This window comes from Rhodnius prolixus, unplaced genomic scaffold, assembly GCF_049639745.1.
Source record: "Rhodnius prolixus isolate KJV_2025 unplaced genomic scaffold, Rpr scaffold_1, whole genome shotgun sequence".
In the NCBI taxonomy this organism is placed as follows: Eukaryota; Metazoa; Arthropoda; class Insecta; order Hemiptera; family Reduviidae; genus Rhodnius; species Rhodnius prolixus.
In genome coordinates this window covers 49731962-49876140 of record NW_027411581.1, presented here as the reverse complement: position 1 = coordinate 49876140, position 144179 = coordinate 49731962, and the positions used below count along the sequence as shown (strand labels likewise).

The window sequence follows — 144179 nt, the reverse complement described above, 5'->3', positions numbered from 1 at the left end:
CATATAGTTTCTAATACTTTTAGTTAGTAAGATTTATTTTTGTTTTAAATTTATTAGTACTCGAAGTACATACTTTTTTTTTATAACAATAGTGTTATTTATGTATCAAATGCAAAGCAATAATTATAGTTTTTTCTTTCGTTATGCGTAATTCAAATGATATTTTACTAAGATAAAAGATAATAAATGGTTATATGCAGATCAATAACGTAATAATATTGATTGATGTAAAATTTGAATTTTTTTTTTTTTTTTTATAAAGATAATGAAATGCCTTTTACAGAAATGAAGAGAAAATGTTATTCTGGAAGGAACTCTAGTTTTATAGGGTTGGTAAAATATCAACCAAACATGACTTGAGAGGGTCACGAATACAAAAAATGTTGCAACATAGCAAAGGAAGAGCTAGGACCAATTGAATGGGATAAATATTTAATAAATATGAGTTATTAACCTAATCATGTCTATGAATAGCCCAACCATTTTTCGGCGAACCTTGTGACAATCATTTGACACATGCAAATTATATTTCAATTCAAGTGTTAATCCTTTGCACCTACTATAATGTGTTTGCTGTGCACTGATCACTACATTTTACAGAAGTTTACTCAAAATGGGTCCACTAAAATAAGTATAAACACTTATTTGAATTAAAATTTAATTTTAGAATGTACGAAGACAATTTTCATGGCTGTTTATTTATCTATGGATATCGAATTTTTCTTGAAAACTAGAAAACAGGAAGAAAATTAAAAAATATGTATCCTCTTGGTTTTTTCATTAGAAATCCAAATTCAACGAGCAACATTGATTTTGTTTCTGCTGCTAGAAGCGAGGTAAGAATCTATGTATTTATAGTTTAAATTGGAAGGTATATTGCTTTCACATCAGAGATAGATTTAATTTTTTCAAATAAAATTTAAAATGATTAGTTTTATGGTGTGTACCTATTTTTTAAAAAAAACTATGGTAGATTACTGCCAGAATTGCACGTACTTTTGAAAAATCTGGATCTGTTGTGCCGAATTCCATACACCGAAAACTTATAAAAATACTTATATTTATTTAATAATAAACTGGATATACTTCTCTAATTGGGAGAAAAACCTTCATTCTTACATCCATAGTGTCATTCTAAAGTCTGGAAGATATTGAAGGCTTACAACAAAGAGCCCACGCATCATAATCCTTTTACGCTCTAAAGATGATGAAAGTCATCTTAAATTTATTGCAATATAGATATAATAGATGATAGAAGCTTTCTTTGAATATTCTCTACACCAGTGGCCGGCAACCTATAACGCGCAGGTCACCTAGTGACCCAGTAAATAATTCTTAATTATGACGATAGGAAAGTGTTCTTTTTAGAATACAACTTGATTGCTTGATTCTCAAGCTTGATTGCTACATGTTGGCCACCACTTCCTTCCAAGTTTTCTTCGGTAAAGAATGTTGATTTCGCTTTACCATCAGCTTTTCAGTCCATGTGAACAAGTCTTTTCCCAATTGAAGTTCATTCTCAGTTCATCGCAAAACAGGTTTGTGAAACAACAAAAAATCAGAATCATGTGATCTTTTAAAAACAACCATCACCCCAAATATCTCGAAGTTTATAGGGGTTCAGCATCAAGAAAGTCATTAAAAATGATTAAATGTTCTTAATTAGAGATTCATTTTATTTAGATGGTTTTTAGTTTTCTGCAAATAATAAATAAGGATTTTATGATAATAAATTTGTAATTATCTATTTGAGGTATATTGGATTATCCCAACTGTATAATTTTCTTATTTTCTGCACTCTGAGATAATATGTAAACTAAAAGCAGAAATGATGTGACCAACCAGCAAAACGTTTTTGAAAAAATTTGGAAAAATTACCCACTTGTATGGTTGTCTGTCAACAACTGATCTAGACGAATGGCCGTGGTTGAAGTCATAAACGGCTAGAAATTAATGTACGGAATTCGGTCTTAGAGATAAATATTGCCATGCGTTCTTGTTGGGGATAAATAATTATTGGGCCATACTTTTCGATCGAAGCATGAATTTATCTGCAGTTCCTCACCAACATTCTTCCTCTATATTTGGAGGATGACCCCCCCTTGATGGAAACGAAGAATGTGGTACCAGCATGATGACTACCTCTCTTATACAACTTATATAAAGAAGAAATTTATAAATAACTTTTCCAAAAATGTGGTTACAGTAATGATAATCTCAGGTAAGAAAATCAACCTTTAGTTTCAGTAAATTACACTTTTAAAGCTGCTTCTTAAAAATAAATTAAAGTGGGGAATTGGGCAAGAGAAAATTGACCTCCAAAGGGTACAGAAAACGACCGAACCGGCTTGGTACGAGTACATGGGTATCAGACTCAGCGTTATCCTATTATTTTTCGTATCAATGTTGTGCTTCACAGATCATACAATATCAGAAAGCTATTCACACTTACGACGGCCTACATATTCATTTGAGAAATACGAGTACTTCAGATTACAATGTTTAGAAAATAATTAAATTGTAAATAAAAAACATTTCAGTTTGGAAATTAGCAGATTATTGACCAAAATAATTTTTATTTGGATAATGTAACCTGAAAATTTTGTACAACGTAATAAATTTTCAGCTAAAATCTTTATGAAGCATATCTGCTTTTTTGTTTGTAAGTTTTGAGAGGATCATATCATTTGAGTGCCCCCGATATAGGTTGCTTTGATCGTAAAGTGACCCTCCAAACCTTCCTTGTCCACATAGTTTATCTAAAGTTTCCTGGCCGTTTGTATTAAACCCCATACTTTGCGTTGTGAAAGAGAGACTATCTTTGATCGATGTACACTGGCTAACTCGACCTATACGGCCAGTGTGTTTACCTTCTACTGTCACCTCATCTCCTTTCTCTATAAGAAGAGATCAATAGTATATTTTAAACTGTCCCTTACGGTTACTTAACACCAACAAATTACAACGTGAATGGCACCTCCATAACTGTATTCTGTGTACACAATCAACAACATCCTATTGAAATGAGATATAATAGTATCTAATACCTTTATTAATAACTCTATTATTAATTAATATGTATTGTTATAATTAAGATAAATGTAAGTATCTAATTATATCATCAGTTTAAGTTTAATTATATCTAAACCCTGATTGTTAGTTCATTCCATTCTAAGCAAGTCGATGAGTGTTTTACTGTGTTGGAGGGGTCCCAAAAGACAAATGAATTAACTTTAAGAAATGAAATTATTATTGTAGTTTCTTACAACTGGTGACTTCCCCAAATGCGAACAAGTGGAGTTTTTTGTAAAGTTAGAGAGGAAGAAAATGAAAACTATGCTACAAAGAAAAATCCGAGTTCACAAGTTAAATAAAAAATTGCCTGACAAAAAATAATATTATTTTGCCACACAAAAAGGAAGGAATCAGCTCAATGTTGGCCACCTTGACTCCCATGCTGGGGTTTCCGGATTCGAAAGTTGCTTGAACTTTGGATTTTCTATTCCTAGGAGCATCCTACTGCACACTGTCCGGTGATGGACAGTATTGCGTGTAAAGAGAGAATACTGTCCGAAGGCTGATAGAACACTGGAAAAAGCTTCAAAGACCTTAGATGTTGATGCGCCTTAAATAAAACAAAAACTATAAAACACATAATACTAATTACATAACACTAATGATGACACTTGTTATAAAACGAAACATATCGTACGTAATGTACTCGTATGTTATTCAATTCATAAACAATGATTATACATCATTCAGGATTTTATCTTTTATTTTATTTTATTTTTTTTTATTAGAAAGGCTTTAAATTTAAGTTTATTTAGATAGTACCTCAATTTCGTGCACAAAATTTTGATTTCAACTTGTAAATAAATATCTGTAGAGATAGAATATAGTGACATCTGACAGGATTCTATAATGACTTGGAAGATAAATGGAGGGAGTGCTATTCTAAATGCTGTACTTTACTTTAGTGCAGCAATCATTTTGTGAAAAGACTGCATAGAAAAAATTATTAACACTTGTAATAAATTAAAAAGCCTCCAAAATTAGAAGATAGAAAAATTGATTTATTTATTTTATCGTCGCACACTAATTTATATAATTTATTTCATAAGCAAAGAATAAAAAGTGAAATTAACTTTCTAGATGAAATATTAAAAGTGATAGTGTTAATACATTGTATATGTATTCTAATCACAAAAGGGACAGTAATATTGTCTAGTAGGGGAACTTGATATACATACATATATTGGGTCATATATAAGGTGGGTCACATGTCCAGAAATGTCCTCCCAGTGATTGCATATCTCAATTAGATGTTCATCATGAAGTCCACCGCTGCACTGGTGGTACGTATAATGACTTGGTTCACCACTATGTTGCTTAGTGATTAATTATCATGCAGTTAAACAGGCAGTTAATTATTAGTTTTTAAATGAAGCTAACTTGTGCAATAGCATAACTTCAAAAAGTTTGAAAAATTCAAAACCTTCACAACTTAGTGATTCATTTTTCAAATTGTGCTACCTTTACTTAACACCCGCTTATTATTTTTTTACTGTAACGCTTCTCTCTTTGTTAAGAGGAATGAGGGAAGCCAAGTGTATTCTTTATGAGTTAATGGTAGAAAGTGTTCTCTATCTTTTTGAATTAGAGGATTCTCCGCTTTCCAATGACTCTTCTTAAATTTTCAATGAAACTTACCATTCAGGCTCCGAGTACTTACTCGTAACAGAAATATCAAGAAGGCATTTAAAAAATATAAATTTTGAAACAAACTTATGGATAGTGGTTAAACTAATGAACACGCCAGAAGATAGAATCGCTTGAATCTGCTAGAATCGACTGCTCCTTTATATTAAAAAAATAATAATAAATTCCCATTAAATTGTTTTACCTACTTAAATGGCTATTCAAGAATTATAGGTTACGATTATCTGTTAATAAAACTGAGTCTCTCTTCAGCAATATACCGTTAATATGTCATTTTAGAGACATCTTGTAATTAGTTTGGATACTGAAAGTATCATAATTGTGTCTTTTTCAATAACCCTTTCAATAAGCCCTCTGGCGGGTCAGAAAAAATAAGGTTCTTGGCACAACACATTTAATTTCAAGAACCCCAGTTTATTGTTCAATAGCCAGACGGATCAATTTTCTATGATAAACAGTGCACTCTTTTGGATAAATAATGAACTCGATGATCTTTATTTTATATTACAAATGTGCTACTTTTTTTCCAAACTGAAATAGATTTTTTGAAATATTTTCAACAAAATTGTAACCACCCTGATTTATTTGAGTTGCTCTTGAAAATTAAAGGAAAATTTTTATTTGTAACTAAGATTTAAAATTAAGAACATCTTCAACTTCAACAAGGTAACTTTATCCTGTTCGCCCAACTTGCTTCTCCTTATTCTATCTAACTAAATGTGTCTCTCTAAAATTATCAATTTTTAAGTTCATATCATAATTTCTTTAAGTAATAGATTACTCTTAAAATTCATTACTGGTGCATGAGGGACTATGTTTCTCTATGTTTACCAAATCCTGATTCAAGAATTAAAAAAAAGAATGGGTTGCAGAGTTTGCTGCTCATTTACTTTGGTTACTAAGCATTGGTTACGGAGGTTAAGCCCTTCTGAAAGGATAGCATTAGTTTGCTGAATCTGTTTTCGAACTTTTTTTGTTGTTGTGCCACTTGCTTACTATGTTAATTAAAAGTTATGTTATTATTTCAGCTGGTAACAATAGTGTATGTAACAACAACAGCTGGGGACGGATTGCCACCTCCGCAACCACAATTAGTGCACTGGAGGCCACCCGCTATCCCACCCTATGTACAAACTGTTACCACGGATAGAAGAGCACCGCTACCTCCTTATCATCTCTTACCGCCTCCAGCCGTCATATTGCCGCAGCCCCAAATATTTTTGTAACATATTTACCACTCCTCATTGCACATATGTACTTATTATTATGTATGTTAAAATATATTTTTTCTATTTTATTAGTAGGTAAATAGTTTTGTAAGTGTGTAAATATATTTCATTACTTTTTAACCAATGTCAGAAAATAAAAAAAGTAGAAAAATAAAATATTTGAAAACGAACAATTTGTAAGTTTTTTATACACTTAAGAAAAATACAGTAAAATAAAAGATTGTTATTAATATAAAATTTGACTTCTATTTTTTTTTTTTTTTTTTTTTTTTTGCTTTTTTTGGCATTGGCTTCCGCCATACAGCCAGCATCGTCTAGGTGCTTATCACTAGAATATCACTCACTCTCCATTCTTACCTACAAATACATTCGCTTCACACATTCATCATTCTACTATATACCGCTATTTACATAAACTACTGCTAATGGATGGAGCAGCACTCTGTGCTCCTGCCATCCTTATAGCTTAACCAAGATTAAAATCACGTAATCCTTCTCTAAGCATTTTCTTCCATTCATTCTAATTCGGCTATAGCTTTTAAATACATTCATATTTCATTGCTAGCTCTGCTATCGACTTAAGCACATAAATGTTGGTGGAGAATATAATGTCTTCGTAGCGAAATGGTGCATCTAAATACCTGTATATATCGTCAAACATTCGTTTCCTTTCTACCACATAACGTGGACATATCATTATTACATGTTTGAAATCCTCCTCCTCATTGCAATCTACGCAAAGAGGAGAGGACCTTTTGTTGATCCAGTGTAGATACGATCTGCACACCGCGTGGTTCGCTCTCAGCCTGCTTATTGTCGTAACAGTTCCCGTTAAACCATGATTGTCTAGGTAACTGATCTGCCATAGTTTTATAGAATCTACCTTTATCACCATTATTGTAATCTGTCTGCCATTTTTGTAGTGCTGCTTTTGCAATTATACCCTTGATATCGGTGTGTGGTAATTTATAATTAGCCATTTCCCCACTATTGGTGGCTTCCTTTGCAAGTGTATCAACAATTTCATTCTCTTTTATACCACAATGACCTCTTACCCACAAAACATTAATGCAGACTCCCTTCTCTTTAAAAATGGCAATAGTTTCTACAATCTCTGCGATAATGTGATTCATTCCTGCAGACTGGTTGTGTATGTGATAATTTACACAACGCACTCTGGCTGTCACTAATAATGGTATATTTTTTCTCCGCCAACGAATAAATATATTTTAAAGCCGTTAAAATAGACTTCTATTTCATTTGCCTTCAATTATTAATCATTTTTAGTTTCCCAGCAACCCTCTCATCATTCTTTCTTCGTATTTTTTAATAGCGAAGAGAATTATTCGACAGCTGCAATCTTTTTTTGGGTACGTGGTTAATTTAAAAAATCAATGCAATTTAATGTAACTGTGAAATTCACTTTAATATTTCCATAAGTTTAAAATAACAGAAAATTTCTAATTGAAAAACAAATAGTTCTCTCTAAATTTGGTTGGGATCGCAATGTTCGATAAATGTAATTGATTTTTTTAAAAATTGCTTTATTTTAATTCTATTACGTCATCTTCCGCTGTTTCCTTCATTTTTTAAAAAAATCATTATTCCAACTTGTACCCAATGTAAATGTTGATATGTTGTGGAGAAGATATAGGCATGCAGCCTGAAACCTCCTTTTATATATATTTGTATAAAAAATTTTAAATTGTAAATAAACATTTTCAAATTCAAATTCAAATTATTCCAACTCTAAAGTTAGCTCAATGTCAGCTGGCCTGTTTCTCATTTGAAAAGCTTTGTTTGGAATTGTTTTCAAGCAACAATTCTTGATATAAGCTCGGATTTTGGTGGTAATGACCCAAGGCAGTTGATGCGTTGGAAAAAAAAAAAGAATGGGTTTGGAAGGAGATGAAAGGGGACAGACATCGAGCATGAAGAGGACAAAGAATGGTCTGAAGAGAAGTGATGTTGGAGATAACAGAGGAATAAAACATATATTAAAGGCTATATATTAATTAAAAATTGAAGTTGAGGTCAACGTGTAGGTTGATTAGGAGAAAGAAAGCTGTAATTATGTGATGAAAGAAGATACAGGAATGTTAGGCATCATAGATTTGCAGCAGATGTTTTGTGTTGAAGTCTCACCGCCAGTGAGAAATTAGGTTCCTAAGGAACTAAAATGCAAAGAAAGTTGATGCAGGAAAATAGGTTTATTGGAGGGTAGTTTACAATTTAGATAGTAAACTGGAAGTTATGGGTGTTTATGCTGATTGAATATAATCAAAACAAAAAGAGATTAAGTGATAGGATAAGATTAATGAAATATTAAATTTAAGCTTTGTGGAACTTGGTGTATTTAAAATATGATCTTCAAACACACACAGGCCATGTATTGACCATTTTTTTATTTATTTATGGTACCACAAAATAGATGTTTCAAATGAAACATTACACAAGAATTATTTGCTCATATATACAAAGTTATGTTACAATCTTCATTGTACGTATGTAAAAAAAAATGCACTGAAAAATAGGATAAGTAGAAATCTACCAATGAATTTTTAAAATGACTGGAGGTAAGTGAATAAAGTTTTTTGATTTTTATTACATTGAAATCAGGAGAATTATTTTACTCTCAATAAGTAAAAATTATTCCATCTGAAAAGGATAACGAAAATGCCAACACACTTTTCTTGTTTACTTCCTGGAAGAGGCAATGATAAAATAAGAGAAACAAAGGAAATTGCAAGATGGAAAATGCTTAGTATAAATAAATAACACTGTGAAGGGCCAGAAAAAGCTTTCCAACCAGCTTTTCAAGGTTCGATGGGTCTTTTCGTTTCACATTCCCTTTTTAAATAGAAATAAAATTGAACTTCGGTGTCGATCAATGTTAAACGATGACACTTTTAAATATTTAGCCATTTATTATAAAGTGACAGAAAACTAAAATAAAAAAATAAAAAAAAATATTGGTCTTATCAGACTGTGTCAATTATACAAACATTTCTACTGCTAACTAAACTTTACAAGCATTTCTATTTAATTTTATACTAGCTGCTGGACGGTCTAGAACCAGAACTGCGCCTTTACTTGCACTTTATTTTTGTGCAAAGTAAATAATGTCGCCACATATGGACAGCCTACAGGAGCCGGCATTATTAATTCATACCCTTCAAAATGGGTGAATTATAAATATTCATAGGTTCACCAGGTCAGTCACCTTCTAGACTTGCTAATTTCACCTTCTACACTTGACTGTTGGCTAATATTAAACCTAAATCATGATGGAATGGATGTTTAGTATAATTGATATTGATTTACAGTGATTGGCAGTTACTGCCTTGCCAACTATAGGGTTGAATAGTGTGCTCAACAACATTACTTCGCCTCGCTGCTAAGTAATCTGAAGTTACACCCTTCCTAATCAAAATACACTGTAGATTTAAACCAAGTCCAACATTACTCTGCTTCACCACTTTTTTTTAATATACACACCGAAACATATATTATATTATAATATTTGGTTACGTATAAATTAAAGCCTATTTTTTTGTGGCGGGTTTTATATCCACAAACCAAATTGGTGTGGAAGTACACAGAAGTAGAAGTACTTTAAATCGTCGTTAAAAGAAAACTATTCAACAGATCATGAAAAACATTAACTATCTTATTGTATACCAATATAACGAAACATCTATGCAGGGTCGAAAACTATCCTCTTTACTTGAACATCTCGAGTAAAATCTAAAGAGATACTAAATCTAAAGAGTTAAGTTTTCAGTTGCTTAAATTAATTTCAAATGCAGTAAACGATCTCAAGAAAATCATTAGCACTTACTTCTTTGATTTAAAAGTGCAGTAAAACTGTTTAGTAGGCTGCCTCACTACAACTGACAGTGTGAATTCTTTCCTTTTGAAAGATCGTTTACCAATCATCCGTAAGGGATTCCCTTCGCCTATTGCGCATTATAGATCTACACAAGCTGGATGACCCAGAATAAATAACACAGTGGGACGATTGCCAAATCTAGCATTCAACTTGAATCAAGCCATTAACTCGATTTTACTCACTTGTAGATATTTTTTTTTTTTTTTTAATTAACCATTTATCGAGATAAATATACCGCATAAATAAGCATCTAGTAAAAAAGTGCAAAAGATGTGGTGCAGCTTTTCGCTGGTAACTCTCCGAGATAATTCACAATTACTGAGGAATGAGAGATTTGCAGGCGATAGACAGTGGATAAAATGAAGGTATTTGCAACAAAAGTTGAGAGAAATGAAAGTTATTAGTGAATAAGTATATAAAAAAAATTGCTTTGAACTACTTTAAACAAAAGCAGTTATGTTTTTTGATTCAAGATTCTACTATAGCATCACAATTCTAACTAATTACGAAATATTAGAAGATACTAGTTGTGCCAATTGTACCCACATAATAGTCGCCACTCCGTTTAACTATTGGGCAATTTAACGAAGCGAAAGCACACTAATTTATTCGTGAAGGGTAGGGCCTAAATGCATACACTCACCTGCTACTCCCTCTAAAATATTACTGACAAATAAACTCACCACCAATATGAGGACAACGTGATCTGTTTGTAAAATTAACTAATGTTAAATAGAGATTCACACACAATTGGTCAAAACTAATATTGCCTAAGTGTATAAAAGGTGGACAATAGGCCACTTTTACATCAGTCACTTCTAAGGAATTACCAAGAAAACTACCTCGACAATCATGTTTCGTTTTTGTGTAAGTAAAATGTGTTTATGTTGACTTTGGTGAAAAAAAATCGAAAACTTTTTCAATTTATTGTGTGAGAGATTTTATGGCTTGTATCCGTCTGGTGGGTCCACGTTACCACCAGGAGTAGAACGAGTTTTGTTAGGAGAGGTGTGTTCCAGGGAAATGATTATGAATTGCTAACATTAATAAGTGACTACCTCATTACAACGGCCCAACCTGGTTGGCCAAATACATGCAATTTTTTCTTACCGCAGTTGTTTAGATCGCTTAGAAACTTCAAATCTTTATTAAAGTTAGTTCATTATCAACAAAGATAAATAGCTTATTTTGTTGTCAAAATTACAAAATTACTACTTCTACGTTCGAAATCTATATTTAATGTCTGTGCGAACATTGGCTGTTTAACTTTTCTCTGAACCGATTTGTAATCTTTTGTGGATGTTCTCGTAAAAGCTCCCACGATTTCTTTTAATTTGTATGCCTAATATTTTGATTTAAAACGCTTTTCCAAGTGAAGTTAAGCTCACCTGTCATTTTACATTGTGGAATTCTATAACCTGCTTAAAATGAAAATGTCGTTTTTTCCAGTTTTTGCTTACGTTTTTTCTAGAAATCTATTAGATCTGTTATTACGAAAAAAATACTGTTATAAAAGAGGCTTTGCCCTATATTTTAAAGAAAATTTGGGAATTTTCTTCTATTTTATTTGGGAAAAAGGGAAAAAAATTGTCAAAGTTTGGTGTTTTTCAAAGTTACGCTTTTTCTTGCAGTTTTTGACTATCAACCCTTATACAACTGTCCTACCGGACAGTTTTAATCTTTTGGTATTAAAATGTAATACCAAAAGTCCTTGCTCGAAGAATATCAGTCCTTCGGAAGTGCAACTAAAATGGACGTTTTTTTATTTCGACTTTTCTACACTTTTTTAGGCTGCTGGCAAAAGGTTCCATTTGAACTTAGGTTTGGTCTTAATCTTCCATTTGAAAGGTTTTCTCGAGGTATTCATTGATTTAGAGGCTTCCTGTTCGAGGAGGGACATCTCAAATACTTTTATACCCTGATGAACAAGTGCTTTATTGCCGCTGATTATTTTTTACTAATAAATACTATAAATACAAAAAGGACATCATAAGGTCAGTTAAGGGTTCTAACTAAATTTAGTCTCAATTGAGGAAAGTATTACGATCATTTCAAATTTTTGAAATTGTGTTTCTAACAGAAATATCCATTTTGAGGTCCTCAGAGTCCGAAAAAGTAGTTTCCAGAAATTGGTCACCGTGTGAGTGCTTACAATATATTTCTAAAACTAAAAATTGCAGTTAGATGAAACTTAGACTACGATTTAGCCTCACCACCGAATCCGACAGTAACTTCAACCGCTTTAAAGAATGGATTTTTACATCTTTTTGAGATTTTGAAGAGTTTTTGGGTAACTACTTACAAAAATTTATTGTTCAATTTCTTTACTTTAATTGCTCGTAAAAAGCATAAAGTGAGAATTGCGGATTTTATTTAGAAATTATATAAATTGTAAAAGTAAAGTGTAAGGTGGTATTCACACTTTTCAAAGGATGTGATAATAGTGAAGCCAATATACTTCTCTTTAATAGGGAGTCATTGGGCTGGTTCATTGTATAAGATCTGTACTGGACGTCACTGAAACCGTATACAACGGAAATGAAATTGGGTGAGCAACGTGCATGGAAACGTGAGCTTTATAAATTACTTGTAAAGGTTTTGATAAAATATTGTGACGAGAGATTAGGTAGTGGCCATTTGTTTTCCCCCCAATCGTAATACTTAAAAGACTTGTTTACAAACCACACAGTTAACCACTAGGCCTATCTGCTTGTCTTGTCACAGGGTAGATAAATTAAATACAAATAATAATAGGGAGCCTTATTTACATAAAACTAAACAAAAAAATTCATTTTGCATTAAAAAACCAAAAGTTGTGAATAACGCGACTATTTCTTAACTATTCTAATAAATCTAACTCAAATTTGGTATTTTTGAAACATATTTTACTTGTAATTAATATTATACAGTAGCTAAAAACTATACATTACCATTAGATTAGAGGGAACTGTATTATATTACCATTTTCGTATGAATAGTGAAACTGGAATAATATCTTTTTGGCAGAATCCCAACCTTTTTTCAGACTGAAACATTTGCCACGTTAGGTTGATGGCTTTTCACCTATGGCAGAATACAAGTGCACGAAAGATAGAAGAATGGCAATTTCTTCTGACAGAAAAGTTGTATTAAAAACGGTGATGACGCATATAGTTGTAAAATTTGAAATGGAGTGCCACAAGGGTTTAGAATCCCGTGTGGATCTACATCTGTATTAGGTATCAAAGCAATGGCTTCTAAACAAAGAAGAAATTTACGAAGTGAGAATTATGTATGCGTCAACCCTTGTATCGCGACCAAGTAGAACTGGAAAACCGTCGGAAATGGATATTATGGAAACCTCTTCTACTTGGAGGAGAATCGGTAGTACAGTTTCTGGTAGCCATGTATATTTCCGCAGATCATTTCTTCTTAGCGCAAAAGAAACATTTACAAGAAAGTTGATTGTCTTGGTAATTAAAGGACATTATATCCTAATTAATTTTAATCGTTAAGGGAAAGTTCAAAGCTCTTCGACATCCAAAGCCTGAATGGGCCACATAACTTACGGTGCATCCTCGGAAATCATACAATATGGTTCAAGATCAAAGTACTACCAGGAGGATGAAATTTCCAGGCTAATCTTTGTATCTCGCTTATAGGCAGAGTTCCTAAGGTCAGGTACCAGAACATTTTAGCAAACAATTATGAAAAATCTTTATTTTATCACGTCTGTTTGGCAGGTTGTCCTATGCAGCTTAATAGCTTGCAGTGTTGCCGCACCATCATTAGTCGCAGCTCCTTCACTAGTTGCAGCACCGTTAGCTGCAGCGCCGGCGCCAATTGTAACAGCTCACAGTTCACAGGTAGTTGCAAGAAATTTCAATGCAGCTGTTGCACCGGTAGTGCCTGCATTAGCTGCTTACACCGCACCAGCCGCAGTAGCAGCAGCACCTGTAGCTGCTCCGTTTGCTGCATATTCCGCTGCATATTCTGCTGCATATCCAGCTGCATATCCAGCTGCATATCCAGCTGCTTACTCAGCTGCATATCCTGCTACATATCCTGCAGCGTACACAGCACCAGCCTACGTATTCTGATTAAATAAATTCATCTTTGTTAGCTAAGACGGACTGTATATTTGTATAGGTAATATTTTTATTATAATAAAATTATTACAATAAAAATTTGTCTTATTACAAACCACTCAGAAATGCTAGGAGGGTATCTGATCCTAATATGTCTCTTTTCTTCCCAGCCTCAACTGCAGGTCCATTATACAGATCATCCTTACGAAGCAGCCACCTTTAAAATTAAAAGAAACCACTGAGCTTCAAGCAATAAATTCCCTAAACTTTCTCTTGAGATCCGGCTCTCCAAACCTTGGGATTTCCCAAGAGTTCTTGGGGTTTACTATGGACAGAGTAACAATTAGGGAGAGAAGATACTTCAGACTTCTTTGTCTTATTAATAATAACAACAATAAAAGAAACTTGGGTAAATTGAACAAAAGAATTTCCCTAACTAGTGTAATTATTAAATCCTAGATTTATCCACAATTTCGGAATGAGTATTTAGATTAATGAAACAAATTAAGAAACATTACATAGGTGCTCTGATTTTTTGTTTCTGGCATACTTTGTTACAGAGTACGGAAAAAACACATTTCTTGATATTACAATTTCTCCAAAAAACGTTAGTGACATTTGAAATTATCGCATAATAGAAACATATTGTTTGCTGAAGACACGGAGGTAAAGTACGTCAGAGCGAGACAATGTAACCTTGAAGGTCAGCAGACAGAGAGCGAAGGTCAGTCACTAACCTTTAGTAAGTTTTATCTACTTGATCAAGTGAATTTCCTTATAGGGAACCAGCCAATACTAAGTAGCTACCTCTCCTGTTAAAAGCACTAATTACTCTTCCATGCTCCAAAGGTTGCATATGTTATTATGAAGTATGCACCAAAAAGTTGCACCGACCAAAAGATGCAAACACAGATACAGAATTAAATTTCCTCGTTTTAATCCAAGTGGTAAATAGAATATACTACGTTGAAGAGATCAACAATACATTCAGTGAAGGAATAAACTTTTGCCGACTGTGAGTGGTGTCCTGAGGAAGAAAGTTTTGAAGGATTCTTGGAAAAAAGTTTACTTTGAATTCTCAGATTGGTCGTAACACAAAATTTATTAGTTCTTGTTGACATTCTTATGAATTTTAACTTGCTTCAACCATAACTTGTACTTCACTTTACATACCATGTATGTATCCTTGGAGTAGCGCTCCTTCCTTAAAGCATTCTTCCCGTCCACACAGACCATTCTAAGCTCCATCAACTTTATTACTGGAAAAAATGTTATTTTACAGCAAAGGATTCCTCAGTAATGAGTAAGCTCATGGAAACTTTAGAATGAAAGCTAGTGAGATCTTTCTGACATTAACTTTTTACAACTATGTACTTATGTTGCATAATTATCCTACCTGACTTGAAATTTAAGCTACTATAAGATACTTCTTATAGAAGTTTTTATTTGTTTTCTTACCGAAAGTAAAAAATAAACATTTTTGGGATTCCGGAAACAAGAGATGACTCTGTCTGCTATATGCGGTAAGAGTAGATTTTGAATAAAGTACTAAATACATTGAGAAGGATAACTCTGGATGTTATGTTGAAGAGATCTGCGGCACAAAGTTAAGGGTCCCCCGGGTGGGTATTGAAAGGGTTTAACACACGAGGACTGTATACGTATCTCACTATACACATGCAAACCAGATACATATTTACTTACCCACTCACACATAGGAGCGAACGGCAGTATGGCTGCCTGGCCAGGATGGCGATGACGGCTCAATGGTTCAACACACACCGCAACTCTTCTTCCTCATACCACTCATCACACCTTATCTCTACCGTCGCGAGAACAACCCATTGTTAGACTATGACGTCACTTCGAACTCATTCCATGTTCACTACTACCAGGGCATTGTGCGCGGGATTCGACTAGAGAGCTGCATAGTTTTTACAACCATCGAGCTCTGTTAAATAAATATAGCGCACTTGTCTTATTTAATATTTGATCAATTTATTTTATGTTAAATTTAAATAATTATTTGAGGTTAAAAAAGGGAAATAGCCATCAGAAAGTTTTATTATAATCAATAACTCCAATAATCAATATATAATAAATCAATAATTGTATAAACAGCAACAGTTGCGACTGATAATCTCTTCCATGTTCTGCGGGAAATCCAAAAGTTAAGCATTGATATATGTTGGAAGCGAAGCAGGAGAAACAAGAAACAAAGCATCCTGAACGTACCAAGAGCAAAATTATTGCAATTTCATAATTATTTTTTGTTTAAATTTGAATTAAAAGTAGACTTTTTCCTTTAACCATTTGACGTTTAATCAATCCTTATAGTTTTTAGACTGAAGATTAAGATTGGAAAACGGGACGGGACCTATGCCCCACGGCACCGCAGCCACTAGAGGCTTATTGTGCCTTCCCCTTTTGAGTCTAACAGTTGAAGCCTCCCCTTCTAAAAAGGTTGAAGACTTTCCCTACTAGTTCTTTTTGCGCTACAATCTCCTTTGGTCTCAACGTGATCGGACGAGATCTCTCTTTTAGACGGAAAGTTTTTGTTAAGAAGAGTTTTTTTTTTTAATTTATTTGTAATTTACAATCTGTATTGTATACAATCAGTAAATGAGAAGAGTATGATTGATAAATGAGTAACTGGTGCTGGAAGAGCAGGAGGAGAGAAACTACCCAGCGGTAGCACTCTCTATATGAGAGAGGAGAATGTGAGGAGGAGAGTGTGAGGAGAAGAATAAAAGGAGGAGAGAGGAGAGATAGGAGAATAATGATTTCTAAATCATCTGAAGACCCATCTTCAGCCTACAAGGAAGTCGCGGGGACTATTCAGTCGGCGAGGATTATTAGGGATGTCAGAGGAAGCGAGAGGCAGTACAAGAGGATTAGAACTAGTCGAAAGAGTAGTTTGGAATTTTTGGTATTTTGTCTTGGCGAGTTGGTCTATGAAGGGAATGTTAAGGTCGTTGTGAAGAGTGAGCTTAGTCACGTAGAAAGGATCGTCAGCTATCTGTCGGAGGAGTTTTGACTGAAATGTTTGTACTGTCCGTATGTTTGTAGGTTTGACTGAACCCGACAGCTCTAGTCCGTAAGTCCACATAGGTTTGAGAATAGTGTTGAATATTAAGCGTTTGAGTTCAATGGGTAATTTAGAGCGTCGTCCAAAAAGTCTGTAAAGTAGTTTCGCACGTTTTGTCGTTGCTTGTCTTTTAAGGTCTAGTGTGAGGGTTCCACGTAAGTCGTTTGTCTATGTAGAGCCCAAGGTAGCGCACCAGATCTGTACAAGGAAGAGGATTGCTGTTGAAGAGGTCCCGCCGGACAGTAAACGTGGCATGCTGGCATTTCTGTGGGTTCATTTTAATCGGCCACTTCTTTGCCCAGGATTCTATTTTATGTAAGTGTGTCTGTAACTTGTATGAAGCTGATGAAGGATGTGTACTTGTAGCTAGTATGGCTGTGTCGTCTGCATTTGTACAGAGTATTGTAGAGGGTTGTACAGGTATGTCTGATGTGTATACTGTATAGAGAACGGGGCCAAGTATACTCCCCTGTGTTAAGAAGAGTAATGAGTAATAACAACTAATTCCAAACCCGAGATTTACGAGGGTCCTGCCAAGAAGCACTAAAATTGGCACCCTTAAGACAAATGATCTTAGTATATTCCTTCATCTAAAACTGTCTGCTGAAACATGTGTCCTTGAAGGTCAGTCCATCTGACAGTGCCACGAAATGCCCACCTTTGATTCTTGCATTCCCATCAGGGACCAAATTATTGATTATTTCGTTTTTGCTTTGTTTTATTTTCATTTTTTCTGTCTCCTTGTCTTATATATCCCATGTAAATCTTGCAGGAAGGGCCTAATAATATTATAGATCAATTCTTCAATTATAATGTAAAAATCTGAAGCCCCAAATATATATATCTAGCTAATTTTTAATGAGTTTGTACAAAACTATAATAAATTATTGTAAAAATTAATAAATTTTCAAATAACTTATAACAAATATTACCTCCATTAAAGAATAAAACCATATTTAAGGAACACGAGACCAAGATTTGGTTGGCGTGTAGGCAGGAGACTCGAGTCACATGTTGGAACGCACGTTTTACAGCCTATTCCAGCCATGCAGCCTGTCTTGTTCTTTAGTAACTTCTCCCACTGGACACGGGTGAGTAGTCAAGGGTGGTAAAGAAGAAACAATTCTTATATTTTATAACTTTCTTTTTATGCATATATTTTCTTCTACGATTCCAGTGGCAAAAGCTGGCTTCATTTTATTTAACTAGAACGTCAGGCTCTTTAAAAGTTAATGATCGTAAGAAACTTTTAACGTAGACTTTAATTATTTTCTTTTTCTATGCGTGGGTTGAAATTAAAACCACGGCGTAGGATGCATATGGAAATGCCATTTTCGTGGCACAAAAAAGGCTTCAATTAATATTAAGATATCGTGAAAAACAAGGCCTCTTGTATTATATGTGTTATATGTTAAGATTCAAGTGCTTATGAACGAAAAGGAGCTGAGATGATAGAAATTTGAAGACAAGTAACAGAAATATATTGCTTTAAGATGAAATATAAAATCATTTCTTAAATATTAGTTATTACTGCACACCTGCTGGAAGCGTAGCTCCCTTCGTGATCATCATGAGACAAGGTCAAATGTTTGAGAAAGTGTTTATATTAATAAGGAAATTTTACGAAAATATTCAATAATATTCTCGGTAAGGAACCTCACCTAAATCATGGAGTTGATCTGAACTGCTTTAAACTTTTAATAAGGATGATGTTGACTCCAAAAAAAAACTAGAGGGGTGCATCTTTTTTAGATTCTATTGATAACAATTTGACTTAAGTAATGAGCACCCATCTTGTTAATTAATTGGATAGATTTGGTAAATCATTTAGTTGAAGAGCATAACAGATTTTAACCGATGAAGTGGTTGTATTTGCAGCATATTTTCAGTAATAGCTTTGATTTCTGATCAAGTACTAAGAAAAGAAAACGAAAAAGTACACGCGATCTCCTTTTTGAGTAAAATTTCAATCTCTTGAGCAAAACTACTGTGCGGATGGTGCCAGACATTTAAACAATTATAGGAAAGTTTGTATTGTATAGGTACAGTTAAAAAAAAGAATTGCCGATCAGTTTACTAGAGAACTAGAACCAGAACCAGAATGTCTTACAAGGGGTACCGTTCTCGACTCTGTTCCTATGTTTATAATGATGTAGACAAGTAATGATCTCTATAATTTTGCAAATATACATTCAGAAGTGGTGTATCCACTTCGTTATTCACAAGATGTAGCAGTATTGATTTCTCGTAGAATTGTAAGTGCGCAATGGAAATTGGAAGATATAAAACGAGTAACTAGTGAAAACTATTGGACGTTAATAGTTTATAAGTTAGCATAAACAAAACTAAAAATTGTTATGATTAAGATTAATGTCCTGAAGACAAGACTAAAAACTCCATTCTCCTTTACAAAATTACCCTTCTGGAAATAGTCTTCCGCTTTGGGCAGCCAGAAATGATAAAGAAAGCTTTGTCGCATCCAGTATTGTTAATGATGGTTCCTTAAAAAAGACGGTCTGTTTGTAAAGCGCTAAAATAAAACTTTTCGATAGTTGTGATAAATTTGGTTTGCTTTTCTCTTAGATAATAGAATCTAGATCAAGTTGAAGCAGAGTGTAAACTAAATTCTTGAAATCCTTATAACAATTGGCATCTGAGAGCTCCCAATTATTTCACCAGATGGCCATCAATTGCTAAATATGTATAATAAGCTTTTCCAAAACATGTACAAAATACAATCGGTGTTTATCATAAATAGTATTGATTATGACTGGCTACGGCTGTTACAAAATGTAACTCAGTTAAATCAAAGTAAGAGCCAAATTTTGTATGATGATGAAACTTTTTTTTTTATTTATCCTTTTAATGAAATTTACACCTGTACCCACAGGGGCACAATAAGTAAATGAGGTAAATGTATGTATACAGTATCGTGGCACACTTGTATGACGGTCATCCAGTGATGGCCGCCATTAGTCACCCAGTTGGTCACGGGGCCAACGGCGCCTCAGCCGTCTTCGAGGATTGGAGGGTAGCATAGTTGTAGACAAGTTTGCAGCTAAAGGGTAGGGATGAAATGAGAGATTTTAATGAAAATTTTTATATTGGATTTTGGCAAGTTCGGAGATGAGTGGAATTTGGAGATCTGTATGTATTGGGTGGTTGTTAACATAGAATGGAGCGTCTACTATGTGGCGGAGTATTTTGGATTGGAGTGTTTGCAGTCTATTGATGATGGATTTTTTAGCTGTTCCGTAAAGTTCGAGTCCGTAAGTCCATATTGGTGTGAGAAGAGCTGTATAGAGCTGTCGAGTAGTCTGGCTAGAAGTTTGTATCGTTTGTTTAGTTCGGTACGTTTAAGTCTCGTATGGGGGTTCCAGGTAAGTCTCTTGTCTAGGTACATTCCAAGGTACCGCACATGGTCGGCTGGTGGGATAGGTGTATGATGTAAGAAGACAGGTGGTAGAGTTTGTCGTTTGAGTGTGAAGACTATGTATTTAGACTTAGTTGGGTCAATTTTTATACGCCAGTTTTCTAACCAAGGTTCTATTGAGTGAAGGTGGGACTGTATATGAAACTTATGTGAACAAATTGTACCTTTGTAACTTTATAAAATGAGAATTATCAAAACATTACAATAAATAATCAGTTTAATTTGTATTTAAAATTTGATCTCTTGAAATAAAAAGACTAAAGGGGTTTCCCCATTTAAGAAGCGTGTGACTGAGGCTTTAAGCTTCACCTCAATAATGTTGTCTCAATTTCAGAAACAACCGTGCAAAAACTTAGTTCTGTTCATAGGCTGCAACTTTCACATTTTTTGGAATTAGCCTCCTCTGCTTTCATGATGCTAAACCATGAAAGTAATGCTGAATAAAATTGATTGATGATCTGTCTGGCATTGTATTTATGAACGTTATTGCATTTAACATAATGAAATATCAAGTATATAAGCTTCCTTTTCAGCACAAAACTAGAAGCAGTTAAGTGAACGCAGGCAAAAACAAAAAAGAAAGAAGCAGACTCATCAGATGAGGTGCTTTAAAAGGTTGGAAAGAGTTGCTGCTACATCATTACCAAACAATCTAAATGGGGTTCTGTGGGCACATTGAAAATACAGGCAGAAAAATTACATAAGACATACAGAGATTTTATTTATAGTTTACTCAAGTGATATAACTTGAAATAATTTTAAATATAACAAAGCTATCCTATTTTTTTTTTTTATCCAAAATTAATTTAGTTTTTTTTTTTTTTTTGGAAAATTTTTGATGATGATGGTGGGGAATCATACTGTGAGACCAATGAAATAAAATTTACTCTTACAAGATTATAATTAATCATCAGTTTACATATCAGAGATGTACGAGAAACAAAATTGATTTTAATAAAAAAGCACTAATTTGTAAAATATAATTTTTGGTCAGTCCATTTTCTTTAAAGTAAAAAATTGATAAGTCCTGTGAATTATGGTCGTTAAACCGTCCAATACCCTGAAATACCACTTTACACTTAAGCGTGCTTTTATCCCGTCTTTCAAACTGTCTAAAATGAAGTTTTTAGAGAAACTATTTGAATAAAAAGTCATAAATCTATATGTACGCAATGAGTTTAAGTTCAAAATCGGCAAAAAAAAATAGGAAAACTTAACGAGTTTATTTATTTAATAATTGTAATCTCCAAATAAGGAGGCGCTGAAAGATATTTTCTCAAACAGGCACTTTGTATCCGAACGGCGGCACTTTATTTACCCTCATAAACCTACAATAATTAATCAATTCATTAGTCTGCTTATGCAACATAAGCTAATGTTATTAAACAATTGATATCAGAAATCGTTTAAATAAAGGAAATGTATAATTCCCACGCACCAGTTCATACCACATTATACGTATGATTGTCACAACCATAATTGTATTATATTAGTACCTATAAGTTGCAACTCGCTTTGGATGCTTTGTAACTGAAAATTATCTAAAGGAAAAACAAATGAACAAATAATTTAATGGCAAATCAATGCTTGTTCAATTATCATAAAACTAATTATGTGTTTTAAAATCAGCAAACCAGCTAGTTTCTTTTCTTTTTACTTTTAAAATTGAACACTTCTTAGAGTAAACGACAACCTTGTTACATTTTGTCTTTCTATTTAAGACCACTTTTAAAAAGGAAAAGATTACCATTATTAATTTGATTATTGTTGAATTGTAAGATGATGAAATAGAAGTGCATATTTTAACACATATTATTAAAAATATTGAAAGGAAATTAAATTATTAGATATTCATTCTGTAGCCTAAGCATCGTGAGCGATGATTGTATGCACTCATCACTAACTAGGAACTTTCTGTAGGCATACAAGGCGGTTTTTCATTTCGTAGACGTGAGTACGCCAAAAGCCACTTGCTAAAAATACTTTTTTTTGTACTTCAAGTGAAAATTAAAACTACTAACTTATTGCACATTATTTAAAAGATATCTAAGACGCAGGGGAGGATCAAAATTAGAAAAGTCAAAGAAAACGATTTCAAGAATATGGTCAATAGCGTAGAAAGTAACAAGGCAAAGAAAGATATTAAAACCTCAAATAAAATAAAATAATAATAAATTCAATCAAACATAATAACTTTTGTATAAGATGTTTCCATTTGAATTTACACAACATTAATGGAAACCTCACCATTCTATTATAAAAAATACACGTGTTGCCACGCGTTCAAATAAGAATTTTTTTGTATCAGTAAACGATGTTTTATTTTATTTGTATTTAAAACGCGTCAACCTCTGAGGTTATTGGCGCCCGGTGCTTTTTTTAGTGGTTTGCCAACCTCCGGATAGTGAACTGTAAGAAACAAACTATAAGGAAAAGAAAATTTAAGGGCCAACAGCTGGATTCGAACCCGGGATCTATTTTTTTTTTCTTGTTACAAAGCGTCGAAAGCAAGTTGTAACAGATACGTACTAACATACTTCTAATGTGTAAATAGAACACAATTATGTTATTCTTTTACATTATATAGTATGACAATCATATAATGTGTAGAGAGAGAAGGTAGATATGCATATTGTCTTGGTGCGTGGGAATTATACCGACTAATCCGAGATGAGATTCACTGTTAAGCTAGCTAACAACTTTCACTCTTAGCTGGTTTCACTAGATTTGGGCTGGAGAGTTTATAAGAGAACGATCGATTCCAGAGTGTAATATTTTCCAAACTCTAGACTGCTCTACGGACTATCAAGTTCTATGGAATTACGAGGGTCGTTTGAAAAGTCCGTGCAAAAATAAAAACTACTTAATTTTTTGTGGTAAACCTTTTTTATTTTTCAACATAGTCTCCTTTTAGGCTTATACACTTCGTCCAACGCTGCTCTAGTTTGTTGATCCCTTCCGAATAATAGGATTTGTCCAAGTCTGAAAAATAGCCATTCGTTTCTGCAATCATCTCCTCGTTTGAATAAAATCTTTTTCCCGCCAGCCATTTATTTCTTCATATTGGGGAACAAATAGTAGTCCGAGGGAGCCAAGTCTGGAGAATAGGGGGGATGTGAAACGAGTTGGAACCCTATTTCCATTAATTTTGCGACCACAACTGCTGAGGTGTGAGCTGGTGCGTTGTCGTGATGGAAAAGGACTTTTTTGAGGGCCAATCGTGGGCGTTTTTCTTGCAGCTCGGTTTTCAAACGGTGCAATAACGATGAATAATATGCACCTGTAATAGTTTTACCCTTTTCCAGATAGTCGATGAGGATTATTCCTTGCGAATCCCAAAAGACAGTCGCCATAATCTTTCCGGCCGAAGGAACGGTCTTCGCCTTTTTTGGCGCAGATTTTCCCTTGGTAACCCATTGTTTAGATTGTTCTTTGGTCTCAGAAGTGTAGTGATGTATCCATGTTTCATCCATAGTAACGAAACGACGCTTAAAGTTCTGCGGATTCTTCTGGAACAGCTGCAAACCGTCCTTGCAGCACTTCACACGATTTCGTTTTTGGTCAAGCGTGAGCAATCGCGGCACCCATTTTGCGCATAGCTTTGTCATGTCCAAATGTTGATGCAAAATATTATGTACCCGTTCATTCGAGATGCCCACAGCACTAGCAATCTCACGCACCTTCACTCTTCTGTCATCCATCACCATATCATGAATTTTATCAATGATTTCTGGAGTAGTAACCTCCAGAACGTTCAGCGTCACTTGTGCCCATATGGCCACTCCGAAAATTTTGAAACCACTTATAAACTGTTCTAATCGAAGGTGCAGAGTCACCATAATGTTTATCAAGCTTCTCTTTAGTCTCCTGAGGCGTTTTGCCTTTCATAAAGTAGTGTTTAATCAACACACGAAATTCTTTTTCGTCCATTTTTTGAAAATCACTCGACTTCCTCGATTCAAACGAATGCCAAACACAAAGAAATAGACCGATCTGGCTGAAACTTGGTGGGTGTTCTTCCAAGAGATGCTACTAACTAAACATAACCTCGATACGCACCAGTAGTGCTATCTCTCTGACTTTGCACGGACTTTTCAAACGACCCTCGTAGTTCAAGGAAGTTTGACACGATCTTGATGGACATTCTATGTAATCGCCTATTTTTTCAGGCGGGGCTTAAAAGTGGAAGGTATTTGGATGACCTTGGTTATCGATTGAACTTAGATGAAATATTGATCTGAGAATTGGAATTAGTTAGTTAATTATTAGGTAATATTGATAGTTAAGATAAATATCTACTCTTTTTTTTATTAATAAAAATGTAGAAAAAAGAAGAATTGGAACAATGAATCACGTGGTGAAGTCACGTTGATAAAACTTGTATAAAGAGGAAATGGTGTTCGTCCACGGGGAAAGTCACGTGATTGACAATGAAGTTTTTCTTTCCCTTGTTATTTAATCATCAGAGATATCAAATTATGTTAATTCAAATCATTATTATTAATGATTATCATTATATTAATCTATTACCTAAAAACAATTAAGGTTCTTTTAGATTACTTCAAAATTAGTAATATATTTCTATTTTTTCTTCTTTTTTTTTTTATATATGTTAGCGTATTTTAAATATTAATGTGTTTAATGTCGGACGTAAAGGAGAAAATGCTGAAGACCGAGGCCTGCAGTACCTCGGGCTCTAAAGCAGAACAACTTGTGCAATTTTTGACTAAATACTTCAAGGTTACTCAATGCTACAATTTAAAAGATTAAGTTAGTTACCTGGACCCAATTTGTTTTACACAATTCCTTTTTATTCAAATAATTCCTATATTGTCTTTTAAATAGCTACAGCCAATTCTAAATTAATATTTCGCACCAAAGACCCAGCGATTTTGTTAATATTATTTTTATTAATTTAAGAGCGCTTCAAAATTCACGACTTTAGTGTCCCACAAGCTTTACCGGACAGTGTTCACCTGTTGATAGGCAACAGATGACCAACAACTACCAGGAAGCTGTTGAGGCTTCCAGAAAGTTAAAAATTTAAGAGCAACTGAACTTGATCCTGCTCCTTTGCCCAGAACTCTTTTACTGAAACAGACCTTAGCTGTATTTCTCAATCTCTGGCACTTTTATTTCATACTTATCGCTTTATTTTTTTTCACTAATTTTTATTGTTGATTGTGCTGTAAGTGGTAAGAATAAATTTAGATGTTGCTTACCCAGTTGATTGATCTTCTATTAATACTATCATTGTAAATGTTGAATTATTTAAATTGAAATATATATTCTTCTATACCAAGTACGATATCTCGGACTACATCTTGACAAACGACTAACAGGGAACCCCCACACGAGACTCAAACGAATTGACCTCAATCTGAGGTATAAAATGCTGAAAAGACTACTCGACAAACGTTCAAAACTGACCCTGACGAACAAAAGAAAACTATATACCGCCCTACTTGCCCCAATATGGTCGTACGGAATACAACTCTACAGAAGCGCCAAAAAAATCGAACATCAACCGCCTTCAAACATTACAGTCTAAAATTCTAAGGATAATAGTTAACGCTCCCTTCTACGTCTCCAATCATACTATACACTCTGATCTCAATATTCCTCTCCTCTCTGAAATACCCCATTCTCGATACACAAAACTCCACTCAAATGTACACAATCATTACAACCCTCTGATCCACAATATGTCTACTAAAACACCTCCTTCAAATCCACAGCGCAGACTAAAGCGGCGGTGGCCACGTGATCATCTCAATATATAACGCCGACCTCCTAGGATGGTTGCTGTGTAAGCTTGCCAATCTAACGGCTTCCATCACTGGATGGTCGTCGTTTACTCCTATCACGCCCTTGGCTCACATGCATGTGCGCGTATATGCGTATATGTATGTATTTGCGCTATCCTTATCTCTCATCTCTTTTGCTTATTGTACTGGATACAGTTGCAAAATAAATAAACAAATAATATATATATATAAAATATATATATATATATTGACATTAGTGATATGGCAATTTATTTTGAATGAATAATTTCGAATCAAATAGTTAAAACAGTAATCAAGCATTCCTTAAAACAAAGTTAATCATACTCGTACTTTCAAGTCCTTTCATATCATACTATCATTGATAAAATTCGCTTTGTTTAATTTGGTTTTAAATTAATTTTGTTTAATAATAAAATTGAATTATCAAGTACCAATAAGTATTATATTCGACTTTTAATTCGACATTTTTATGAAAAGGAAGCAGACAATTTCAATGAAGAGAGGAAACACGTGCAATACAGAAGCTTTAAATTAATGCCACGAGAACATATCTTTTCCGGAAATTTTCGCACTTATCTCAACTTTCAAAGAAACAACACTTATTGGAATTTAATGGTATAATGAAATTGCTTTTATCAAAGAACTCCAAACAAGTGACTAGGTGGAAATAAAACATGATGAGTTTAGTTAGCCTTCAAAAAAAATTTGAATCGGTTAAGATTTTTTACAAATCTTTTCTTGAGTTTATCTGCGTTTATTTGTATGTTCTCTACACACTTAGTGCACAGAATGCACTATTTTATATATTTTTATTGAATAACACTTCAATTTTAAACTGCAATCCCTAGAGCCCAACATAGTTCAAATTTCTGAAAGAAAATCCTGAAATCTTGTTCAAGAATAGCGCAAAAAACTGTTCAGTAAAAGTACAGCGCATACTCCGCTGGATCTTTGTTTAAGCCAGGAGTTTTCTAGACGTTTAGATATTTTTTTCACATTCACATACGCACATATTGGAACAGAGAAAGCATTCCTTAAAAACAATGGTAATCATACTCGTATTTTCATGTTCTTTAGAGAGCAAAGTTTTGCTTCAATGCCCTTAAATATGATTCTTTATTTAGTGCATAATAGTGCAAGAAAATATGCAGCTGTTGTGCGTTTGTTAGCGCAGAGTTTGCGCGCACTTTAGCCAATCGTAGCAATTTTATTGGACTAATAAGGAATTAAAGGGAGATCAGAGCAAAATTCGGCTAACAGTCTCACTGGAAGGCTAAAATTTCTAAAACAGGTGATTACTAAACAATGAAAAAACTTAGATGTGCTAGCGTATGCAAAAGCTAGAGCGAGAGGAATGAAAATCAAGAATAAAACAACTTTTGATGGAATTGATCTTGTTCTAAAGATGAGAAAACGATCGTTGTGCTCCGATTTATAGAATTTGAATATTTTCACAATCCTTAAAGAGCTGCAGTTAATCGCGATATTTAAAGCAGAAGGTAAGCTCTTCATAGGATATTCATGTTTATCTTTTTATCCCGCACGTGCCATTAACGGAATGAAACCCTAATTTATCGCACCAAAGGCGAGTGAGTTAGTTCTAATCTAAGTGGATGCTGTACACTGTCTTTTCCACCGGGAATTCTCCTTTTAACCTTCGAGATCAGTTTATAAACTACAAACTCTACTCCAAAGTATTGAAAGTTATACGTATCAAGTTGCAGGAGAAACACTTCTAAGATAAATACAATCTAAGTAATTATTAAATAAGATTGAGGCTAAATGTACTTAATATAACAAAGTGGAAAAATAGTTCCTTTGAATTCACTTTGATTTATGAAGATAAAAGAAATTATAAAATCAATGTGTTGAGCACTCTAATCTTCTAAAAATCTTCAAATCTTAAAAAAGAAAATTTACTTTGAGATAACGTAAACACTGCTTCTTAAACGGCCACGGTACTGTACAGGTAACACACGAGTATCCTAAATATTTTTTTATTTGGAGGTTAAAGGCATTTTTTACGAATTTAGAAAACCAAATAACTAATTTAAAAATTTACCTTTTCCTCTGTAATAGTTACATCAGGTATGAATTTTACAAAAAGAGAAGAACGCTTGATAAACATTTAATTAGTGTGTCACATTATTTAAATACAACCTTTCATCAAATATTCACTAATGTAAATTAAGTTTTTGTCCTCACAGAAATTTCACTCTGCCTTAATTAAGTTGCAGAAACTTCATATTATTGTTACCTTCTAAAGATACACAGAAGAAAATTATTTTTAAAGTATTATCAGATGTTTTAAAGTATGCTACCTCATTCTTTTTTTACATCAGTCAGTCTTTGACCTTAAATGCGAATTTTAAGTTTTTCTAGTTTCCTTTAATCTTTCTAGCATTCTCAACTATACTTTGGTTTCAGAAATTAGGTGTTAAATAATAATAAATCTGTTTTTAAATATACGTACGAATTTTCCACTATTTTAATATTCCTGGTTAACAAAGGTCCTATAACAAAAAATATAATTTGAGTCAGGATTTTGTATTGTCAACAATTAAGTGTTGCAAAGTTATGATGCTGGGAATTCGAGATAAACACTTGTCCAGGAGAGCGGAGGCTATCAAACATAGATGCGTTTTGGTAGACGCATCAAATCAGTGTATGTATGGTTCTGAAACTGGAACTCCGTTAGCTATAGATGGACTGGTCAGTTGATACGGAAAATAGATGGAACTGGTGAAGTCCTAGCAAATGGGACATTTCGGGTTGACAAGAAATAAAGGGCATAAAGAGCAGCCGAGCAAAGAAGGAAGATTTGATGAGTCTATTTATTTTTTTTTATGATTTAAGGCGCGTCAACATCTAAGGTTATTGGCGCCCGGAGCTTTTTTCAGTGCACTGCCGGCCTCCGGACAGTGTTCTCTCGTTACAGACAACACTGTCCATCACCGGACAGTGAGCTGTAAGAAGCTCCTAGGAAGAGAAAATCTAAGAGTCAGCTGCTGGATTCGAACCCGGGGCCTCCGTGTGGGAGTCCAGTATGCTAACCTCATAGCTAAGTGAGTCTATTAAATATAAGCAGATAGCATTGTAACTCAGGAAGCACGGAACGTAGAGGCAAGACAGCGAAGGTCTGGGTTAGGATGGCTCTAGGCTGTAGGGAATGATGGGTAAATGAAAAAGTAAAGTTCCTGGCTGCTATTCTTCACGCAAAGGCCAATGTTCTTGTACGATCTTGGAGACAAATAGAGAAGAAGAAGTCCTTCAGTTGGTTGGTATAAAGGACTCGTTCAAAGGAAAACTAATGTTCAATTCTCTCATAAACCATTATAAATTTTAAATTAACTTGAAGTACTTCCAATTATCGAGTGTAGGTCTACAACATCAATTTTTACTTCCTGGAGATATCGAACTGATTTTTCATTACCTTTTATATATATTTTTTTTTGTGAAAACATTAAAATTGTGAATTTCTTTTCCGGACTTAAAAAAAAAAGTAAGTAAAATGGATGGACAAGTTAAGTTTTAGTGTGAGTAGAAATATGTAAATAAAAGATCGGGAGGATTCAGAGGGTGGCGCGCCCCCAGAGGGTTGGTCCTGCCAGTGGTGGGGGAAATATATCGAAAGTATATAAGGGGGCGGCACGAGCTACGTAATTTAGTCAACATGCCGGAACCAAGCTTAAGAGGTGCTCGTCTCTTCAGAGCTATCGGTCGTCGTCTAGCCAAACAAGACGAAGAAGATTCTGCTGATTCAGAAACCAGTTCAGACAGTGGGGCTGCTGCGCCTACACGGCAACAATCAGGTACATTAAGAAGAATGATGGCATCACTATCAATAAGATCACCATCAAAGTCGCAAAGGAGAATATTGAGGCAGCCAATAACATATACTTACATGAAAGGAATGTCCGGATTACCTACAATTCGTGTGCCAAAAGCTGGTTCAATGAGACAGTGAAACGAACCGAGGCTGGATGCTTTTGCCTCAACAAGTGCATCAACATCAGGACCATCGACATCATCGTTTTCATCACCGGGAGGTGGTGGTAGGCGAAGGCGTACAGCCTCGAGTGCATCAGATTTTGCATGTAATCGTGGAGCTTCAACTAGTGCAGCACACAGTTCCAGTCACAGTGGAGGACCGGCCGGTGGCCGATTCAAGCCTTCCAGCCCGTCTACGCCTAGGAAGTCATAACATCTGGCTACAATGTGAACCTCTAATATACCTAATAACACCTCTATTTACCTGAACCATGTGAGATCACACCAGCCTTAACCACCATTAAAGCCTACTCACTCCCTTTGAAAGCAGATCTGTTCTTCAACATCTACAAATCTGTGAATGGAAACAAAACAGTTGTTTTTATAGTTGAGTGCCATGTGAATAAACTAACATAGTGTAGTTATAATTTAGTGATTAAGGGTAATAATCTATCATAATTATTGTTTAGTAAGTCGCGATTGCTGATTCTTAATTAATTTGCTCTCCTTTTACTAGAAAATATTCGGAATGAAACTCTCATTTATTTAAAAAGAAAAAAAAAGATTTAATGTAAATATGTAGCCTACTAATAGTTAGAATTAAAAAGAGATAAAAGAAATAGGCCACCCAATTTATTTGGGAGTTTAAAGATATATTTACATATTTTCAACCAATAATTAAAGGAGGTAAATATAGTTTTATTAAAATTACGCTTAAAATTATATATTTTAAAAATACTAAAACTCCTTTGTAGCAAAATTAAAAAAAAAAATATTTATATTTAAAGGGAGTAAAATTGTAATAACTAAGTGTATGATGTAACACCAAGTCTGATTATATGATAACAATAATTTTTACATAAATAATGATAAATCTTTTTCTAATTAATAGAAATATATACATGGAGAATGTGCCATTGCCTTTGTGATGTTAAAAGTGTGACACAAAAAATCTGAGAAGGAAGTATCTTATTGCAAGATCTGTAAGTACTATTTTTTTTTTTTGTTTTTACAAAGTGTTTGATAATAAGCAGAAATCTATTGAACACTAGAAGAAATAAACAATATATCATTATGTAATTTAAGTGTGTAAATAAAATTTTCAAAAGTTGAAAAAAAAGTGGCATGCAAATCTTGTATTTATTTTTTACCTTTAATTTTTGTTTTAACCTTATTATCCTTCTTTTAAAGATGTTAAAAAAAAATAGATAAAAAGAATACTCCTTAAATGATATGTAAAAAAAGAAAACAAGATACATACCCAAATTGCTTAGTGTTGCAACTAAATTGCTTAAGTGTGCAGATATTAGCAAGACCGAGAATCCACAGGTGGCTTTTGTGTACACAGGCCCTTATCCTGTATAAACCTTGTAAAGAATGGAAATCTGATCCTCCCCTGTTTTAAAATGCAATTTTAGTTTCGCATGTAAATATGTGCAGACACTTTTAGACCAAATTCTTTAGCCTAGATTTGCTATGAGATAATCTTTAAGCCATAAAATGTTTAAAATTAATAACATAACTTCAGTACATATAAATCTTTCAGGTCAGTTCTATTTTTAGAACTATAGAAGAAATCGATATCGTTAAAATTCATCATTTCTAATCAGCGTATATTCGAAATTTTCGATATTAAAACTCAATAGATCTGTTAAAAATACTTATAAAGAATCAATTCGGCAAAATTCTTTATTTGGCCCCCAAATAAAATCATATCTACTATTATTACATTGATGCAAGCAAAACAGTAAAGGCAGTTGTATAAAATAATAAATATCTAATCGTTGTCCAGTTTGTCGCATATTTTATAATAATTTTTTATATTAAACATTTCTCATTAAACACGCTTTAAAAAACAAATTTGGAGCAAATGATATTTATGAATAAAGATGATGATAAAATGTATGACAGTAGGTAGGCGTGGGGTGTCTCCAGTGCGGCAGAATGTGGGGCCACAGGTACCTGACAAGCGATGACAACACTGGAGGTAAACTTTACTAAAACATATCTCAGAGAGAAAATCAAGCTGGAGAGAAGAGAACGCTGGAGAGAATATTGATCCAGTTTATTGAAAACAATGGCCTAAAACTGAGAGAGAGCTGTAGGCTTGCTACGTACATATATAAGTTATAAGTGAGTATGTACCTATAGTTACAGACACAAACATTGAGGTTTGATAACGATGTTTCTAGGGCTGTGGGACGGCAGCGCACGACTAGGCGAGAGTTTTCATAATAGGGAGAACAGATGGAATCGGTTGGTCATGTCACTCGGGCATGGTATCGGTATCAAACTATGGGCTAGGCGTGGCCGGGTAACAAAACTCTACCCTGAGTGGCAAGCCCAGTGTACAGTCTGTGTGGAGACCTAACTATACACATTCACCCAGCGCCAGAGAGCGAATGATGATGCAAAAAGAAGAAGGGTATGGGGACATTAAATGCTTTCCATTGTTGCGTATCACTTGAACAGTATGGGAGACACACGCAATATTGTTTAGAACTACCGTCCTCTTCGCCAAAGCAAATAGAGGAAAATGCAGACTATGTGTGGAGAAGTGAAAAGTTTTTCAAACTAAGATATCATACATATTGTCAAGAATAATTTATTTTTGTTCGCTATGTGGTCACACATAAAAAATCAAAGATAAATGCTGATAAACATTTTGTTCTCTCAAAGAGAGAGACTGAGTTCTAGTAAACTTGATTTGAATTTTCTTTGTAATTATTTTTTGAGGTTTCCTAGCCCAAATAAAAAATATTGGTGGGTTTCAAATTTGTATTTCGACTTGGTGACATATAATAAATAAGCTTTTTGCCAACGTCTGCCATCAAGAAGTACCATTTTACCTACTGTATGTATTTGACAAAATTTACTCGAGAACGACTCCAATAACTATCTTTAAACTTGATTAACCCGTTGCAAATCTATATCTTTTCTATTATTTTTGTATGAAACATTTTCCAAAGTGAAAATCTTCTTAACGCAGTTCTGGGGAAGAAGCTGGGTTAACCTACCCTTAAAAGTGACTTTTTGGTTATTTAGCGAACTCAATAATATCAACAAAAATTAAATAGATTATTATTATTATCAATATTATGTGTTCTTTTTAAAGGTCCTTCGCACCTGACAATGTTGCTGAATGACGCTACACTAGTTCATTCTACACTAAAACAATCTTCTAATAAAAAACACTTGCATATAAACACATTCATCCAAATAAATACAATAACATCCATTAAATCTAGCTAAAATACATTTTCTCGTCCACTCACTCTGAATTTACTTATACCAATCGCGATTTGTGATGGAGTACTTGATATTTCTCGCATCACATTAATAACCTAATCTAAGATAGATTAGTAAAATACTGAATTTTAAGTAAATCAGTTGAGTAGGGTTGAAATTACAGTACACAAATTACAATGAGATGAAGTGTTGTAGGTGGTAGCACCAGATTTTTTAAAAATATAAAAACGTTATTTGCGAATATAATTGATTTAGCAATTGTGATATATTTTAATCGTTTACCATCGTCACCTCTGATCTCAGTGAACAAATTTAGATAAATTTCACAAACCAAAACACACTAAAAGAAAAAGACGGAAAAAATGTTTACAAAGTACCAAAAAGTCTAGTTTGCAATTCTCATTAAAGTTAATTAAAGTTAAATATTATTTCTATATATATTTACAAAGATTTATCCTAATTAACTCTTTTTGGGTGAAAACTGCGCATAAGATTCGCCATTGCTGTTATTTTAATGGATGAAAAAAAACAAAACAAATAAACCGTTTTTCAACTTAGAAACAAAAAACATTTTTTTGGAAAATATTAAATAGGAATTTTCTGTACAAAAATTAATTTAGAAAATGTGACCAGCATTAATAAAAGTAAAAAATTAATAAATAAAGTGCGTTTTCTAAATTTATTTATTTAAAATAGACAAAACCAGGTACTGAAGAAATTATTAGATTCCGGGAGAAGAATGAGAACACCTGGTGCTCTGAGAGCAGACAGAATAGTATAAAAGGGTCTCTTGTTGGTTTGTCGGCACAGTATTTTTGAACAAGACAAGACTGGTGCTGGTTACTTTGCAGCCAGGGGAATAAACATAATGAATTTTCAATTTCTACTCCCAAGAAAGTTTAAGCAACTTTTGTCTTTACCTAACGTTGCATAGGTTTTGAAATGGTTGGATTTGTTGGAAGTTGGAAGTTTAACTGAACCCCAATCTTTTATTTTCAACACCAGATCTAAGCTTACGAAGCCAGCCTTGGTAATAAAATGGACGAATTACAATCACAGAAAAAAAGGATACATTTTAGTGGTCCATGATGCCTGATTGTCCTAAATGACCATCGTTTTAAGGGACAGGATATGCGTGTAAGAGTTCTTATAGCAATCGGTTGGTTGAGTTCTAATCACCCAGTTTGTGACTCATATTTGTGCAGAATCAGCACGAGATCTTTCCCTACATACTGAGTGTTATGATAAAGAAGTTCTCTAACATATAATAATAATTATAAACAAGGAACAGAAAAAAATGTTAGGAGACTTAAATGATAAATACGAATGTTCTCAAATCTAACCAAAAATGAAGGGAACAATAAAGAGATGTCATGAAAGAAGATCGAGTAACGTTCCCATGGTGCCAAAGGTGGAGAGGACTGCCATCGCTAAGCTGTAAGTAGATTTAGGATGAGTAGATATTAAATAACGAGACTATTGCTGTAAAACATTTTATTTTAAATTTATTTATATTTAGTTATTATCACCTTCAGTATACACCACTCCCCTATCCCTACAACGCTCCATGCGAATTTACCATTGTTCGAAACAGTGCTGGAAGTCTTTTTCTGTCAGCTCCTGCATGACGCGTGCCGCTTTTGCTTTTACACCTTCAACGGACTGAAATCGTGTCCATTTTAATGCTGATTTGACTTTGGGAACAGATAAAAATCACATGGGGCCAGGTCAGGCGAATAAGGCGAATGGCCTAAAACTGGGATGTTGTACTTGGCTAGAAACGTCTTGACAGACAATGCAGTGTGAGCTGGGGCGTTGTTTTGTTGAAGAACCCATGACTTGTTCTTCCTCAAATCGGCTCGTTTTTTCCTTACTCTTTCACGGAGTTGAACAAGCACCTCACGGTAGTAATGTTGATTAATTATAATTGATATTTTCATCCGTTTTGGACGTGGAAGGGCAACCCGGGTGGTCATCAACTCCGACGTCTTCTCGGCCATCATGGAAACGCTTGAACCACTTAAAAACTCGCGCACGTGATAGACGTTCATCGCCAAAAACCTCTTTTAATAATAGATAAGTTTCAGTAGCGGTTTTACCAAGTTTCATGTGAAATTTTACGACAATTCGTTGCTCTACTGCATGTGTAGTATCATGTTTTCGGCAAAACGAAACTAACAGCTCTTACACAAACGACGGTCCTGGTCAGACAGATTTCTCTACAACTCTACAAACACGGTGCAATCGAAAGAGAAGGGGCTTTACGCTGCACAGCTGTCGGTCGTTAGGATTTGGTACATTCATAGTTCTTCTGTAGCAGCATCAATCTCGTTATTTAATAGCCACACCTCTTAGGATGAGTAGATTTTAATAGAGGGAATTGTAATTATTGAGTTTCCTTTTATATTGGGTTGGAGGGAAAGTTCTGTCGTATTTTAAAAAATAATATTTGAATTCATTTATAAAAATATGTGGTAATTAATTAACATATATATTAATCAATTATATATGCTCCATTATTTGTTACAACTTGTTGCCATCTTTCAGGTAACCTGTGAATTCCTGTTTTGTAGAAGTTCTCGTCCTTGGAGTTAAAGTAGTCAGCAACTGCCTTAGAAACACTTTCAAAAGACTTGAATTTTTTTCCCGTTAGATAATTTTGTAGAGATCTGAACAGGTAATAATCAGATGGTGCAATGTCAGGTGAATACGGTGGGTGACTAAGGACTTCCCGTCCTAACGCATTCAGTTTTTGTTGTGTCAACATTGCAGTATGCGGTCGAGCATTATCGTGGTGGAACACTATTCCTTTTCTGGACGCTAATCCTGGCCTTTTTTCTTTGATAGCTGCATTCAATTTATCCAGCTGATTGCAGTACAGATCCGCGTTGATGGTTTTTCCCTGTTTCAGCAACTCGTAGTACACTGGACCTTTCCTGTCCCACCACAAACAAAGCAGTACTTTGCGTTGATGGATACTTGGTTTTGGAACTGTTGCTGATGATGTTCCTGGTTTGCAGTAAGATTTTTTTCTCTTAACATTCTCGTAAAGAATCCACTTCTCATCTCCAGTAATCAGCTTGTCCAAAAACGGCTCCACATTGTGTCTAATCAGATGTGATGAACACATTCTTACACGATCAGACAAATTCTTTTCCGTTAATTCATGTGGAACCCAAACACTTTGCTTTAACACAAACCCAAGAGATTTAATGTGATCTCCAACAGTTGTATGATGAATGCCAAACTCTTCTGCAATTTCTCGACTTGTTAAATGTGGATTATTTTCCAACATGGATCGCAAAACATCATTATCGATCTTGGATGGTCGTCCAGATCGATCACTTTCTTCGAGGCTCAGATCCCCGGAACGAAATTTGCTAAACCATCTTTGACAAGTACGAACATTTACAATATCTTTTCCAAATACTGCACATAAATTTTTACATGCAACCGATGCATTGCTTCCTTTTTGGAATTCATACAAAATGCAGTGTCGTAAATGCACTTTATCTACTGACATGTTTTTCACTTTAAATATCAAAAGTAAATGATGAACGGTAAAAAAGGACTCCTTTTATATTATACAGCAGCTAAAAAACAAAAAAAAAATCCGAATGACTCACTAGCCAGAAGTTTTTTTTGTTTACAAGTAAAATAACCTGCCTATTTAAAATACGACAGAACTTTCCCTCCAACCCAATATTAGTAAATGTTGGCTGAATGAAAAAGCCGGTATAAAACAAAAATAATTAAAAAAACTTCGTTGTCAAAAAGTCTTTTGATCAGTCTGTCGGGTTATTTTTGAAGAATGATGGCTTTAGACCTGTTTTTTTAGCAAGTGATTATGGTCGGATTTGACTCGTTAGTTTCCAATAAGGCTGCTACAATTACACATTACTCTTCGTATCAGAATTAATAAAGTTTTTAAATTGATGTCACAAGATACGTTGATCGAAGACGAACTTTTGCTTTGATTTTATCAGAATACAAGCAACTTTAACAGCTGTACATTTTTTTTTCACTGTATTTACTTCAGCTATACTAACTTTAGCAAAACATTAGCAGAAACAAAACATTATGTTTATGCAAACGCCCTTAAGAAACTAAAGATTCAGCTTGTGTGAAAACTACTTTGATTTTTTGTAAGTTTTAATTAGAAAAGAATATTTTCTTTTAAATCTTCATTTATTTCTTGAAGTTAATTAGTAATTTTGCGAAGCCAAATGGAGCCAGGCGGTTAGGCAAATTATTGCTTACTGTTTTTAGGTTCGATTCAGCGTTTATTTTTCTTGGCAAAGGTATTTTTATTATTACTATATTCATTAATAAAATTATAAATATTTATTAATGAAAGACCACTTAAATCTATTTACCAAACAATAAAAGTCCGTTGATTTTTTTCAGAACTTCCTAAAAATAAAACCTATGAAAATCAAATGCTTAAAAAAAAATACTCGCCTAAGAAAACCATTATCCCTAAGGTTCAAGTGATGAGGTCACTCAACTGGTGGAGGAGTTCTTCCCTTCAGTTGTGACGCAATATGTAAGACTTCTTCCCCCACAGTTCCTTGTTAGGTGAAAAATCATTTTCACCAATGGCAATGACCGTTATCTTATTCAAAATGTATTTTTTATATATTTTATTTTATTTATTTTTTTAGAAAAATTAAAGCAAATATTCCTCTCTTATCGGCAGTTAAATTCTCGCTAAATATTAATTTCAATTTAGGAAGGGCCCTTTCATAGATATAATTTATCATATACTTCAATATCTTTTAATGTTTAACATTATTGTAATGATAACACCAAGTTATTTTTATATATGTAATTTGTTTTTAAAGAATTCTATATCAGGGGACCAGTCGCTTTTCCTTTTATTATTCAGTAAGTTTATTATTCAAGAAATGTTTTCAAGTCTGCTAAATTTTTAGCGCATGAAATTTCAACGTGAGTATTTATGTATACCTATTGTTTTAACTCCAAAAAAAAAAAATCTTTAAAAACCTCAAACTTGGTATTTCGTTTTGGTACCCATATCTCACCAAACAATAAGATATTATACGGTTCACAGAATAGTTTAACTGGTCCTACTTTTAGATTGTAGCTAGAGGAGGCAAATTTGTTAGCACTAAGTAAACGAATTATAATTGAAATTTGAAATAATTAATTTTACATTAAATGAATTTTTAATTTTTTACAAAGGATAGATGTCAAAAATTAAGAATTGGAGAGAGATTTTCGCAACACGTTTACTTTACAATTCATAGAATATATCGAATGTCAATCTTCTACCTTTAATTTTCGTTTTTAATTACCTTTTTTCATACCACATACAAGTTCATTCGGTAGCACAAATAAATGTACAGGAACAACACATGCTCGAAAAACCTGTGCACTTTCCAGTGTACATATAAACTAACCCACAATTTCATTTTACTAATAGTAAACACTTTAAGTTTTAAAACCGTATATTTCATTCAAATTATACTTCGAAATTTGGAATAATGCCTCAGTAGTCAGAAAAATAGTTTAAAAGAAGGAGGGAAAAATAGAATCCTATCTAAATAAAATGTATCATCAGATTTCATAAATTTTAAATCAATGTCTTTTTAACTGAAAGCCTTAAAAGTTTGGCAAGCAACGTTGTACAAGTTCATGCAATACAAGAAACTGTGCACGTTTGCCTACTAAAGATTACAATAAGGCGTTTTATAAACAACAGCACAATTTGCATCATCAATTTAGCTAACACAGCTCGCTTTATGGATGATGAAGTTCCAATTTTACTATTGCCCAAGTCCTGCAGGCTCTAAAATACTATAGAAGACACAACTCTGGTGGAACAGCGAATGCTATTAATTACCAGGTCTTTAATTGCATATCTACATTTTTTTTTTTTTTTGTAAGCTCAAAACCTAGAGACTAGATTTTTGTTAAAGCAACTTTTCTCTTTTTCTGCACGACATTCAATGCATCAATTTGTTTTAGGATGCTGTAACTTATAAACAGTTTTTTTTTTTTTAAAGAAAATCGTAAGCAAACATGGCATAATTAAGACCATTCGATTCTAAAATCATGATCTTGGATAAGTTGTGGATTTTCAGAATGAAAATCTGTCCCAAAAAATGTGTTAAATCTTTCCTCACTATTATTATAATTTGGAATTACGTAGTTTTTGCTTCAATAGAAGTACAAATGAATACTAGAATTTCAGTTTTCTACCATTAGGGCATTTACATTGTATAAGGGTATATGTGAACATATCGGACCTTCTCACTATTCTTTTATGTATAAAGCATTCCTTTATATGTTCTTCAGAGAAATGGAATTAATTATTACTATTTGTAATTCATTATTTTTTATTCAGGACTCTCTATTAAATTAATTTACTATGAAATCAATGCTTCATTGATGATTTTTTAATTTTACCATTTCAACTGTATGCCTCACTTCTTAAAACAATAAATATTTAAAAGAGTTCTTGAATGAATGAATATACAATTGAATATTTTTTAATGATTTATTGGCATCAGTTTTGGAAAAAAAAAGGCAGTTTTAAACCTCCAAGGAAGGTGCATAAAGTATAGTAACTGGAAATCAGTTTTTTTTTCATTTATCTTTCTTTAATTCAACAATTTTTGCATTTTATTTTATCTTCTTCTAATTCAACGATTGAAGAAAATAAGTGGGTCATCCCTGGCTTTTCATTCAGAACCATCCTTTGCCAAAAGTGGGAAAGATAAACATTAGTAGAGGGGATACACGTGTCCTGATGACGTCATCCTTTCTTCTGGCTGCTCAATGAGCAGGCCGAACGACGGTATATGGGTCATGCAGCAGGCCAGACGATTTTCCATTTCATTCACTAACCCAAATATTTCTTGCATGTATAAACAGTTCTTGAATACATTAATACGGGTTAGGTTTAGTGAATGAAATAGAAAACAGAACGACCTGCTGCGGGAATATAAATAATTCCTTTAATAATTGGTTTGATCTTGATCCCGATTTAAAATAACTTATTAAACGAGGGAATTATCTATTTATAAATATAACTGAGACTTCCAGCTTTCAACATAATTTTATAACATTAAACAGTCCACCATATTACTTGATTAACTGGCGAACGGCTAATTAAGTTTAATTTCAGATCTAATCTACACAATCGCAATTAGTACTAAAAAAAAAATAATAAAGGAAATATTGTTTTTGATCATATTTCTCCGTTCTCCCTCTCTCTTGTCAAGGTCCCTCTCACTTATGAGCTACCTACATCAAAACTCACAAACGAAAATTTCAAAAAGTTAGTATTATTATTATTTTTAAATTTAAACGTAAACATCTGAGGTTATTGGCTCCTGAAGTCAATTTTCAGTGCAATGCCGGCTCCTGAACAGCAATTTTTAGCTACAGACAACACTGGCAGTGCTAGCAGCTGGATTCGAACTAGAGCCCCCATTAGGAGAAACCACTGAACGCTGAGTAAAATCTGAAATACCATTTTAATTTTAGTTTTCCAGTCTTTGCAGTCTAAAATTCTTCGCTCTAAAGTAGTAACCAGCTCCTTTCTACGTCACCAATCAAACCATTCACACAGATTTGAACATTCCTTTCGTCACACAAGTTGCAAAAACACGATACAGAACCTTCCATCTTAAGATTCAAACACATCACAATCCATTTGTACAACATCTTATCTTCCAGAACATTTCCAGACAACACTTCTATACGTCTTAAAAGACAGTGGCTTCGCGATCTCCTCACTGATGAAGATAGTCAGTAGAATTTAGAATGTTTTTGGAGTGTTACCGCTGGGTAACGCAATGCGTTGATTGTAACTGAATAAATGATTTTTTTTTTTAAAAAAAAGAAGATTTTAGTCCACTTTTTGTTCAAAGATTTTTGTTTTTTATCTATCAAACGTACCCTCGCAGGTCTTCATAATTTACAAAGTAACTCAAATTTGGTTTACCTAGCATTTAGCTCACGTTTCTGCTACTTTATGATATTTTGGATACTGTTAACATGGTTTTGAGCATTTGGATTACAGGTAAAGAAAGGTTTAACATCCCTTTATTATCTTCAAGTATTATCCAGAATAAATATAACATAGTTATCTTTTCTTGAGCATTGTAAGAAAATGATATTCATTAGATATTTAAAAAGCTTAAGAAATCTTGTATAATGAAGTTATTAATGTTTTGATGAAAGTTTTGTTTCAAAAACAAAGAAATGTAATTTTAAAGTTTTTAAAGAGATGTAGTTAATTATGATTGTATCATTAATTATTTTGCCTGCAGAGAAAAGAGAGTTTGTACAACTTCCGCTAAATCCAGATATTACCGCCATTATATGCTCCTACTCAATATATCCCTAATTAGCCCATAAATGTTAATTGTTTATCTATATTTACCATGTAATCCTGGCCTAAGGAAAATGAACACCAGTGCGACAGTCTGTTCCAGTCCATTGTCTGTTCGTCCACCTTTGTTTTGCAGCTACAATGGGTTGTTCTATCTAGTTGTCTCTTATATATTGTTGTTATTTATGGAAAATTTGCATGCAGTTATATTTCAATAAACTATTGTGTAATAATAGTGAGTTACGTTGGCCACCACCCCTTTTTAGTTACACGTGCCGGTACACGTGGTAACCTCCCATTTACGTCACCATTCCCAGGGTCTCCATTCAAACCATCCCTTCTACTTGGCACTAAAGTTGAGTGTTTGCCTTCCTCCATCTGTCTCAGTCGCTTCCGCAGCGTCAAAGTGGGCCGTGCTGGTGAGCTCAAGATATAGGTCAGGCGACAGGTCCAGAGTACGCTGACCTCACCTTATATCCGCCTTGCTGAACTTTAACCATCTTCTCAAGTCCTCCCTCCCTTCGTACTCACACCAATAGGGATTTTCCAACAGGACTTGTGCTTCTAAATATAGCTTAAAGTTATATACTTGGCTCAATGAACCTGAAATTTCGATAATAATAGATTTGACGTCCTGACATTGCGGGCAACTAAGCACTACTAATGATGAGTAGTAATTAATCTAGTTCTATCATAATTTGTCATTTCCTCTAAAGTTGCAAACTTCTGAATTAATATTCATTTGCAATTTTCTAACTTTTATTTATTTATTTTTTGTTTTATTATTTCGCCTCTAAATCTGAGGTCATTGGCACACGGACCTTTTTCAGTGCCCTGCCAGCTTCCGGACAGTGATTTCTCTAGTTAAGATTCACAACCGGCCAGTGAGCAATACAGCATTAAGAAGAGAAAAATCCAATGATTTATCGTTTCATAACAGATTTAAAGATAAGTGAGCGAATTTAATAGCAAAAAATAATGTATTATTTAATCCTCGGGAGTAAATAATCTTTAATTGAAGCAACATTTAATGAGGATCTCAGTAGTGCGATCGATTTTAGTTTTAATGAAAATTAAAAGTGACTTTGATTCATTTCTAGCAAAACTAATGCGTTTGTAAATTCGCTAAATTTTTACAAACCAAACTATCTTAACACATCTATAATTATAGATTAGCTTTAAGATCAGCTAGATTTATAAAATTCTAATTCATCCAACATTTCAATATTTAACTAGCGAAAGAAAAGTATTTTCGATTTCAATTTTGAAGTTGTTTACGATTCACTTCTCTTTATCAAGTCTTCTACTTTTTTCAATTTCTTTGAAAGAAAAGTGTGTGACAAACGTTGATCTTTTGAAAGGAAATTTAAAAATCTGAAAATAATTACAGAATGGAGAAATTTAAATCATGCTCATCGTCATCAATTGGGCTTAACGTCAAACTACCAATTAGGTGTCGTGAGATATATAAATGGATGAAGAAGTAAAGTTTTTAAAAACAAAAACTTTATTAGAAGGGAATACAGACACTGAGAAGGATTACAACACTTTGGCAAAAAACAAACAGTATAAGGTCTAAAGCGTGGAGTACGTAATGGGTGTGTGTCAGCTTCTTGATTGCTAGAGTATATAATATATATTATTTGCGGGAGCTTATCTCCGCAGGTGTTTATCTCCTGGGAAGGGCATCTGTAACTGTGGACGGAGGTGACTAGCAAACATATTTTACTGTAAATTTCTTTTATTAACCTTTATAAATAAAAATCCAAGGCCTAAGACCGGGAATCGAACCCATTACCACAATACGTATTAACTTCGCAGGTCTCGCCTCTAACCGCTCGGCTACCGTGGCGCCTTGATTATTAGTAATTTAAATCTTATTTGATTTACAACTTACATGTTTAAATCTGTTTTTTTTTGTTTTGCGATTTTTAAATTTAAGTAATTACAGAGTTGTCTAACGTTCCACCCTCCACATTTCGGTCTTCACTCTGCTAATTGTCCCATACTTTGATAAATTTGTTTCTTGATTTACCTCGTTTCCTTTCCTCTACTGTTATTCTTTAGTCAAATAACACTCACTCTTTTTCATCCTGCGTTGTGTTATACTTTACAAACTTGATCCCTTAAAGTGTTAAGTTGGACAATCGCTTAAATATGTATTTATTTGGTTATACAGTGTCGTTTCAATCACACGAACTTTGATACTCTTCTGAGAACTCGATTGAATTTTTAAAAATCTTTTTTTTTAGCAAGTGTTTGCGTCATAAGAAGAATCTGTTATCCAAATTGAACGTGTTTTACTTCAGTACTGCGTTTCAGCACTGCGCTGATGAATCAGGAAATAATTCATTTATTTAAACATTAGTTATTATAGTTCCACAGTACCCACAAAATTTATTGCCACAAAAATGGTTTACTATAAAAGTATATATTTTTTTTTTTTTTTTAAGTCTATCAATATTCATTCATCAAATAAAAGTATAAATTTTAGGTATGTTAGTGCTAAAAGAATAATAAATTTATGACGTGAAGTGAAAGAAGGTTGAAATCCAAAGACCAATCCACAGACGTCACTACCGCTATATAGAGTGACGTAACATTGCTTGTCAAGTGCCCTCATCTTCTTATTTTCCGTGGTTTGATGTTGAGATTACTGTTCTCAACTATTTCATCTTCCACTTCGGCTTTGCAAGTGTCCTTGTTCCTCTTTTATTAACAAATTTAGAAAATTTTGCTACTTTAAAGCTGCTATATACTTCAGAATCGCTCACCCTTTTCTAATTAATTCGAATAGAATCGATCCGTCAAGGTGAAGTGCTGCAGTACAAGTGAAGCGTGAAACTTATTAACTTGCTATGAATAAATTAAATGGGTTATGTCCCGTGGCTTGTCGCCAAGTTGGTTATTTTGCGGTTTCTAACCTTTATTCTGAGAATACGCAGTACTGAGTTAATAAAATCAAAATAATCTAGTTGCGGTGATTTAAGTATTCATAACAGAAATTTTGTTTAGCTTCACTTGACCATGAAAAGCTATTTTTTACAACAATTTCAGCAAACAAATGCGGCTTTTGTCAGTTAAATCAATTCAAATAAAGGGCTCAAGGAATAAACTATGTCGAATCTCTCAGAAGTAGACATCCTTTACCAATTACTCCTGAGGCTCCCGGTTTTGTGATAGCGCTCAGCACATACTCAGTTCTCCACTCCTGTGTGGTAACTGCTAAAGAGTCTTGTGACGCCGAAGGCTGCCAGTCTCGGAAGTCCTTGGTAAGGCTTTGAGATTATTACCTTATATTTTGAAATAAAAAAACAACTATACTCATTGTTATCTTCAAAAACTTCGTTGTGAATTCCAAATTTCGAATTCGCATTAATTTCTTGCTGCATTAGTGTGAATATTGTTCAAGTGAAGTTCAAATTTTAAAGTTATAGCTAATTGGGAAAGTCAGATGTTTTGAAAAATTAACTTTATAGAATCACCGTCTTTCTGGGCAATAGCCTGAGCACGCTGCGCCACTGCTCTTAATTTTACGACAAAAAAGTATGGTAGACGTTGCTGCACTAGTGCTTTCCAACCTGTAAAAAAGTAGAAACAAACAATATTAACTGAAGTAACAAAAAAGTGAAATAACGCGTACTATAATTAGAATTAGGATGTTAGAATAAATAGAAAGAGAAGAAAATGTTACAATCGCAATAATCGTTGAAATTTACTCAGGAAGATTGATGTAATTGCAACATTTAAAAGATTATTCATTCATTAAAGTCATGCTTAGTAAACCACATACCTAATAAAACTAGAATAAGTTAAATAAGTGCATTTGCAACTAAATGTAAGAGCAACACTTAATTATTAGTTTTGCATTATTTTAATTTATTAAAAATGTAAATTTCGGTTTTTGGCAACTTTACAATCTCGTTTTTCTAAAGTCTAAAAATTCTATTTTATGTGCAATTAAAAAAAGTTAAATATTACAGTCTAAAAAGATGGATTAGAAGTCAAATTGAATTCTGATAATTCTTAAAGTAAGTAAAGTTTTGATCATTCATCCTAATTTAAAGCATCCATTATTGAAACGTCACTTTAGGATACTTATTAAAAATGATTTTTTTCTTATTATCGTTATAAATATTTGCTTTGCGGAGGAATGCTGAGAGTAAAAAAAAAGGTAACCAGGAGAGAATACTTCATGTCATATGGATTGTCCTATATAAGAATTCACTTGCTCACGTCTCATACATATACCTAAAATAATACAATATCTTCTTGTTACTGTTTGAAGAACAATAAGACTTTATCTCGGCGATCCTCCCTGCATCTCAATATTTCAGGTATTACGCAACATATTCTATTTTAGTTTTTGTTTTTCATTCTAAAACTAGTTCATATTTATATCTACGAGTTTTTGAATAAAAGGAATTTTGCTGTCAAGTTGCAAATAACTAGAATTTATCTATTTATAAATTCTAGTTATTTGCAACTTAACTTTGCAATTTTTACTTGCAACTTTTATAAATACATAAATTCTAGTTATTTGCAACTTAAAAGCGAAATTTTCCTTAATCAAAAACACACACAAATATATAAATTGACTTTCACATTCGTGCGAAATCTGTGATATTTTACCTTTTGATAGAACTGCACTATCACTTAAATGGTATTTAATTGCTGGCACTGTAATTTTACCTTTTCACGTTAATAAGCCTTCTTTACATAGCCTACAGAATATTCTAAATAAATAATAGTACACGTATTGTAGGTAATGCTTTGCATATCAGAACGAAAAATATTTTATTTTTTTTGTCTAAAACCCTAAAGCACAAAGAGAGGGAGAGAGAGAATGAGAGAGTAAAATGAGCAAAAGCGAGAGAGAGATGACTTTCGTACAATACCTTATCATAAACTATGTAAATAATTAGAAAGAAAAAAAAAAATAGAAATAAAAATGTATCAATTTTTTTCTTTTCTCTTCTATTTTTTCTCTACAATTCGGCAAAGAATTCATTGAATTCTCAACAGTACGAAGAGAAATATAATGGTATAAAATTTGAACGAATTTGCAAACTTCCAAAATTTATCCTTCTATATCTCATTAACTATTATCACTAAAACATTCAAATTTATACCGATAATAGAGCTAACTTCTCTCTACAATTCGGTAAAGAATGCAACCCCCAAAAATTATTCTTCTTCTCTTTAAGAAAAACTTAAACAGTTCAAAAAGTTAAATATGAGGGTTACTTAAGCCTAATACTCTTAACTGGAGAGATCTTTTTAAAGAAAGCTTTTAGTCAGGGCCCCCAAAGAATCCTAAAAAACAATTTTTTTGAAAAAACGTTTATTATAAAATAGGAAGGTATTTGTACGTAAATTGTAAAATTAAACTTAGTACTGTATCCAGCACAGTACAGCTAAGGACCATTGATGCATCGTTAAAAAATGTTATATTAGTAATTATAATTTTAGTGTGGGGCATTACTTGCGTGGGGCAAACTCTCCTCCTTAAGAGGCATAACGTCGAGATTTCTAAATTGCAAATCTTTACAAAATTTCGATTTGAATGACACGTCATTCATGAAAATCGGTTTACTCGTTGAAAAATTGAAACGATTGCCATACTTCCCCTTAGTACGTGCAACCGTAGATCGCTTTAATATTAGTTATGGGAGCTCTAACTCTTCTTCCATTCGATGTACAACGTCAAGACCCCTAAAAGGCACATCTACCTAAAAATCCGAATCGAATGACGTCTTTTTTCATAAAAATTGGTTCACGCGTTTAGGCGCTACGTTGTTTACAAAAAAAGGTAACAAGATTTTCTGAAAATGCTGTTTTTGCTCATTTTCAGCAACTTTTTTTCTCGAAATCTACATTACTAAGAAAATTAGGGAATTTTCTTTTTTATAAAAAGAGAAAAAATATTTCGAAGTTGGGTGATTTTCAACCTTACGCTTTTTCGTGCACTTTTTGTCGATTCAACTGTCCTACCGGATAGTTTTAATTTAACGCAACTACTGGGTTTTTTACGAATTATTATGATTTTTTTAAAAAATAATAAAACAACCACTTACATTATATAACGGCTGCACTATGTTGGGTTTTCATGATGGGATGCTAGAAACTAACTAATGTACCCAGCTGAAAAAAGTCATCTATGTGGGACGAAATCAAGGATTTTTTTTTTTTAGTCTTTCTCTGAAGTGAGAAAGATTATTTCGATCTTGTCAAGTTTACGTCACCCAGTTTCACCGGTAATATAAGTTTTGAGGTCCTCCGAGCCCAAAAAAATTGGATTTTAGAACTTGAATGAAAAATCAAAACTTAAAACTTTGTTTACAATCCTTCATGCGACTAGCAATAATTTGGCGATGAAATTTTTTCCTATCGCCAATACCACTTTACAAAAAAGACCATTACATTGGCCCTTGTTTATAATTATATTATAAATAATATTAACGTGGCTTAAATGAGTCGAAAATGAAAAGAGTGAAAAATGACTAATCAAAACATGCATCTAACTACACTAACTAACTACTTATCAGTAAAAACTTATCAGTTTCGCTTGTTCCTTTTGTTGTTTGTTTAAAGAGGGTTTCCGAGGGAGGACTTTTGGGGGAATCCCCTCCATTGTCATATTTGTACACTCTGTTACGTGTTTGCTACCTATACGGTTGCAAAATAGATATTTTTAACCTGAATTAATTAATAGTCAGATCAGATGTAAGAGTAAAGTTAATCTTAGTTGGCTTCTTCGACCATTTAATAAGAGCGCCAATATCCTCAGCACTACTTTATAACTTTATTTTGTATTTCCCTTATATGAAAAAAAAAGAAAAAAGGAAGTATGTAACTTGCACCATTTGTTTTTTTACTCATTGTTCTTAGTGTATTTATAAGATTTATAATGGGACATAAATAAGAAGTTAATAAATAATAGTAAATGATAAATTGATTTACTATAGTCTGCTAAGGTTCTACCAAAAAATCGCAGACTAAACAAAATTGCATTAGCAAGCAATCAAGAGTTGTCATGTTACTAAAAGCGTAAACATCCGCGTTCCAAAATAATAATGTAAAATCAAACTATTGTAAATGTCCTTTAATAATGTTTACTAATAATAATAATTAATTCCGGAGCATCAATCGTATTAGCCTTAGGATTCCACTTAATCCTAATCCTTGTACAAAGCGTAAAAATTCTCTTTTTATATGCATTAATAGACGTGTAACTCATATCAACTGTCTTCGGAATACTGAACGTTTGCCTTCCATCACTTTTAGTATAACAATTATTATTAAAATACTGAAGTACTTTTGTCCACTTCCAGATAATTCAATAATAAGTAATATCTTTAGGCAAATGATATGTTGAGGCTTGTAAATTTTATTCATTAAATTTAGTGTTATAATAACCACTCAATTTATCAAATTCTGTCTTTGACTGTCCTGTATTAAAATGCCTTACATGATGAATATCAATTGAATCGATAATCCATTAAACGGTCAAAAAAGTTTTACTTTTCCACAAATCTTACATCAATAGTATCGGCATCATTATCGCAATCATATATCATAAAATTCATCCATTTACAGTTATGATGGATCTAGATCACAACCACTGACAGTTCCAACATTCCTGCTAGAACAACAAAACCTGGAGTTAAATTTTGTACCCCTCCGTCATTAGTGATAACGTTGCCTATATCTCTGAACTAAACGGTGACGTCGGCAGGTAAGACATCGCGATCAGTAGAAGTAGTAGACAGGTCTTCTTCCGAAACCTAAAAGCAGGAATGTTCCGCATAAACAACTTTAACCCGATTTAAAAACTCTAACATAGAGTTGCATTATAGATTTTATTTTATGAGGTAACAGTCAGGGAAGGGATTAGCCATGAGGTTAGCATACTGGACTCCCACGCGGAGGTCCCGGGTTCGAATCCAGCTGCTGACACTTAGATTTTCTGTCTGTGACGAGAGAACACTGTCCGGAGGTCGGCAGTGCACTGAGCTCCGGGCGCCAATAACCTTAGATGATGACGCGCCTTAAATAAAAAAAATAAAATAAAATAACAGTCGGATTGTACGCCTTATTACTTGTTAGCCACTTGCACGCGTTCTGATTACATATTATGTAATAAGAAGTGTCAAATACAGATAGAATTGGATTAAAAAAAAAATCCATAAATTTAAGTAGTTCATCAGTTTTCCAAAACACTTGTATGCTGTGTTAAAAACTTGTCATTTTGTTCGAATGGAAATTAAGCGAGCGTCGAAAGTACGGAGCTCAAGGAGAAGCCAGCCAGCTTTATCCACTTGTGAGTTGACGGAATGTAGAGGAAGAAATCAGTATCTGTCTGCAAGAGCTTACAGGGATGTAAAGGCCAGTTGGTTGCTAAGTGTGAGAAAATAACATTTCCTTTAATTACTTTCATGATTTATTTTCACTATTACTATATTTTTTAAATAACTTTTAAATCCTAATGATAATTCGACTATACAATGACTCAAATAATTAACCTAAATTCTGTTTTGTTGATTTTTAACTATGGTTTCTACAATATGAAAATATATATATATATAATTTATCTTAAAATACAAAAAAGTAATCACAAAAATCTAAAAAAAAGTTTATATATGTTAACTTTAGCAATGTACAAATTATACAAAACAAAATGGAATAAATTTAAAAAGCGTATCTAGTCCTTATATCCTCAAGTTTTTTTGAAACTTCATTCGGAGTTCTGTCTAGATCTTCAGCAATTGCTTTTTGTTTAGCTGGTTCTAAAGAATTGTACTGTTCGCAAAGATCTCCATCTATCACATTCTGGAACAAATTATTTATTAAAATAAAATGAGGTATTAATTTTTTTTTAAATTTATCTAATTTTGTTTTTATTTTATTACCTTAACTGGAAAATAATATGATCTAAATGATAGGTGATCACGTCCGCAAAGGGGAGGATTTTCAGATCTCATATGCATCTCTAAATGTTGGAAGAAATCTTGGTCCTCATGTGATGTAAATGGTACCAATACACCGACACTGCCTGATAAAGTAGTATAAACTAACGATTCTGATCCACCAGGTATTAATGTGGCTTTCTAAAAAATAAATTTGAACTTGATTAAAACTAAATAATAGACTATTTATCTGAAACTGCTGATAAATCAAATCCTGAAGGTGATTCATTAAAATTGTCTAAGAAAATACAAAAATTATGACGTAAATTAAAAAAATAAGACTAAGGCAAATGATAAAAATATTTGTTGGTTGTTCTTTTATCAGTTGGCCGTTCGTGTCATCAATATATTCAGAACAGGTCTGTGAAAACTATATCATCATGAAGAATAGAACCAACAAATTTCTCATGTGGGAAATAAGGATATTGACAAACTAAGGCTGGCCGGCACCAGCAAAGGCTACTTTGAAACCTTTACTAACTTCAGAACAGTCCTTTGATAGAATTTACTTTTGATTTCTGCTCCCCCTTCTATGGAAAGATGTTTTTTTAAATAAACGACAATTTCTTTGTAATGGCCTAAAGTGGTAACACACCACTTCCAACGCTTCCACTCAAAAGATACATGTAAACTATTGCCAGGTTTTACTTCCATAAAGTTTTAGTTACTGATAACTGAGTGAACTCGGATCAAAACTTATCATTGATTTGTTTAGGTGAAAATTAAGCGAGTGTCAAAAGTACATTGTAATAACGGAAATCAAGAAGGCAATTAACCACTATTGAGATGATGGATTGAAAATGTAAGACACCATTTGTCTGCGAGAGCTTACAGGGATTTAAAGACCAGTTGGTCGCTTAGTGTGACAGCAAAATATTCCTATTAGTTCACTTTTAAGAATTATTTTTACTATTACTACGATTTTTAGACAGGTGAGGAATGGCATGTAATTTAGAAGGGAGGTATATAACCAATAAATAAATAATTGCTTAAAACGATTCTAGAGGTTTTTCCTGTGATATTAGTGGCATTATAACAAATCTTCAATAAGTTGTCTCAACTTCTTTATAAATAAAAGCACAGATTATTAATTACCTGTAGAGATGTGACAACTTCTCCAATATGAAAATTCGAAACAAAGTCTGCCTTTTGTGATGCTCCATTTAATAAACCTCTATCCCATAATGCTTTGTTACCCGTCGGATCTTCATCAACGTCGTCACTAATATTATTCGAAAGACGAATCTATAAAAAAGAAATAATAGTTTTTAAGGTCAACAGTAGTTTCAATAAGTCTCCATGAAAATCGGAATGTTTAATGAAACAAAATACATTTTTGTGGTTAAAAAGATTTTTCTTTTCAAAAAAAATATACTTACCACAGCCACATTTCCAAATTTATCAGCGACAGCTACTGTGTTGTAATCCAATACAGCTGTAGTTGTTACCCACCTTGGCTGAGTATCGTCAGCAAAAATAATTAACTGATTTTCATGTGATTTGTATCTAAATTCATTTTATTCTTATTAGTCCACAGTTTAAAAAAAGAGAAAAAAAAATCAAGCAAAAAATGAAAAACCTACCTGACCATAAGAACTGATTCTTGCACATCTGCCACATAAACTCTTCTTCCCATAGCTTCTATCCTGACGATCATATTAGGGACATGTTTATTTTCACATTTACGTAGAAGCTTCTTTTTTCCAAGATCATATAATCTAAGAAGTCTGCCGACTCCAACAAGTACCCTTCCATGGAAGGGACAAATAGCAGTCGGAAGTTCATCAACTTGGGTCTTATGAACTAATGTAAGATCAGTACCATTATTTATTAACCTGAAAATATTAAAAACTAAATTAACAGTTATTTTATTTTTTCTGTGAAAAAAATTATTATATCTAAGGTACGAAAAATATCGCGATCATGTTCGACTCCGAATTTTCGCAAGAAATATTCCTTTTGAAAATTAAAAACACCACATTAAGTATGGCAAAGAAAGCTATAAATAATATTTCCATTATATCAAATGAAGGAGATTTTAAGACAGTTAAATAACAATAGTTGTTGGTTGTTCTTTTATCAGTTGGCCGTTCGTGTCATCAACTTATTCAGAACAGGTCTGTGAAAACTATATCATCATGTAGAACAGTACCAACAAATTAATTAAGCTAACTTTAAACTGCGTTACCTTAAGCCAAAATTAAAAGAATATTCTGTGGGAATGGAATTAAAACAACATGAGATCTCATACAATATATGACCCACATACTGATTCCCAGAAACTCGAAGAAACCCAATTACGAATTGAAATCTCGAGATTAATTTTCATCCACAATTTTGAAAAACACTGCCAACTCAGAAAATTAAAGATTTTCAACACATTCTATCTGTCGGGGAAAGAAGAAGACATCATTGTTAGCAATATTATTGTGTGGATGTACTTGAAAGCTTTTTAGATAACGCAACTTTCACATATTATACATTAGTAAGAAACCTAACGTTTAATTTCTTAATTAATAAAAATAATATGTTATTATTTTTTTTACTCGAGACACTATCGTCCTTACAGCTGCGACCCTAGATCACAGGCCTTAAACCTGAGATGCTGGAGCAGGTATTAGTTCTGCAGACCTACTTCCGGAAAAAATAAAGCCTTCTACCGAATATGACATTAGATCAATGAAATGGAAAATTTTGACATATAAAGTGGCAAAATGGAATGTCAATTTTGTTCCCTAATTTTCGTATCTGCGAAATCAGAAAATGAAGATTTCAACACATTCATTTCTGTCGGGAAAAGAATTAGAACATCATTGACAGCAATAACTTTGTGAATGTATTTAATGGTTTTATACTTTTTTAGATCTTGCGAATTTCACTATTATTACGTGCCTAAAATATGAGTAAGTATTAATTCATTATTTTAGAAAAATAAAGTCATTGTTTGAAAAAATAAAATAATATGAAATAACAGGGTATAAAGCATTCTTTGTAGTAGGGGGAAATCAATGCACTGAAGCATTTAATGTTTATTGTAAACCCCAGCCCACCTGTCCAATATATCTCACACAGGGATCACAAAGGGTTTTAAGATGAGAGAGTACAAGAGTATATTCCTAGAGGATAGATAAAATAGAACTAGAGCACCTAATAGTTCCCAGTAGTCAAAACATTCCAAGAGAAAACGGCATTGCAATCTGCCATTAAGAGTAATGGAGAGAATCCTTCAACTCTACGGAGAATCTGTAGATGGCATTACGTTCTACTCCCAACTTCTGTGCAATTTTAACTCTAAAATGCTTCTTGGGGCAACCCGTCAACTTACGAAATTTATATTTTATCGAGGTACGATTCAGATCTCTGCCAGATTTGAGAGACTGAAAGACCTCCCTGCCCCTCTTCCATCTCCTCCTAGAGAAAACTGTCACCTACCTCGCAAAATGGTCCATGAAAGAAATAGATTTATATAAAATTTGTCGAAGTCAATTTGGATCCACAATTTTGATTTAATCCGCTAACTCAGATAATAAAGATTTCAACACATTTCTTTCTGTCGGGGAAAGAATTGATCATCATAGTTAGCAATAATTTTGTGATAGTATTTAACTTTTTCTTCAGGTATCATCACTACGTCATCTTCACGTCATTATATGTTCCAAATAAAGAAAGAAATCTTAATTTTAAAAAATAATTAAAAAAAAAAAAGAAAAGAAAACAGCGGGTGAAGCATTTTTATTTGAATTCTGTGGACCGCAAATTACCGGCAAAGTACTCACTACCTGGCTCACTCGTCAAAAAAAAGACCTAATATCTTCTATTGTGAATTTTTTGAAACCTTGCAATGGTCTATAACGAAAGCAACTCCAAAATACTCGTATTTTAGTAAGAAGCATTTTAAAAGCCATCATAGAAGTGGAAAATGTAGTTCAAGTGAAAAAAATCTACAATATTCTGTTAAGAGTTACTTAAAGGCCGATCTACAACTCCAAAACTCATTAAGTTTAAGGTAATGTATTAAGTTCTCAACTGTAAAATAAATACAATCATGGACCAACAACATTATAAGTTAGGAGTTAAAAATGGTTACAAGAAACAATTGTAATAGACACTAGTCAACAACAGTCACTGAAGGTCTGTCTGCCTACAAAAGTATCGTTCGTGTAACAAAAAAACTAAGGACGGCTGCCTCAGAGCTCATAAGGAGCCACAAAATAATGGTTTCCAAAGATCGCCACCTATTGCAAATGACTGATGAATATGGATGATAGAGTGTTCTAGCTCTGCCCCGCGTTATTAAAGAGGCATCGTTTGAACAGAAAAACCACTTTTTGAATCCTGCAAATGAATTGAAACATTACCAATGAGTTGGATCAGTTTACCGCACAAGGGTAAAGTGAAAAAGCCCTTCTGGAAACTTTACTATCATTTGTTTTAACACAGTCGCCGCCAAACACAAATTAGAACAAGCAGAAACCACAAACTGGACTGGTTTTAAACTGGCCTTTTCGTTATGAACCCTGAATAACACATAATGGACTAATAATTGAGGGACTTATCTCGTTCGCGATTCCACCTAACATGGCACAGCACCTAAAGCAATATAAAAAGAAATAGAACTGCAAATGCTTAGTATTAAAAAAGTTACTTACCTGTAAGTATACAAATAACCACAGCCAATTTGCCTCGGGCTCAGCTGATAATCCTTTGCCACACCGACTACTAGAAACAGATGACTATCAGGTTGATTGGAAAATCTGACCAAAGCCAAACTGAAAAACAATGTTGATGTGTTAGTCGATTTCCGGGTTAGATCTTAGATTTACAATGCACATTTTAGTTTACCCTTAACTTTTCGTATCATTTTAGGGAATATTTCAAATTTAAGCTTTCAATTGTTTTAACTTTTTAATTTAATTTTTAATTTAATTTTAATTTATTTATATCATTTCTCTTAAATCTTAGGTTATTAGTGTTTTATCGGAAATTGAACGTACATAGTGAATGGCAGAGATGATTTATTAAGTTTGTTAAAAGACAGATGAAAATATTCAACATTGTGTGTTACCTTGAAAGTTAAATGCTTTCAAACCTAAATTATGGCTAACCACCAAGTTTGGTCTCGTTTTAGAATGTAGAGGAAAATTTGTTTAAGAAGCAATCAGATTATAGATCCACGCAAAAGAGGTCTGTGCATTAGAGAACCTGAGAACTGGAAGGTAAATAATAAGTAAATGATCAGTAAAAATGAAGAGGTTGATTTTTTGATGACGAATTGGACGCTAATTACTCGTTGCGGATTCTTGCTTTATATTCTCACTATGCATTTTTATTAAACTTTAATTAAAGTTTAATACAACAACGTAGCATAAAGACATGTAAATTTTCAACACAATTTCATAACTCTCTTTAAAAACAGGCCCAATATAACTAAAATATTGAATGTGACAATATGAATACTACCTGTCATAAATTTTATACAACTTTTGATTCATTCAGAACAGGTCTGTGAATATAGTTTCATCATCAAGAATATGTCCCAAGACAAACCAAATTGAATATTTTTTATAAAACTTGAAACACTATTTTCATTTACACCTGATTTTGCGCTTTGCGTGGATGTTTTTTGCCGATGGTTTTTTGCATGTACAGGATTTTCAAAAACAAGCAATGCTTAAAGAATATTTGAAAATGATGTTTAAAGATTACAATTTTTTTGTCATTCATTATCAAGCATTATTTTGATTCCTTAAGAAAATGAGCATTCTAATAAAAAATTGCTAAGAATTTATTTGAATTAATGAACTTTTATTTATTTTAATTAATTAAAAAAAAACTGTTCAATGTAGCGGATAAAAACCAGGATATTAATTTATAAAAAATTAATTCCAACGACATACCACCTGTTAATATTGCACCACTACGAGCTGCAATCAATATTAATATTTGTATTGCAGTAGATACCTTGGTGCTGCTAGTTTGATTGTCAGATTTTTATTGAATGAAATTTTTTATAAAACAGAATGAAGATGTAGTTATAACAGATCACTTATAATTTAGCTAATGTGAAATCAATTAACTTAAAAATTCATATATTTTCAGGCTGTAACGAAAGTCAAGATTTTTAAAAAAGCCTGCTTTGAATATACAAAATAATAATGTTTTTTTATTTAGCTTTATAGAACATTTAAGGAGAAAATTTTCTATTAATTTAGTTTCCTGGTCAATCTAACCTTCACCCCTTCCTTTGCTCTAGACAGATTGTACAACAGATTCTCTTGCCTAAAAATACAGTTACTATCGCTAACAATTAAAGTAAAAAAAGTAAAGTAATCGCCTATTTTTTCAGGCGTACTTTACTGTAAACTTCTTTTATTAACCATTAAATAAAATCCAAGGCCAAGACCGGAATCGAACCCAGTACCACAAATGCATATTAGCTTTGCAGGTCTCGCCTCTTAACCCGCTCGGCTACCGTGGCGCCTTCGCTAACAATTACTGCTAATTTAATACTACAAACAATAAGTACAAACCTAATGGCAGCTTCATTCTGTTCCAATCTAGTAACTGAATGAGTTGCTCCAGTGACAGGACTCATTATTCTGATCAAAGAAGCCCACATTGCTGGACCTGCCTTAGGACTTCCATAAGTTCGTTCTGGTAAATCTTCTGAAAGAAAATCTGCAGCCATTTCTTTGGCTAATTCCATTTCATCTTCACCCGCAGCTTCTTCCATTTCCTATTTAAAGGTAGTATTTAACGTCCTATTCATAATTGTAATAATTTTAATAAGAAAATTGTTTACGTATCAGAAATTACAATCATCAAAAATTCTCAGATCGGAGAGGTAGTGACTTTACCAAGATTTCATCATGAAGTACTTATTGTATATTACACATATATTAGAACTGAAGTATTTGTTCTCAACACTGATCTAAACCGTATCCCGAATCGGATGCGGCACAGATTCAAAAAACTTTTCTTTTTTTTTTAATTATCCTTCCAAAGAAAGCCTTTTGAAAACTTACACACATCTTAAAAGAATCGGACGCAGCTAAGAATCGAGCAAATACGTTATTAGATTACTTTTTGTGTAACATTGTTAAAAACTTTTCTGATCGCACATATTTGTTTTAATTCATTCTTAATTTTTTACAACCCTATTGCTAATTTACATCAGTTCACTTTTTAAGTACAAGGAAGGTCTCGCGTGCTCTTCGAACTAAAATGTTTGATAAAGTTTCGAAGAGTGAGAGAATGGGGTTGAAGAATATCATTACGCTTCAAGTATAATGAATTTGTTTAAAAAAAAATAAGAAAATACCTTAAGGCTGTTAAAAGACAAAAATTAAAATATTAATTTTAGAGAGAAAGAAAGTTTTCAACAATCTTTGAAGAAGTTCAATCCCTAACATATTACAAATTTCAGAACTTACTTTTGCCATTTGGACTCTTCTTTGCTTCTTTGTTTCTTCCGTATAAGCGTTATGTTCAGTTTCAATTAAGATCAAATTAGCTGATTCAGGATGCACGACGAATTTTCTTGGGGTAAACTCTAAAGGAAATGATACCTACAAGGAAAGCATTAAAATATAAGTACATAAAAAACACTTTTATTTAATCATTTTTTAGTGTTGAATATGTATAGTTCAGTTGGCCCCTACGTTGTAATCATAGGTGATCAGAATCAAAAGCTTAATGAGGAATCATCATGGTTTCATTTTAAAAATAATAATAAATGCACTTACGAGTTATACAGATAAAAATATCTGATTTAAGGCGCTATTGACCAAAGTAGTCAAAGCGCAAAATAGATATATAAAAATAAATTACTTGATTAAATACTGCTCCGAGTTTTTCCAATGCCAAAATTCGTAAAGTGTTAGTTGAAATTGCTACAATTCCTTCAGGGCACTGTACAGAAGCAAAACCGGAAGCATATTCCAAGGAGTCATAAGACAGAGGAGTCAAATGAAATCTATTCTGATATGAATAGCTTAACCACGATCTGCTGGACATAGCTACCACCTAATGAAAAAAACGTTTTAGGTTATGACTTCATTAAATAAAAAAAAAAAAAATAAAAAAATAAAAAAAAAAAATTGAAAGTTTCAGACTTACCGCTTGGCTACCGTGCATTGTAATAGTGAATAGTTTAACAGGTCTCGTGCCCAAATATCTTGTCCTAGTATCAGCTAAATCACCGGTGACTGGATCTAATACTGTTCTAAGAAGAACACCATTGTGTAAGCCAATATTGAGATAGAGCGTTGCATGAGATCCTTCTCCTCCACCCATTTCAACAATACATAAAGATTCTGGGGCAGCGGGTACAGCTTGCATTGACAACATGGACAGGCAATCCTACACAAATGAATAGTCACTAACAAATTTCCAATAAAATTCAGTTTTAACAAAAAGATATTGAATTTTTCTTATAACATATTTTCCCTAAGAAAAATTTGAAAACATGTAATGAATACTTTATTTAAACGCCTGAATCAGTACATTTTTTACAATCAGGGTCGGCGCACGCGCATCTTGTGAATGTTCGACAAGTCGCTATGTTACATAAAGAGCAATATGCATGATCAACTTTAATCTAAGTTGCTAATACCTTAAACTAAGTAGCTAATGACCTGGTGAGGATGTAATAAGTATAGGAGACTGCTCTAAACTTTGGGTGCCCATTTAATAAAACAGAAACAAAACAATATTTTATCAGAAAAGAATATATAACGATAATGCTATGCACATTATCATATTTAATTATATCCATCTTCCTAATTACTATAGCACATTATCGTGCAGTGATCACATAAAGTAGTGTCACTGCTGGCTTATAAATGTGCTTATTTTTGCAAGGATTTTTTTTTTTTTTTTTTTTTTTTTTTATAACTATTTTCGGGCAATAACAGCATTGGCGAGAATATTTAGTTAACTTGTTTTATGTGGTAAAATGCATAAAAATATTATCATTAAATTTTAAACTTGACTTACCGAAGGATCTAAAGATATAATTCGAACAGTGTTATCTGAAAGTCCAACAGCTACAAATCTTGACATATGTTCTCCTGAAGGTGCAGTACCCAGAGCCATACAAACAACATCGGAGGGCATTTCCTTCCTTTGATTGTATTCTTTTAGTTGACCAGTCTAGGAAAAAAAAATACATAATTTAAAACTAAGAATTGATTGTAGAATTTCAATTATTGTTTGTAATGAATTTTAAAAAAGGTATATTAAAATATTCTTACTGGATCCATCTCAAAATAAACAAGTTCTCCGCCAGTTAGAGCTATAACAACTTGCCGTTGATTAACTGCACATTTTACTATTTGTTTCTTCCCAGGGACTTTCCAATCTTGTAAACGCTTATCAGACCTAATATGTCTTACACCTTCTGGATAAACCTAAAACAAATATAATAAAAACTATAACGATGGCAAAAAGGTTTTATAATTTCTTTCTTCTTGAAAAATGAAATAAAAAACTTTACTTGAAAGTAAATTAGTAACTTCGTTTATTTTAATCTATGCCAATTTCTACAACGGAATCTTAGAAAAATAACTGCTTCAGATAAATAGTTGTGATCATTGTTAATCATATGAAACACGGATTAAATATGAATCATCATAGCAGTCACCTTATCAAAAAGTAGGAATTAAATTAAGTTACAACTATTTTTTTAAAATCTTTAATGTTTCTTTCTGTTATCCCCCTTAAGAAAAAGTATTTTCAATATTTCTTTTACTGGAAATTCATGTTTTGAGATCTCCTTGAATCCGAAAAATGGTTTTTACAAAAGTACGAGAACAACTCATGAAAACGATGCGGTAGATAAGATGTACTGAACTTTACATTACGTAGGTGTACCCCCATTGCAAGCAAGACAGTAATAGAGCAATGAAAATCACTCCATCATTTAAAAAATAATAAATAAAAAGATTTAAAAAAAACTACCTGTACGGCAGCATCATCCCCCAATGCTGAACAGGCAAGCGTAGAAGTAAACCCTAGGAAACCAGAGTCCGCTACTTCTTCAACTGACTCACCAATTGAGAGGACAAGAGTGGCACTCAAAAACGATACCACGATGTATGCATCATACTCATCTAAAACAAAAAACTCTTACATCATAGTAAAATAATATTAAGAAAATATAGCCAGGGTTAACTTTAATTTCTCACAATTTCAAGGGAAATTACTAAAAATTTATTTCTGATGTCTTTTCTTGAATTTGAAGCCCCCTCTTCCAGAGATGTCAGTAAACTAAGGAAAGTTGGAGCATAATTGTACAAATAAGTGAGAAAGAAATCGAATTTAATAAACACCGCCGATGAACACTTAGTTTAATCACAAGAAAGATCCACTTGAATTAAGCAATAAAAAACGCATTACAGTTTCGTTCGCAAATTCGTTTAATTGAAGTATAACGTATTATTTTAATTTTAACCGAAAAGATATAGTCTTGAACGTGACAATCAACATACAATCTCCAACCTCCCAAGTTTTACTCACCTTTTTACTTCTAAATGAAATTCCACCTTCTGCATGTACTGCTGCATCAACCTGAAAAAGAAAACAACTGGTGTGTTTCTTTGACATTGAGACTTTTTTGCATTTTATGATTTTTTTTTTTTTTTGCAACATCGAAGAATCTCACCAGCTGCAAATTTAGTAAAATACCTTTGATCTTCGGGAGGTTAGTAAAGATTGAGACTTGAATCATTTAAAGATGTAAACCACATTATTAGATAAATCTGATTACCTCTTGAATTCTTCAATACGTTTGATTTTGAATTTATAAAATAAATACAGTCAAACCTTTGTTTTATAAAAGTCTTTCAGATTGTATTGTCTTTAAGAAAACTGAATGCATTGTTATGATTTTTCAAAATGCACTTCTAAAATCATATCTCATGATAAACTCTAATACCGAAAGTAGCAATTTCAAAAACAATCAAAAATATCGAAAAAGGCCTAAGAATTGTTGGCTTTGCAAAGAACATTACACAGAATACAATTTCAACAATGTATTCTGACTGGGAAACTTTACTAGGTTTTTCTCTTTGGGCAAAGTAATTTATTATTTATTTATTTTTCCGAAAAGTAAATTATTAAACTATTATCTTTTTTTCTTTTATTTCGAATAGAAAATTAATTATTTAAAAACGATCATTTGGGAAAGACTTTAACCTACAGTTAAAAAAAGAAATCCCCAAGAGAAAATTGTTACCTAAATACTTGCTTTATGAATTACCCTAATTACTTAAAAATTAAAATATTTTAACTTAAAAAAAGTGTCATTGAATTTGTTATTTCAAACCAAAAGTTTGACCGAAACCAAATGGAAATTATATATAATTAAATTTACCATCAGCACGTTTTTTGACCGTCCATACAGCGTTTGGTGTGCCTGGAAGTTCTGACACAGCCATCTCAGATACTTCCAAACCGTGCCTTAAAACACGCAAAGTAGAACGTGGACCACGACCACAGGCCATGTAAAGTTGTGGTGTGTCCTCATTAGCTGGAAAAATAGTCAATGAGTGTTAATAGTAGAAAATAGTTGCATGTATAAAAATTAAAAACTCATTGACCAGTTAAACTAATAAGAAAGGTTTATGATTTGGGCCAAAGTGAAAAAATTATTACACATAAGATCAAGAAATTATTAGTTGCATCCAAAATTTTGGAGGAGGGGAACTGCTAACTCAGAGAATACAGATTTTCAACACATTTTATCTGTCGGGGAAAGAAGTGTAACATCATTGTTAGCAATATTATTAAGGATATATGTACGAATTAGTAAAGAGTAAGTAATTAAAAGAAATAACTTTAAAATTATAAAATTAATTAAATAAAATACTCACCTAAATCTGCAACTTGGCAATCAAGTATAGGTGATAAAGAGTCCATTTCATCAACTAGAACTAGATTTCTAAGAGGTCGTGGGGCAAAAAAGAAAGTGTCTCCTTCCTCCAATGGCATAGCAGAACTAAATTCTGGTTCATCGTCATCATCGCCCAAATGTGCAATTTGATATAAGTAACTAAAACAAGTTAGTAAGACGTTAAGTTTAAATTTTATAAGTAACTAATAAATCAGACTGATAATATAGAATGAAGAGACATAGAGAATAAATAAAATTTTAACACTTTATAAAAAGCAAGGTCACTACTGCAGGACATAATCCTCAAAAAATGTTAGGGATACATATAATTCTGGCAACATTTGTGCTTCTCCTAATTTAATTTAAAACTCAAAAGTAGAATATTTTTAGTATTTTTTTTCAGCTATTGTAAGACTTTTTGGGAGAATAATTTCTTAATTATTTCTACACGTTTTGGGTTTCATTGAGGCTTTCCAGGATCTTATTGTGTTGGGAAATGGTACAATGTAACCGTACGAATTAATCGTTAGACCACTACCGAACAAAACCTCCTTACAGCGGAATATCTCAGCATAATAATTTAAATATAATATATTAATTATTATTGGTCTTTAAAGTTATACTATACAATACAATACTCACTGATTGCCAAATTCGGAAGCTACAAAAAGGAATCCTGTTTTAAGCACACACATGGCAGCTGCCACCGGCACGGTGTCAAAATATTTCAATTTAATTTCAGTAACAACGTCTTCATCAGTTTCTAAGGTAACTTTAAAAATGTCACCTTGTTCTGTTTGAACTAAGAAAAAAAACATTGACTTAGTTTTATGAGTAGCTGAACATACAAATATCATTCCACGTTCAGGATCGTCTAAGTCATTCTGGAAAAAAAAACAAAAAAAAATTAATTAATTATGTATACGAAGAAATCAAAACATGATGCGATTTGTGATCGCATAATAATGTGATGCTCTAGGCTTGTGTGAAGGTAGAGAGAAAAAGAATAGACTTTTGTTAGAGAGATTACTTAGGTAATTAGGGATAGATTAGTAATTAGGGCAATTTGAGTGAGACCTGTTTTGGTATACAAGGTGTTTAAGTCAATAGTCCTGTTTGTAAATGAGCATTAGCATAAGATTAGGAGTGATGTAACAGCTCGTAAACCTAGTGCAGAGGCGATAGGAAAGAAAAGCTAGGGGCCGTTAGCTGGATTCCAGTAAGACTAGTGTGCTAACTTCGAAGGCTTATCCTTTTCCTACATTATCACTACCAATCAGTATGGATTAGAAATAAAACGAAAAAAGAAGCCAGTCTTAAAGCACATCAGTACTGCAGGACTTAATCCTAAAAAAAACATTCTTAGGGTATACGAGGTCTGGCTATTAATAACGAGACTGCTTATGAAAAAACGTTTTATTTAAAAAATTATTCTACAATCGAATGCTCCCCTTCAATGTACTCCCCTCCCCTCTCCACACACCATTCCATTCGTTTTTTCCATTGGTCAAAGCAATGCTGGAAGTCTTCTTTTGTAAGAGCATTTAGGAGCTCCGCCGATTTTCGCTTCATCTCTTCCATCGACTCGAACTGGGTTCCTTTTAAGGCAGACTTGATCTTCGAAAATAGGAAAAAGTCACAGGGTGCTAAATCAGGCGAGTACAGCGCGTGTTCGAGCACTGGAGTGCCTCTAGCGGCTAAATAACGCTTCACAGACAGCGCGTTATGGGCAGGTGCGTTGTCCTGGTGCTAGATCCACGACTTGTTTTTCCACAACTCCGACCGTTTCTTACGAACCTCGCTCTCGCAGTGTTGCCAAAACTTTCAAATAGTAAGTTTGGTTTACAGTTTGAACCTCTGGAGCCCATTCAGTCATTACGATGCCGTTGATGTCGAAAACAACGATTAGCATGGCTTTAAATTTTGATTTTGATCCTTGCTTTTTTCATTCTTGGCGATGCAGGAGTTTTCCAATGCGTGGATTGCCGCTTAGTTTCAACATCGTATTGGAATATCCTGGTTTCATCGCAAGTGATGATGTTTTCCATCAATTCAGGCTCTTCATCTAACCTCTCAAGAAAATCTGAGCAGATCTGTTGACGGACGAGCTTTTGGTCAGGGGTCAAATTTTTTGGGACCAACTTCGCACAGACTTTCTTCATGTTCAAATCGTCATGCAAAATTGTTCTGACAGTTTCCTTATCGGCGTTTACAGTCTCAGCAATCATCCGAATGTTCATACGATGATCTCCGCGCACAATTTCATTGATTTTTGACACTGATTGAAACAGAGACAGGTCGACCTGGACGTTGGTCATCTTTGGTGCTCTCTCGGCCTTCAGAAAACCGTTTATACCATTCGAAAACACGCTCACAGATAGAGAATTCTCACCATAGGCCTCTTTCAACAACTTATAGCACTCAGTCGAAGTTTTTTTTTTAATTTAACGAGAAATTTCACATTGATCCGTTGCTCGTGTTTTTCGTCACACATTGTTATCGGCACGAGAAAAAAACACGTTCGTTTCTAACCTCTAAAGAAAAAATACTACGTGTTTCCATACTGGAATAGTAGACACTTCCAGCTATTCAACGCTGCATTCGTTTCCTACCCTACCCCTCTAGGACGACTTCTGCGCGCACAGTCTCGTTATTTAATAGCCAGACCTCGCATACATGTCTTTTGTCATCACTTGTGCTTCCTTTAACACAATACACAATTAACAAAACATTCACGACTATCTTAAACTAACATTTAAACATGGAACGGAAATTTATGTCGAGTCACTGTTCGATGAGCTTGGTGCATGTAGTACTTCAAGAAGCGGCAGGGCTTCAGTTACTTTAAAGCATCATATTTCAAAATTTATTATTTTATCTTCCACTAGAGCTTGTCAAAATGGACATTTGGGCAACCCAGGACCTCCAGGATATTTGGCAGTCCAGTGGTTGCACATAGATGTCCTCATTACATTTGTTTCATTATTGTAAGCTGATTTTCCCAGCCTTTAAACCCACAAAGTAGAGCAGAAGGAGGATATGATCAACAAATTAATTTACCAACAATTGAACACCGTTTCACACATAAGTTCTGTGAACAGCTGCCTAGTTTTTTGTTGGATAATATACAACAATAAACTCACAAAAGTTCTGGTGAGAATATTTACAGAGCTTTCGCTACCATTGCACTTTACAATTTTCTTCAACCTACGTATACCGTTTTTACCAAAGACGAGTAGTGAAGGAGTACTGTACATTACAGTTTCAGATTAAGATTTATGACTGGGTCTACTTTTTAAACTATACCAAATCTTCAGAACACTGTTAATCACTCAAAAATATTTGTTAAAGAAAAGATCCTAATAAAAATGATTAAGGGGATGTTTACTACCTTTGCAGTTAAGCAACAACTGGTTGTTTTCTACCAAATAGAAAATAAAAATAAATAAAAAACCAGTTCTATGAAGTTATACAGTTAAGTAATGTTTAATTAATAATTTTTGTCTTTATAAGTTGGCGGCATTGCTGCAGAGGCTGTACTGTATAATCTGAGATAGTGAAAATTGTGTTGTACCTTGTGTTATGAACTAAAATTAAAATAAAATATATAAAATAAATCAGTATAGCACTGATTTGACAGCTCGTAAACATAGTGGAGCGGCGATAGGAAAGAAAACCTAGGGTGCTTTAGCTGGATTCCAGTAAGACTAGTGGTGCTAACTTCCAGGGTTAATTCTTTTCCTATATTATTACTACCAATCAGTATGGATTAGAAATAAAACGAAAAAAAGAAGTCAGTCTTAAAGCACATCAGTACTGCAGGACATACGAGGGTCGTTCCCGTATGAGGTACCCGTTCATTCGAGATGCCCACAGCACTAGCAATCTCACGCACCTTCACTCTTCTGTCATCCATCACCATATCATGGATTTTATCAATGATTTCTGGAGTAGTAACCTCAACAGGGCGTCCAGAACGTTCAGCGTCACTTGTGCCCATATGGCCACTCCGAAAATTTTTAAACCACTTATAAACTGTTCTAATCGAAGTTGCAGAGTCACCATAATGTTTATCAAGCTTCTCTTTAGTCTCCTGAGGCGTTTTGCCTTTCATAAAGTAGTGTTTAATCAACACACGAAATTCTTTTTCGTCCATTTTCTGAAAATCACTCGACTTCCTCGATTCAAACGAATGCCAAACACAAAGAAATAGACCGATCTGGCTGAAACTTGGTGTGTGTTCTTCCAAGAGATGCTACTAACTAAACATAACCTCAATACGCGCCAGTGGTGCTATCTCTCTGACTTTGCACGGACTGTTCAAACGACCCTCGTAATCCTCAAAAACACATACTTAGGGTATATATGTCTTTTTGTCATCACTTGTGCTTCCTTTACCTTAATACACAATTAGCAAAACATTCACGACTATCTTTAACTAATTTCCAATGTTGGAAATTTTAAATTACAATTCTGTTGAAGGGCAATGGGTTATACGGCATTGTATCCGGGGAGGAAGCGTCACCTCCGCAAGACCATTAAGATTATAATGTTTTTGTTCAAAGGGAAGCAAAAGCACAAAAGATTATTATCCTGATGATACTCACCATTCATGTTGATGATGGAGTTTTAGTTGGAAATGACGAAATAAAAATGGCTTACTCACTTAGCTACTTAAATAAGGAATACAAGATGACAATTAATGGCAAGCAAAAAACGTATCTTGGGTTGGAAGTACGGAATACAGAAGATAAAATGAGGCTTACTCAAAAGCGTTATACAAAACAAATTTTAGAAAAGTACAGAATAGAAGAATCGAACCCACCAGTTGCGACTCCAATGGTGCAAAGTAACCCTGACGATAACGAAGAGAACAACAATATTTTTACTTACAGAGAGTGTGTGAGTTCACTCTTATATCATGCAACAAAAACCCGTCCGGATATTGCATTCGCAGTAGAATACTGCAGAAGACAGGTGGAAAACCCAAGAAATACAGAACGTAAAAAGAATCATGAGTCATCGCATGCGATAACTGAAAGGTACCGAAGAGCTTGACATAGAATACTCGACCAATGACAATGAAGAAGAGCTCAGTAGGTTACTCAGACGCCAACTATGCGGGAGACCCTGAGACTCGTCGCTCAATGACTCGTTACGTGATATATTATGGAAGCGGACCGATTAGCTGGTGTTCGCAAAAACAAAATATAGTGGCGTTATCAAGGGCAGAGAGTGAATATATCAGCATTGCCGAATGCTGTAAAGAATTAGTTTTTATAAAATAACTCATATGTAAACGAGCTCACTGGTAAAAATTTGAATTGTACTTTATTTATCTATAATAAAAGTGCTATTGATATTAAAGAAAATGGTAACGTAAATAAAAGATCTAAGCACATAGACATAAGATATCACTATATAAAGGAAAACTAGGATAATTGCGAAATTGATGTTAAACATGGTGGTTCAAATGATCAAATCGCAGACATCTTTACAAAAACCTTTATGTGGCGTCAAATTTAACAAATTTAAAGACTTAATTGTTTCCTAAATAACCAAATACCAGTAATAGACAAAGATAAAATTAGGAAGTGAGTTAAATAATGTTTAATTAATAATTTTGTCTTTATAAAATGTGGCCAATTTTTTTCCTTTCTAATTGTAAATACGAAAGAATGATTTATAAGTAAATTTGTGTTATTGAATTTAAAAAAAAAAGTTGAAACTACTGATACCTAAAAAATCATTCATTTGTTATGTCGAAATCACATATACATTAACTATGTGTACGAGGAAATCAAAACATGATGCGATTTGTGATCGCATAATAATGTGATGCTCTAGGCTTTTGTGAGAGAGGAGAGAGAGAGAGAGAGAGGCCATAGGCTTTTAATGGAGAGATTGTTTGGGTAGAGTAATTTGAGTGAGACCTGTTTTGGTATGTCGTAGTTTTAGTCAATAAAGAGTCCTGTTTGTAAATGAGCATTAGTATAAGATTAGGAGCGCTGTAACAGCTCGTAAACCTAGTGCAGAGGCGATAGGAAAGAAAAGCTAGGGGCCGTTAGCTGGATTTCAGTAAGATAATGCGCTAACTACTAATCCTTTTCCTACATTATTACTACCAATCAGTATGGATTAGAAATAAAACGAAAAAAGAAGTCAGTCTTAAAGCACATCAGTACTGCAGGACATTATCCTCAAAAACACATACTTCGGGTATACATGTCTTTTTGTCATCACTTGTGCTTCCTTTTCCTTAATATAAAATTCAACTAAACTTTCACTACTATCTTAAAACTAATTTCTAGATATAATTTTACGGGTATAGCTCTAAAATATTCTCTCCAAAGGTAAGATGTAGAAGGTATGATTTATATATTTTTTAAATAAAGGTTTTTTTTTAGTTCTGATGTTAACATTTAAACATAGAACGGAAATTCGTGGCGAGGTCACTGTTCGATGCGCTTGGAGCCCGTAGACTTCAAGAAGCGGCAGGGATTCAGTTACTTTAAAGCATCTTAAAATTTATTATTTTATCTTCCACTAGAGCTTGTCAAAATAGACATTTGGGCAACCCAGAACCTCCAGGATATTTGGCAGTCCAGTGGTTGCACATAGTTGTCCTCGTTACATTTGTTTCATTATTGTAAGCTGATTTTCCCAGCCTTTAAACCCACAAAGTAGAGCAGAAGGAGGATATGATCAACAAATTAATTTACCAACAATTGAACACCGTTTCACACATAAGTTCTGTGAACAGCTGCCTAGTTTTTGTTGGATAATATACTACAATAAATTCAGAAAAGTTCTGGTGAGAATTTTTACAGAGCTTTCGCTACCATTGCACTTTATAATGAGACAGTGTGAACTGTGTTGTACCTTGTGAAATAAAGTAAAATTTAAATAAAATATATACAATAAATAGGTGTACTTTGTTTGTAGCAGCTACAGCAGAAACCATACAATTATAATTAAAAAACCTCCAACATATACAGAATTTCTTAAGCATTAATGTATAAGGAGTGAAGCTATTCCAATACTGAAATGAAAAATGTATTGTATTCCCCAAGGAATCTTCCTTAAATAAAATCTAATGGCCGAAACTCGAACAAATGTGGCCAATTTTATTCATTTCTGATTGTATATTGTATTTTTTTAGAGCACTGTCCGCCTCCGGTAAGAAGCTCCTAGAAATAGAATATCTAACGGCTAGCAGCTGAATTCGAACCCGGGATCTCCCGAACACTGAACTAATCCCTTCCCCGAGAAAACTTGTAATTCAACAATTGTTCATAAGGTAGCTATGCATTCGTAACTTTATAATAATAATTGTTTCACCTAGGTTTCACTCCAAGAAGCAAAGTGTCAAAATGGAGGCGACTAAGTGAAATTAATTTAGCACTTCCACTGGAACTACTAATATGAAATTAGTAACTCAAAAGGTAGTGCAAATTTGATAGATATTTTTCACAGATATCTCTTTAATAATAATATAGAAAAAGATTTCTCGGTACGAAAAGTCAGATTGTGGCCTTTACTAAGCAGGTTCTCCGGGTCTGCTTATTAGTAGCAATCGCTATTTTTCAGATGGGGCTATTGTAGGAGAAAAAATTGTCTACTTCTTTATGTTTCGCTAAATCAACATTGAAATAAAATAAATAAATTACGCATTACCATCTATAGAGGAAATCTTATACTATCACGAGCTAATCGCTTTCCATCATTATATTAATACTACTTAAATTACTGTGCGTTGATTTTCCCGGCCTTCAGACACAACTTATTAGTGCTGAAAGAGGATATGATCAACAAATTAATTTACCAACAATTGAACGCCGATTTCACATGTTAATTGTGTGAACAGCTGCCTTGATCTTGTTGGATAATGCAAAGCCAAAAAAAAAAAAAAAAAACACAAAATAATAACAGAAAAAATATTACGTCTACATCAAGATTAATCTGAAATTTGACTAGGTTACAAATAACCCACTTCGTTCAGTGTAGTAGCTGAATATTGAAAATTATTTAATGTAAACTAAAATAAAAAATAAACCAATGATGGTCAAAGGAAAAGCTGAGGAGTTAAACCAAACGAAAAATATGTTTCAAAATTTACAATCTGTTCAGACCTCAAAAAACCTTTCTACAATTCGCTAAGACATAATACCACAATTTTCAAAGCACTTCATTGTATTAATTCGCTTTTTTCAGAACCTTGCACCTCCCAACATTCCTGAGAATCCACCACGCCTGCTCAAAGCCAAATGGTTCCAAGAAATAGTTTCATCTCCTGTCACTCACACATAGTCTTCCTCATCTAATTTACTAATTGTATATAGTTAATACAATTATAAACTACTAAAAAACTTATTTTTTTTTTTTGTATTGAATCAGAAATTCAAAATCGATACCAAAGGGGATTTTCCTCACTAAGGATTAATCACATTTTAGTTTTTACACCCTGATTTCAGAAATTTTTAACCCAAATATTGCATAAATTACTACGAAAAACTTACCCTTCTTCGTGGAATCGGGCATCTAATATCATGTTGATCACCTAAATTTTTGTATGTGAGATAATTTTCAGAACAAATAAGAACACCTGAAGGCCCATCATTGCCGCCTGGCACAGAAATTAGAAAGTTTGCATGTTCCTCCAACGCTTCTGAATACTTTCTAACAACATGATTCAAGCCAAGATCTTGTTCATAAAATGTCAGAGTCTGCTGCGTTTTCTGGGCAGCTTCGCCAGTAGCATCAGCGTCGGATTCCTAAAAAAAAACATTCACATATATTACCACTTCGTATTTAGATGGAGAGGGAGTAAACACTAATAACTTACTTCATAATCAATTTCTAGGCAGGCAAACATAGGATTTTCAAACCCAACATCAACTCCAACCATGTGATATACCAAGGTGTTGCTTTTGTGTGCTTCTAAGGGGGATGAAATCGTTAGTCTAGCTTCTGGATCTCTATTTAAAATGTACACAAGTTTCTGTTTTTCGATTGCCCCTAAAAATTGATAAAAATAAATTTACTTAGAAAAAACTTTTTGAAGCTCTACTTTTAAATTGAAAAACCAAACTACTATTTATTACATTAATTTTAATGCTTACTCTTCACTAATTTAGTTACGAAGTGTTACTATTTTAATAAATGAAAAAAGTTTACCAATCATAACAGCTCTTCCTTTCGGATCAATTGCAAGATATTGACCAGGTACTATTCTTCGACAACCACTCTTGCCAAACGTTTCTTGGTGAACTTTTTCCAGAATATTCTTCTGTGGGTTATATTCTAAAATAACAATTCTGCCAGAATCTGATCCAACAACTGCATAGTCTACAAATGAATAAGTTTTTATTAACACTTTACTCAGTAATTTTTCAGAAAAAAAATATATCAAGTACTTTATATAATAAATTTCAGACGAAAATAAGATATTATTTTAGTATAGAAAAATATAAAAACTAACCTTTACTTCCACCAGTTAACCTAAAAGACATCAAACTTCTAACAACTCCGAATATTTCTACGGTGAGTAACGAATGAACTTTACCAGTATTAGGATCAGGCCTTAACAATTCAAGGCATTTTCCTCGGGAAACTAATATTTCCTGTTGTTTGGAACCACTGAAACTACCATGGACGGCGTGGGTAATTCCAGTCGCCCTTTGTAGTGTAAGGTTGTACAAGAACATGCTTCTGGAAAGCTAATACTTTTTAGATACTATTAAGGAATAAATGAATTTTAGCACTACAGAAAGAATGAGAAAAGAACGATTACAACAAGTAATAGTTCCGGCTCACAGTATGAGCATGGATGTTCAGGAAATTAACTGATTAACTTGCCATACCTTACTTGTACACCGTTGAATTCAAAATGGCCAAAGCGTCCGTCGCTAGCACTAGAACCAAGCGTGGAACTAAAATAGGGTGGGGAGCATTGATCACAACAGACGCGGAAATTGAGGCTATACAATAAAATTAATATTGGACAATATATATAGAATTTATTCATTCATTCATATTTACTGCGAATACAATTAATTTAAATTTATTTGATTAATCATTATCTCTGATAATTATCAGAAGTAAGTTAAAGTTTAACATGGCCCCCCTCAATACAAATATTTTTAGAAGCTTTTAAATTTTAATATTCACTTGACTTATTTATTTCCCTTTATTTGTTTGCTATAGTTAACATTTATTACATTCCCTATAGTTACTCTTGGTTTGTTTTAAGTGGGTATTCACCATTTTATAATTTCAAATATCGGATGAACATTCGAATGGATTGTATATAGACCGCGAATATATAATTAATTTTTTTCAATTATCTGCCTGGGAAAGTATGAGAGGCAGAGGTTTTAATGAGAAACATGCCCTCTCAGTGTGGGAACCAACCAACCGGTCATCAGTTCTGATGAATCCGGTAAGGAAGTGAATCCATGTAATCCATTATTTCAGGAGAGGTCTTACCTGTATCACTTAGCAGGTAAGGTGGAGAGCTCTTTCTCATTTGCCTGCTAATGTAAAACGCATTTGTTAGATAAACTGTTAAAAAAAACTCCAAAGACTGAAATAGGTGTCTGAAAAATTGCGGCAGAGGCTTGTTCTCCTGTGAAGCCATAGTGGTTCTTCTTCCTTAGTCCTTAGTGGTATTTAGATGAAAGATATTCCGTTGATAAAGGTATATTTTAATTTAAAGTATACATTTATCTGAATTAGCCCCGTTTCTGTAGATGATAGTAAAAACCCTTAGTCTTCTCTTTACCTTTTGTAATAATAATTTTCTGAACACAACTATTTGAAAATAGAACTAAAGGAAATACAGAAGCGGCTCTTTAGTATCCTTGGCAACACTAACGGCTTATCTGAGCCAAAGAGTATAGTATGGTACTAAATTCGTTCTAAGCCATCATTTTTATTTACTTCTGCCTCCGTCTACGATAGTAAAACTTTCTTAGTGAAAAAGGAAGTTATATTTTTATTTCTTTACATCGCTAAAATCTACCAGTCGCGTAAAAATTCACAATCAACTCCCATCAATCTTTTCCCATTTATTACAAAAAAAAAAGTAATAAATAATAATAATAAAATATGTTACACATAAAATGTAGAACATTTTGATTTGATTAACATGTTAATAGATTTTGATTTTCACATAGACTTACAATTAATACAAAATTATGTTACACAAACAGAAACTTTTAGATACAATACAAATTCAAATAATGTAATTTTTTTTTTTTTCTATTTATAAAAGTAAATGATCTATAATATTTTGAGTACAATTTTATTTTTATTCAAATAATCAAACCTAATGAACTAAAAATGGAAAAAATAGTACTTATCACAGCGAAATTGATGAAGAAAATAAAAAACAAAATAATGTAGAAAATGGAGTATTAACAATTATTTACAAAATAGTCTTTGAGAAGGCGCTTCATTTGAGGTATCTGAAACAGAAAAGGCAAAATATCAATTTTTTTCAGTCAAATAATAGGATTCCATTAAAATAGTCTACTTTTTAATACCATTAATATAAAAGTAAGGAACATCACTTGATGTTTTTAGCGTCAGATTATTTTTTATTTTTTTAGAAAATAATAAAAATTCACAATTTTGTGACCCCTACATGCGACTGCCATACAGAGTTTACTGGGTTAGGACTTTATCTGGGTGAAAGCTCAGATAGAATTCGCAAACAAGGTTTGAAAGGCTAGTAATTCATACTTTTTGTCGGAGAGAAAAAAATCTCTATAACATTATTAGTTCCTTTTGCACATACGGTTGCGAGGTTTGGGGTTATTTTGGCTAAAATAGCCATTTTAATTGATGAAGTAATTAAATTGATTTTGAGAATCTCTACCTACACTGAAACGCTGAACAGACAATAAAAGTTTAAGACTAAAATTATAGGGGATAATTTGCATTCATTCTTATTAAAAATATATAGAAATATTGTAGTAATTATTAAATACTTTGCAGCCCAATCTGTGCGGCCATGTATTCTGGAGGCTCTACCAGATAAGTTCAGATTATTTGCTGAAGCGTACAATTTACCACTAGGAAAAAAATCTTGCCTTGTGGAGAGAGGCAACTTTTGATTTTGCTCACTACAACAGATAAAAGTATATAAATGCTTAAACCATTAATTTCTTTTACAATCAAAGTTTTTAAACCAATATTATTTGAGCACAATTACCTGCTAGCTAAGTTTGTGGATTGGCCCACTATGTATCTTGAAGTAGCAAGATAATGCTGTTTGGCACTCACTTTTTTCTTTTGATTTTCTTCATACCATCCTTGATTTTCTTTTTGCTCTGTAGATACAATTTTCGGTCTAAAATTTCAGAGAATTATAATAATAAAGTAGGAAATATAAGAAAAAAGTTTTATTTTACTTTTGGGATGGTACAAATATACTCAATGATTGGTCCATTTTCTCTGACTAGTAAACGCATTTTTGCTGGTAAAAAAAGACAGTTTAAAACCAGTGCGATAAGAGTTTTTCAACAATATTAGTTTATTTCCACTTTCTCAACGACCCGTCATCTGAGTTTTCAAATTAATCATATTACATTTCAGTACATAATTTTCTGAAATGGACCGAACTGGAAACTGAGGGGAATGAACATTAGTCATTGAAGCATGTGGTGAATGAAAGCCGATCGAATTCATTCGAAAAGAGAAAAATCTGCTTGAAAAATGGGATAAAAAAGAGTAAAAATTAGTTTATATGGTTGAAAAGGATAATTAAATCAATATTCTCTCTTTGGGCTGAAGCCAACAATAGAAACGTATGCTAGAAACGTATTTGTGATTATCTAGATAAAACAGATATCGCCGACCTCCACAATTAAGTAAATAAGTATTTTTTTCTTATTTATTTCAGACATGCAAATTAAGATCCTAATTTTGAGTTTCTTAAATGAAATCACATTTTAATATCTCCTTCAATAAATGTGTTATTAAGTTATAATAATAAAAAAAAATGCAAATTTAAAAAACAAAAAAACGCATTTTTAAAGACTTGAAACAGCTGCAGCACATATATTCCACTAAAAATTGTTGAAACTATTGTTTGATTTTTTATACTTTAAAACGAATAACATAATATATAATGGCTGATTTGGCAAGAAATATGTATGGGGGGGGATATAAAGAAAATTACAGTATACCCTAATAAGTCAGAAAAATCTCTTTCTGAGAGTGAAGCATGTGGAGGAACATATACTTGTCTAGCTGAATTATTCTGATGGAAGAAATTTCTAGATGATAATCTTTCTTCCATAGCTACACCGCTTAAGCGCTGTCCTACTTGGAAATATGGTTGTCTGAAACAAAGAAGTTGAAAAAGATTTTTAAATTATTGTATGAAAAATTTATACCACTTTCTCTCTATTATAACTGAAACAATTTCTTTGAAAATAGTGTCACAAAGACACTATGTTTATTTGAAATGTTATAAGATTTTATTATGCAGAGGAAAGCGCAAAGGCCTTCCAACTGAAAACAGGAAATGAGAAGTCACATAATGGTCAACTTATTTTCTTCAAATTATGCATTTTGTCCTATAAATAAATTGAAGATTTAAAAGCATCCCGAAATTACACTTAGAGCAGAGGCAGAAGCTATCACTATTTCTTAAATGAACTTTAAATGAACATCTAAGTTTAACATTGAACATTTAAATGAATTTTTTTACCTAATGCCGTTGAAATTTTTTCCTACGGCCCCTCACCACAAGGATATATATATATATATATATCTATTACAATGTTTAGAAAATCTTGTAATTTTAAAGCCTGAAATTCTAAGAGAATCTACTCCCTCCATTCATGTTTTAAAGTAGAGCATTAGTTAATGAATTAAAAAATGGAAATACCTTAATGAATGCTGTGCTGTTGGTCTCTTCGAAGGATTCCAATGCAACATAGCTTCTAGGAGAGTAACACCATCAGTCGAAGCGTTTGGGATCAATGAGGACATAGGAGTTCTCCTAAACTGTGGAAACTTAAAATTCATGTTTGCTGCAAGTTGGTGACCTTCATACCATTCTCTCTGCAGACAACGAATACTACTTTAGTGTTGTAATAAGGACTAGAGTTAGTAAAGGAATGACTCATAAAAATCTATTTTTTTTCCAGGTAATGAGGATAGTTATACCTATACCTCAAACGAGGAGAAATCTTTAAACAAGTACAATAAAGAAGCATTGAGAACTATATTCAATTTGTGCTGGCAATTTGGAGAACAGTAGCTGGTATAATGTTTAAAAGAATAAAATTGGTATAAATTAAATAAATACAAGATTTCTCTATTATTACCTTATCCGGCGTTCCAAGAATGGAGCATATTTTAAATATCTGATCTATCTCACTATTACCAGGAAATAATGGTCTAAAGGTGTATAGTTCTGCCATAATGCAACCGACTGCCCATATATCTATAGGGCATGAATAAGTAGTCGAATGCAACAATACTTCTGGAGCTCTATACCACCTGAAAAGTTCATAATTGAAATTCAGTCTTCCACACAAAACTTACTTTAATTTAGTTAGAACTAATTATTATTCCGTGACTTTCAAAGAAACTCCCATCAAAGTACGTTTGATTTTCTAGTAAGTAAATAAAAAACTATTCAAATATGTTCAAAAGTTATTGGTTCAATTATAAAAAGTTATTCCTACTTTGTCAGAAGTGTTAAACGATCAACTACTTATAAATTTAATTTTAAAGTCAGAAAAAGAGGAACTTATAAAAAAATATTGAAAAACACCTTAAAAATATCTTACCTGATAAAATAAACTCATTTAAAATCATACATACATAGTGTAAATATATGTGGTAAGATAAAAACAAAGTTTAAAAGTTAAAACATATTATTTACAAAATTAGGATAACATGTAATACATTTCTTACTATAAAGATAAATTTCATTAAATAACAGTATATTAATTAATGCAAACTGAAACGAACACTGTGAGGACTTAAAACCCTGGATCCCAATCAATTGTTTCTGGTACCTTATGTATCTTGAAACAAATTATAGTATCTCCAGGTTGCACATGCACATTAGGATCTGAGAGTCGTATACCACATTCTACGTCTTTTTTAACAGTGTCAACTTCATCTTTAAGATGCCTAATTGAAATTAAAGAACCACAAAAAAGCGTGTCATTGGAACGGACCAACTTAAACTGAGCAGATTTTTTTAACGATCCTTTTACACAACGACAGCCTGCCACCGGCACTTTGGATTTACCTTCGTTAATAAGAAACTCTTGCAAGACATTCGCTTCACCTATAATCTCTTCAACGTCTTTATGTGGAAGCAGTTTACTAATTTCACTTTTCAAATCATCAACCAACCTATATATAACATTGAAATGTTTAATTGAACTTGAACTAACATCTTTCATTACAAGAGTGTTAAAGGCGTATATTTTGGCACTAAACAGTTCTGCTAGTGTGGCATCATTTTGAGAGACTGGCCCCACACCGTAGTGAACAACGTCCAGTTTGCATTTGGTGCTTTCGTAGGTTTCCAGAACGTCCAGAATTGCTTCTACTGAACCATCTACATCTCCTTTTATTATAACATTTAAACGAGGTCCAGTGTGATCGTCCTTAATTTCTTTTTGTCTTGCAGTACGAGGAGCTTTATACCTTCCCAAACGTCTTTTTTCTTCTAACATGCTCTTGTATTGTACCTCGTACTCTTGAACTTTTTTATCGATTATCTCTTTGTCCTTCTCCATTTTTTTCAAAGAGATTAGTTTTTCTCTGTGGTTAATGACATTCAAGGCTTTTTTTTCACTAGTTACTTGAATAGCGACGTCACCAGCTGAAGGTAATTCTTTCCATCCTAAAATCTGTACTGGGGAGGAGGGTTTAGCAATCTGTACTGGATCACCATTATCATCAAACATAGCCCTCACTCGACACCATACTGTACCAGCAACTAATATTGAGCCTTTTTTAAGAGTACCACATTGTACCAACAATGTACTCAGTTTTCCTCGAAGTGGGTCTGTACAAGATTCTAAGACAATGCCTTCGACAGGTCCTGAAAAATCTGATTTTAATTCCAATATTTCTGCTTCAGCTAAAATAGCTTCAATTAAAGAATCTATGTTGGTACCTTTAAGAGCTGACACATTTACTACTTGAACATCACCTCCATGATCTTCCACTTGCACGCCTTGTTGCACTAACATACGTTTAGTTCTTTCAACATCAGCCTTAGGTTTATCGATTTTATTTATGGCAACTACGATGGGTACTCCAGCTGCTTTGGCCATATTAATGCTTTCCACAGTCTGTTCCATCACTCCATCATCAGCAGCAACAACTAAAACTACAATATCAGTGCACTGTGCTCCTCGATTTCTCATTGAAAAAAAGGCAGCATGACCTGGAGTATCCAAAAATGTAATTGTGTCTTTACCTAATGTAACTTTAAAGGCACCAATATGTTGTGTTATACCCCCGAATTCAGAATCAACTATTGTTGACTTTCTTAAAGTATCTAAGAGAGTGGTCTTACCATGATCTACATGTCCCATTATCGTTACAATTGGAAACCGTTTCTTCACATCAATGTACTCACTAGGATTTCGTCTAGTTGCATCAACAAACACTTCTTCTTTTTCATTTTCTTCAGGTTTTGCAGTTATTTTTACTCTTTTACCAGATTTCTTGACTACTTCTTGTATAACCTTAAAGTTGTCAATTACATCTTTGGAACGTTTATATTTATAAGTATCGTCAATAAATGTCATTACCTCTAGGACATGGTCTACATCTTTTTGCAAAGCGTCCGCCAGTTCTTTTAAAGTCATTTCTTTCCAAATTGAAATTGCTTCCACCTGCTTCCATCTGGATTTTGTATTAACCAAATTGTTTTGTGACTTAATGGTTTCATTTTTCTTTTTCTTCAAGACCACAGAAGTCAGCAAAGCCCTTCTTATACACCATGAAGAACGATTAAAAATCACTATTTCCTTTGCTTTTAAAAAACTTAATCTTAAAGCCATAACATAGCGAGGAGGTTAACATATAAGGTTAAGAAGGTTACACTCATTTAAATTAACAATCGTCGTACCAACACTGTACTGTAGAGTTGAGACTGACCAATTTACAAGGAATAGTATTGATTTAATTTCAGCCATTGCGCAGAAGCCTTTTTAGTTAGGGCCTTCCCAAACTAAAGTGTTACTTTATATTTTTAATGAACATAATTTAATATTTATTTGAGGAGCCCCTCTGAAAAGAAGGGTTTCCATTAAAGATTGCTATTCTTTACTGCGTACTTTTTTTTATGTTGTAGTTCGAATTTGGTAAAGTTGTTGAAGTATAAGAGAAGTATACTATTTATCTTTGTGAAATAATTACATTTAGTTGAATAATTTATTCGTACATAAAAGAAAAATATAAAAATATACTATTTTATGCAATTACCTGCATTTGGAATTTTCTTTAAATGTTAATTTACAACTTGAAGAAAAATTAATGCTCTTATTTTTCTCATTGTAATAATACATAACATATAATGAACATTCCAATTATCCACATAGCAACTTTACGCCGCTTAAACCATCTTCAGACAGTAATATTATATTATTAATTTTTACTTTGTTAGTTATATATTAATTAATCCAAATATCTTTTGGAGAGTTTCCATTATTCAGATTAGGTTTTTTCTTTTAAAACGTAGTTTTTTTTAAAGGTTATGATTACATTCAAGTTTTTTTATTTTTTGAAAAAAGGTTTTTTGTGTTATATGACTAATATTTATTTTATCGGAGCGCTCAATATTTTTTATGGGAAAGTCAAGCTCTTCACATTCTTATTAGGCTAATTTAGAAAACGGTTATTTTAGAATCTTGTATTTTTACAGCTTTTTTGGCTATATTGTTTCCATACATCGTTAAGGTTGTTTGTTGGATTTGCTTTACATCTTTTCCAGCCTCCGGTCTCGTTCCAGACCACACCAACCATCACTGGATAGAGAGTGTAAGAAGCTCCTATGGAGAGAAAGTCTAAAGACCAGCTGCTAGATTCGAACCCTGATCTCCGCGTTGGAATCCAGTAAAGTTTTTAAACTGAATTTATTAGGGCGACACCTCATAGAAACCTTATTTTTTAATTAACACTCTTCGTGTGTGTGTGTGTGTTAACATATTTTTTGAAGTTGTCAGTTTAAAGAATAGTGTGATAGTACTAGTTCAGGTAGTAGTTGATGATTACATTTGATAAAATTTCCACTTCTTCATCAAAGGAACCCAGGCTACAATTAATGAACTTAGTTGAACCCGTCTTTTGTTTTTCTAAGGTGGGGTTTCCGTTCTTTAATTTTTGAAACCAATCTCAGATCATCCATTCAGCTTCTCTCACCGTTCAAGTTCCTAAACTTTCCAAATTGTTTTTGTTGCAGAACACTCCTTCTTCTTGATGTAATGTTTTAGAAGAATTAAAATTTCGAGTTACTTAGAGACATTGAAATAGCCAATTATAGAACAAGACAGACTTCGGAAATATTGATGAAAAGTAAAGGATTATAAAATTCACAGGAATATTGTAGGAATAAAATAAGTCTAGATGTGATTAATGGCTACGAAACATTAAAAAAGACATTCTCTTTGAATTATCACATCATTTACAAGTTGGTTTTTTGGCAGTATCTATCAGTACCAATTTTTCGAAGTTACTAACCATGTACCAACCAAGTACAACTTAACTTATTCTTACCTTGTAGATACGTAGTCCGTATATGGAGGTCTGGATCGAACTTCTCTAGCAAGTCCAAAATCTGCTATCTTAATCAACTCCGGTCCGCAACATAACAAGTTTTCTGGTTTCATATCTCTATGAAAGAAACCATGTCGGTGCATAAAAGCCAATCCTTGTAAAACTTGATATAATATATTCCTTACTACAGGTTCCGGAAATAGTTTTTCTCTGGAAATAATAATATTCTACCAACAATAACATTGCTAATTTTTTATTTTATTTTAAATGCTTAGCATATAAGTAAAGATTTTATAGAATTTTTAGAAAATTTAAAACGAAGAATATAATTAATACAGGTTTATAATTTTAAATCTAAATCTATAAATTGCACGTAAGTCTCCTAATTTAGTGGAAAAGCTGGATACTGCGGACTTATCTCAAACTATCGCTGGCAGAGGTGGTTAGCAAAAACTTAATTTTATATTTTATTTAATGTAATAACATATTAAACAAAATCAAAAGCCAGTGGTTCACAATAAACTTAGCTTTATGGTCTTCGCCAGTATCACAACATTGAGGATACTGCAAGTAGGAGGCTGATTTAGGATATACAATGAAGGAGAGACATCCGAGTCCGCACTACCCACACCAATATGCACTGCATATTAGGGTAGTAAAAACTTTTATCCTTGATTTTACACTTGCCAAGACAGTTTAAAATTTTTTAAAAATTAATATGGACATTAAAACACCTCACAATATTTGAGATAATTTCAGTCGTATTATATTCAAATCTGGTGATGATTATACTTGCTTTTATTTTGGTACATGCTGTTTTGCAATGCTTTACAAAGATTATTTAAGCTCAACCACCTTACATACAGAGGAAGTAGATTACACGATTAGGAGCGTGTTGAATTTATTTCCGAATGATGAAGGGCCTTCAAGTTTTTAAAAAGTCATATAATTAAAAACAAAAATTTTTCCCAGAAGTTATTATCTTTACACATTTACACAACTTTGTGGGTTAGCTTGCTTAATATTAAAAAAGAAGTTTATACAAAAAAACTGCATTAAATTTTCAGGTACAAATTATTACCAAAGGAAAAGAGAAATCTATCATTTTAGAATTTCTTTTTAATGTTCTTTAAAGTTAATAGGGCTACTTCTAGAAGTCAACAAATACTAAGTTTAACTTCACAAGTAATAATTTTATTTTAACTGAAAAAATAAGTCACTTTGGAGTATTCAAGACATTTAAATTTTATTATAATTCAAAATCCACCCAAAGTTATATTACATAAATAACAATGTTTTTCATGCTATTTTTACCTGTCTTTCATCAACTGATAAAGGTTTTCTTTCATGTACTCAAACACAAAATATAGCGTATCATTTTCTCTAATAACTTCTTTGAGTTTTACAACATTAGCATGATTTAACTTCTTCAAGGACTAAAAAAAATAATGTATCACTATATGTAGCAAATATATAGTATTCTTATGTATAATGTTAATATGTACTTACCTTAACCTCCCTTAAATTCATTGCTTCGTCCCATGAGTAGTATTTTCTTTTCATCCTGCACAAAATAACTATTTATCAGGGCATTTGTAATAAACTTTTTTTTTTAAGTTTTAGAAAAATACAATGAAAAAACAGCAACAAGGGAAATAAATTAGGGACAGTTTTGCAAACTAAAAATTAACACAATATAAACTATTCAACATTTTTATATAACAATTTGTGTTCTAAAAATTCAAAATTTTTTTGGACTTAATGAAATAATAACATTACGTAATTCATCATAAAGTCTTACTGACATCTTCAGCGGTGCGGGTACTCATTTGTTTAAGCGACAGAAAGGAATCTTTTTTTCCTTGTGTTATAGTTCTGTTCAACATAACTTCATATTTATATCCATAAATGTTTCTATTTCTAATTGTTGCTACTTTTTTTTAAAATAAACAAGAAAGTTACAATTAGTGCACTGAGTTTCTTGAACAGAGGTTTGCAGTGAGCATCCTTCCTACTTCCAGTGATTTTTACTATTGCGTGTTTTCTTTATAAAAACAAAAATACCTTTAATATTTGACTGAAAGAGACCAAAATCGGCAATCTCAGACAGTGGCTTGCAGCGAGCATACTTCCAGTAATTCCTATCAATTTCCTAGGTGTAATTCATCTCTGGCAAGTTTATCTATAATTTTTTTCTGGTTAAAGTATAACTCTTTGGATGTTCCCAAAAAATAACTGGATTTCTGTCTTTGCTTACTATGTTGAATATCTTGTTATTGTTTAATTTCGATTCTTTTTTTTTGGACATGTTTCAAGCACAGGTAGTGCTCCGCTCTCTACCGGCTCTTCAGTGTCGCCCGTAGTAATCAGAATAGTTTTATCTGCAAACAGAATATGTACTTCGTACTCTGAATTCGAAGAATACAGCAAGCTGCTTAGATTACTTCCTTAGAGGCCCGAGAACACTTTTTTTTTACAACCTTTTTGTCTAATATATTTCCCTTAATATCAACTTACTGCTTTTTATTTCGTGAATTATTTCTTAACTTTATTTTTAATATAATAATATTTAAACTTCTCTTCCAATACTGTATGCGGTGTCACAATTCCTCATAATTACAGAAGGCAGTACTGCTGTACTTTTTGTTTTCAAATGCTTATGATATCTCATCGACTTCGGTAAATACTGCACATTCTAAAGACTTTCCTCTTTTGCACCCCAATTTCCAGCTAGTGACTTAACTATTTGAAGATCATTGTTTCAAGTACTTTTGAAAATATTAGTGCGATTGCAACTTGACTGCATCTTTTGACACAGTCATTGTTACCATTTTCTTGATGTCTGGCTCGCGTTATATGATTTTCAGGGCAGTGCTATGTGATACTTTTATTAATTAATTTTGAGAGTGGAGACAACTAGAATGCATTATTTTCTTAATAAATGATTCAAAAATCTATAATGATCTTTACTTCTTTATCTTTCATTTTATTTTCAATTTCTAGAATTTCATTTTCATCTATTTCTGTAAAAATAAAAAAATAATTTCTGAGGACGGTTTTGACGATAATTTCAGGAACTTATTTTTTTATTTACCACATTAATGCTCCATTCTATTGATTAAATAATTATTGAAATTTTTACTGAAATAGAATTATAGGCGATATTTTGGCATTATAAACATTAAGGTCAGAAGTTCTGATTTACAACGAGATTTTGCAGTCGTGATTAAAGAATTTATCGGGATAGAGTGTCAAAGACAATTTTTTTTTTTGTTTTTTATACAAGAGATCTAATTTGTTTTCCATTAAGTAATACTTCCGCATAGTAAAAACTGTTTCAAGTTACTATTCTGTGTAATATCTCTGTGGATAATGATTTATATTTCTATATAAAATCCTGCCTTAAATATGTTGTACTGATGAGAGCGAATATCAATAAAAAAGAAAGTGATCGGCTTAATGATTATCCACGAAGATTTCGGGTCTGAATCTATCTGTTGGTTCTTAGATTTCTCTTTCTTTGGGCCTGTAACAAGTGAACACTGTCCGATGACAGGCATGCGCTGAATTCTGGTGCCAATTACCTCAGATATTAATGCGTCTTCAATGAAAATAATATTTTAATGTATTTATTTTTGTTATTATAATAAATAAAAATAAATAGTAATAAAGTTGTAAAAGGCACATTCACCTTGGGCCCCCGACCGTGGTACATTTCTTAGAAGAATTTTATATAAGACCGTACAATTGAGGTCAATGGACAAATGGAAATTTAACTAGGACATCATAACAATGGAATCTTGAATGGTGAACCATTCATAAAGTTTAAGTACACTCTCACCAAAGTACTACCGCATAATTCACAAGATTATTAAGCCAGGAATTTTATATTTTTGTAATGTAGCTTAAGCACAAAAATAAAAATAATAATCATAAATAAATAAATAAAAGCAAGCATAGTGTACAGATCCAACACCTGTGTAACACTTAATCAAAATCAAATGTGTCGCCAAAAATCCGAACTGGAAGTTTTCCAGTTATCCAGTTTTGAATGTTTTTTTTCCCGAAATATCTGCATTTATCTCAGTAGTGGCCAGGGTTTGTTTGAACTTCGAAATAAAATAATTTGACCTAGAACCTAGTTTTGATGTTCGTATTCAACATACGTTGAATTTAATCTGGTTCTAGGCGAACTTGTTCTGAATTTCTTGAATTTAATCATTATATTATTATACTGAACATTTATAGTATGGACCTCACCTCTCTTTTAGTCCCAACCTGGTTCAAGAATTTTAATAACGTGAACTGCGATAAGAAAAAGTCATGAGAGGGTTTAAGCCAGTTTTTGTTACGATAAGGAATAATAACTTCAATTATCGCAGTATACCGCGGTCAAAAATTGGTGGAATGTCGGTTGGCGATGACGCACAGATTTGTATTTAATGGAGGTGGTATATCACCTGGTATAGTTTTGAAGTAGATGACACTGATAGAACAGCAGAAAAATATTTAATGTGTTTACCAATTTCTTTCTTCTCTCTTAATGAGAGTAAGTTTTGTGATCGTGGTCAAATTTCCTATTTGTAGTAAGCATCTGAAATATATGTTTTGAAGGAGACTAGAAAAAAATGTGTGTGATAGTCACTTAGGTTACTATCATGCCATCATTTCCCGAACACATCACGATTTCGACTAATCATCATTGTTGTTTTGTGAAATGGTCTGGCTCATCCAATCAGAATAAATACCAACAATTTTAATTAGTTAATTTCTAATTATTTATTATATTTATTGGTACATTTTAATTAGTTAATTTCTAGCTCATTTCGACATAATGAATTTTTATTTTCAGTTCAGACCGACTACCGTTCAGGTACGACTACCGTCTTCCTTCTAAACCTTCAAAAATGCAGATAAAAACAAATCATTGAACCATTAATCTTCAAACTAAGAACTCAAAATAAAATAAAAATTAACTGAGGCTACTGATTTAAAAACTTGTTCGCAATTTTTATAAATGACAAGTCAATAATTAATAATGGAAAAAATGCTTCTTCTCTTGTTACATAGTAGTTATTAACGTAATTTGAATTTGTATATTTTATAATGATCATTTCACACATTTCTTTAATGATTGTTTCATTGGTTATTTACGATCTTTTTTAGGACTTCAAATAATCAATAGAATTATCTTAATTAAAAAAAAAAGGAAAATATAACTTCAATAATTGAAGAATTTAGTAGTGCATCATCTATCCAATAGATGGCAAAAGAGTTCATTTCTGATGTAGGTAACTTATTTGGGAAGTTTAATTCATTGGTGAATGTGCAAAATAATATTATCGTTTAAAGAAGGATAATTTTAATGTGCTTTTACATTGAATTTAAAATTAAATCACACTTTTTTTAGCTAATTTTTCTCGAAAAAGACTCCTACTAATGGAAAATGTGTAAATCTAGCTTATTATTTTAAAACATTTTTTTTTTTTTGTTATTGATTCATTGAGCTCTCATTTAAAATGTTATTCTAAGCAGAAATCCTGAGCTGATCTCTTCCCTTAATGCTGTAGTACCCCTACTTATTAGTGCAATCATGGTAATTTGTAAAGCTTGGAAGTGCTTTGTAAAGTTCTATAAGTGTATTTAGTGCTTAAGCTTAAGTGCACATTAATTTGAAAAGCAACGTACCTAATTAGCTAAACATATTCTATGGTCAGTAAAAAAAAAAAAACAATGTCCTAACCCTGACTGAACTTCTGTGTAGACCACTTGAATTTCTTTTAGCGCATCCTACATTACTGTCCTTAAAGTAATAATAATAACGATAAACTCCTCTTGCCTCTCACATTGACTGTTGTAGCTTTAAATTTTTTGAAAACTCTGATGACAGCTTTTTATAGCTGGCATTTCTATAGATATTTAACCGTTATTCCATAATCATTCCTCATATTACCACAGAGTCTCCTTAGTAATAACTGGGCATATTTTAGCCGAGAATCTCCTACTATACCAACTATATTTATGGCACTTTCTCCTCAAATGATTTGATAAGGATGTTGAATAGTTCAAATGTTAAGCTTGTGACTGCACAAACTGTTGCACTACCACTGCACTAACATTACGCAATGTTTACAGTATCCATTAAGTTTATTACCTCCACTTATTGAAACGATAAATTCTCAAAACACGTCTTCAACTCACTAACCGTACAATATCATTCAAAATAAACATATTTATAATTTAAAGTTTCATTTTAAGGCGGTAGATTCTTTCAATATAATTTCTGTATCGACAATCTCATACTTCTTTTAAAACGGAAACAAAATAACAAAATATTAGTGAGCAATGATACAATCAAATAGTAACAACTAGTCTCTTTTCGATCAATGGAACATAACAAATGAAATTTGAAGGTGGAAGTTCGATAAAGAGTTGATAGAGTTGCGTGCCTTTAATCGTAAGATTTTCTAGCGGAGAGAAAAGATATTTATTGATTTATCATCTATAAACTCAAAAGAAGATCTATAATAGTAAAATGATGTGGTGTGACTACTCATACGACTTCTTCTTACTGCCAGAACTTTAACCTACACATTTGCTCAACACTTATATAATATTTAACTTTTTCTCACAAAAAACATTTTGTAAAAACTTTATTGCAAAGATGAACTATTAGTGGAAGTATACTCCATCTCTCCCAGAACTGATTTCAAAAAAAATCTTTCCAAAAAAATAATTTCTCCAATAAAAGATATAGCATTACGAGCATAAAATGTAAACACGAAGTTTAGACTAACATCATCGTAGAAGCCATTTGCGAAAGAATCTCCAGTAACTGTAAAGTCCACTCGATAAAGGGGAACATCAGGTTGACGTTTTTTCGAAGTCAGAATTTAATCAATTTTAATAAGCATTAGAAACAGGATTATTTTACACTGAAACAGCAATCTAAATGGATGTCTAATCAACCTCTTTCTCGTAGCAGTGCCCTTAATAAAATATTTACAGGAAATTAATTGCATTAATAACAAATAAAAGAATAAAAGGAATAACTAGTTAATTATATAACTATTCGAAAGAAAATATTTGGAGTCATTTTCAAAAAATCTCCAAAATGTTAAAAATCCCTTTAGTAAAGTGGTACTTCCAATTAACTGATTTTGAACGCCAGGTTCCAGTGGTGGTACCAAATCAAAATATAATGTTGTTTTTGTTTTGCATAAATGTGGAAAAAATATGTGTAAATCCGCTCTTTGTCTCATGTTCACGATTTTGAAATGATGAAAAAAAAAGGATAAAATAGAAATTTATTTGAACAATTATTTAATTTTTTCCTTTCCTTTGTTTTGTAGGTTTTAAAATAACATTCCATGGCAGTCCGCCTAAATATCTAATTTTTACAATTTAGCAAGGATTTTGGAAAGGGTTGTCCCTAAAGATAGGGGTGAGTAGCCACACCACTAGGGAAGATAGTAGATGTGCTCATTTTAAAATCCATAAGATGCATCAATACCGTCCAATTTATGAGCTCATTTCTCTCAGAAGAATAGAACCTAGTCGAAAAAGGTTTATACTGTAACATTTTACAAACAAAATAGGTGTTTGCAATCTGAATTTAAGAAAATGTTTGGAAAAACTTCCGAAAATTAGAGAATTGAAGTCGCATTTTTCATATTTTGCAAATTGTATAATGGGAAAGGCGCATTGACTGCTGTGTTCATTAGTTCCTCTGAGATAATTATATCTGTTGTAAATAGAATGAGGTTCTAAAAATCTTTTTTGAAAACATTTTTTTTTTTATAAAAACTTATTTTTGGATGGTTTAGAGAGGTTTGAAATGAATGCTGTAAACTTTTACATGATTAGTCTGATAAATAATGGCTTCATTCTTTACAAAAAATGTCATTCACAATTTAGTAAATAAAATAAACGTGTAGATTAGGCAGAAATAAAATTGAAGTGAAATATATATAATATATAATATAAACTTCAATGACTTTAATGAGCAGACATTAATGTGAACTTTATAACAAAACGGTTTACTTCAATTACCTACAATCGACTGATTTTGTGGATGCAAGAAAAGTGTGAATTTGAGGTACAAATGTGGTTCCGAAAAAACAAGGAGTTTGTAGGAATGGGTGTTCTTTAAAGCGATATACATAATTCACATTAATGTAAGATAGAAACTAGAAGCGTATTCGCTGTATTTATGGACAGAGCGAACTTTTGACTCCTTATTATATTCATTACTGTGAAATCTTTTCATAAAATTCTGCTTGGAAACTTATTGAAACAATATAGGCTTAACCACAGAGTATTGAATTAGGCCATTGAAGGTAAATAAATTAAAAACCATTGAAAGCGATGGTTGTACCTTGATAAATGCATAAAAAATATATTATATATCATACTGCTTAAAGACAGAAATTAATGATATTTTAACTTTGTCAGAAAACTTTTAAAAGGTGAATCTGATTTTAACGACTGAAAGAATTTAATTAAAGTTAAAAAATTATTTCTTACTAAGCTTTTTAAATTAATAGAAGCCAATGTTGAGAGAATGTCGAATATTTTTGAAAATCTAAAAACGCAATATTAAGTTATTATTTGGTGCTGTTGACCCTACAGTCGATGCGCACAAATAAAGAAGGAAAAAAAACTGTTATTGCAACTGTGCAAATATAGTTTAGTATTCTATAAATTATTGTATTTAGATATTTTCCCGCTATTTACTTAGTTTAATGTACATACATATGCATCTTTTTGTTGCATATAAAACTGTTATCACGTAGAAGAGAGCGCTGGCAGTTAAATGTATTTATATATATTATATTTATTTATTGTTATGGAACTGAGATAATTTGCATCCTATGAAAAATACTCAAAAAGCTCTGTGTACTTGGAAGAAGCGGGTAAAAACTGAAAATGAAAGTGAAATGCATGATTATTTTGAAGTTGTGTGGAAATTAGACAGATTCTTCTCTAAACAGATGTTTCTAATTTATTAAAATTTCGTCAATCAGCAGGTGTCACTTGGACTCTTATAATATTTTAATTTTATAATTCTCTCGAAGATTAAACTTATTAAAGTCAAGTGGTAGCATTCTATTTCAGTTAAAAACCCTAAAAACTAACGCAGTAATTGCATCAAGAACTTGGATCAAGTGGTTTTCTATTTGTAAGGGTTTACTTTATGAATTCTGGAAGATCATTTTGGGATAGAGGTAAGGAAATGTATTTGATATTAGGCGTTTTGCGGGCTTGAAAGTCTCCACCTACTTAGTGTGACTATTATTTATGAAGAGATTCTTACCTTTTAATTGCAACCTTTTCACCAGTATCCACTTTCTGTCCGAGGACGACAGATCCATATGTGCCGTCCCCCAGTTGGTGTAACTGTATGTATCTGTTCATGTCACATGACCTTAGAGATATCCACTACTTTTCTTTCTTCTTCAATATTTTGTTGACAAAACTGAATTATTCTTCAAACAAATAAGAAGAATTTGGCGCTAATATGAAACTATATACTATCACTAGATCCGTCCTAGTTAGAATTTTAGCTCATACTGGATGGTTACTGCTAGGCAATGTAAAGAATATGAGAAGGCACTGGTGTTTCCATGGTTTCTGATTATAACAAACAACTCGGACAGTTCGATTTTCTCTAGCCAAGCGTAACGTCCGCATATTCTCTGGCTGCTCACACCTAAGGGGATGAGGAATAAAAATATTTTATTATTTCTGGTAGTGCAAATTTAAAATAGTATTTTATTTACGTAAAAACTGAGCGTTGTCTCGGACTTGATCTGATTTTACGAGAAGAAAGTATTGCGATTCACATTTATTAATTTTATTTTCAGTTTGTAATTATTTCCTGTCTTCTTTCAGGTCCAGAACAAGGGTAAGACGCCCATTCCGCACAGTGAGCTTATAAGCGGAAAGCTGCCACTCTGTCAGACTTGAGCAAATGCCCAAAAAAGAGAACATCACATAACTTCTCCCATGTCTTCTTTTCATAAGCAGTTCTCTTTAATGCTCCAAGTGAGAATTTATGGCATTCTTTTGCGGGCTATTCGCTGAGTTTAATGTTGGTTTCACTATTTGCTGCAAGAGTAACATACCTTCCATTTCATTTCCTGCGATTTTGGTGGGATAAAAAAGACCATCCCACTCTCTAGATGGGGTGAGAGGATTATCGGAGAGCCAATTACTGCCTACTGACAGGAAAGCAGACTACGAGTCTTCAAGAAAGACTTCTGGACTAAGATAAAGTTCACATAGTCGCCTCACAGCTGCTAAAACTTAAGATATTTCCCCCATCTATGATGGAACATGGAGCACACATGAGGAAGCTTTTAACCAAATTGAATAATCTACTAGTTCAGCTCTGCAAATTTAGTTTTGTTCAAATAATAACATCGGGAGCAATAATAATAATAAATCTCTCCAATCAAGATAAAATTTAAGAAAATTATAATTATATTAGCATCAACCTAAGGAGTTAAGTTTGAATAAGTTTGGCATTTATTATTGCTTGTTTCTGAGTTGTCAGCCAATTGAAGAATAACAAAAATTATTGAAACTAAGAATGAGTCAGGACGCTGGCTATTTTAATAAAGTTCATTTTGAAAGTTATCAAGCTAATATTTGTAAAAACTATTTATGTTATATCTTAAAAGTTTTATTTTTCAGGAAAATAATTATAATTAGTTTTGAATCTGATGGTTAGGTAGGCGCTCGAGAGGAACATCTAGCATTTAATAATGATCTGAGCACTAGTGTAAGAACCGTATCTACAGTGTCTGTACTCAACTAAATTACTATAATCATTAAATAATTTCCTGGGTATTATTTTATTAAAGTATATAAGTGTGTAGAGGATTGTATTATTACTTAAGTTCAATGACATTATTATTTTATCTACTCAAGGAACTTCTTCATCTTTTTTAAAAATTATATTCTTCCATAAACATTGTTAATTTTAAAATTTTATATTAACATTTAATTAACATTCCCGGAACTTAGAAAGAAATTTAAAAGAAGTAATCTTATTCCACTAACTTCCTTTTCTTCTAAAAAGTATGACACATGTTGAAACATGATAGGTTTTAATAATTATGTCTTTTAAAAATGTCCATTGAATATGAAAATAACACAATATGTGGAACAGTTTTAAACCTAACAATGTTGTATTGTATTTTTTGTTTTTTAAAACTTGGGCCACTTGTTAAAATTTAATTTTTCTTGTATTGTTACACATCATTCTATTTCAAATATCTGTTTTATCTTTCTTAATATTGGATTTAAAAAATAATCCAGTATTAAAGTGAAGTTAGAACAGCTAGCAAATATGATGTGAAGTTTGTAATGAAGTGAAAATGAGAAGAAAATAAAAGAAGTAGAATTATGCCAATTTTTCCTGATGAGCAACTACCAAATTAGGTGTCAAGGACGGAGGCGACTAGCAAACATACTTTACTAATTATAAATTTCTCATATAAACAATTAAATGAAATCCAAGGCCTAGATTGGGAAACAAATCTAGTACAATTAATCTTAAGCTACGCGGGAACCGCTTCTAACCGCTCAGCTGTCATGGCGCCTAAAATAAATTAAAACGCTTTACGATTTTGCGTGCCATCCGTATGCAGGGGTCATGCTAATCCTCTCTGCATCGTTCCAATTTCTTGTACAAGTACCACCTAACCGACTACTGTTTGTACTATCAGAAGCGTAGTACTGAACATAATCTAATTATTCGTTTAACAATGAAGATTTAATTTTAATACCAGCCATTATTTATCATCCGTTTTATCATCCATACAATTGTTTGTCACCAAATTCTATTATCATACAATTTTTAATTTAAATATTATATTTTTTGGTTTTTCCAAATTTGAGGGAAATTTATTGTTTTAAAATTTGAATCCTATCAAAGGTATTTATAGATTTCTAATTTAAGAAATATTTTCTTTTTTGTATTAACTGTGTTTTTTAACGGTTAAAATTATAATTGTATCTATATCGTTAACCAAATCCTGGTACGATATGAGAAGTAAAGAGTTTTATGCAGTCACATAAACAAACAAAATAATGTCATGTACGTACTAAAGGGTACTATAAATTTAACAGCAGATGTTCAACGACCCGATAAATAGTATCATTGAAGAGGTTGACTCTAAATTAGTATTTAAAATTAAGTTTAGATCCTCATCCCAAAATATGATATTCTTTGCGCAAAATTAATTTTTTTGTTAGTAGTTTTATCTCTGTTTTTTTTTATTATATTTGTAAAGTAGCGGTAGTAGGAAGTAAAGGAGTGATTTGATGTCAAGATCCCTGCTTGAGTAACCCAGCCTAGATCACTCAATACCTCCGACACACAATGTGCGTTGGGCCAGAATAGGTAGTTGATGAAATCAAACTACTTGGGTTTAGCAACTCACTTGGGGTAAAATCCAAGACACTAAGTATTCTACTATCAACCAATTCTTATTTTTAGCATAAATATTTTCTTATTACGATACCTTTACAGCAGTTTATAACATTTATTCGTTATTAATATACCTAAGACACCAATAATATTATAAGTTAAAATAAAAATAATATTACACAAGCGTAATATCAAGGACAACCTTGTAAATGACATTACTGTGTTTGCGAATATTTATTATTTATACAATTTAAATACTCTTCCAATATTGATGAAGTCATTTATTTCACATCAAGCGTTTCTGTATAAGTTTGCATTATTTTTTTTATTGCTAAGAAGAGACTATAGCTATTAGATACTTCAATTCTACATTTATGGTTGCTCTTCTACACATTTTTTATATCATTTATTATTTTCTTATTGGTCATTCATTTTGTATCTTAAACTTTCCTTATTATCTCTCCTTTCTTGTTCATTATCTAAATTTAGGCACATGCAACATCATGTAACTTCTTTGTATATTAAATCACGGACAACTGTTTTTGTTAATCATGATTTGGTACATTTTGCAGTTTATAAAGTGGTACTTAGAGGGAAGCCTACCTCAAGTGCCCTAAATCGATTCATTTATTTAAAATTGGGCACTAAGTTTAGAAAAAAAAATTAAAAAATTTATAAACACTTTCAGAAAATTAGAAAATTCTTTCGGGTTAACCGTTTTGAACAAAAAACCTTATTGTAAAATCTTCACAGAATTTAAGCAAAACATACAAATTGTACTTTCATGGGACTTTTTTGGAGTAACGGTGGACACAAACAAACGCCGGCTAATTTTACAGACTCAGGGTCCGTTTACATGGAGATTTTCAATGGAGTCGCAAAATCAAACATCTGAAGAAATCAGGAACTTTCTCTCTCACTAGAAGAGTTTGAGAATGTAAACAGAAACTCTTGAATAGCGAGTATTATACTTCTGAAGGCGTCTACAGTTTGGTGCTAACTCAGTAACACTGCAATTTGTGTTGCATCAAGCACTTCAGGTGGGAATAGGCGATACAAGACCAACAAATGGTTATTTCTAAAATGCCAAAATTTTGATGGCTATGTTAAAACAGGTAGTATTAATATTCCTTATTGAAAGTAATTTTTAACAATTATTAAACATATATTTTAGCATTTTCTATCGAAGAATATCTTGCGAGTTAGAATGTGATTTATTGTATTTAGATTTACGGTTAAAGTGTATCTGTGAAGTGAGTGAAGAACAGACAAATGTAGGTCGACTGGGGATGGTTGTCATTGAGAACTGTGTAACATGGAGGAAGTGCGTGCCTCAGGATCATATCACGGCATGCTGATCTTTACTGTATCCATTTTGAATTAAATACAAACATGATATTTATTAAAACATTCCTTTTTATTATAACTTTTATGATTTTTACTCTTGTATACCTCGTAACGAACGTTTTAATTACAAATATTTTTGTTTAAAAAACCTTTCTTGTCCTTCATTCACAACAAATAAACAAATTTAGCGTTGAAAACTAAATTATATCAGATAAGTGTAAGGCCAAAGGTAAACGTACTACTTATTAATACTGTCGCAATACCGAGACCTGTGTTGGCTACGCAGTCTCTGAATTGTCGAGTTTAAAGAAGATATCTAACAGCAGTAAATTGAACAACTCGGAAATCTGAAGCCGGTTAGGATTAAAACAAAGTTCTATTTCTTTTCCTTCAAACACTCCTTAGTATTATAGTTATTAATTCTATTAATTTAATTCCATATTTTATTCATGATAATATTACAAAGGTTCTAATAATATTTTACAGAAAAGAATCAACAAAAGGTGGACCTGACCACTTCTCTCCAAGAATAAAACTTAAAGAGGTCCACCTAAGGTAAAAAAGAAATTCCTACCTCTTAAGACGCGCTATGCGCTCAACTACGTATATCCGGTCAGAGGCCACTGCTTAATCCTACTCGAAAGTTCTTATATCATCACATAAAATAAAATCTAAAGCCTGACCGGGATTCGCCACGATAGATCTTAGCTTTGCGGTTTCGGTTACCATGGCGCCTGATTTACATACTTATATACTATTAAAAGAAGGAGCTAAGTACAATAATGGTAACAGTAGGAGCCAATTTCGTGAAAATCTTAAAAAAAAGAGGAAAACGGTACCTTCAGCTGACCAAACCCTTATTGGCGACTGCCTACCGATAAACATTTAAAGAGGTCATCTGGGTAGTCGCATGAGAAATGAAATGATTTAATAAATTACTGTTTATTTTAACACAGTGATTTTTGCCCAAAGGAAAAATTATAGCGGAGATTAGAATTTAATTAATAAAATATGCCTAAATTTTAATTATTGAATGTACGTATGTAGATGTTTATAAAAAAAAATTTAATAAAAAAAAGTGATGATGTCAAATGAATTATTTATAGTTTTTATTCTAAATTATCTACCAATAACCAATCAATTCTCAAAATGGATAATTGCATAAACAAGTCTGTGGGTGACGCATTAACGGCAACGTGACATCTCAGACACAGTTTCACCCACGTGAAATATTAAAAAACAAACATGTGACTATGCTGTTGCTGATTAAAAGAAATATTAATTTGTTTTCCGATTGCTCATGGCTGCACTTAAGTGAAGAAACAAAGAAGAATACTAGGTTTGTATTGAACATGAAAGCTTGCGGCCTATTGGTCTGAATGTCAACTTCAATCAGAATTTATTATTGTTAGTCTTATATTTCACTTTTATCAATAACTTTATATAGTAGATAGATTTATTAGATAGTTCAGAATAAACTAGAAAATGTTTCGCCTATTTTATGAAATGTTGCACCATTTAAATCAAATGTTCACAAAAGAAATCTTCCAAAATGTGCACATATAATTACATAATGACTATTACAAAAATTGGATGTGAACACTTATACGACTTTTTCTTCACAAGGTTCTAACTAACGTATTTGCTTCAAGCTCCGAGTATTTAAGACAGATTTAATCATCGCCAACCTTATTCAGCTTTAAACCGTTCATTACACTGAAATGTAAACTTTCAAGGAGCCTTCCTTAACGCCTTCTTCCTAAGGGTTGCCACAGAACTAATTTTCTACAAAAACAATATAGAGAAAAGTTATAAATCTGTTTGTATGTTAAGTAAATGAGAAGATTACAGGAAAGCCTGAGAACCATTTTCGAGAAAGTGAACACTCAATGAGTGCTTCCGTTTGAGAATTTTTTTTTTTTTAATTCAACTTTTGTATCATATTTAAACTCTCATAAGAATACTCAAGATCGTGCAAAGGCAGAAAAATGACTCTTTTAGATGAAAACCTAAGCAACACATCTAGAAGAACTCTGCTTTTTTATTTATTTAAAAGTCATGATAATCCAATTCATTTGATGGCAACAATAAATAGTTTAAATCTACTTCCGTAAATTTTTGGCTTAACTTTTGTGTTAAAACATTTGCTTACGCATTTATCAATTTTCTTTTTAAGAAAAACTGAAAGAAATATCTGTGACGAAAAACCCTTCTTACACATAAAATTGCAACTACCAAAACTGCATTTGCCACTTTTCATGGTCAGCCAAAGGCTTGATCTCCTTGACTTTTTTTTTCTTAACTATAGTGAGGGAACAACAATATGTCAATTTCAAAAATATACAATATTATTGTTCATTAATAAACAATTATATCAACGAATATTTGCGTTGGCTTTATATTAACTTATTGAAGTGAAATTTAATGCTTTGCAAATTACATTATGATGTAAATCACTTCAATTTTCTCTTGGAAGTAATGAAGTGTGCAGGTCATAGTAATTGCAGAATATTAGAAACGAATATAACTTTGTTAACCAACAAAACCAACAAAGTGAGACGCTTTTGCAATGCTGGAAAGCCTCAATTCCATCTGACGTTGCATGCTTACTGTACTTTCATTCATATCGGTCATGTATTTCCATTCTTTGTTCATAGATCTTACATTAGTTTTGTAGAAGCGTCCGATCACTTAGTCACTAACTATTCAGTTGAGTTGTGAGTACAATTTAACCATAACGAAGGTTGAATTAGTTAGCTAGCTGTAACAGTTTTTGTTGTGTGGGCCGCTGTGATAAATAAAGCTGTCAAAATCACTGCAAAAGACATCTTTGGAGATTCGCTCGCGTTGTTCAGTTTCATATACCTACTTACTATTCATGATCACTTCATAATGTCTCAAGAAATTGTAATAATTTAACACCATTGAAGAATGAATAGCAAAATAGAAGCGGATTAAGTTTTTAACGAACATTTTTTTCTTTTTTTTAACGGGTCCCTAAAAGGAATAAAAGTTTACTTTGAGTAAAGGACTGTAAAATCTCGTAATTGAGGAAAATCGTGAAATTTTTTCTACAACAATCTGAACCATTGGAACGAAACTTGTGCATTAATCTTCTAGTCAGGTAAGAACAGTTACAACAGGTAAAAAACAAAAAAAAAGTTAAGACAACATAAAAAAGTTGATTGTAGGAGGTAAGATCTGGTGGGTACTCCAAGGACTTGAGCGGCTCGTGTGCCAGGCCAGGCTCACGTGCATTCTATACTTTTTCTCACGTACATCATCCTATTCTTTAGCATCTCCTCCTATTCAAGATGAATAGCCAATATATAATCTTTTAAAATTATCTGTAATTATGGATTTTCAACAATTGAGTACGGCAGTTTTTATGGTTTATTTTTATTTCAAGAGAAATATTTTTATCTCAATTAAAATTAAATTATAACTTCACACTAGTATGTAAAGAGAAATTTGAAATAAAATTATAATTTTAATTTATAAATAAAATATGCAATGTATTCTGTATAAAAATTTCTTTACTTCCAAATATTATTCTTATTATTATTATTATTATTATTATTATTATTCTACTAAAAGGTGTATAGTTCTAGTCAGCTGATTATCTTATTAAGAGATTATCTAATCCGAATACCTTCTTCCAACAACGAAGCATTCTTTCCAGCAATGTTTTGAATCGAACTATCCACTTATATTGTGTGTTCTGGATTATTCATTCACTCATCATATTTCACTTGATGCAATGGCTTCTGCTTAACCTTTTATTGATTGATTACTGCCCCGTTATTTTAACTTTGTCCGCGATGGATGGATAACGTTCCTGGCCATTATTCATGCAATCCTTTCCCTGATTTCTGTTAACTAAATCTTTTAATTTTCTGTAAATTCTATCTTTCAGACATTTCTATCTTTGTATGTTTCTGTTACTGTATTTTTTCTTCCATACCATTCTCGGATGCATCTTAGAAGGTACTGTCATTTTAGAAAGACCTAATAACATCACATCCTTCTCTTTTCTACAACATCAAGGAGAAATGAATTTTATTTTATCTCCCTACAAGAGGTGGTCCAGACGCTTGTTGAAACAAGCACCTCGCTTTCTCCTTCTTGGATTTTCGCATCCTATTCTGCGATGACTTCAAGCACTCTCTCTTTTCATCTATCCGAGTCTCCATCTTCCCTCTTTATTTTGCTAGTTACCAACGGTTTCCGATACCTTCTCTTCAAGCCTTTCATCAAAGGCCAAACCAGTTGAGTAGCTTCACTTTGATAGCTCAAAGGGTGTTTCTATTGCCCTCTAAGACTTCGTTATCTATTTGGTCTTTGAATCTGCTGAGAGTTTATTAATTTATTGAAAGTTGATTTTTTAAAAAAATGTTTGAATTGTATTGAATTGAAAAATGTCCATGTTGAATTGTATGATTGTGCTGTCCTGCTACTTTTTTTGTTAATGAGCAATTTTCTTTCTAGAATCATCTGCAAATAATTTGATAAATGTTTACCGAGAAGGGTTCCAGCAACTTACTTCAGCCTTTTATGATTTCTTCCTTTCAAGTCAAGTCCGCTTCCTTTATTGAACAGTTAGAATTCGAGTGAGCTAACTATTCCTACTACAAAATACTGGAACTCTTCGTGCGTAAATGGAGTAACATTTGCTATTATGTTAGTAATTCCAACTGTAATAAATCAGTAGCTCTGAATCTGGAGAAATACTCTCTGAGTATGTTTACCTATTATAACTGTTCAGCCTTCGGCAACTTCTGGTCTCTAGTAGTAAACCTACAAAATAAACTTTCAGGAAAAAAGATTGTTAAGTCACGTATGATTCTCGATACTTTATCTAAATGTCAAACAAAAAGACATTCGTAATGGGTGAACAACGGAACTGGTTGAGAACAATAAAATAGTTCAGACAACCATGGGAGCAAATTTTGATGTATCCTCACAATGTAACCGGATATTGTAGGCAGTGGCCAATAGATAAATAACATTTTTTTTTTTACTATAAATTTCTTTTTTATTCACAATCAAATAAAATTCAAGGCCATGACTGTAGTAGAACCCAGTACAACAATACATCCCGCGCTTCTAACTGCTCAGCTATTGCGGCGCCTTACGAACATACACATGTAATAAACGTTTATACATATATGTATAAAGTTAGCATTTGCAGTAAGTAGTGTGTGATGGTAGTGGTGTATCAAACATCCAAACTATGTAATCTTTATCCACGTTTCTGACATTCACAAAGAATGGTGCAGCCCAAACACCAACTGAGGTGTTGCATCAGTGTACTCGCGTCCTCGCCACATACACTCACTTTCTAATTCTCTCCTCTGTCTCTGTCTAATAGCTAGTCGGACATTCTTAATCCCAAGTACTCATGATATCGCCAAAATCTAGGTGTACTATTGTTTCACGATTACTTAAAAAAAATAAAAAACGCAATCAGAAACACACATGTTCCCACTTTTGTTAGTTTTTTTCTCTTTCAATTTGTTTTTGTTTCTTTGCAGCATTATGCGTTTTACGTTGAATAATATATATTTTTTTGTTGAACGTATTGATCATTCTTCGAGTTCTAACTTTTTAATTTAGCCATTTTTACTTTATTGTACTACCTAAGGATAGAATGGCCATCATACCATATTTTTGAAAAAGTGTTTTTATCGAAATAAAAGCTTGTTTTGAAACCTTCTGATAACGAAACAATGTTTTAAAATAGTGACTGTGTTTAAGAGAAAGATTGGGGGTGAGAGAGAGCGCGTGTTAAAAAATATCTTTCTCTCCATGGCATTACAACCCTTTAGTGGGTCATAGCCGGGTGAGTATTGGTCTAGAGTTCAAGAGCGTGGCTTTGTAAGTGGGAGATCCCTAGTTCGAATCCCGCGTATGACTACTTTTTATTTGTTAGAAAAAATTGTTGATAGTAAAGTATGAGCTTCCGCCCCCGTCCACGACACTTAATTGGTAGTTAGAAGTTAAGCCCGCCTGAAAAAATAGGCCGATTACTGTACTTTACTTTAGCGGGTTCTAGCCTCCTCCATGAGTCTTCTCCGACCATCTGTTTTGGGCAGCTGCTTTCCAGTTGCCGACACCTAGGTCCCTAGCAACACTGGAGACACCATCCTGCCATCTTAATTTCGGCCGAACCGATCTTTCTTAAGCACCCTCAAACATCCTTCTTGTTACCTCTCCTTCACACATTCTTATAACGTGATCTGCCCATCTTAGACTGAATACCCTCGGTTGTTTTAGTTAACAGCATTTTGCCAGCATTTCCATGCGCTTTCTATCGACTCATTCGCTTCAGATAAATCTTCAGCTAAATATTCTTTAAGTTTCTGCGGGTAGATAACTAGCACTTTATCATTCGTTTGCTTTTCGACATTAAATCTTCGATCACTTTCTCCGATCTTAACTTCCTAGCCAGTGATATTCTAGATCTATGAAGGAATGAAGCCAACTAATACTAGCGGCGGCAGACAGGAAAAAGCCACTTCAACTCATCGCGGTAGATCGAAATGGGGGAAAATATAGCTAGATAATATTTCTGCACGATCTTCCACTTATCAGGCTGGATTTGTGACGAGCGCTAATTTATAAACCCAGTTCCAAAAGTACACTTTTTATCATGGCAGCTATAATAGAAATTAGGGTGTCTTTTTTCAAGAATTCCATTACCCGTCCAGCGAATCCCCTGGATCGCAGCAAGCTCCTACCCTATCTATCTTTAAATCCCGTTTATTCAGTTATCTACTTTCTATTCAGCTTCCTCCGAAATTCTAATTGTTTTAATTTATTTCCTTAATTTCTACTGTTATTTTTATTTTCACTTTTTGTAAATACTTATTTATTTATTTATTTTCATTTTAATCACAGGCCAAACTGTTAAGGCCTCTATTTGTTCCTGTATTTATTCTTAAGGGACAATTGTGCCAGAATAATAAATTTCTTTTCTATTCTATTCTATTCAAGGTCAATGTGATATTTGTCAATCTCATTAAGAAGGGCTTAAATTTCTTCTGGTCTGAAAAGGCTTAAAATATTCCAATAACCTATTTTTAAGGCAATAAGAAGTTTCCTGGGTCTATTGCCAGGTACCAATCCGTTATTGTTTTCTTCTCTTCGAGGTCACCTAATCATGAGAATTCTAGGCGTGCGGGTGCTTAGCCCTCAGCACCTGAGTTGGCGGATGGGCTGCCTCCTTGAACTTCCACACTTGCTCCCCCATCAGGGGCTATTTCCCACGGAAGGTAGTCCTAGGATATGTACTGAGAATGTCTTAATGGTTTATGTAGGGATGAATACGTAATGTAAGAGTGGTCTGTAAATGTGTTCAGGTGTAGATGTACCCTTTCAGTCGCCTTTTACGACAAGCAGGGAGTACTGAAGATATATTCTAAATCCCCATCTACAGGGCTATTTAACGAATAATCTAAAAAACCGTAAATCGTATAATCATAAATCACATAATAATGGTTGATTTCGGTACTGAAGTGTACTAGTATAATGATGCTTTCGGAAATACTGATGACTTTTGTCCAGAAAGGAAAAATATGTCTTATTTGTCGATGAGGATTCAGATTACTTAAGAGCGGACTGACCATGAAAAACTAAAGAAAACGTGAATTAATTTACATTTTTCTCAATAGATTTTGCTTGCATTTATTGATTATTCATTGTATGAGATTGTAATTACGCGGAGGAGAAGGTATGTGATTTTTATCTCTTTTTCAAGAAAAATAAACAATAAAGAAATGCACGAAATCACGTTCCAACTCAATTGTAAGAATGTACGAGGAGAATTTTAGTTAGATTGGACTACAACAGGACAAGCAATCAGAAAAATACAGTAGCTGAAAAATTACAGTAAGTAAGTTGGTGATTAGAGCAAGCGACCTTAAAGAAATGAGTTAAAAAAGAAACAAAGAATTGTACATAAATTCTCACCTGAAGTGTACGTGATGAGAAAAAAGAACATGAATCATCATCTGTCTTTCTCTTACACACCGTTAAAAGAATCTGAAAAATAAGGAATTTAATTTTGTTAACAAATATTCGATTTTAACAATCTCAAATATTTTCCTCAATAAAAATGATCTTGATTCCAATTTAATATGCAGTAATTAATACACATAATACTACTAAAATTACACGATAAGCTCGTAACTTGGGACTGCTTGGTAAATAACAAGGACAAATAGATTAATAATAAATAAATAAAATATTATATAAATAATTCGTAAATTTGATACATAACTGATACAATATTGTGTTAATGCACTTAAATAAACAGAGCTTAAAGGGAATGTTACATAAAAATACCATGAGTCTTTTGCATTTAAAATTTCTACATATTGACAAGATAAATTATTTATTTAATACAAACGATGTAGTCTTTAGGTGATTACTGATTTAGAACCATTACTTCATTGCTACTACAGTATTTATTCGCAACACAATGTAGAACCCCTAACGTTACTTTTTTAACAAAATGGATCATTAATTTGTATTTTTATGTGTGGGTTCTTGAAAGTTAACTTAATTTTATGCGTGCCAAAAGTCTCAACTTTGAGAATAATCTCAGCATACTAAACCTTTAATTATACCTATAAGGGAAGAACGTCTGCTGTAGGCGACAATGCAAGTTGATAAAAGGATCTTTATTTTGCCACCTCCCTTAGATTTCTAAATATTTTTTCCGTTTCAGATTGATATTGAATGTATTTCAAATAAGTATTCTGTATGCAAATATAGTAGACAATATTAAAAATAATAATGTAACAAATTAGTAATCGTTGAAAGTGAATTTTGAACCTAATTTTGTTTGTATCAACTTTTTATCACTTTTATTCATTATATTATAGTTACCCAAACTGTGTAAACATATACAGCCGACTCTCGATAAATCGAAATCCAAGGGACTACAAGAAAAATTCGAATTATCGAGAGGTCGAATTATCAAGAAGTTTGAATTATCAAGAAGGGGGAAAAAATTCGAATTATTAAGAGTTATTATTATGTATATATGTATGTACATACGTATATTGAAAATACGTATGAGCTTACCTAAGTTTTAGACATATATAGCTTCAAGTAAAAAAGTAAAAATAATGAAAACGACAAAAAAAAACAAAAAAATTACATATGTATTAACATTTCAATAAATAATAATATACATATGTACCTAATTTAAAAAATGAAGAACAGTTTTTTGTTACAATGTGGCTTGACTTAGTTAGTGACTTAGAATTGTAGAAAGCGTTGATGGTGGAATATTGAAAGTTTTGGCGATATCTTCTTTTTTTCGAACCACTTTCCACGGCCACGATACTGTTTTCTTTGTGGGACACAGTAAGGGAGACGTACTTACTATCGTGACAAACTAAGAAAGAGAATTGTAAAGATAAACTGGGCTGGAAGGAGGGAAACATTACGCAGGAAATGAACAATAAGCGAAAAATGAGAAGTAAACATTACTAGGGAAAATTCGAATTATAAAGAGGGGAAGCGGCCTCGTTCGAATTATAGAGCCTTCTCTCCCCCTGTTGTTAAGGGAAAAGGATTTCGAATTATTGAGCGTATCTAAATACACTGAATTTTTTCGATTTACCGAAGTTAGCAGCAGTAGAGTTCGAATTATCGAAAAATTCGAATTATCGAGAGTCGACTGTAAGTTACAATTATAAATGATTTCATAATCACAATCAATAACACTACTAGTATTTAACTGAATAGTGCTCATTACTTCTCATTGAACTAAATATACATTGATACAAAGTAAAATAAACACTTTGACTAATTAGATTGCTTCAACAATGTAATCAGTAATTTAATGTGTTAATTAACGCGGATGGGAAAGTTAAATAATTCTCACTGTGCTCTAGTCCTGATGAAAAACTTGTTCTTTACAAATTTACATAAATAATTCATCTTAGATTAAATAGATTCAATTAGTTAGATTTATTCTCTCTTTGTGTTAATAAGAGTTTTGGAAAATCGCATACAATAAAATATATAATAATATAAATTATACTCATAAGTGCAATTAATTTGATTTTGTATCATTTTTTAAGTTGTGCGCGTTGTCCCAGTCTTTCACTTTTAATTTATAAGAAATGTACTGTACAAAAAAAAATGTGAGACTATTATTCCTGACTGAAAAGAAAGTTATATGCTTTATATGTACTCGTACTTTTTAGTTTTCGTTTTATTAACGTATAACTTTTCTAAATGTATTAACTTGTGTTTTTTTAATAATTACTATTGGGCCTCTGTTTTCCTTTAGTTCAGAGCCTAACCTCCTAAACCTAGGTTCCTAAAATAAAAAGGGGGTTGTAGCCTAAAACACTAAATGCGAATTGTTAAGGTATACGCCTTTTTGAAGTAAAAATCCATTCGTCTCTTTTTTTGGGTTGCGGATTTTTCCTGATTAAAATCGGGTATATTCATGATGTGGACCATAGATGGAAAACATTGCCAATGTTCATATTTCTGTATGTTCAAATTCAAGTTTCTTATGTTTTCTAATTGATGAAAATTATGATTAATTATACTTGAATCATTGCTGTATTATGTGAATAGAATAATATTATAGTAATGTACTTTAATCTTACAAAATTATGTATTTAATTTTCAGCAGGGCAGAGGACAATCTAAGCACGAACGGCCATTGTTCCAGGGCTTTCTACTTCTCACAGAGGTCCCAAAATTGAAACTACACTGAGAATTTGGTTACATTTTGAAACTAGAGTTACAAGTATGGAGGTTGTTTGTGTGGAAGAGGAGTGCAATGGGACCTCTTAAGGAACCCTTTTTTTCAATCAGAAGGACCTGTGTACATAATAGAAACTTGTCTTCATTAAATGTAACATTAAAAGGTGACATAAGAAGTATTGTTGAGATTTATTAATCCAAACCTTCCATCATTGTATTTCCTTTCATAGATTGATTGAAACAATCATGAGTAAGGTGCACCTTTGAGCTGAAGGCAATAGAAAAGATGTTTGTTTTGTTACTTTACGAAATTATAGTCATTAATGACAAAACACAGACTATCTTAGAACAAACCTGTTGAGTTTGACTTCTTTTTGATTGACCAAATCAGGAACTTCGTTTTTGGAGCTTTCAATTATTTTTCTTATCCTTTTTTTTTTATTTTAATTAAATTTGAGGCGCATCAACATCGGAGCACATTGGCGCCTGCTTAAGCGAAAATTGGATAGGAAGAGAGGAAATCTAAGGGCAGAAGGGCAGACAGGACTTGAACACGGGGATCTCCTCGAGCCTGCATATACGTTTTAGTTTCCCCTTAAAGAAGTACGAGTATACAATGAAGTTACACAATCAATGCGTTCCAAATAAAGCAGAGATTTCCAAGGTGTGAAACGTTTTAATTCTGCTTAGGTAAGAGGTTACAAACGTTGATTTTAATTGTTGTAATAAAAATATTATTTCATAAGCAAGAAATGCATACATTTTATAATATATTTGGGGCATGATAAAATTATGTAGAAACTTAAAAAGCTGGTACTTTATTAAAAGGCAGCTGTGATAAATTAGGTTATTAAAGAAACAAATCTTTACGGTAATATAATTTTCTTCCGTTAAACAGTTGCCGTTCTTTAATTCCTCAGGAATAAGTTAGCGAAGTTAAACTTATTTCTTTTACTAGACTAGAACTTTTACTAGACATCAAACATTTGGTTACCATGACAATGAGATTTGGCGTCTCTGATGTTTCTCTTCTTAGTAATTTTTATAGAAATAAAATGCAATAAATCAGAAGAAGTTTAAGTGAGATTTAAGCTTTCACCGTGACCACTGAAGCTTACTAAGAGAGTACCGGAAACGTGTGACGCTCTATATAGTCTTGCCGGACTTCCGCTTAGTCTGCAGCAGTATGACTTGCTCCCTATATCTGCGTATTATCTCCTTATGCATAGTGTTCTATCTGCCACGTGAGAGTATTATATTCACTTAGTGTGCTTTATATCTTTTATCTCTAACCAGTCTGGTTATGTAACCTCTGAGCATTGGTTTATATATCCAATAGAACGCATTTATAATTTAGTTACTTAAAGTTTTATAAATTTTCACGTTTTCTATCACTCTTTTTTAAAAGCAAATTTTTTAGCGATTCACTTTTAACTGCAGCGCAGATTTCCGAATTAGTTTGTAAGAAAACGTTTTATTTCTCCCGTTAATTCTTTATTCTTTACTGTACTCTTAGAAGCACACATTTTAAATTCATTATTTATAAGGAATACGGTTTAAACAAAAGTAAATACAGCGAAGTTGATCTATTTACTATTTCTATTATTTAGTATTGTAACTTAAGTACTTTTTTTTTATTTGTTTATTTATTTTGCAACTGTATGCAGTACAATAAGCAAAAGAGATGAGTGATTAGGGATGGCACAAATACACATGCACGCATATATATATCCATACATATACGCGCACATGTGTGTGCGCCAAGGGCGTAATTGGAGTGAACGACGACCATCCAGTGATGGAAGCCGTTAGTTCGCCAGATTGGCAAGCTTACACAGCAACCATCCTAGGAGGTCGGCGTTGTGTTGAGATGGTCGCGTGGCCACAGCCGCCTTAGGCTGGAAACATAGTGGAGCGGCGAGCAAAGCGGCGATGATAGCGAAGAGCGAAGCGGCAAAAACAAAAACTAGAAATAGATAGAGTTGCTCTATCTTCGCTTTGCTCGCCACTATGCGCGGTCCCATATGTTTACTTGTATTTGATTTCGCCGCTTCGCTCTTCGCTATCAGCGCCGCTTTGCTCGCCGCTCCACTATGTTTCCAGCCTTAGTCTGCGTTGATGATTAGAAGGAAGTGTTGTGGTAGACATGTTGTGGATCAGAGGGTTATAGTGACTGGATATATTTGAATGGAGTTTTGTGTAACGAGATTGGGCTACTTTAGAGACGAGAGGAATATTTAGATCAGAGTGTATTGTGTGATTGGAGACGTAGAAGGGAGCGTTAACTATTGTTCTTAGAATTTTAGACTGTAAGGTCTGAAGTCGCTTGATGTTCGATTTTTTAGCGCTTCCGTAGAGCTGTATTCCGTATGTCCATATTGGGGCAAGTAGGGCGGTATATAGTGTTCGTTTGTTTGTCAGGGTCAGTTTTGATCGTTTGTCGAGTAGTCTTTTCAACATTTTATACCACAGATTGAGGTCAGTTCGTTTGAGTCTCGTGTGAGGGTTCCATGTTAGTCGTTTGTCAAGTACTATAATTTAAACGAAAAATTTAAAAAGAAACAAATCATGTTATATCATAAAAACAAAACAAAAATAATGAACTATAAAAAGAGATGGCTAATTCAAGCCTAATAATTCTGGAACAAACTGCAATCTTAGAGTTAAAAAGTGGACATTTTGCACAGAAATGACAGGACTCAATTAATTTATTATTTTTGCAAAAAGGGTAGGTATACATGAAAATATTTTTTCATGAATTTTTTTTATTGTACAATTTGTATCTTTCTTTTAAATTGTAAATAAATTTCTAAATTCCAAGGGTGATACAAATTACAAAGATCTAACTATGTAACCAAATTTCCCAGTTCTTGAAGCATAATGTCTAAAATTTACATATTATTACTTCCTTGGGAAGTATGTAACTATTAGAGCCAATTATGCTTTGGAAGTATTCAATAGACAAAAGCCACTGACCGACCTATTTGCTTGTAATTACAATCGACAATGTTTACACATTTCAATTTTCTCCCTTATTGCATAATACGTGAGGTTTTTCTGGTTAAGAGACTAAATATTTGTTTTGCTTGAGATTAGATAATAATAATAATAATTTGCTAAAAAAACGATGTACTAATAGTTACCCTATCACACATTCCAGTCTTTTGTAATTTTATTTTTGAACAAAAACAAATCTTGTAAAAAACTCTAGAAGAAAATACAATTTCTATTTTTTGTATTTACAAATTGAACAATTACAGAAACGAAGTCAACATAATTTTGTACTACCCTAAGATTTAATTAATAATAATTAGTGATACAATAGAATAAATTTATGAATTTGAGAAGTTATAGGTTAGTCCAATCCACCAAATGTAGAGGAAACTGATGTTTATTTATTATTATAAATAATAAATTTATAATAACCCTGGTTATTTTTGCACATAGCCCACATAGATTTAAAACCGATATGTGTATTATCATATACCCTGCTAAGTTTGGAGAATTAGGGTCAGCTAAAGTTCCTAATGGAAATTCATCAACTATAATTACCCCTCAATAAAGCCTTAATAATAATGTTTTTTGGTTGTTTCACTACAGATTCTCTATTAACAGAGAACTATTTTCTACGATAAGGTACATAGAACATAATATGTTGATAATTGGACACTTAAAATCTTTACTGCTGGGCACAAAAATGGTTTTAATTCCACTGCATTCGTGCCTGATTTATGGTTAATTTGTAAAAATTCCTTTTAGAGTTGCGTTAAACGTTGTCAAGAACAACAAAAGAAGTATTTTTTTTCGATGTTTCTTATGTGGACCGAAACAGGGCAGAGTTTTTAGTGTGTTTAACTACGTGCATACATTACATACTCGTACATCTAGACAAATAATTGCAATTGGGATACCTACACAATTTTTACCATCTGCTTAATTTTACTAAGAATTAAAATAAAGTTTTAAAATTAGAAGTTTGAAAAAGTTTGTAACTTCAAACGCTGAGAATTGTATCAATAGAAAGAAAAGAAAATAGTACGGAACTAAGGCTCTTTTATGCCACGTATATATGCCATCTAGGTAAAGCATTAGTGCTGGCCACGAGTCAAGTAGGTCTTGTTTAACACGAAGGCTCCATATGAAGAATACAAAATCACTCTAGGTAAAGTTGTACACATTGTGTAGTGTATTGGAATTTCTGAACTAATCAATGCTACATTCAACGCACATACCTGTAGAATGGGGGAGAGTGTACAGCATTCTGGATAACTGCCTACTAGGTTAAACATCTCCTATTTGAACAATTTCTAAACTTAGTTTCCTTTCGTTCAGAACTAAATTTCATTCGTATTATTCTTCAAATATTTTTGTTTCTTCTACGCCAATAAATAATGTGATAAATATTGAAATAAACGTAGAGCTTAAGTTAAACTTTTAATATTACAAGTTATGCCCAGACAGGTAGCCATTAATTTTAGTCACATGGTCAAACTAGGTGGCATTGTATCCCTTTTCTACTTCAGGGATAGGTAAGCAAGCTAACTGGCGCTTCGAAACAGTGCCAGAACGTGGGAGACGTTTCCCTCAACTTGTTACCTTTCTCGTTATGGCACAGAGTTACTTATTTATCGCCGCCTTTCGCAGAGTGATTTCAATAGCTCCGGATGTAATCGCAATCTTGTTACGTTTAGCACCGAGTAATGACGAATCTTTTATGTGGTTCTTTAACTTGTTCAGTACAAGACGTTAAAAGAATTTACTGTATTGACCTCTTTTAGCTCAAGGTTAATTTACAAGAAATGTAAATTTAGAGGCTGTGTTGGTTACAATTCTGACTTCAAAGCCTCTTTGCACCAAGCTATTCTTTAATTTCTTATCACTTCTCTTAATGGTTTGTCTTACTTAAACTAAAACTTATGAAAACAATGATTTTGATGTCTAGCGATTCGTATTTGTTAAACAATCAATATCTTCTAGCTTTGGTTTGCAGAAAATGCTAAATCCCTATGACGTTAGTAGTACGTAACTGCTTGAAACATACTTAATGTAAATTGGAGATGGTTTTGTTGTTTTAATTGCTTGATTGGATTCGATTTAATGAGTCTCATAGTCTTTTTAGTAATTGAGGAGAATTGAGCGAAGTCATTTGGCTGAAATGAGGAATAAATCTGAATCGAAGAAGTAGCCTTTTTTTGGTTTTATCTCCTTCAGTGAAGGTTTGTGATGTCTTCTGAGAGATTTTAATTTGATTTGCTGACTTTAACGTTGACAGCAAAAAGTTGGAAAAGTACAAGAAATTTTTCGTTTTATTATTTCATGAGGATCACTTACTGCAGCAGGTTCTCAATTTCATTTTGGCTGGAGCGAGAGATATCCAGTTTTACTTTACCTGTAATATTCTGTTCCTAACTTCAATTACTAATTCGGACGACAATTCCTAAATTCGGCCATAAAAAAACATCATTATGTTTACCTACGTCAATGGGCAGGGTACAAAGTTAGGAATGCTTGGTACTTTGATTGGGCGAAACCCATAAGTAACGTATGATCCCAAAATGAAGCAAGCTTTATTAGATGAGGCCTTTTTCCATTCATCGATAATGTAACCCAAAGGAAGCACAAGATTTCTTTCCGCCAGAAAAAAAGACTATTTTAGATTCTCAGCCACATTATTAATTATTGAAACAAGCAATTAATAACAACATGCAACTTTTAATGTTGTAATAAAATTATTTTTACCCATCATCTTTCATTTTTAATACAATAATTTCTTTGACAACTATTCCGTTCCAGGAAGAACGTCTCTTTTTTAAGTTTTTCGATTGAAGAATTTCGTGGTCGCACGATTTTCCTATCGCTAATAACGCTATTAAATCCATTTTATATGCTAATATTATATTTTTACATAACGCTAAAATAATAACGATTCTGACATCTTCACTTTCTTCTCTATAAAAATTTGTTTAAGGTTATTCATTACGAAACAACTTTAAGCGCTAAGTTCCTCAAATATTTTTCATAAAAGAATAGGTTTGTACAGGTGTTTCTTGATATTATAATTTTTGTTACATATTCAAGTCTAATTAAAATTAAATATAAATATTATTGTACATATAAATATATTTTTATTTCGGAACAGAATTTTGACAGTAGATAGAACCAGTTTACGTTTTTCATTCAAACTTACAAAATCTTTGAAAGCGATCAATTATGGTTTATCCAAATGAAATGTAGAATGCAAAAACCTATAAGCTACTGGTAAATAAAACAGTAGTCTGAGACATCTCATTCATGGAAATCGGTTCACGCTTCTAGCTGTTACGTTTACAAAATATCAATCAAACTAGTTAACACCAGACTATGTAGAAGACCTAAAGTTCATGAAGAATTCAGGAGAATTATGATCATCGAAAAGAGTTATCCCTAGAAGATAACATTGTACGAGGGTGGTTTGAAAAGTTCTCGGAATGTACTAGAAAGAAGTGTCTTCCCTTGGGTGGAACTGCTTTTATTTTCCAACATAGTCTCCATGTAGACTAATGCATTTGGTCCAGCGATGTTCCAATGCATTGATCCCATCTCGAAAATGAGATTCCTCCAGGCCTGCAAAATACCTCTCCAATTCGTATCACAATTACTGTGGAAACAAGTTATTCAATTGATTCACAGAGCGCCCCGAGAGTACCGTTCTTGTCTGGAATACACCAGAAGTATTCTCTATGTGTTCAGAATGAATGTAGACATCAAATATTACCTGATATGCTAACAGCTAGCTTCAGCAAAACAGAAATAACCGTAACGATCCTGCCATTGGCAATGAGATATTTGCGACAGGCGGAGGTTGCTTTTTTGCTGTTAGCGCTACGAACTATTATCTTTTTTTTTTTTTTTTAGTACTATTCTTCATTTTCGGAGATACACAAAGTTGCCTACATGACTGCTGAAACAGCTATTAACTTCTGAAAAAAAATCAGTTGAGCAACTACGAATTCCCTGAAGTAATGAATACTGATTTAGCAAAGGGTTTGCAACCTGACGAGTCTGCGCTAGCAGAAATTATTTACTTATTTTCCATTTTTCCGCTAATAATTTGATGTTATTCCATTGCAGAATTATAGCTTTTCTAATAATAAATTTTCGTAAAACTGAACTATTTTCTACAATTAAGATTTTACGATTCGCAGTAGTTCCTTAAGATTTATTTTTTTATTAAAACAAAAAACTTCTAAAACACCCTTAGATCTTAGAGGTGGATAAAAGGAAGGAGTCCCCAAGAAGGGAGTGATCTATCGCCGTGCCCCACTCCAACTCCCTCCTCAATTCTTGAACAAGAACACTCTTCAGTCTCCATCTGTTTCTCTATCCGTTGCGTGTCTCTGTGCCAGTGTGATTTCACTTTCACTTTATTTGTTATTTCCATCTCTATTTTTCAATTTTCAAAAAAGCATTTATTTAATTATTTTTTTTTCCAAGTGCACAGTGCTCGGATTATATTTTTGTTAAAAACTTTGGATTACTAACGTTTGTGGCTTGTTTTAAGAAGTTTATAAGGTAATCAAACTTGATTATTACTACTACTTTTCTGTATCGTTAAAGTCTCCTAGCCTAAACTCTGTCCACTGAATTGGTAATCTAATTTGGACTTACTTGAACCAAAAAAAGACATATCTATTCTTTCAATTAGTTGTTATTCTAACTGTATACTTAATTGAATGTTAATTGATATTAACATTATATATTTTTAAGCAACTAAATTCTTTTGCTGCACTTTTCTAGATCTTATTAATGAAAAGTGATAGCGAAAATCTGAAAAAATGCTGTTAAACCCTTTATTTATTTGAACCTATATGCATACACAAATCTTCAATAAAAGTTCGATAAGTGTTCAGAAAACTCCATCGGAAACAGTCCTTGGACAGCGCTGGACACCGTTACTCCCTCTTTACAACCGGTTACCGTTCTAATGTCTCTCAGCCCGCGGGCGTCAACACATGTAGACCGGTTTTTCCATAGCAACACCAACATCAAGAGTATTTACTGGCGCGCCGTTTGAAAGACGATGCTCTATCAATTCCTCTCAATAGCAATAAATAAAATGATACTGGTGCACAGAAAGTAATAGTCAATTTAATAACACACTATACTGAATTTGTTAAGGATCATGATTCTTAAAGTACCTCAACTATAAATGCTGCTTGGTTTTGTTATCTAATGAAAACATTATTACAATTTTAAGTTTAAAATATACCACAAGGTTGAGGAATCAGCTGTAAACTATCTGAAGAGAGCAATGTAGAAACTGACTAAATAACTGCTCTACTATATTACCTAAGTAATAGAATCAGAAATGAACGCCTTTAACTAAACAGGATTACAATTTTACTTGATCCTAATAAGAAATCAACGTAAATTGTTAGATCGCAATATAGACAAAGGTTAGCCCACTTTTCTTGAGCGTGATGTTTAAATTGCTCTAAAATAGGTAGATCTTTACGGTCTATATTTTGTGATTTATATTCTAATTTAAAACAACCATTTGTAATTAGGTATAGTTTGGCGTTTGATTAGATTAATGAAAAAAAAATAGTGTTTGTTAATAATTACTTTCTCTTCCTCTAACAAATCGAGTGGATTTTCCGCTTTTTCAATTTTCTTGAAAATAACTCCAATGATTTATTTAAAACTTTGTACATAAATTATACTCACGTTGATCTAAAAGAGAAACATTTTTCCTGTAAAATTTAAGTCGATTTAAGTCCCCTCTAAGAGAGTGGCAGTTGCGGTTACCTTCCATCTAAAGCACCATCTCAGTAGATTGTACAGTCTTGTGTCTTATATGTACCTAATTATGTTCGGTTAAACAAGTTGATAATATTTCAAATTACCCAGAAAATTCTACAACCAAAAATAAGAAAGGTCGTTGAGTTTTCACGCCAAATTTTCATTGGCTGGTAAAATTTAATGTTTTTCTTTTTGTACTCATATCATTCCTATGAGGAATCCTTCTAGATTTAATTAAATTTAAGCTCCAGAAAAACAAATTTGAGATTCCTAAGAATCGCACAAGCGTTTTTTTTTTTTGCCCATTTCTTAATTTTTGAGCCCATTTATAGGAATGAATAAAATAAGCAAACCTAACTAATAAACTCCAATAGAAAATTGAAATTGGTTGGGCATATTTCACTTATCCAAAAGACCTTAATCTTTTCTTGCCAAATGCCACCCAAATTTTAAGATGATATAACACTTTTGATAACCATCGACTTCTTGTTATTGTGAAAATTTTTCCAAAAAACTGAGCAAAGAAGTTAAGATCCAGATTTTTTTAAAAATTCCATTTCATTACACTATCGTAGCAATTAAAATTTTTGAAGTTTATAATTATAAGCAAAAAAATAAAAAAACGATAAACATTGTCACTGCTTCGAACTAAAGTTGGAAAATTTCAAAACTCATGATACCATGTGTAACGGTTCCATTTCGAGCAACCGATGAGCTCCAAAAGAACCAGATTTTGTAGCAGTTTTTCTTTCTCACTCTGCTTAGAGCAATTTGAGCAATGAATCCAGTTCCCTTCAAATTGTTTGCCCTTTCAAGTGATCTATCATGGATGGCGCTATACTCCATCTTTAAATAATTGCATACTCATATATTTCTGCTTCAGTTCGACATTATGTTACTCTCGGACGTAAAAAAAAAAGAACAGAGTCTAAAAATAAATACTCAAACCGTTAAAATTTAGGAAACAAGTTTTACTTGGCTTGCCTTGATTACGATAAACTCACCACGCCTACATCCCTGAAATCTCAATGGCCTTGTATTTACAATGACTAAAATTTGTTGAAGTAATCCATTAAATAAAATGATTCAACAAATTAATAAAGAATACATCCTACAATTAAAATACTAATCATTTGAAATATTACTAAATACATTGAACATTGTTTGAATAATAGATATTTCTTGACCAGACTATAAATACAAATATATTTTCTAGAAAAATTAATATGAACTAATTTAGAAACAAAATTAATTTGGTAAAATCACATTTTTAATTCATTCACTCGAGCTATTTTTTCTATTTGAATCCATTACGTGAAACAATAAACTGCCCGTTAAAATTTAATTACGTTATAAATGAAGTTTATGTGCTGCTGTTCTTTAATTGTTCACTTTAACGACTATTGTCAGTACTATTGTGTTGTTAGTAACTATTGTTAACGTGCAATGAGACTTGCATACCAGTTCATTATGGTCTTGAACAGACAGAATACAGTGGTCATTAAGCTTCTTTTGTAACGATTTACTTCAAGGTTAGAGTTTGTTTTATTTTAGAAGTTGCATATTAATGGAAACTACGATAAAAATAGAGAACATTAATACTAGTTGAATTGCAGAGTTAAAATCTTTAAGAGAAACGATTCTTTTACTGTCAACCAGTTGCGTTCATATATTTAAACCTGTCTACTGAAACCCCAACCATTCTGTAACTTGAGAAGTGGGTTCTCCTCTTTCTTGAGACTCTAAAAAAATTGATCAACTATAAGAAGCATTATTTAAAAAAAGTCTCCTTAAACCGTAGTGCATAGTAATAGCTCTACGTAGGGTCTGAAGAATATCCTCCAAAAACAGGAAAAATCTTATTATCAGCTCAATCCGGAAATCTAATCAGTGAATAACCTAGCTCATCGATGATGAATGCTATTATGAGGAAGTAAAAAAAAGCACCTCCTTTGGCCAATCTAAATGTATCCTCATTTCCTGAAATACCCGATTAAGTCTAGAATGATGTTCTTGAGAGAACAAATTTCAAGTGCCAATTTGGTGATGGAGACCCAAGAATTTAGTACCTCCAGAAAAGCCTGACTTTCAGAACAAGTAAAAATTCTTTTCAAAGTTGATGAACCAGGTTACCCGAAAACGAACAATACCATAATAATAATTCTTAACCAGAGATTCAGTTTCTATTCACCAAGAGGCATTCCTAAGTGGATTCACGTCTCAATGTTGCTCAATATCACCAACAACCATAATCTAAGATTATCTTTAGATATCACGCCAGAAGAGAGCCATCATTCTTCTGGTTCTACTTTGACGGACACCTGATTCCTGAATGATAAAAATTAACATCTTCTTACGCTGCTTAAAGGAATTTTTTAAAAATAGTATCAACTTTGGTTTAACTCTTGTGAATGTTTCTCTACAAATTTTCTATTCCGGATAACCTGCGGATTTCCTAAAAACTTTAATAAAAACGGAGAACCCTTGGTGTTCTTTTAAGAAAGGATCTCGGCTTACATCATCTCCCCCTTCTATCGATTGCCTGTAAAGTCAACACGATTCAGGTGATACTATATCACGTTCATTTAGAATCCAGAATCTAAAACAGGAATCTAAGCCAAGTTAAGCGTTAATGGCAATCCTTACAAAATACATCACTCCCCTGGAATGCGTCTCTTCCGCCGAATTTTATTAAAGAGTACATTTAATTTCAAACTACTATTTCGGGATACCTACTTAATAATAAATTTATGTAGAAGCATTATTTCTAAGCGCCCGCATGCATTTAAAAATGAAATGTGCCTGATAATTACCTGAAGATATTGAAGTCTTATATTATAGAAAACCGGTTGAGCAACTAAAGTAACTTTTATTGATTTTTTATTGGCCGCCAAATTCAATGTGGAATGTACAACTAATTTGATATGCTGACCAAGAAATTATTCTAACAAACATTGACTTGTATGACCTCTTGATTCACTTGAACATTCAGCTTTATTGGAAGTCGATTGTACCATAAAATAATAAAATTCTCTACAGAATGAATAGCAGGATGTCTACAATGCGGTGTCATCAGGTGTCAAAAGTGCTTGAAAGTAGTTAAGTACAGCCAAATTGTTGTGTATTCAATGTGTGAAATGATTACAGCTAATTTATTCTGTAAGGAAACTTTTTGAGTTATTAATTGCAATTGTAATCGCTACATCAGAAATACCGTCAGCTGGCAGCTTGGAGCGGAACGATCCCCCTTTCATCTTTTTAAATTAATTAAAAACAATAAAATAAAAATATATATTCAAAGCGAAAATAATTATTTGGTCTTTATATGAATAATAAAAACCTTGAATAATGGAAAAATTTGATTTCAATATTTATTTAAAAATTTTCCGTCATTATGCTAATGAACTCGGAATTCTACTTCCTGCAGGGAAAATTGAAATATTGGAGCGAAATGAAATTTTATTCTTCTGTTGAGTGGGAAGTCGGTCTGTAACTTACCTTTTCTTTATCATTTCAATTCATCGAATCAAACAGTATCTGTTCACCAAAACACTTTGAGTGGAAAGCAATCGAAAAATAAACATTTCAGGAATTTAGAATATTGTTTATGTTCTCCATTACTTACTCAATTAATTACTCGTAAAATTGTGATGACGATTTCGCACAGTGTCAGTATTTAGGGGCTTTTTTTTTGATAAAAAAAAAAAAAAACATTAAATATATTATATTAAGAAATAAAACTCGTTTTAGAAGAAACGATTGCAAGATCGAACTGGCGATGGTTGTTACTTTAACGTTAAACAAAAAACAAATCTGAACCAGGGGATAGAAAATTTTCATTTAGAATCCTAATAATTACTGCAAGAGCAATTCGTGTGAGTTTTCTCGTCTTTTTCCTAAATTGAATTCGTGAGATTATTTTAACATTCTTCCCAGGTCCCTTTGTATCCTTCTTTAAATGTTATAAGTCTTAGTTTCAGGAAGAAACTTTTAATATTCATTTAAGATAAATTATATCCAGTCTACGCGATAATTCACACATTTTTAATTTAGGCGTATATATAACATTGTTATACGCAATATTTTTATAAGAACACGACATTGGGCGGAGATGATTTCATCTCCAACAGTTACTTTGACCATTCAATTTATTTCATGAGAACAGAACGGACTTGGTTAATTATGTGAGAAAATTTATAAACAATCTCTCGCACATACCTCATACACAACCATCGCACATATACACACTTATATAAACATAAATGCATATAGGTATTAATAAACAACTAATGTGTGGTGAAGAACGGGAAACTTATTTATTATAGCGGTATTTCTGGTGGCGTGGTAGAAGGGATTCCATTGCTTCGTGATTATGGCGGAGGACATGCTTATTATAAATTAAGGTCAAGATTTGTCCACTTCTTCCATTGTTCATGTTTTACACTTATTACTACTGTTTTTTAAAAACAATTTCGTTTAATTAGCTAATAATAATTAAAGCGACAAAATACTATTAAGTTTGCTATCAATAATATTCAAATAAAAAATAATAATTCCTTCATTTAAGAATTTGCAATCAAAAATATCAAACTGATTACAGAAAGCAAGCAAAATGAATAACACCTTCTTAAGGGGTAATTGGTAGAACTTTAAGATTATACTTCTTTTTGTACATTGTGCTGATTCATCAACCAGTTTTGTTCGTTCATCTATTCGTTGATTTCCTGATAAACGATTTGAGTGAAGCAAAATCAACGTGATCATTTAATAGCTTCATGTTTCACTATCTAAGAAATGAGGGCAATAAAATTAAAGTAATGCTCATTTTTTCAAAAAGGCTACTGAACAGGTGGCATGATGGAGGCAAGAAACAATAATAATTTAAATTAACCAAATTTCATACTAACTTGCGAGCTAAAAAAATCAGTAAATCTGAAATACAATATTCTAAAAATGTTCTTAAATTTAGATGCATGCAAAATAAAGTATTCCGCTAACAACTCCAGGTGATTCGAATGTTTTGTAAAAATGGCGTTCAAATAGATAGGATCATCTTAAAGTGATAGCCTAGCCAGATTTGCCTAGGCACATCAATTTCCATGAAATAATCATGTTAAAGCGTATTAAGGCGTGCCTTAGCGATCTACAGGTGGATAAAAAATAGAACCATTCAAACATTTTCGCTAAGTGATAAAGTGCAGTCAATTTTTGGGGACAGATTCATTCAAATTGTGAACTTCAAACTTTGCTCTTCCATTCGCGACCAATACTGTAAACCATTTCTTAAGTTTTTTGGTAATGCTGCCATTAACCTGGGTGAAAAATTAAATGAGATGTACCTAGTTCAATCTTTTGTCCTGCATCCTGTTGAAAGAAGGCGGGACAAGGAGTCTTAAATGAACGTCGTAAGGGGTGAAGATCATACACCGGTTGCCTTTAAGCCGAGAAGACTCTTGTCTGACTAAACATGAAGACTTCAATTTTACCAGATCCTGGATCAATCAGGTAGTGAGCGGACACCGTAAAGTTAGTGCTCTTCAGCAATATTTCCCTATACCTAATCTGTGGTGAGTTTACTGTGGTTTCGCATATTCTAAAACCGGATACCTTAACATATAAGAAGGCATGAGTCTTCCTGCCTGAGATTGATTGCGGCTGGTAAGATAAATGATCTCTTTAGACTGACACAAAGCACTGAGAGACTGGAACGCCAAGCCCCCTAATCCGCAGCTACTAGTATTGGATAATTTATGATCTGTCATCTATCACTTCATGTTGGATGGGTTTTACTTGACGCTCCGATGCCTCTTTGAAGGTGGACAGCGAACAATGAGTAGTTTTTGCGTGCGTTCCTTCCATAATTGGAGTGTTACTTTAGACAAACAATCAATCAATCAATCAACCCGGTTCAAAAAATAAATAACCAAATTTATCATCATAGATAAAAATTAAAAACAAGTCTGTACATACATCTTTCGCTGAAAACAATTTTAACGTAGAAATCTGAAAACTTTAATTCGCGTTTAATTCAATTGGAAAAGATAATTATTTGGATCATTTACAATATTTATTCTTTTAGCAGACGAAGGCAGAAAATTGATATTAACCGTAACTAGGTACAGGGAACAAACTCCTAGGTTTTCTTGCAAAGATCTAACTTATAGTAAGTAACTGCTTCTGATAAAGTGGTTCTCTATTTATAAAAGTTTATTTTAATGTTCGTAGGTTAATTTTAAGCAAATATCTCTTTTGTAATAAATATATCTTTAAATATAAAACTGGTTGTGAATACTAAAATTCTGTCTACAAAATATGAATCTTACTTTAGGAGTAAAACAGTAAACATATTTTTACTTTTGGTCACTTTTTTAACAAATTAGTTATCTTCAAGAAAATAAACATTAAGTTAATCTAATTATTTGTATAATGTAATTCGTGAAAGTGAATTTATATTAATCTACGTGCTAGATCTTTGTTTTGTCTTGTAGGATTTTAGCTGATATTGTCAATTGTAGAAAACAATATGCTTTCACTACATCAACAAAATCTTATCTGCCTTCCTTTTTCTTTTTATTGTTTTCACTCAGTCATTGAGAATGTACAGCCAGTGTTCTCTTTTAATTTAAGCGCATAAATTATTTATGTATCTCATATTGTTTGCGTGAGAATCTACCAATGTGTCTCAATTCTCTAACAGATATAATCTCACACCCTGAACCTCTCTCCTCGCTAATGGAGTAATTATAGTTGCTTCAAATTTACATTCTACTGTAACGTCTTTTGTTTAATATTGTAATCATCTTTGAGATTGGGAATCGTTCTATCAGTAACTTTCTACTGGAAATTTAGTCACAGACTTCATAAATTGAAGTTTGGTTTTTGATGAAAAAGGTTTTAGTTTGTTTGGAGTATAGATTATTTCTAATCTCAGAGATGATTTCTTGAATAAACCGAGAGTGAAACTAAAAGAAAATAAAGTTTTTAAAATACAGCAATCTCGGGTAAATTTATGCCAAAAAAGTTAGCATATTTATTAACTTATTTGACACCATTCAGCTGTTGTGTCCATTCTCGTACTACCTAGTACGGTTGAGCTTCTGAAAGAAATGTGTCCAGATTGGGATTTCCCACATAGAAAGAGGGAAGATTAGGGAAGATCTTGCTTGTACAAGGGAAGAATGAGTTAAAGTTGACTGCTAGTGGAAGTGATTCAACCAGTGCCCGGAGTAAGGAATAGGGAAGATAGAAAACTCTGATGGGATAACTGAGAACAACTCGCTGTGGGCAATTATTGATAAGTAAGTAATTTCTGGGTTAGGACGGACGTATCTGTCCTCAAACTGACAGAAGAGTCCAAAAACTGACTCTTGACATCAGAAAGATTGCCAATCCCTGCCTTAGAAGAAAAACAGAACAGCCACAACTCCAAGGATTTCCAAGTGTGTCTGCGAAAATCTTAAGAACCTGCACTGACAGTGCACCGTCATAGAACCTTGCATGTTGTCTCAACTTAAGCAAACATCAGCGCATTATCACTTACTATTCACAAATTTTCTTAAATGCTGCTCAAATTTCAGTGGCCACATTCATTCTTTTTCACTTCATTTGCTTCATTATTGTAATAAAAGCAGCACCGGAAGTGCTTTGTAGTTTAGCGCTGAAATATGAATTGATATAATCAAAACAAGTATCTTCCTCTTCAGTGATGACGTTGTTCATTACCTTCCCTACTTCCTGCAGCTCTGTTGCTTCAAAATTTGTTTCACTTCAGTTATTTATTATTTATTTCTAATCCAAATTCATTATTTAATAATAATGTTCGCGGCAATGAATTAAACAACTAGGAAGTGATTTTATTTCAGCCTTTGTTAGTTCAATTTGTTCACAATTGCCCTTATTCAATTAAATAAACCTTGATATTAATTTGTTAAGTAAGAAGGAAATATTTTTTTAAACAATTTAACAACTTATAATCCGTGAAGAACATACATAATTTAATACCTTGAAGAAGAAGAGAGATGGGACTCACTGGAAAGAACCGGTCGGTCGAACACGATCTGCGACTAAGATAAGAGGTCCTTGAAGTACAGAAGGGTAACTTACTCGTACAAGTGTTATTACTAACTTTTACTAGTGATTATCCAAAATAATCATTATACTAAATGAAACTTTTCTCACATGATAAGAAATATTTTATTCTTTGGTTGAATAATGTATTATTATTATATTGAATATGAAACAACGCGCACCTTAAGTTGAGACAACATGCAAGGTTCTATGACGGTGCACTGTCAGTGCAGGTTCTTAAGATTTTCGCAGACACACTTGGAAATCCTTGGAGTTGTGGCTGTTCTGTTTTTCTTCTAAGGCAGGGATTGGCAATCTTTCTGATGTCAAGAGTCAGTTTTTGGACTCTTCTGTCAGTTTGAGGACAGATACGTCCGTCCTAACCATATTTCCATACTTCCAGAACAAAAATCAGTCGCCAGACAGCGCCGGATTGTTGTCAGAAGACAAGCTGCAGTTATTTACCGAACTCTGAATGAATGGTCTTGTTAACTACTCTCATCTTCTAGAACTAGAGCTGGCTCAGTACTCTCCCATGTCAGGACAATTTCCCTCATTTATATTTCTTCACTATGCACTTCAGCATCCAAAATAATATTCATGTTTAATTTAGAAATACTTTTACTATTTCTCGCCAACAGAAACAGTTCTCTCTTTCATTACTATTTTATTTTAGTTATGTATGAAACAATAGACTTGGTTATACAAAATTACACAAGTATACAAAATTAGATCTTTTGTAGTTCAAATATTTCTTTTAAGTATATACTTATTTTCTCTCCCTCTTTTAAGCGAAGTTACAGCGTTAGTCACCTAGATTAAATTGGTTAACTTTATTATTTAAACTGTAATCTTTTGTAATTTGAATAGTTTTGAACCACTGTAACAGAGTTGGGCACTGATTAAAAAAAAATTAAATTCTAAATTTAATTGATTATCCTCCTCGTCGCTTGAAGCGAAAATGGCCTAGAGATCTGTTGTGATTAAATCATTGTGAAATAGTTTCACCAGTAGGTGATTGCTCTAACCATGTCATTATAAGAGAACTGAACCAACAAGATCAAATTTACTTGATGCAACAATTGTTGCAGTTGTAAATATACAAATAAAGTGAAAAAAAAAGATTAAATATTTTAATTGATTAAATTTATTTTTAATTTTAATCAGAATTTAATTGTAATTTTAATCATATGACAATTATTTAATCAATTAAATTTCAGATTTAATCGTTAATCAAACTAATTTAATCAAACTAAAAAAATTATGATTATATCTGAGAATTAAATTGAACTTTAATTTTAATAACCGAATTCGTTCCATTTCAATCGTTAATCAAACTAATTTAATCATCCACTTTTATGGCTTTTCAACCAATGGTTCGAACCACGTTTTGGCGAGGCCCTTTTTCTAAGCGTCTTCAATAAATACTTTTCGGTTAATTTTTGTAGACTTGGACTTCTTCACGATTCTCTAGACCAGTGGTTCTTAACCGGTGTTCCACGGAACACTGGTGTTCCGCGAATATGGTCCAAGTGTTCCGCGAAATTTCAATTTTAAATGTATTGAAATTTAGAAACAGGAAAGATACGAAAAAAAAAATTGTTCCTTTTTTTAAATTTGAATTTAGGTTTAAGTTCTTGCTAAATACCGAATTTCAAATTATTTAATGTTAGTGTTCCACGAGAAAAATAAATACATATAATTGTGTTCCGCGTCTATGAAAAGGTCAAGAACCACTGATATAAAGGGTTGAAAATTTTTTGGGTCATGAAATTCCGTAAAATTGTGGCCGTTCTATATCTCCCACTGTGAACCACGTATTGATATGGAATTTTGTGCTCTTGTACACGTTGTTTTCCTCAATTAAAAACTATAGTTATTTTGTGCACAGATCTATAAATGTAGAAGATATAAAGGGTTGAAAATTTTTTGGGTCATGAAATTCTGTAAAATTATGGCCGTTCTATATCTCCCACTGTGAACCACGTATTGGTATGAAATTTTGTTCTCTTATACACTTTGTATTTCTCAATTATAAACTATAGTTATTTTGTGCAGAGATCTAAAAAGGTAGAATATATAAAGGGTTGAATATTTTTTGGGTCAGGAATTTCTGTAAAATTATGGCCGATCTATATCTCCCACTGTGAACCACGTATTAATATGGAATTTTGTGCTCTTGTACACGTTGTTTTCCTCAATTAAAAACTATAGTTATTTTGTGCATAGATCTATAAATGTAGAAGATATAAAGGTTTGAAAATTTTTTGGGTCATGAAATTCTGTAAAATTATGGCCGTTCTATATCACCCACTGTGAACCACGTATTCATATGGAACTTTGTGCTCTTGTACACTTTGTTTTTCTCAATTATAAACTATAGTAATTTTGTGCACAGATCTAAAAAGGTAGAAGATATAAAGGGTTGAAAATTTTTTGGGTCATGAAATTCTGTAAAATTATGGCCGTTCTATAACTCCCACTGTGAACCACGTATTAGTATGGAATTTTGTTCTCTTATACACTTTGTTTTTCTCAATTATAAACTATAGTTATTTTGTGCACAGATCTAAAAAGGTAGAAGATATAAAGGGTTGAAAATTTTTTGGGTCATGAAATTCTGTAAAATTATGGCCGTTCTATATCTCCCACTGTGAACCACGTATTGGTACGGAATTTTGTTCTCTTATACACTTTGTTTTTCTCAATTATAAACTATAGTTATTTTGTGCACAGATCTGAAAAGGTAGAAGATATAAAGGGTTGAAAATTTTTTGGGTCAGGAATTTCTGTAAAATTACGGCCGATCTATATCTCCCACTGTGAACCACGTATTCATATGGAACTTTGTGCTCTTGTACACTTTGTTTTTCTCAATTATAAACTATAGTAATTTTGTGCACAGATCTAAAAAGGTAGAAGATATAAAGGGTTGAAAATTTTTTGGGTCATGAAATTCTGTAAAATTATGGCCGTTCTATATCTCCCACTGTGAACCACGTATTAGTATGGAATTTTGTTCTCTTATACACATTGTTTTTCTCAATTATAAACTATAGTTATTTTGTGCACAGATCTAAAAACGTAGAAGATATAAACGGTTGAAAATTTTTTGGGTCATGAAATTCTGTAAAATTATGGCCGTTCTATATCTCCCACTGTGAACCACGTATTGGTACGGAATTTTGTGCTCTTGTACACGTTGTTTTTCTAAATTATAAACTATACTTATTTTGTGCACAGATCTAAAAAGGTAGAAGATATAAAGGGTTGAAAATTTTTTGGGTCATGAATTTCTGTAAAATTATGACCGTTCTATATCTCCCACTGTAAACCACGTATTGATATGGAATTTTTTTCTCTTATTCACTTTGTTTTCCTCAATTGAAAACTATAGTTATTTTGTGCACAGATCTAAAAAGGTAGAAGATATAAAGGGTTGAAAATTTTTTGGGTCATGAAATTCTGTAAAATTATGGCCGTTCTATATCTCCCACTGTGAACCACGTATTGGTACGGAATTTTGTTCTCTTATACACTTTGTTTTTCTCAATTATAAACTATAGTTATTTTGTGCACAGATATAAATAAGTAGAAGATATAAAGGGTTTACAATTTTTTGGGTCATGAAATTCTGTAAAATTGTGGTCGTTCTATATCTCCCACTGTGAACCACGTATTGATATGGAATTTTGTGCTCTTGTACACGTTGTTTTTCTAAATTATAAACTATAGTTATTTTGTGCACAGATCTAAAAAGGTAGAAGATATAAAGGGTTGAAAATTTTTTGGGTCATGAATTTCTGTAAAATTATGACCGTTCTATATCTCCCACTGTAAACCACGTATTGATATGGAATTTTGTTCTCTTGTACACTTTGTTTTTCTCAATTAAAAACTATAGTTATTTTGTGCACAGATCTATAATTGTAGAAGATATAAAGGGTTGAAAATTTTTTGGGTCATGAAATTCTGTAAAATTATGGCCGTTCTATATCTCCCACTGTGAACCTCGTATTGATATGGAACTTTGTGCTCTTGTACACTTTGTTTTTCTCAATTATAAACTATAGTTATTTTGTGCTCAGATCTATAAATGTAGAAGATATAAAGGGTTGAAAATTTTTTGGGTCATGAAATTCTGTAAAATTGTGGCCGTTCTATATCTCCCACTGTGAACCACGTATTGATATGGAATTTTGTGCTCTTGTACACGTTGTTTTTCTCAATTATAAACTATAGTTATTTTGTGCACAGATCTAAAAAGGTAGAAGATATAAAGGGTTGAAAATTTTTTGGGTCATGAATTTCTGTAAAATTATGACCGTTCTATATCTCCCACTGTAAACCACGTATTGATATGGAATTTTGTTCTCTTGTACACTTTGTTTTTCTCAATTAAAAACTATAGTTATTTTGTGCACAGATCTATAAATGTAGAAGATATAAAGGGTTGAAAATTTTTTGGGTCATGAATTTCTGTAAAATTGTGGCCGTTCTATATCTCCCACTGTAAACCACGTATTGATATGGAATTTTGTTCTCTTGTACACTTTGTTTTTCTCAATTAAAAACTATAGTTATTTTGTGCACAGATCTATAAATGTAGAAGATATAAAGGGTTGAAAATTTTTTGGGTCATGAAATTCTGTAAAATTGTGGCCGTTCTATATCTCCCACTGTGAACCACGTATTGATATGGAATTTTGTGCTCTTGTACACGTTGTTTTTCTCAATTATAAACTATAGTTATTTTGTGCACAGATCTAAAAAGGTAGAAGATATAAAGGGTTGAAAATTTTTTGGGTCATGAATTTCTGTAAAATTATGACCGTTCTATATCTCCCACTGTAAACCACGTATTGATATTGAATTTTGTTCTCTTGTACACTTTGTTTTTCTCAATTATAATCTACAGTTATTTTGTGTTCAGATCTATAGTTTTAGAAGATATAAAGCAGTGGTTCTTAACCGGTGTTCCGTGAATATGGTCCATGTGTTCCGCGAAATTTCAATTTTAAATGTATTGAAATTTAGAAACTTAGGAATGGTAAGAAAACAAAAAATTGTTCCTTTTTTTTAATTTGAATTTAATTTTAAGTTATTGCTAAATACCGAATTTCAAATTATTTAATGTTAGTGTTCCGCGAGAAAAATATATACATATAATTGTGTTCCGCGTCTATGAAAAGGTTAGGAACCACTGCTCTAGACGTATATAGGACCACCTTACACTCACAAGACTTATACAGGTCCTACATATGATTATATTTAACCATGTTTACGACTCACAAGACTTATATAGGACCACCGTGTTAGGTGGTCCTATCTAAGTCTAGTGTGTGGTAAACATAGTTAAATGTGAGTGTAAGGTGGTCCTATATAAGTCTTGAGAGTCACCAACATAGTAGGTACAGTTGAGACACCAGACTGGTAGAATGAAGGTGCGAAGATTGGGAAAGGTGGATAATATTGATAGAGAAGAGACACCAGCTAGGCGGAATAAAGATGCATTGGTCCGATTCTGGTTTAACCTTTGGCAATGTTTGGTTTTAAAAATTTAATCTCTCAAATTTTGATTAAATTAAAAAATTTATCGTCCAAAGTGATTAAAACTAAATTTGGAATTTAATTCAATCAATTAGATGTCAGCTGTGGCTAGTGACACGGAAAGTATAGATAAATTTCGCTCTTGAAATCTGTGTTATTTTCAAAGGTAAAAGTGTACAGTTTAGTGTGTGGAGATTCTCCTCTCATATAGCTTAACTTTCAGTGCATGTTAAAACTCTAAGTTGTGATGTAGGAACCAAAATATTTTATTTAGTCCTACAAATATAAACTGAACTTTTAAGGTTAGTTGGTAAGTTATTTGAACATTTTGTTTTATATATAAATATATATATTTCATTAAATTTAATTTAATAAAGTGTCCATATGGAGTGTAACCACGCAACAACCAGCTGTGATCAAGAAGGCAAGAGCATCACTAATACGGTTATAAATAAATGTTCTAAGAGAACAAATACATCTTCCAATACTCAACAAAAAAATAAAAAAAATAAAGGAAAATCCCGAAAGACCTCCTCTACTGAGGACGACGAGATCTTCGAAGATAATACAAGTATCCACCAATCATTAGAATCTCTCCGAGAAAATCCTCCGTCAGCAAATGAGATTGATCATTCCCCCGTAAAAATTAGCAATTGTGAATCTAAATTTTATACTCCTAATCCATTTGCACCTCTGAGCGTGGAAGATGAACCAACACATGAAGAAAATCAACCTCAAAAAAATACCAAACCACCTCCAATATTCATCAAAAATGTGTCAAATTATGTAGAATTTTGCAAAGTACTAACTCAGATTATTGGTCCAGACTCGTTCGAATGTAAATCCAGTGTAGACAGTCTACGGCTGTCCACAAAGACAGTCGAAGCATATAGATTGACAATACACTATCTTCAAGCCAATAAAGCAGAATACCACACCTACCAAATTAAAACAGAAAAAGCATTCCGCATTGTTATTCGGCACCTTCACCATTCCACCCCAACTGAAATAATTAAAGAGGACCTGGAACGCCATAATTTCAAAGTTAGAAACGTAACCAATGTCAGACATCCAAAATCAAAATTACCCCAAATAAATAATACAGATATTTTCAAATTACAAACGATTGTACACACAAGAATTAACATAGAGGAACCACACAAGACAATAGAAATCCTACAATGTAAAAGATGCCAACAATATGGCCATACGAGGTCATATTGCAACCATAATCCGAGGTGCGTAAGATGTGCAGGTATGCATCCATCTTCAGAATGCAAGAAATCAATAGAAACTCCTCCAACATGTGCACTTTGTCTTGAAGCCCACTCAGCAAATTACAAAGGTTGCACTGTTCACAAAGAACTTCAGCGCCTCAGGAGAAGAAACATCTACGCCAAAAATGGAATCTGGCCAGATCAACATCAGAATGGCTCATCACAGCAAACTGCTCTTCCTCCAAGAAACTCCGAATTTCCTGTGCTTCCTGCTAAAGAATCTACTCGTGAACATCCTCTACCAACCACCACCAGTAACAGACCTACATATGCAGAAGTTGCGGGGCCTTCAGCGATTCGTCCAGCTTTTACTCAACCATCCCCTATCTCTCACGACGTCACTTCTCTCCTTAACACATTCTTCTCCGAATTCAAGTCTCTCATCACTCCACTCATCATATTACTCACTTCTCTGGTAACAGAAATCATTCCCAAACTCTCACGTTGAACTCTAATCTTCAGCAATCACTCGCAATTCTCCTTTGGAATGCAAATGGTTTGAACTCTCACAGAGACGAACTAGAGATATTTCTAAATGACAAACGAATTGACGTTGCACTTATTACCGAGACTCACTTTACTGGACGATCCAACTTTTACATAACCGGATACAAAACGTACAGGACTGATCACCCAGACGACACATCTCATGGTGGCGCAGCTATTTTAGTCAGAAGCACTCTAAATCATCATCAAATTCCTTCCTACCAGAGAGAATTCCTTCAATCCACAGCCATTTCTCTAGACTGCCAACCTCTAGGGTTCAATCTAGCAGCAGTTTACTGCCCTCCTAATAAAGCTATCTCAGCAACGGACTTTCAATCTATCTTCCATTCCCTAGGGCCTAAATTTCTTGCTGGAGGAGATTACAACGCCAAGCATCCTCAGTGGGGATGTCGTACATCCAATCCACGGGGACGCACACTGCTGGATGTTCTTTCTCGTAAACAGTACGATGTTCTATCACCAGACCGACCGACATACTGGCCTACAGCACAGTCAAAACTACCTGACATTCTGGACATCTTCATCTCTTTTAATACGACGTCCATTTACAAAGACATTTATACACTTACTGACTTATCTTCTGACCACAGCCCTGTACTCCTTACACTCAGTGTAGTAGCCAAACCCACTCCTTCACCTCCTACACTAATCACTGGGCCTGTAGACTGGACTCTCTTCCAAACTATCTTAGCAAACAAACTAAATCTGTTAACATCATTAAAAACCCCTGATGAAATAGATAACGCAGTACAGACACTTACTATTTCTATTCAAACTTCCATTTCCGAATCCACCAGATGCACTTCACTAAAGAATAATTTTCGACAACACAATGTACCTATTGCCATAAGAATGCTAATAAGAGAGAAACGAAGAGCCCGTGCTTTGTGGCAACACACTCGCTATCCGAGTGACAAGCTGACCTTCAACCGACTGACGAGACAGCTGAAACGAGAGCTTCAAAAACACAGATCCCTAAAGTATGACGAGTACGTGACCTCTCTGGTATCTGACCGCAAATCTCTTTGGACAGCCACCAAACGTCTTCTCAGATATAAATTTGTCTCCTCTCCTCTTAGACGTGACGATGGATCTTGGACAGTTACCGACAATGAAACAGCGACAGAATTTAAGAACCACTTAACTAACGTATTCACTCCTCACCCAGATATTCAAGACGAGTCACACTGCACTGACGTCATAGCAGACCTAGACATCCCTCTCCCACTCTCGTTACCACCAAAACCATTCACTCCGTCTGACGTTAAACACGTAATAAAATCCCTACCGTACAAAAAATCTCCAGGATACGACTTGATAACAGCACAAATTCTTCGCAATCTTCCGAAAAAAGCAGTCGTTTTCTTAACATACATTTATAACTCAGTTCTCAGGACAACATACTTTCCCTTAACTTGGAAATTCTCTGTAATAAAAATGATACTGAAACCTAATAAATCCTTACACCTTCCAACCTCTTACCGACCTATTAGTTTGCTACCTATTATGGGAAAAATATTGGAAAAACTTTTACTTAAACGCATCTACCCTATTCTGGAATCTGTGACTATAATTCCAACACATCAGTTTGGCTTCCGACAACAGCACAGCACTATTCACCAGTGTCACAGAGTAGTAGACGCCATATCTTCCTCTCTGGAGCGGAAACAATATTGCTGTGGGGCCTTTCTCGACGTGGCTCAGGCCTTTGATCGAGTCTGGCACCCAGGACTATTGTGGAAGTTAAAGAGTGCTCTTCCATCAACTTATTACTTAATTCTACTATCATTTCTTACCGACCGCTTCTTTAAGATAAGTTGTGGATCTGCCTCTTCCGACTACTCTCTGGCACGGGCTGGTGTACCTCAAGGTAGTATTCTCGGACCGCTCCTCTATACTGTGTACACATCCGACCTACCAACTGACTCAAACACACTGCTCTGCACTTACGCTGACGATACTGCTATTCTCTCTTCTAACTCAGACGCCACTACCGCTTCCTCTCATCTACAATCTCATATACACAAACTAGAACCCTGGGCCAAAAAGTGGAGAGTCAAATTCAATCCTCAAAAGTGCGAACAGATAACTTTTACTTTGCGTCGTAATTCTTGTCCCTCTATAAGTCTTAACTCAATTCCTCTTCCTTCTGCTAATTTAGTTCGCTACCTTGGGATGTACATCGACAAAAGACTAACGTGGAATCCGCACACTAAACTCAAAAGACTTGAACTCAACCGACGAAACAAATTACTACTGCGACTAATTGGCAGACAATCCAAACTACCACTGGAACATAAACGACTAATATACAACAGCGTACTTAAACCGATCTGGACTTATGGACTTGAACTGTGGGGTTCAGCCAAACATTCCAATTCACAAAGAATACAGTCCTTCCAATCAAAAATACTCCGTCAGATTACGAATTCTCCATTTTATGTCTCTAACTCCACCCTCCATAACGATCTCAAAATCTCATACGTAACTGACGAATCTAAATCTAAATATAGAAAATTCTTTGACTCTCTTCCATTCTGTACCAATCCTCTTATTCAAAATCTTGCCTCCACAACGATTCCAGATTGTCCTCCACGTCGATTGAAACGCTGTTGGCCTCGTGACAAGCTCCAGTAATGTAAGGAACTCCAGCGAGAGTGTTGCCGGAGGGCAGCTTCTCTCCTCAAGCTGATCCAGCCATAATGTCTTCTTTCATCTTATTCACTGATTGCATTTTATTCTTTTGTAGATTGTGAATAACAAATAAATTACAAAAAAAAAAAAAAAAAAAAAATTCAATCAATTAAAATTCTGATTATTTAATTTTAATCTTAATTTTTAGTTATGATTAAAAATTTTAATTGATTAAATTCCGATTAAATTAAAAGTGAATTTAATTTTAATCAACTAATTTTGGCCGATTAAATTTTTTAATTTTAATCATGATTAAAATTAAATTTCGGTTTAATTCAATTGTTTTTTAATTGATTAAATTTTTGCCCAACGCTGCACTGTAAGCTCTTCGGCGATTGAAAATTCTTTTAATTTTTAAGATTTTCAACTTAATTGTTATCTTCTTGAATGAAAGCCTATAAAAAAAGTGGTTACATTCTTTTTGCAGTCTTCTTATAGCTACAATATGAACAAGGAAATATAATTAAAAAAACTATTTAAAAAATTTATCTTCCAAGTTTTTGGGGTTAATAAAAACTTCATACCTTATAAAATTTTCGAATTTCATTGCACCAAATCACATAGTGCACTGGTACCTAATGTTCTCAAATTCTATAAAATGTTTGGCTTCTTTATTTATTCGTTCAACCCATTTTATAATCGTAGCGTTTTTGAAACTACAAAACTTCTCTGTTTTATTTTTCCAGAGCTCAAAGTTAGGTGTGCCCCTACCATCTGTAGAGGGTTAAGTAGTTTTAGATTAAGAAATAGTAATGACTGTTGCAGCTTTGTAGAATAAAAGATCTATGTAGTTTTTTAAAAGTGATACCGAATAAACAAGTTAGCTCCAATCTTTTAAACTCACTAAGTTGATCGTCTAAAGAATTATTTAAAAAATAACCAATAAGATAATGGCTCGATGACGAATTTTGTACAGAATGTTTTCAGAAATTAAAGGAAAACTCTTAAGAAATGAGTAACAGATTCACAACCATGATAACATTTTAATGAAATCACATATCTTGGTCGTCTTTTAGCGCAAACAAATTTGAAAACAGTATTTTCTTTTAGATCAATTTAAGGATCGAATGTAAATGTCTTGAGGGTTGTCTTACTTCAGTGAGAGTAATTTTAAAAAAAACACGATCAGTATTTGCATTTATATAATCAAATTCCTCATAACAATTAAAACTTTCAAAAACTATGGAATTATTAGAAAATACAATTATAACCGGGTTAAATTTATTGAAACTAAGTAAGAACTAGGGACTTCAATACTGTCAAAAATATTGAATTCCGGAAGAATGTAATTGTGTAATTAAATATTACCTCGGATACGAATTATATTTAAAAACAAAAAGTATAATAAAATAGCAACGTTAAAAATAAAATCTCAAATCTCTCCTTGAACATTTTATCGTTGTCATTCTCTTATCGTTGGACTACATTTCTCTAGTGCCATGTATTAACGTTATCAATTTTTCGATCACAAGGACCTAAAATTCTATTGTGAACAAGGACATGTACTGCACCGTAAAAGCAAAGAAAAACACAAGGATTTTCATGTGTTTCACTCAGGTTGTTAATAGTCCTTGGAAAAGTCCTTAAAATAAATAATATAAAAAGACATAAAATTCATTCTAATGATTTACAAAGATGTAAACTTTGCTAATTTAAAATTTAATTTGTATAAACTTACTTAGTTAACAAGTGATTAACAATGTGGTAATTATGTTTAATAGATCTTATTTTAGATAATTTCTACATATTTATTTTTATTGTCAACTCGATATGCAAATCCAGATTGAATTCTTAATTAATGTATAGTCTTATAATTGCTCGCAAATCGCATCACACTTTGCGTTTTAAGTGGGTCTCCGCACATTTTTATACCTGTCCCATTACAGAAATTCGTGTTGCATCAGCCAGGTTTAGCTCAATATGCAGCACTGAATGTCATCTCACTCATTAGCCTTTTTTTTAGTTTCATATTGGCGCATCAGCAGCGCAAGTCCAGTTAGGCAACAAGGCTATTGTATAGAGGACTTTATAAACTATAATTAAGTTTAACAGAACCAAACCTAGTGACAAAAGATTGGTTAATAGAAGGAGCGCCCGATTAGTTCGCAACGTTAAATTTATCGAGCTTCTAAAAATGTGGATTTATTTGTGGACTTACAGAGTCCAAATAACCTCAACGCTCCTAAAATTTCTGGAGCGGTCCTTTATCCATGTCTACTAAGGATTTAAGGTGAGGTAATGGAAATATTATTTATTTATATTTTGAGTAAACGCCAGAATTCTATATCTTGTTTGTTTTCTTCTGCCTTTCATCTAACCAGTTGGTAAAAAAATCGATCTTTATTCGACGTTATGAGAGGGAACAGGTGAGTGATGATGAAGTCTATCGCCCACATTCCGTGACTTTTTCAAGTATTGTGTCACGTTGCGCAGAATATTTCTAGCTTTGGTATAAGAAACTTTTTCGTTTTTAGCAAATGAATTTATCAAGCCTTTTTCAAAGTCGCAGTAGTAATTAGTGTTCATTTTATTATTTATTTTTTTTAAGAAAGAAGAAAGGAATATCCGGCAGCTATTTTTCTCCTCACAACTCACATAAATTAACAAAATGTAAGTAGGTAAATATTCAATTTTATAACTGAGCGTTAGGAGTAGGTCATGTGGTAATTTAGGTTTAACTCATCATCGAATGCCGAATATTTCAGTTTATAAAATCCAATTTCGGTAGCTAGCAGAAAAACTATTTATAATTATAATAATTATAATCCATCTTTGGGTCGTTCTGGCTATAATGTCTTTGATCAATGATGTATCTATGTACTGATAAACTCATTGCGTCCGTACCACGGTGTTTCAAAGGCGATGCACAGTACTTCCTTTGGAAGATTATTAACTTTTTTTAATTGCAATTTTACTGACCCCACTCATACTGCAAGTGAAAGTCTAAGTACTGTAGTCTATTGTACTGTACAGAAGTCTAGAGCATACTGGTTTCAGAAGGGACCATCTGTTATTAGAGGCTAAAGTTTTAATATTATCTGGGGAAATCCGTATTGGTCTAGCTTCGAGTTACACACGAGAGTTCTACTAGTTATTGTATGCCATTATTATGAATTTCAAAAGGCACAGATTCAACATTGTGCTTAATGATTTTTCATTGTGTTTTCTACAAGTTCAGGTCTAATTTCCTTTCAAAAAAAAACAGTCCATTACGTTCGGAGAAGTTGGTAAAGAATACCAACAGTAATTTTGTGATCTCTGGAAAGAAGAAGATGTCGCTTGCGTTGTTAGGACATTAAGAATGTTATTTATGTTGTTATGTTGAATTAACTTTTCTATTTTTTTTTATTTTTGTAAGCGAACTGTTTTATCGGTAGTTTGAAAAAGAATTCTCACCAATGTTTGCTTATGAGATCGCATCACGCAATCTACTTTTGTGTAGTAATTTTTTTATTTTATCGTTGAAAGTGGGTTAAGAACTGACAGAAAACTAGATGCAGCGATTGGTGTCGTAACTCCTTGCTTGTTTGTAAAGTAAAATAAAAAAAAATAAGATACTAAAATATTCTCTTTTTTTTAACTGAAGTAATTCAAATAAAGATGCAATTGGAAATATAAAAGGCAAAGATAAACCTAAACTGCATATATCAGGAAAGCGTATTGCTTTCATTCGCTTTGAAATAAAGAAAAAAGCAAAAAAATAAATTAAAATTGCATCTCATTATCTCTGGCGAGCCTGGCTATAACTAACTACATTGTGGAATGATAGTCTAGATAACATTGGCTGCAGTCATTGTTTGTTATTTGTTAGATCACTATTATTTGGCTTCGATCTACTAGAATATAGATTACCAGACGATATCAAGGAAGAGCAAGCGAACGTGGGAACGCTGAAGAGAAGAGTCGTGGAAGTGAACAGATCCAGTTACAAGAACCACACGTCCTGCGCTTTCCCTTCAATCTCCGTGATGATCTTATTTCTACTTCATGGACGATTTACTGAAGTAAAATTCTCTGTACAATTAATTTTAAATAAATTTTCAAATTTCTACCTTATAATTATTGGGTGTAAATACTCACTCGGCTTTCTCTTACTGTAATTTATGTAAGGTAAGCTCTCTTTCTCTATTTTTCGAGACTGATTCATTAATCCAAAGTGAAGAAAGGTTATTGAGTTTCTAAACAGTGAGGACAGAAGAAGGCACATCAACCTTAAATGTTAACAATGCAAAACAAATGATACTATTTTATAAGTATAAACCCTGAAATTAACCTAGTTCCTAGGTCGAAAACTTGGCAAAATAAATAATATAAGTCGTGACTGAAACTGGCAATAATCTTTCACCACTTAAGTAATTGAATTTTTCTTGAAAAGTTAGCATTTGTTCTAAAAACATGGCTGAGTTTAATAGAAATACATGCTCACCGCAATAAAATATTACTTTTATAGGAATGATTACGTCATTTGCTCCCCCAAAATCACAATAAAATCTCTAATATATTGGTTTAAATGGATCACTTTGGCAACTGGCCAGCAGTCAACGCGAATATATCCTTTCTGACATATTTCCTGTAAGAAATGGACCTAATAAAAGTTTTAGAACTGATTATGCATAATTACCTCAGTATTAAAAATTTTGACACAATTGCAATATTTCCCTTTCCTAGTGTAGTGAGAGAAAGGATAGCAATTCCTCAAAACTACAAATAATAATATAATTAATAAATAAACAATTTTTTCCACTCTAATAATACAAAATTATGCAATAATTATAAAGAAAAGGAAATTGACCAATAAGTTTTAGCTCTATTTGCCACACAGGAAACTGTTGTTACCATTTTAAACGAGATGTCTCAACTTCAACATTCCTTTGGTCCATGTCGTGGGAGCCTCTGTCTTGGAGCCTTCCCTCTTATATCATTTGTTTATAAGTCCCTTGTTTAGAATTAAATTTTACGCGTTACCCCAAAAAAATAAAAACATTTTGAACTTATTATTCCATTTTTATAACTTGAATCATTATTATCTTTTCTGACTTTTAAAAATAAGGTACTTTCATTTTTCAGAAGCAAATTTTTCGCAGATAAAAAAAACTAAACTGTTCAAAAACTAATTCCGCATTTATCTTTAATTGTATCTATAACTAGTATTAGTAAACTGTTTGGTCCGATTTATCAGAGTTATTCGCCAGGAAAGCGATGACGATAGATTTAGAATGGCTTTTCCTTCATCAGAGATCAATTCTTCAAAAATTATATTTATTCTTTAAAAAAAAGTTGAAAATAAGCTAATGCTTGGATTTTTTTGTAGTGCTATTATTTCATTGTAGCTTTTGAAGAAAAACTTGCTGGGATAGAAGACATTAATAACTTGAGCTTAGTTTACAACTTTAAATGGCCAAAAATCAATACTTCATTCTTGCTTCTTGAGGAAACATATTTGCTGAATTCATTCAATTTTGTTTGCTCCTTTTTGTATACCTAATATTTGATTGAATAAATTGAATGAGTAGATGATTTTGCACTTCAATTATATATATAAATATAAATTAAATAATAAAAATTTACGTTACAAACTTAAAAATGTGGCGGAACTACAGTGCTCGAAAATGTTGATGAATTTATTAGTCATAGCTCCTGTTTTTTCTTATATTTCAGGCTGGTTTTCATCTTACATCATCTCTAATCTATTCATCACCGTTTTTCTGATTAATTTTTTGCGTTTTTAATTTTATTTATTTTATTTGATTACACAATACTCTTTTCTTATGTAAACATAAATGTGTCATAAAAGGTCACTTAGACTCTAATAGAAATTCTATAAGTGGACAAATTTTCTACGTCAATCTCATGAATCAATCTCTGTTGACGGATAAAAATCAGAAACCGGTCAGTAACATGATAAACATTCGTTTCATAACTGATAAAATCCACTGTAAAAATTTAAGTTTCTTTTGCTATAAACGATATCGTTATTTCTTTTCTATTGCACAGCTGACTTCCGGACTATGTTCTCTAATTTGGGATAACAATTTCTTCATTGTATTTTTAGTTGTAAGAAGCTCTTAGGAAAAGAAATGTTTAGATCAAGCACCACATTCAAACCCTGCATTTCTTGGCATCCAGTGCTCTAACCACTAAGCTATTCTCTTTCCTCATTACCTTCATTATTATTTCTTTATTTCTAATATCGTTATCTTCATAAATATTTTGTTATTGCAGGCTACACTTAAAGACAATACATAATATTTCAAATGTACTTAAAGTTAGATAAATGTGGAGATAATAGAATTTATTTCATCCGTGTATGTATGTAAATAGTACAATAGTGACATTACTGAAGAAACGTTATTGAAACGTCATTCACGTTCAGTTTCATCATTGTATTGTGAAAGAAATCCAGATCAAACGTGATCTGTGTGTTCGTTTAGTACACGATATAAATGTCCTCACAAACATAATCATAGTCATCGTGAATTAAAGATCGCTAAATAATGACACGCAATTAATTTGCTTTAATTCAAAAGTCAAAGATTATTTAATATTTTATTTAATTATTCTAAAGTTTAATGTTAGCAAAATTTGTTTCAATGGAGCATTTCCATTAATGACCAGTGATATTAATGGCTTAAATAGTTACTCATTTGGACAGAAAGGTATAAAATAATATACGAAACACAAGAAATAGAAACTTGATACCCTGTATCCATAGATTCACCACAACTTTTGCGGGATGCAGGAAACAGAAGACTTTCATATCTTCCAACGGGTTACTTAAAAAAGTTTAACATTGTGTAACTTATAAAAAATTTCCTATTACATTTGTATGAACATTTCTAAATGAAAATTCATTTTTGGAAGTTCTGTCTATTCTATGAGTAAGTAGCATTTCTTATAAAAGTAGGATTCAGCAAGTTTCAGGTAACTCTTTCGAAGGTATAGTTAGATTTCTTTATTAAGTGCAGAATTAAAAATAACACGCTGGTGGCTCTGCGTTCAGGTAAGAAGAGGTCAAATAGGTGGTTTGTGAGTCGGTTCAGTTATTTAACCTTTAAGAGGAATGCGTTTTTTTGTTTGTACATGTTATACGAAAATAAAAAAAATCATGGCGAACGTTTTAGTTGGCTCGTTACATTCACTTTTTATGAACAAAAATCGTGCTTTTTATTTATTTATTTTCCTATTCAAGTATTAGTTTAGTGAATCTTCTGCAACATAATAATAATATCCAAAACTGGTCTAATAGAATTATGTAATAAAGTAACTTGTTATGTTTTCTTTTTTTGATTTTGAAACAACTAATTATTTTTAAGAGCCCAGCTCCTCAGTCAGTCCCTAAAGTTCATAATGCATGAAAGCTGAAAGCACTAGCTACTTTTTAGAGGAGCTAAAGTTGAAGCTTTATCTTTAAGCTTTACTTTTCAGCATTTATTAAAGATATAAATGATTTTCTTTAAACTAGGCAATTTGGGATTAAAAAAATTAATGTAACAATTTTATGTCTCGTGAAGTCATTTAACAATTCGATTTTTATTTGAACACAATCCATTCGAAAATTAGCCATCTACAAATCCTCTTCAATAAAACAATACAAAAAATAAAATAACTCGGTATATACCAATAACAGCTGTCCTCCTATTACCCTGAAGAAAGTTATGCGAGGTTACTGTACCATGGAAGCATAATGAGCTTACACAACTTTATGTGCTAATAGATAAAATAAAAAACTGAAAATGGAGATTGTGTTTAGCCATGCGCAAAGAAAGTTTCTGTATAAATATGTGGCTTTGAGCAAGACCGCTTCTTTAAGAGTCTGTACTGTAGGAAAGTTTTGTCAGAAGTATTAAAATGCAAATGAAGAAAACTTAAATGTAGGAGATCTAGATGACCAAAAAATGAAGATGGTGCGACAATTTTTTAAATTTAACTCAGATGATAAATACTTTTTAAAAAATAAATCCCAGTAAACCTTTCTGAATGTTTTCTGCTCTGTAATATTTCTGGATGGTGTGGGATCTAAACTTATTGGGCTCCAAAAATCTGAGTTCGGAAAAAAAGCGCGATTAGAAATGCATTTTCCTCGATTTTATCAAAAGTATTCCTTGAATCCTGATTTCTAACTGTTCGGTTGGAGTTTGAAAAAAAATATTTTCATTGATTTGAGAGATTTCTGAGCTGGCGGTGCCCCTCTAAATTACTATTATTATTTAGCCACATTAATAATGTTAACAATAGAAACCTGGGCTAGTTTTTCTTTCCTGAGACACTGTTTGTAAGGTTGGTGAGAATTAAGTGTGCTGCTGAAATTTCGATGCATGTTAAATTGTCGGAAAATCGTGAAAGAGTTTCACATCACAGATTACCTGTGAAGGGATTTAAAGTAATAGTCCTTCGAGTATGTAGTATAGTACAGATTTTGAATAGCGTGTTTCAAGACAATTTTTTGAGCCTGAATTAACCATTACGAAGTTCGTTAGAGCCATAAAAACTTCACAATATAATTTATGTCATTTAGAAAAGTTTCCAAAGCCTTAATTGTTGTTCAGTCAACCAATTAAACATTGTGAATGCATTCTCCTGTTTAGATCCCGTTAGTGCAGGTCGCTTATTCAGTACAATTCATTTATTTACTAATAAGTATACAATTTTTGTTTAATTAAAATGGTTTTAAAATATTTGGGTCGGAAGCAGTATTTCTCGTGCAGTTATTTTTCGCCTTCTTTACTTCTGCTTCATGCTGCTGTAGAATTGTTTTAGTAGACTCTGGTAACATTAAAATATTTCAGGTATTTTAATAAGAAAAATAATTACTATTTTTAAGTTCACTAAATATCTGGACCGAAGTCTAAGAACTTCGGCAGCCAAATAATAAAAAAAGCATGTTTTAACATTTTTATTTCCAAAAGATTTTTACTTTAAAGAAACGATTACATTTGTTAGTCAATCTAAGTAGTTGTAAGCTTCTAATGTAATGCAGAATTAAAGATTCTTTGGGTAATCCTGAGTGATGAGATTGCTCAAAGCGACACGCACATCATCATTTGCTTTTAGTCGACTCTTGGACTTGTTTTTGGGCGCTCTACGTTCGCACGACGTCCTACTCACCGCGTCGTCGCCGCACACGCGGACGCATGTTAAATAAATATATTATTTTTTTTAAAATGTCAAGTGTTTCGCGGACCATATTTTAGTTCTTTCGGACCACAGGTTGGGAACCACTGATCTAGATGGTATACTTCATTAAGTTCTAGCTATTGAGCAATATCTCAGTTTAGAATCCATAGAACGGTTAGCTATTTTTGGTTCAGGTGAGAGCCATTTCTGTAAACCTAACTGCTTTAGTGCTAATGTGATTGAAGATTACGATAATGGGTTGGGATAATCGAGGAATATGATTGTAAAATGTGTAGTCCTATCCTGGAGAAGATGATTTTGAATAAGTTAATTAGAAGTAATTATTAGAAACACCAAAACTACAGAGTACTTACTCACTAATTAAGTAAGCCGAGCCACAACAATATTATTAAACGTTTATTAGCGAATGTCACTCTCCTTTTGGAAGTGAAGACAGGTGAAGTTCAATATTTCACACCCACTGCCTACCTTAGATCCACCTTAATGCTTGTTGTAATTAATACTATGATTTCACAACATTTTCACTATCACTTTTGAATGGCCATCCTGAGAACACGGCTTCAGTTCGGTGAAGGGCACTCACACACACACTTACATAGAAATGTTGTGAACTTTCACAAAAGATAGGTTAGCACAAGTGAAAGTTAATTTAAAACTGTTACAAATAAAAATTAAAGCGATTTGTAATCCAAAAATAATAGCGTTTTACTGCAATATATAATAAATTGTTTTGTAATTTTCTATAGATTTCCACGCCCTAAAATGATGTACGTTCACTTCTCTGACGGTGAGGGCACCTTAGTTAATTGAGTGTTCTGTAACTGCAAAGAATATCTCGCTTGTACTAAAGGAAAACTTTAAACTTACTTGGTTAAAGTAAAACAGTTATGTAATTATCAATTTTCAGAGGATTCTAAACAAACTTCGTCTTCTTGCAATCCTATATCATCAAAAAAATATCTCAGATTGAGTTTTTATCTAAGAATCCTAACTCTAAGCACTGTAAGTAAAAAAAAAAAATAATGAACTGTAAATGGTAAGAAAGTATTACTGTTTTTCTTGTTTCATTTATTTTGGGAATTAAATTGGTATTTCTTTAATAAATAAATAAATTAATTAATCATAAGTAGTCCTTTTGATCTCTCATACCTAATTAATTTATTAATCCCTGATTTTATTTCGAATAAGAACTGATATAACTTGCTGAAAAGCATTATCAATTTCAAAAATAAAATTCTTAATTAGAGCCTAAAAAATATATTTTAAGAACTATTTATTAGAAGATTATTGATGCGTAATTTAATAATTGTTTGCTTCATTCTTAATTTTTTTTTTGCTTTTGTGTCATTCAATTATTTTATTATTATACATGCCAATCTAAGGACAATTATTCATGAACTAAAATCATGAACTAAAAATCATGAAAATAATATTTATTTACTTGTATTGTTTACTTATTAAATTTTCTTTGAACTAACTTATCAAAGTAAAGTTTCATTTTATTCCAGAGTACAACAGTATTAAATAATTTTCCTTTAATAAGAGAGAATTTTCAAAACATATTACCCCTTTTTATTTACTCCAAATGTTTGAAAACATGATTCAGCCTCAAGAAAATACATCTCTCTTCTAACTATTATCATCAAAAAATACAAATTTTTTGCTTGAAAATAAATTTCTTTACAACCCATATAAACAGAATTAAATGATTTGTATTAGAAAATAAGACAATAAAAGTGAAAAATATACTAGAATTGATATGTTTCAGGTTAAAAATAGCATCTAATTGAGATTGATTTTTAACAGTTGAACAATTCCTTGTGGTTTTCTATTTCTACTTTCTTTATGCCGCTGTTGTGTTAGTTAATTAACGCTGGATGTAAGCATGTAAATCAAATTATGGTTTTGCTTGCATGTGGGTTATTGTTATTGACTTTTGTTTCGTTTTTTTAACGTTTCATGACCTTCTCTGTACTAGTCGTCTTTCATCTGTCTCTCTGACCTTCGTTATTAATATTTGATTGAATCAAGTTAGATTTTTCCTTTGAAGTTTAAAAATAGTTACTTAACCACGCTTGGAGGTAACATTAAAAGAATTTGTCCCTAATAAAACTACAAGTAACAGTTGTCATTTGTATTTTTGCAATGTCACATGTTAGACTATTGACAGATTCAGACTGGAGCGGTTAGA

General features: G+C 32.7%; 6 protein-coding genes, 4 long non-coding RNA genes and 1 other non-coding gene across 16 annotated transcripts in view; 4 read left to right on the top strand and 7 right to left on the bottom strand.

Moving 5' to 3' along the window:
* Nucleotides 1–3996: 3996 nt before the first annotated feature.
* On the top strand, nt 3997–6101 carry LOC141451512 (uncharacterized). Its single transcript, XM_074122952.1, has 2 exons — nt 3997–4358; nt 5751–6101. The coding sequence occupies exons 1-2, from the start codon at nt 4326–4328 to the stop codon at nt 5946–5948; spliced, it is 231 nt and encodes a 76-aa protein (XP_073979053.1). The 5' UTR covers nt 3997–4325; the 3' UTR covers nt 5949–6101.
* Nucleotides 6102–10628: 4527 nt separating this feature from the next.
* LOC141461529 (uncharacterized) lies at nt 10629–14337 on the top strand. Its single transcript, XM_074142707.1, has 3 exons — nt 10629–10710; nt 13566–13971; nt 14081–14337. Exons 1-2 carry the CDS (start codon nt 10696–10698, stop codon nt 13920–13922), a joined length of 372 nt encoding a protein of 123 aa, XP_073998808.1. The 5' UTR covers nt 10629–10695; the 3' UTR covers nt 13923–13971; nt 14081–14337.
* LOC141461545 (uncharacterized) lies at nt 13566–18507 on the bottom strand. The gene is made up of 3 exons (XR_012462974.1): nt 15084–18507; nt 14027–14127; nt 13566–13918 (listed from the first exon to the last, which is right to left on the bottom strand). It is a non-coding gene; the product is annotated as an uncharacterized lncRNA (long non-coding RNA).
* Nucleotides 18508–31591: 13084 nt separating this feature from the next.
* LOC141461519 (uncharacterized) lies at nt 31592–48439 on the bottom strand. Of its 2 annotated transcripts, XR_012462960.1 has the most exons (3): nt 47902–48407; nt 41876–45405; nt 31592–31606 (listed from the first exon to the last, which is right to left on the bottom strand). It is a non-coding gene; the product is annotated as an uncharacterized lncRNA (long non-coding RNA). The 2 variants fall into 2 exon arrangements; XR_012462959.1 differs by lacking the exon at nt 31592–31606 and having other exon boundaries at nt 43309–45405; nt 47902–48439.
* Nucleotides 48440–50392: 1953 nt separating this feature from the next.
* On the bottom strand, nt 50393–72647 carry Sf3b3 (splicing factor 3b subunit 3). 3 transcript variants are annotated; one of them, XM_074142656.1, is made up of 21 exons: nt 72550–72637; nt 72168–72397; nt 71864–72034; nt 71532–71704; nt 71206–71460; nt 63329–63570; nt 62667–62845; nt 62168–62323; nt 60754–60905; nt 60048–60203; nt 59791–59946; nt 58912–59154; nt 58624–58818; nt 58227–58361; nt 57324–57529; nt 55443–55562; nt 52377–52628; nt 52173–52299; nt 51889–52038; nt 50737–50934; nt 50393–50656 (listed from the first exon to the last, which is right to left on the bottom strand). In XM_074142656.1, the coding sequence occupies exons 2-21, from the start codon at nt 72391–72393 to the stop codon at nt 50516–50518; spliced, it is 3633 nt and encodes a 1210-aa protein (XP_073998757.1). In that variant the 5' UTR covers nt 72394–72397; nt 72550–72637; the 3' UTR covers nt 50393–50515. The 3 variants fall into 3 exon arrangements, 2 of the variants coding, with proteins under 2 accessions (XP_073998757.1, XP_073998765.1); XM_074142664.1 differs by lacking the exons at nt 50393–50656; nt 50737–50934; nt 51889–52038; ... (1 more) ...; nt 52377–52628; nt 55443–55562 and having other exon boundaries at nt 57350–57554; nt 72550–72643; XR_012462950.1 differs by lacking the exons at nt 50393–50656; nt 50737–50934; nt 51889–52038; ... (2 more) ...; nt 55443–55562; nt 57324–57529 and adding an exon at nt 61312–61362 and having other exon boundaries at nt 58235–58361; nt 72550–72647.
* Nucleotides 72648–73783: 1136 nt separating this feature from the next.
* LOC141461510 (serine/threonine-protein kinase MAK-like) lies at nt 73784–91057 on the bottom strand. Of its 2 annotated transcripts, XM_074142697.1 has the most exons (11): nt 90771–91057; nt 87198–87759; nt 82964–83018; nt 82769–82890; nt 81455–81664; nt 77029–77203; nt 76587–76762; nt 75880–76035; nt 74904–75041; nt 74680–74814; nt 73784–74154 (listed from the first exon to the last, which is right to left on the bottom strand). In XM_074142697.1, exons 3-11 carry the CDS (start codon nt 83015–83017, stop codon nt 74142–74144), a joined length of 1179 nt encoding a protein of 392 aa, XP_073998798.1. In that variant the 5' UTR covers nt 83018; nt 87198–87759; nt 90771–91057; the 3' UTR covers nt 73784–74141. The 2 variants fall into 2 exon arrangements, with proteins under 2 accessions (XP_073998798.1, XP_073998791.1); XM_074142690.1 differs by lacking the exon at nt 87198–87759 and having other exon boundaries at nt 90771–91056.
* mIF2 (mitochondrial translation initiation factor 2) lies at nt 77566–79848 on the bottom strand. The gene has a single exon (XM_074142679.1). The coding sequence runs from the start codon at nt 79738–79740 to the stop codon at nt 77692–77694; it is 2049 nt and encodes a 682-aa protein (XP_073998780.1). The 5' UTR covers nt 79741–79848; the 3' UTR covers nt 77566–77691.
* LOC141461523 (uncharacterized) lies at nt 90271–92095 on the top strand. The gene is made up of 2 exons (XR_012462962.1): nt 90271–90681; nt 91349–92095. It is a non-coding gene; the product is annotated as an uncharacterized lncRNA (long non-coding RNA).
* A 971-nt stretch (nt 92096–93066) lies between these two features.
* Nucleotides 93067–93174, bottom strand: LOC141446362 (U6 spliceosomal RNA). Its single transcript, XR_012453663.1, has one exon. It is a non-coding gene; the product is annotated as a U6 spliceosomal RNA (small nuclear RNA).
* Nucleotides 93175–98449: 5275 nt separating this feature from the next.
* On the bottom strand, nt 98450–104403 carry LOC141451504 (uncharacterized). The gene is made up of 3 exons (XR_012456872.1): nt 104331–104403; nt 103212–103283; nt 98450–100049 (listed from the first exon to the last, which is right to left on the bottom strand). It is a non-coding gene; the product is annotated as an uncharacterized lncRNA (long non-coding RNA).
* Nucleotides 104404–113307: 8904 nt separating this feature from the next.
* RhoGEF64C (Rho guanine nucleotide exchange factor at 64C) overlaps nt 113308–144179 on the top strand; it is a 169647-nt gene continuing 138775 nt past the window's right edge. For both annotated transcript variants that reach the window (XM_074142607.1, XM_074142614.1), the window contains exon 1: nt 113308–113528. The gene's annotated coding sequence lies outside the window, so the exon portion shown is untranslated. The remainder of the gene's footprint in view (nt 113529–144179) is intronic.

Excerpts from the sequence above, each read along its gene's own strand:
- mIF2 (XM_074142679.1), bottom strand. The coding sequence starts at position 79,740 with ATGGCTTTAAGATTAAGTTTTTTAAAAGCAAAGGAAATAGTGATTTTT.
- Sf3b3 (XM_074142656.1), bottom strand. The coding sequence starts at position 72,393 with ATGTTCTTGTACAACCTTACACTACAAAGGGCGACTGGAATTACCCAC. Across the intron at positions 71,461-71,531 it reads GCCTAGAAATTGATTATGAA|GAATCCGACGCTGATGCTAC; the intron begins GTAAGTTATTAG and ends GTTTTTTTTTAG. Across the intron at positions 59,155-59,790 it reads TTATATCTTTAGATCCTTCG|GATTGCCTGTCCATGTTGTC; the intron begins GTAAGTCAAGTT and ends TCATTTGTGTAG.
- LOC141451512 (XM_074122952.1), top strand. The coding sequence starts at position 4,326 with ATGTTCATCATGAAGTCCACCGCTGCACTGGTG. Across the intron at positions 4,359-5,750 it reads AGTCCACCGCTGCACTGGTG|CTGGTAACAATAGTGTATGT; the intron begins GTACGTATAATG and ends TTATTATTTCAG.
- LOC141461510 (XM_074142690.1), bottom strand. The coding sequence starts at position 90,871 with ATGAACAGATACATACAGTTACACCAACTGGGGGACGGCACATATGGA. Across the intron at positions 77,204-81,454 it reads ACGGACTACGTATCTACAAG|GTGGTATAGAGCTCCAGAAG; the intron begins GTAAGAATAAGT and ends TGAACTTTTCAG. Across the intron at positions 74,815-74,903 it reads TCCACAAACTTAGCTAGCAG|TGAGCAAAATCAAAAGTTGC; the intron begins GTAATTGTGCTC and ends TATCTGTTGTAG.